The 139,774-nt window shown below is 51.4% G+C and overlaps 3 protein-coding genes and 5 long non-coding RNA genes across 60 annotated transcripts; 3 read left to right on the top strand and 5 right to left on the bottom strand.

Annotated features, from left to right (window-relative positions):
- Positions 1-31,766: 31,766 nt before the first annotated feature.
- On the bottom strand, positions 31,767-37,197 carry LOC147368065 (uncharacterized). Its single transcript, XR_015166450.1, has 3 exons — positions 35,723-37,197; positions 34,865-34,995; positions 31,767-32,148 (listed from the first exon to the last, which is right to left on the bottom strand). It is a non-coding gene; the product is annotated as an uncharacterized LOC147368065 (long non-coding RNA).
- LOC147368064 (uncharacterized) lies at positions 35,097-42,445 on the top strand. The gene is made up of 2 exons (XR_015166451.1): positions 35,097-35,759; positions 39,951-42,445. It is a non-coding gene; the product is annotated as an uncharacterized LOC147368064 (long non-coding RNA).
- A 6,186-nt stretch (positions 42,446-48,631) lies between these two features.
- On the bottom strand, positions 48,632-77,999 carry SUGP2 (SURP and G-patch domain containing 2). 33 transcript variants are annotated; one of them, XR_015166437.1, is made up of 12 exons: positions 77,588-77,721; positions 76,050-76,178; positions 70,759-72,366; positions 68,130-68,301; positions 63,007-63,494; positions 61,874-61,985; positions 57,304-57,827; positions 55,048-55,109; positions 52,093-52,229; positions 51,349-51,469; positions 50,782-51,194; positions 48,632-48,906 (listed from the first exon to the last, which is right to left on the bottom strand). XR_015166437.1 is itself a non-coding variant. In XM_086408224.1 (11 exons), the coding sequence occupies exons 2-10, from the start codon at positions 76,165-76,167 to the stop codon at positions 51,349-51,351; spliced, it is 3,291 nt and encodes a 1,096-aa protein (XP_086264350.1). In that variant the 5' UTR covers positions 76,168-76,178; positions 77,860-77,999; the 3' UTR covers positions 48,632-51,194. The 33 variants fall into 33 exon arrangements, 27 of the variants coding, with proteins under 27 accessions (XP_086264350.1, XP_086264348.1, XP_086264331.1 ...); XR_015166439.1 differs by lacking the exon at positions 77,588-77,721 and adding an exon at positions 77,860-77,999 and having other exon boundaries at positions 50,782-51,469; positions 68,130-68,250; XR_015166438.1 differs by having other exon boundaries at positions 50,782-51,469; positions 68,130-68,250; positions 77,536-77,610.
- On the top strand, positions 77,668-93,958 carry ARMC6 (armadillo repeat containing 6). 20 transcript variants are annotated; one of them, XM_086408240.1, is made up of 11 exons: positions 77,668-78,138; positions 83,503-83,593; positions 83,666-83,835; positions 84,582-84,651; positions 85,128-85,210; positions 87,851-88,424; positions 90,359-90,504; positions 91,479-91,610; positions 91,962-92,099; positions 92,883-92,969; positions 93,190-93,958. In XM_086408240.1, exons 4-11 carry the CDS (start codon positions 84,612-84,614, stop codon positions 93,400-93,402), a joined length of 1,413 nt encoding a protein of 470 aa, XP_086264366.1. In that variant the 5' UTR covers positions 77,668-78,138; positions 83,503-83,593; positions 83,666-83,835; positions 84,582-84,611; the 3' UTR covers positions 93,403-93,958. The 20 variants fall into 20 exon arrangements, 16 of the variants coding, with proteins under 16 accessions (XP_086264366.1, XP_086264365.1, XP_086264375.1 ...); XM_086408239.1 differs by lacking the exon at positions 83,503-83,593; XM_086408249.1 differs by lacking the exon at positions 92,883-92,969.
- On the bottom strand, positions 90,024-93,301 carry LOC147368062 (uncharacterized). Its single transcript, XR_015166449.1, has 2 exons — positions 93,174-93,301; positions 90,024-92,171 (listed from the first exon to the last, which is right to left on the bottom strand). It is a non-coding gene; the product is annotated as an uncharacterized LOC147368062 (long non-coding RNA).
- A 3,083-nt stretch (positions 93,959-97,041) lies between the features above and the next one.
- On the bottom strand, positions 97,042-99,067 carry LOC147368060 (uncharacterized). The gene is made up of 2 exons (XR_015166448.1): positions 98,547-99,067; positions 97,042-97,382 (listed from the first exon to the last, which is right to left on the bottom strand). It is a non-coding gene; the product is annotated as an uncharacterized LOC147368060 (long non-coding RNA).
- A 244-nt stretch (positions 99,068-99,311) lies between these two features.
- SLC25A42 (solute carrier family 25 member 42) lies at positions 99,312-139,420 on the top strand. Of its 2 annotated transcripts, XM_086408253.1 has the most exons (8): positions 99,312-99,337; positions 127,341-127,454; positions 131,971-132,076; positions 133,806-133,831; positions 134,744-134,910; positions 135,248-135,364; positions 135,848-135,999; positions 137,140-139,420. In XM_086408253.1, the coding sequence occupies exons 2-8, from the start codon at positions 127,374-127,376 to the stop codon at positions 137,445-137,447; spliced, it is 957 nt and encodes a 318-aa protein (XP_086264379.1). In that variant the 5' UTR covers positions 99,312-99,337; positions 127,341-127,373; the 3' UTR covers positions 137,448-139,420. The 2 variants fall into 2 exon arrangements, with proteins under 2 accessions (XP_086264379.1, XP_086264380.1); XM_086408254.1 differs by lacking the exons at positions 99,312-99,337; positions 127,341-127,454; positions 134,744-134,910 and having other exon boundaries at positions 131,969-132,076.
- On the bottom strand, positions 102,263-106,487 carry LOC147368059 (uncharacterized). Its single transcript, XR_015166447.1, has 3 exons — positions 106,354-106,487; positions 102,768-102,858; positions 102,263-102,489 (listed from the first exon to the last, which is right to left on the bottom strand). It is a non-coding gene; the product is annotated as an uncharacterized LOC147368059 (long non-coding RNA).
- Positions 139,421-139,774: the final 354 nt, after the last annotated feature.

Here is a 139,774-nt window from a genome sequence, read left to right as displayed (position 1 = left end):
TGCGTTTTTTTAAGCTTTGTTTCTGGCTGTGTTGAGTCTGCTGATGTAGCGCTTGTGTTTTCTCTAACGCAGAGGGCCGGGGCTACTCTCTAGCTTCAGTGCCCAGGCTTCTCATGGCAGTGGTTCCTTTTGTTGCCAAGCACGGGCTCCGGTAGTTGAGTTGCCTGGGCATAGTTAATCTTCTCGGACCAGGGACTGAATCTGTGCCCCCTGCCCTGGCAGGTGGATTCCTGCCACTGGATCACCAGGGAAGCCCCACAATGGATAATTTCATGTTATGTGAATTTTACATCAAAACCAACCAATTAGCCAACAAACCAGAACCCCCAACCTGGAGTCTGTGGCTTCCAGAAAGTCCCCCAAACCCTGCTCAAATTTCCTCCAGGAAGCCTCTCCTCACGACCACATCCAAGCCCCTGCACCTCTTCCAGCACTTTCCATCTGTCTTCTTTATCTTCATAGCTCTCATTACTTCCTGGCATTCATTTATTCATTCACTACCTGTGCTTGGCACACAGTAGGTCCTTAGGGAATATTTGTAAAAATCAATGTTTATGAAAATAGTATCCATGACCCAATTATTGTCACCCCGCCGGGCAAAAAGATCAGACACAGTGTACTACAGAGAAATCTCACCCAGGCAAGAAAAACCACAATCCACCCAAAAAAGGTCATTCAGGCTAGGAGAGGTGATGGGGGAGAGGCAAGGGAGTGGAGGTGCTGGAGTGCACAATTCTAAGCCCTCCCTGATTGTACTTTCCTCTTTTAAAAAAAATTTAATTTATTTGGCTGTGCCGAGTCCAGTTGGGGCATATTGGATTTTTTAGTTGCAGCACCTGGGATATAGTTCTTTGACCAGGGATCAGATCTGGGTCCCCTGCATTGGGAATGCAGAATCTTAGCCCCAGGACCACCAGGGAAGTCTCATGTATTTTCCGCATGTCTGTCTTTATAAAGCGAAAACGAACTGTGTGTGTTTCATCACATAGAGTATGGGAGATGGGAGAAATTTTTCTAGAGTGGCTCCCCTTGGTTAAAGGGGAAGGAAAGAAGGTGTCTTTGGTGACAAGTTGGGGGACCCTGGCCCTAGGGAGGGACTGCTGGGTCTTGAGTGGCTGGACAGCGGGGCTCACCAGGGGGCAGTGGCCAGAGGGAGAAGTGTCCCCCTCTCCCAGGGCTTGAGATGATGCCCACATTGGCCCCCACACACAAAGCCCAAGCCCTGGGGCGCCTTGATTGTTTTTCCTGGTCCCTGGGCAGAGCTTACACTCTCTGCTTAGAGAGCTGCGTGGAGATAGCAGAGGAGTCTTTCCGTCGTGTGTCCCGTACTGCCTGTTGGACAGCCAGACATCCTTCCCTTAGTTCAGCTGCTGCTGCTGCTAAGTCGCATCAGTTGTGTCCGACTCTGTGCGACCCCATAGACGGCAGCCCATGAGGTTCCCCCGTCCCTGGGATTCTCCAGGCAAGAACACTGGAGTGGGTTGCCATTTTCTTCTCCAATGCATGACAGTGAAAAGTGAAAGTGAAGTCGCTCGGTCGTGTCCGACTCTTAGCAATCCCATGGACTGCAGCCCACCAGGCTCCTATGTTCATGGGACTTTCCAGGCAAGAGTACTTAGTTCAGCTAGATGTTCTGAATTAATCCCTCGCCCACACACACACACAAAACAGGGAGGAAGCAGGCTGAGGGGTAGGGCCCCATTGCCAGGCCGCCCTTTCCACCCTGTGTTCCCAGCCTCGTGGGCTTGTGTGAAAGTGGGGACAAAGACTTCCCTGGTGGCACGGTGGATAAGAATCTGCTTGTCAGTGCAGGGGACGCAGGTTCGATCCCTGGTCTGGGAGGATTCCACATGCCGCAGAGCAACTAAGTCCGGGCCCCACGACTACTGAAGCCTGAGTGCCCTGAGCCTGTTCTGCAGCAAGAGAGGCCGCTGCGACGAGAAGCCCAGCGCAGCAACAGAGAGCAGCCCCAGCTCGCTGCAGCTACAGGAAGCCTGGGAGCCACAATGAAGACTTAGGGCAACCAAAGGTTAATAAGTAAAAGTTAAAAGAAAGAGGAAGGAAAAGTGGGGATGAGCACAGGCTTCCAAGTCGTCACATACAAACAGCACTGAGTGCCCAGCGGCCTGTGTGCAGTGGGCGCTGTCGGTTCCGGTAGTGGTTATGGATCCTGCAGGTCTCAGAAGCCTCTGTGATTCAGCTCTGCTCTCTCCTGCCGTTTCTTCCAGTGCAGTGACATGAGTCCGATTACCTGGCCTCAGAACCCCCCCAGCCCTTCCCACCACCAGACCTTTGCCCATGCACTGCCTTTCACTTGGAATGCCCTTTCCCCTCCCTCCTTGCAAAACCGTGCTCAGTCTTTGAACCCACTCAGCGCTTGCTCTTTAAATAGACAGGATGTCCCTGGTTTTGAGGTGACTCAATGCTTGTGACAATATACAGCCTTGACGTACTCCTTTTCCTATTTGGAACCAGTCTGTTGTTCCATGTCCAGTTCTAACTGTTGCTTCCTGACCTGCATATAGGTTTCTCAAGAGGCAGGTCAGGTGGCCTGGTATTCCCATCTCTTTCAGAATTTTCCACAGTTTATTGTGGTCCACACAGTCAAAGGCTTTGGCATAGTCAATAAAGCAGAAATAGATGTTTTTCTGGAACTCTCTTGCTTTTTTGATGATCCAGCAGATATTGGGCTGGAAGAAGCACAAGCTGGAATCAAGATTGCCAGGAGAAATATCAATAACCTCAGATATGCAGATGACACCACCCTTATGGCAGAAAGTGAAGAGGAACTCAAAAGCCTCTTGATGAAAGTGAAAGTGGAGAGTGAAAAAGTTGGCTTAAAGCTCAACATTCAGAAAACTAAGATCATGGCATCTGGTCCCATCACTTCATGGCAAATAGATGGGGAAACAGTAGAAACAGTGTCAAACTTCATTTTGGGGGGCTTCAAAATCACTGCAGATGGTGATTGCAGCCATGAAATTAAAACACACTTACTCCTTGGAAGGAAAGTTATGACCAACCTAGATAGCATATTCAAAAGCAGAGACATTACTTTGCCAACAAATATCCATCTAGTCAAGGCTATGGTTTTTCCAGTAGTCATGTATGGATGTGAGAGTTGGACTGTGAAGAAGGCTGAGCGCCGAAGAATTGATGCTTTTGAACTGTGGTGTTGGAGAAGACTCTTGAGAGTCCCATGAACTGCAAGGAGATCCAACCAGTCCATTCTAAAGATCAGTCCTGGGTGTTCTTTGGAAGGACTGATGCTGAGGCTGAAACTCCAGTACTTTGGCCACCTCATATGAAGAGTTGACTCATTGGAAAAGACTCTGATGCTGGGAGGGACTGGGGGCAAAAGGAAAAGGGGACGACAGAGGATGAGATGGCTGGATGGCATCACTGACTTGATGGACGTGAGTCTCAGTGAACTCCGGGAGTTGGTGATGGACAGGGAGGCCTGGAGTGCTGCGATTCATGGGGTCGCAATGAGCTGGACACAACTGAGCAACTGAACTGAACTGAACTGAACTGAATGCTTGTGAATTTTTTTAAAAGTCTTTATTGAATTTGTTACAATATTGCTTCTGTTTTTTATATTTTGGTTTTTTGGCCCCAAGGCACATGATTCTTAGCTCCCTGACCAGGGATCAAACCCTTAGCATTGAAAGGCTAAGTCTTCCACCAGCTGCTGCTGCTGCTGCTTAGTCGCGTCAGTCGTGTCCGACTCTGTGCGACCCCAGAGACAGCAGCCCACCAGGCTCCCCTGTCCCTGGGATTCTGCAGGCAAGAACACTGGAGTGGGTTGCCATTTCCTTCTCCAATGCATGAAAGTGAAAAGTGAAAGTGAAGTCGCTCAGTCGTGTCCGACTCCTAGAGACCCCATGGACTGCAGCCTACCAGGCTCTTCCGTCCATGGGATTTTCCAGGCAAGAGTACTGGAGTGGGGTGCCATTGCCTTCTCCCACCAGCTAAGTCCCAGCAATTGTGAATTCTTGTGATGGGCTTATATGAGAGTGGTTAAGATAGCTGAGGACCCTAAATTTAGGGTTCCTATCCTAGTGTGCCATGACACCGCGATTCCCTTGCTTGTGAAAAGGGAGCAAGGAATACCCTTGGTACCTGCCTCCGTGGGCCAACCAGAATAGGGGAGGCGGCCAGGCCAGGGGAGTGCAGTGGGCAAAGTGCAGGGCCCTGAAACAGTAGGGAGGGGACTCAGTCAAGGGTGAGTTGGTAGCAGCTCCGCATCACTGTGCAACTCCATAAGGACGCAAATAGGTGGCCTCGGGCCACCAGGACTGGGGGCCCCTGAGCTGCAGCCTGCCTCCGACCTCCAAAAACAAGCTCCCTCTGTGAGCCAGCAGCCCTGGGATGAAGTTGATGGGTGACAAATAGCCTGCAGGAACCCGCAGTCTCCTCTCTGGCTTCCTCCTGGGCCTCCCGGCCTCCAGTAGGCTCTGCACACTAGGCAGGGCCGAGATGGAGCGCCCTTCTAATGCTTGAGGGTGCTGGGGAGCCGTGACCCTCCAGGGTGAGCCCAGGCAGGGTGTGGGGAGGAGCTGAGGCACAGCCACCAGGGTGGAGCTGAGGACTGAGGAGGGAGAGTTGTCAGGACTAGAGGTCTGAGTGAACGTGGGTTTGGGCGTGAGAGGCATCAGGGGTTTTGGTCTCAGGGGCCTGGAGTGGATGAGGACGATGGCCTGACACCAAGGATGCTTTGGAGACATATGTCATCGGGAGAGGGACATCCAGGGAACTTCTGGCCTGGGATTCTGGGATGCAAGTCCTTTCCCAGCCTGCAATCCTGCGAATCATGTGGGGCACAGTCGTTACTCAATAAATACTGGCTGGGAGACAGTGGAGAGAGCTATATACACAGGGAAGTCCAGGCCTGGGGGGAGTGCAGGGGAGGTTTATTCAGCATGCATTGAATCCTATTGGGTTGAGCCTGGGATGCCACTGGGGACAAATAGAGACCCGCGTCTATTATCACGGAGTAACAATTCCGTGCAGGAGATACTTGTGTGTGCGTGCTAAGTCACTTCAGTTGTGTCCGACTCTGCAACCCTATGGACCAGAGCCTGCCAGGCTCTTCTGTCCATGGACTTCTCCAGGCAAGATTACTAGAGTGGGTTGTCATTGCCTCCTCCAGAGTATCTTCCAGACCCAGGAATCGAGCTCATGTCTCTTATGTCTCCTGCATCGGCAGGCGGGTTCTTTACCACTAGGGCCACCGGGGAAGCCCACAGAAGACATAGTCAGAGAAATAAATGTCTAAGTTTGAATGGAGCTATTGGAAAGAAAAGAATTAGCTCCATGAGAGCTTTATCAGTGACTTAAGCTGGGCTGGGGAGCTGGGGCAGGCTTTTGGAGGATGGTTGTCGCTCAGGGATGGAGAACTCAGTGACAGAGGCAGGCACAGGGGAAGGTGTTTCTGACGAAGGGTGCTGCATGTCCAGAGGCCGAGGAGTGGGGATGAGGTAGATGTCAATGTGACCAGAGGGAGGCAGAGCGTGGCCCGAACTCTCCGGGCTGGGGCCATCAGGAGGGGCAAGGAGGGGCAGGGTCTTGATGGGGAGCTGCGGTTTTATCCCTAGCGGGCTGGGGGTGCACAGGAGGATTTTGAGAAGCACCACGCAGCAGAAGTAGGGAGGAGGAGGAGGAAGCAGGGCTTGGGGCCTTCCAGAAGAGACTGGGGCAGCTCGGGTGGGGGCATCAAGGTGGAGAGAAGTAGGCTGACTCGGGATGTCTTTGGGATAAGAAGATGTCCTACAGTTGTTCCTCAGTCTCCATGGGGGCATTGGCTCCAGGATGCCCCTTGGATACCAAAATCTGTGGATGCTCAAGTCCCTTATATAATATGGTGTAGTATTTGTGTATGAGTGATGCATATCCTCCTGTACATTTTCAATCATCTCTAGATTACTTATAATCCCTAATACAATGTAAATGTTAATGGTTGTTGCTGGTACAAAGCAAATTCAAATTTTGCTTACTGGAACTTTCTGGAATATTTTTCTTGAATATTTTTGATCTGTAGTTGGAGGAATCCAAAGAAGCAGAACCCATAGATACAGAGGGCTGACGGTATAAGACATTTGTGGGGATAAGGTGTCTGAAGGAGTCACTTGTTCTGAGGGAGAAGCTGGCCATGGGCCAAGCCAAGGACCGAGGAGGGGGTAGCCTTCTCTTCTGGGAGACAGCTCCACAGAGCCCATGGACTGGGGATTAAGGAGGCTCTTCCATGATGACGGTCTCTGAATGGTGGCCGTGAGCTTGTGCGGGTACCTGTCCTCTGGGAGCAGGATAGAGCCGTGAGGAAGTGCCCAGGGCTTTGCTGAGAGCCAGTCTGTGCTATAGGGACCCCACAGTATGGGCCGGGGGAAGCTCGGCTGTCCAGCCTGTGTGACAAGGGCAGATGCACACCCTCTCTGGGCCTTACTCACTTCAGCTACACCAGTGGGCACTGACACCAGGCTCTAGGGCTGGGTGAGGGCTCACTGGGATGAGATGTGAAGAGAAACCGCTGATGGGGCGTCCTGTGTACCCCTTGCACCTGCTCAGCTCCCAGCACCGTTTCTCTGGCCATGGCTCTCTTTGCCTACCTGAGGAGCCAGCTGGAAGTGCCAGGCCCCTGGTACCAGATCAGCCCAGGCCACTCTGACGTCAGCCTTCGGGTGGCACGGCTCCGAGGTGTGCTCTAGGCCATCTTGTGAGACTCCCAATGGACACAAGACCCAGTTGCCCACAGCACTGCCTGCACGATTCCATCCTCCGGCTACTGCATCCCAGCTCTTCACTCCCTACCAGCTCTTCCTGGGGTCACCTCCCAAGTAATCCAGGGACCCTCAAGTCCTTGTCTTAGAGTCAGTCTGTGGGGCCCCCAAACTGCCGCTGGGGCTTCCCAGGTGGCTCAGTGGTGAAGAATCCGCCTGCCAATGCAGGAGACATGGGTTTCATCCCTGGGTCGGGAAGGTCCCCTGGAGGAGGGCATGGCAACCCACTCCAGTATTCTTGCTGGAGAATCCCATGGACAGAGGAGCCTGGCACACTACAATCCATGGGGTCGCAAAACAGTCAGCCGTGACTTAGGATCTAAACAACACCAACAGGCTACTGATAATGAAAGTGACTGAACTGAACAGACTGGATTTGCTCGTTCTACAGCCATTTAAAGAGAACCACCCCGCCCCCGGCCCCGCAGTCCCCAACACCTGACCAGACCCTCCCCACCTCCGGGGTATTTGAACCTCCCAAGTTCAGTGTGATCATCTCCATGACATAGGTGCAGAAATCAAACCCAAAGACTGTGATGGCCATGGCCAAGGGCCCACAGGGCAGGAGAGACAGCAGCAGTGCAGGGCTTCAGACGTGGGCTTCCAAACCCTTCCCATCCTCCCAGCTCTTCCCAGTGGCTCAGTTTGTCTGGGGCTTGGGGTGTGAGGTGGGGTGAGGTATCTTTCCGGGGGGACAGATTGAGGAGAGTCAGGCAGACTCCAGGCCAGGACTCAACTTCCAGAGTTGGCTGCTTGGCCCCTCCCTGCCACATGCCCGGTGAAACTACAGGTTTAATGCACTCTCCTCCTCCAGAGCATGTCCTACTCACAGGAGGATCTGGGCTCGCTTCCCCCAGACCACATACCGTCTTCAGCTTTCAGGCACCTGCCCCTCCCCACTCCAGCCACCCTCAACAATCTCATCTTCAAAGGCGTATTCCAGGCTTTATGCCTTTGCTTGGGCAGTGTTCTCTAAGGGAACATCTGGGGTCTGCTGGAAACCAGCCATAGATGTTCCTAGATGTTCCTGGAGTAAGGGTGGAACCAGTCGGGAATGACTGAGTGGTTACTGCCTACTTGCTAAGTCGCTTCAGTGGTGACCAACTCTTTGCAATTGTGTGGACTGTAGCCCGCCAGGCTCCTCTGTCCATGGGATTCTCCATGCAAGAATACTGGCGTGGGTTGCCATGCCCTCTTCCAGTGGATCTTCCCAACCCAGGGATCGAACCCATGTCTCTTACATCTCCGGCATTGGCAGACAGGTTCTTTATCACTAGTGAGTAGCTACCAGCAGCGGGAAATCCTTGTTTCTGTTTGTTTGTTTTAGGCTTTTTTTTGGCTACACCACATGGCACGTGGGATCTTAGTTCCCTAACCAGGGATCAAACCCTGTCTCCTTGTAGTGGAAGTGCGGAGTCTTAACCATTGGACCACCAGGGAAGTCCCCAAACCCTCATTTGTAAACCACCTACTCTGTTCTGTCTCAAAGCCCAGGCTGGTAATTCCCCCCTGACCTGACCAGTCTCACAAGCCCACCTTGCAGGTAAACAGATTCAGTGCTGACCCTGGGCTCCCCTCCACTTGCTGGCTTCTCCCTCAGCCACGACCCTCTCCAACCACCACTTGTTTCCACATCTCCTTACCTGGAAGAACTAAGTGAACAACTCCAAACATTTATTGAGTACCAGCTGTATGCTGAGCACCCAGTGTGACTCCTCAAAGTTCTCTCAACAGCCCATGATGAATGGGCAAACTGGGGCACAGAGCAGTCAAGGTCCTTGCCCAGCTGGGAAATGAGGGTCTAGGTTTGGAGGAGGGAGCTCAGTGTACAGAGAGGAAAACTGAGGTGTGCAGAAGTGAAGTAACACACCTAAGGTCACACATCAAGGACGTGCAGGAGCGGGTTTTGAGGTGACACTACTCCTGAGGCCACCGTACAGAGGGGAAAGGGGGGAGGCACAGAGGTCAGTGGGCTGCCAGAGGACACCTAGATGCCAGCATTGAGGATGCACTCCTGGGGGGCAGGGCTCCCCACAGGAGGGGTCAGCTGGGATGCATCTGTGCGCCCCTTGGAGGATGTGCTTAAAGGGGCTCGTGGGGCGAGGCTATTCAAACAGCTGGATGGAGTCATGGAGTGAGGGAGGGGCAGATTGCTCCATTTCGTGGGCAGGGCTGGGCCCTCTGTTCTATAGAAGGGCATTAGTGTGCTGAATGGCTGCGGGCGAGATTCGGCAGAGCAGCTGCACGTGTCTGTGCCTAGACCGTGCTGTCTGCTCTGGCAGCTCCAGCAAGAACCTGCAGGGCCACGTTGTCCAGGCACTGTGGTGGGGAAGGGGCTGCCACTTTAAGCTGCTCTTCAAGGAAGTGGGATCCCCACCCTCTGTCTGAGCCCCACTCCCCTTGGTCTCTCTAAGCCTCAGTTTCCAAGTCTGATGAAATATTTGCAACTTATATCACAGACAAAGGGTTAATATATACCTAATACAGAGTTCCCAGAGATAAAGAAGAAAGTCAACTACCCTATGTTTAAAAATGGACAAGAGATCCCATTAAAAAAATACACTGGCCCTGAAAACATGCTCAACCTTGCTCTCATAAGAGAAATGGAAAGTTTTAATCTCAGTTTCTCTTATCCTTCTCTATCCCTTCATCATTCCTATACCTGGACTGCAAGTGTGATGGCTGGAGCTGAGGCAGTCATCTTGAACCATGAGACATTAGGCATGGAGGCCACCAGGAAACAAGGCTGAATTCCAGAGGACTTTGTAGAGCAGTACCACACCAGCCCTGGACTATTTATCTCTGGACTTTTACAAGATAGAAAATAAATTTCCATTTTGTTTGGGGAAGAAAATATACAGAGATAGAAACACGACCTTACATCCTTGGTGAGGCTGTGAAGAAATAGGTACTTCTGTTCATTGCTGGTGGGGATGTAGCCTAGTATAATGGCATGGTGGAAGTATGCAGTAAATTTATGACTGTTCTGGGACTTTGCTGCTGCACACACGCTTTCTCTGGTTGCAGCATTCACACTTCTCATTGTGGTGGCTCTTGTTGCAGAGCACAGGCTCTAGGCATGTGGGCTTCTGTAGTCGTGGTTCCCAGGCTTAGTTCCCCCATGGCACGTGGGGTCTTCCTGGCCCAGGGACCCAAGCCCTGTCCCCTGCGCTGGTAGGCAGATTCTCAACCACTTGGCCACCAGGAACGTCCCATGTTCATCTATCCTTTGAACCAGCAACTCCACTTCTAGGAATTTTGTCCAAAGAGATGAGTGGGAAGTGCATGATAATAAAAGAGACTAGAAATGACCTAGAGGGGATGATGGGATGAACTATCCATGCACCCACCCAAAGGAATACACCATTGTAAAAAACAATAAGTAAAAGCTCTACATTACTGAAGTCATCTCCAAGGTATGTTATAAAGTGCAAAGGGCAAGGTAGAGAAAAGTGTGTGTATTGACAATAGGCTAACATTTACCTAAGGGGGATTATGAATGTATATTTACTTGCTTATAGCTAAAAAGGAAGACTAAACCTCAACACTTTAAAGGAAAACAGGATGAAAGGGACAAGCTAAAAGCTGATTTATCTGAGCTTATCTTGTTTTGTAAATGTGACTTTGGGATCCTGTAAATTCTTGCATGGTTACAAAACAAAATTAAATGAAAGAGAGAGGAAAAAAAACCCTTGAAATAAAAATGAGACAAATGGGGAATCCCCTGACAGTCTAGTGGTTAAGACGTTGTGCTTTCATTGCCAAAGGCCTGAGTTCAATCCCTGGTCAGGGAACTAAGATCACACAAACTTGTGCAGGATGCCAAAAAAGCAAGATAGAGAAAGAGACAAATGAACTTAATTGTGGTTTTGAGTTGGGGGCTTAAGCACACAAACAGGAATTATTTCAGATGACTTTAGAACACAGTCATTTGAACACAGTATAACTACATAAAGCACATTCTCTAATGGGAAATCATAGTGTTAGTAACAATATTCATGTTGCTATTCTGAATCTATTATATATATATATATTTTAGATAAAGCAAATAAGTCATTTGGTGAATGTTAGAAACTAAGATTCTCAGTGTTAGAAGGCAGATGTACAAATAGAGCAAAGAAGTAAAAGCCTGCAATCCTAAGTAACTGAATTGGAAAAGCAGTAAGAATACAGCATGTACTATCTCTTAAACAGAAACAGTATGCTCTCGCTCTCTACACTGAAAAGGCCTAGAAATAGTGACCAGATCTGCAGCAGTGAGCACCGCTGATGCCAACTGTGGTCTCTAATTACCATTTCCTACGAAAGAAGCCAGGGCTCCTCGAGGAATGGCTGATTCCCAAACTGGGCAGAGGATCCAGGAGCATCTTGTGAGTCCAGAAAGCAAGGATGCTTCTAAACACCCGTGGGGAGCGACTTCCCTGATGTTCCAGTGGTTAAGAACCCCACACTCCCAACACAGGGGGCCCAGACTCCATCGCGGGTCAAGGAACTAGATCCTGCAGGCAGCAATTAAGACAAATGCAGCCAAAAAAAAAAACGAACGTTTGGTGTCTTTAGTGGAAAGAAGGGAGAAAAGAAGGGAAGGAAGGAGGAGAGGAGGGAGGAAGGGAGGGAGTTCCCTGAGTCTCCACTGAAAGGTGCTCAGGATCATCTCACTTTTCCACCAGCTGCACTCAGACACCTGACGCTTGTCAGCGTTCAGAAGCAGAGGGGTGTTTGGGCTGATTGTCCTGCAGGGCACAGAGCCAGCCTGGGCACCCCTTGTCTCAGGAGGACCCCAGCTCTGCCCCTCCCCTCTCTACTTCTGGGTGAGCAAGGTAACCTCTCTGAACCTTGACCCCTGATGCCGTCCTTAGCTTGTACTGGAGAGGCCCAGTGAGGCATCTTTTGAAAAACCCCCACCTTAGTTCCCTTCTTAAGGCTGGGCAAATGGGAAGCCCCTCTGTGCCTCCCTTTCCTCTTCTGGGCGGCCATGAATCTCAAGGTTGAGGTCGGGGTGGGGGCCCTAATGCCCAATTCACCATCTACTCTCCAGTCTAGGGGTTCAATTAGAGCAGTGGGGGCCAGAGAGGTGACATACCCCCTGAAGCAGCGGGGAGGGAGGCAGAGAGAAGTACCTGAAGCTCTGCCAATTAAGAGCCCAGGGAAAGCAAGGAGAGTAACTGTGGCTCTGCTCAGCTGATTAGACACCAGTTTTCCTGGTGTGTGCATGCTCAGTGGCTCAGCGGTGTCTGACTCTTTGCAACCATTTGGACTATAGCCTGCCAGGCTCCTCTGTCCAGGGGATTTTGCAGGCAAGAATACTGGAGTGGGTTGCCATTTCCTCCTCCAGGGGATCTTCCCAACCCAGGGATCGAACCCAAGTCTCCTGCGTCTCCTACATTGGCAGGTGGATTCTTTACCACTGAGCCACCTGGGAAGTTGGGCAACCCTGATTTCCCAGTGGCTCAATGGCAAAGAATCCACCTACAATGCAGAAGACATGGGTTCCATCTCTGGGTCAGGAAAATGCCCTAGAGAAGGAAATGGAAATCCACTCCAGTTTTCTAGCCTGGGAAATCCTGTGACCTGAGGAGCCTGTTGGGGTCCATGGGGTCACAGAAGAGCTGGACATGACTTAGTGCCAAACAACAAGTGGCTCCCACGCTTTCCTGCTGGCCGGTCATCCCAGCAGAGAAAGGAGCTGATGTGCCTAGACTCTGTCCTGGTCCAAACAAGGCAGAGGAGAGCAGAGGAAGTCAAAATTATTTTCTCAGAGAAGACAACTGAGGCTCAGAATGCTGGGGTTGCCCCAGGGCACCAGGCCAGGCGAGTGCAGGGCTGGCCTGCACCTTCGCATCCTGTTCCAGAGAGGCCCTTCCAGAGAGGCCCAGGGGCCATGGCTGAGATCATGTCCAAACTGGAGAGGGTGTAAACCGTCTACCCCAAGGCTGGACCGCAGAAGGGATTCCTGCGACTTCTGGCCCCTTACCCACTTTAGTCCATTCATTCATTCTACAAAGGTGTGTTGAGTTCTAACCATGTCATGGGCCCTGGACTGGGTGTGGGGGGCGGTACAAAAAAACATGAAGGGCCACATATAAATGAGAAGAGGTCACATGGTGATAGGCACTGGGAAGGAAATGGGAGGCAAGTGGAAGAGGGGACATTTGAAGTGAGAGCAGGAAGAGTAGGAGTCGGGAGCACTGAGATCAGGAGGAAAGACATTCCGGGGGAGGGTGCAGCACACGCAAAGGCCCTGAGGTGGTAAGAGATGGGAGTGTTTGAGGAACAGAGAGGGGTGGTGCTGAGCTGGAGCCAGGTGAGCAAGTGGGGGAGGGAGAAAGAGGAGGCCAAGGAGACAGGCAGAGCCTGCGGCTCCTTGGGGGGGCTGCAGGGAGTAGGGTGATGGGAGACACGGGGGAGCTGGGGAGTAACCTGATATGGTTTTTAAGTTCTAGAAAGCTCCCAGTGGCTGCTGTAGGGAGAAAGGACTTGGGGACAAGGGCGTCAGGAGGCGTAGAGTAGAACTATGGGTCTGTTCAGTATTTGCTAGGTGCCAACTGTGGATCCTAGGCCTCCTGGCTTCCTGACCATCCCCAGACCTGCTGGGGGAGAGATGATCTACCGGAGCAGGGGAAGAATTTGGCCGAAGGGAGGAATGTTCCAGGGCCTAAGGGAGGAGAGAAATCTAGGGAGACTCCTGGATATTTGGGTTCCTTAGAGCCTCTCCCTGATCTGTGGAGAAGGAGATGGCAACCCACTCTAGTATTCTTGTCTGGAGAATCCTATGGACAGAGGATCCTGGCAGGCCACCGTCCACAGGGTCGAAAAGAGTCTGACACGACTGAGCAACTGAGCAACTGATCAGGCACACTTCCTGATCTGGGGAGACTCTGGGGACAGTGAGCCTCTTTGAGGGTGGCCTGGGACCCTCATGCTCCCCTCTCCCAGGGGACCAAAGTGCACGAACGTGAACTTCCCTTTGGCAAAGACATGCTGGACCTTCCATACTGGAGCTACAGTCGCAGTCCAGACAACCACCTTCCCCCCAGAAGAAGGCAGGAAAGGGAAAAAAAATGGAAAAGTTGGGGTCAGGGCAGACGGGAGGCAGAGTGAGATGTTTCACCATCCCTGCAGGAAGGAAGTGAGCTACAGCAGGCCTGGGCCTCCCCACCCTGCTTCCGCTGGCAATCGCACTAAACGAGTCATTCCATTTTGCTGACAAAACAGAGCTCGCTGGGCTGGCAAGCTGTTAGGACAGGCCCACAGGGGCCCTGGAGACTGCTCTGGGTTGAGTCAGAGGTTGCTGACTGTCCTATCCCTGGTTACCTGGGAAACCATTACATCTGAGAAGTAAACTCAGCAGATCGATGAGATGCACCAAAAACTGCATGCCCGCAGCCAGCATGGTCAATGGGATAGGCCCAATCCTTCTCCGTGACAATGCCTGACCGCACGCTGCACAACCAACGCTTCAAAAGTTGAATGAGTGAATGAATGGATTGGGCTACAAAGTTTTGCCTCATTTGCCATGTTCACCTGACCTCTCGCCAACCGACTACCACTTCTTCAAACATCTTGACAACATTTTACAGGGAAAATGCTTCCACAACCAGCAGGATGCAGAAAGTGCTTTCCAAGAGTTTATTAAATCCCGAAACATGGATTTTTCAGTTCAGTTCAGTAGCTCAGTCGTGTCTGACTCTGTGAGACCCCATGGACTGCAGCACGCCAGGCTTCCCTGTCCATCAACTCTCAGAGCTCACTCAAACTCATGTCCATTGAGTTGGTGATGCCATCCAACCATCTCATCCTCTGCCATCCCCTTCTCCTCCTGCCTTCAATCTTTCCCAGCAACAGGGTCTTTTCCAATGAGTTCTTCACATCAGGTGGCCAAAGTATTGGAGTTTCAGCTTCAGCGTCAGTCCTTCCAATGAACATTCAGGACTGATTTCCTTTAGGATTGACTGGTTGGATCTTCTCCAACACCACAGTTCAAAAGCATCAATTCTTCAGTGCTCAGCTCTCTTTATAGTCCAACTCACATCCATACATGACTACTGGAAAAACCATAGCTTCGACTAGATGGACCTTTGTTGGCAAAATACTGTCTCTGCTTTTTAATATGCTGTCTAGGTTGGTCATATCTTTTCTTCCAAGGAGCAACCATCTTTTAATTTCATGGCTGCAGTCACCATCTGCAGTGATTTTGGAGCCCAGGAAAATAAAGTCTCTCAGTGTTTCCACTGTTTCCCCATCTATTTGCCATGAAGTGATGGGACCAGAAGCCATGATCTTAGTTTTCTGAATGTTGAGCTTTAAGCCAACTTTTTCACTCTCCTCTTTCACTTTCATCAAGAGTCTCTTTAGTTCTTCTTTGTTTTCTGCCATAAGGGTGGTGTCATCTGCATATCTGAGGTTATTGATATTTCTCTCGGCAATCTTGATTCCAGCTTGTGCTTCATCCAGCCTTGCATTTCACATGATGTTCTCTGCATATAAGTTAAATAAGCAGGGTGACAATATACAGCCTTGATGTACTCCTTTCCCAATTTGGAACCAGTTCATTGTTCCATGTCTGGTTCTAACTGTTGCTTCTTGACCTGCATACAGATTTATCAGGAGGCAGGTAAGGTGGTCTGGTATTCCCATCTCTTGAAGAATTTTCCACAGTTTGTGGTGATCCTCACAGTCAAAGGCTCTGGTGTAGTTAGTAAAGCACAAGTTTTTCTGGTTCTCTCTTGCTTTTTTGATGATCCTACAGATGTTGGCAATTTGATCTCTGGTTCCTCTACCTTTTCTAAATCCACCTTGAACATCTGGAACTTCACAGTTCATGTACTGTTGAAGGCTGGCTTGGAGAACTTTGAGCATTACTTTGCCAGCATGTGAGATGAGTGAAATTAGTGCAGTAGTTTGAACATTCTTTGGCATTGCCTTTCTTTGGGATTGGAATGAAAACTGACCTTTTCCAGTCTTGTGGCCACTGTGGAGTTTTCCAAATTTGCTAACATATTGTGTGCAGCACTTTCATGGCATCATCTTTTAGGATTTGAAATAGCTCAACTGGAATTCCATCACCTCCACTAGCTTTGTTCGTGGTGATGCTTTCTAAGGCCCACTTGACTTCACATTCCAGGATGTCTGGCTCTAGGTCAGTGATCACACCATTGTGCTTATCTGGGTCATGAAGATCTTTTTTGTATAGTTCTTCTGCATATTCTTGCCACCTTTTAGTATCATTGAATCCCGAAGCATGTATTTTTATGCTACAGGAATAAACAAACTTATTTCTTATTGACAAAAATGTGCTGATTGTAATTGTTCCTATTTTGATTAATAAAATGTGTTTGAGCCTAGTTGCTGCTAAGTCGCTTCAGTCGTGTCCGACTCTGTGCGACCCCATAGACGGCAGCCCACCAGGCTCCCCTGTCCCTGGGATTCTCCAGGCAAAAACACTGGAGTGGGTTGCCATTTCCTTCTCCAATGCATGAAAGTGAAAAGTGAAAATGAAGTTGCTCAGTCTTGTCTGACCCTTAGCGACCCCATGGACTGCAGCCCACAAGGCTCCTCCGTCCATGGGAGTTTCCAGGCAAGAGTACTGGAGTGGGGTGCCATTGCCTTCTCCATTGAGCCTAGTTATGATGATTTAAAATTCAGGGTCTGAAACCACGGCTACTTTTGCACCAATCTAATAACTGCATGTGAATCTAGAATAACTTTAGAAATAAAAAAATCTAATCTAAAAAATCTAAAAAGGACCTACTGTATAGCACAGGGAACTATACTCTATACTTTTAATAACCTATAACGGAAAAGAAACTGAAAAAAATACATGTATTTTATATATATATATACATATATATATGTATATATAACTTCCCAGGGCTTCCCCTGTGGCTCAGCTGGTAAAGAATCCACCTGCAATGTGGGAGACCTGGGTTTGATCCCTGGGTTGGGAAGATCCCGTGGAGTAGGAAATGGTAACCCACTCCAGTATTCTTGCCTGGAGAATCCCCATGGACAGAGGAGCCTGGTGGTCTCTAGTCCATGGGGTTGCAAAGAGTCAGACACAACTGAGCGTCTAAGCACAGCATATATATATGTATCTGAATCACTGTGCCATATCCCTGAAACTAACACAGCATTGTAAGTCAACAGTACTTCAGTTTTTTTAAAAAAGAAAAAAATAACTTGAAGATGAAACCCCAAAAAAGTGTTTAATGGAAGGGAGAAAAAAGACTCAGAACGCTGAGAAATTAAGATCAGGGCATAGTGAAAATAATGGAAAACAATAAAACTATTTTTTAAAGTGGGGGACAACCTCTATGAAGATAGTAGAACGCATGCAGCTATTTGGGACATGTTGTACTGGGAAGGCACCAGGGGACTGGCCAAGTTGACTTGGGTGGTGGTTACCTGGGTGTGCCCACATCAAAAATTAACTAAAACCCACACCTAAAATCAATGCACTTTATGCATGCTCCTGGGTGTAAGCCATACTGCAATAATAAAGAAAAAAGAAAATATATAAATCTACGTTTCACAAAAAATTTGCAAAAATTACAAAAAATGTCAATGGGGAACTAAAGTGGTCCCCCATTGAAGGAAAAAAAAAGAGATTTATGCTTCAATGTGCACATATATTCACATCAGAGTGTGTGAACAAGACAATTTTCAGATTAATATGCAGAGTAGAATTGAATTTCTGTAAAAATAACATACACTATAATAAGAATATATTGTAATATATTATAATAATAGTATATATCATAATATATAAGTAAAATAATTATATATATATAATTTCTGCATCTGTATATAGGTATAAACTACCTGAATGGACACTTATATAGCTGCTCTCAAAAGGGCACAGTGGGGCTTCTCTTTTTACTGAACAGGACTCTGTAAATTTGAATCTTTCCTACTGAGAGTATCATATTTTTGTATTTAAAATAAAATAACAAAAGGAAAACAATTTAAGAATTTGCTTTTTTTCCTAATCACTTGACGAATCTATGCAATGGATCAAGTCTGGACCCTGGACAAGTCACATTTCCCTTTCTGGGTCCTGGTTTCCTCCTCTGCAAAATGGAGAGAAATATTCATAACAGCCCCTGAGAGGGCAGACTCAGCCGTATTAGCCCAGGCCCCAACCTCTGGGTGGGACAAGCTCTGCGGTGCTGCTCACACTGCGGTGTTCCCCGTGGGACCAGGCCGAGGCTGGACGTCGGCTCTTCTCTTGCCCTAACTTGTTTTCAGCTGGGCTTTGCTGGGTGGGGCTGCCGGCCTGTCCCTTCCTATTAGCTGTTGCCTCTTTTGTGTGCGTGTATTTTTGTGTATATGGTATGCACATCTTATCTTTGTAAGCAGAGGAAAGAAATATAAAAATCAAGTTGTAAATGATGTTCTGGGCAAAACAAGTGAGTTATCTCGATCTTCACCGTGCCTTAGAAGCACAGTGACCACCCTCCCTGTTGTAGAGATAAGAGACGGACGGTCATCCCCGGGGGTCCGGAGGCTGGGAGTCCGCCTGCCCGTGCAGGGGATGCGGGTTTGATCCCTGGTTCAGGAAGATCCTGCAGGCTGTGGCACCGCTAAGCCTGTCTCCACAACTACTGGAGCCTGGGTCCGACAGCTAGCACACGGCAGCAGAGAGCAGCCCCTGTTCTCTGCAACCAGAGAGAGCCTGTGCCCAGCAACACAGGCCCAGAGCAGCCGGAAATACATTTCTCTAAAAAAAGAAAGAAAACGGAGGCCTAGAGAGGCGAAGCTACTTGTCCAAAGTCACACAGCCAGTGCACAGAGTTGGATTTGAACCTGAACTGTCAGAGTCCAGAGTCTTTGCTCATAAGCCTTTGCTGTTTTTCATCTCCTGCGTATTCAATAGTATGAATAGACCATAGAAATGGAGTTCACGAGGCTCATGTCTAGATGAAGGAATGAAAAGAAACTGTTCTGCCTTGGGTTTGACACGAAGTGTTGTTGTGCACTAAGAAAAATAAATACTTGAAAATAGTAAGAGTCCTTGTTTTGTAAATGAGAGGTAATTTCTGCTTATTTCTTCCTTCTCCTTAGCTCGTCAGTTGATGATTCTCCAGGAGACTCACATTACTTGGATAATAACAAAAATATAAAAAGGCCATTTTTTAAATGCTGGGAGGCAGTGCATGAAATGCGAGGGGAGGTTTTCTCTGAGCTGAGTGATTGTGGGAGAGATCGTGTCTTTTTTTGTTTGTTTTCTTTTCTGCTTCTTTAATTCTCCATCTGGAAACTGCTCCACCTTTTTATAATTAGGAGAAAATGACCGTATAAAACCCTGGGGTGGGGCTGTCACTCCAGGTGTTGCCTCTGGCAGGGACTGGCTCTGAAGGTGCCTCTCAGCCTCCTGCCAGTTTGATTTCAGGGTTGTGGGGAGACGGGTGTAGGTGGGGGTGGCGGGCTCTGCATTTTCTCAGAGGCACCAGCACTGTGAACCCTCAAGCAGAAATCCTTTCTTGGAGAATTCCCTGGTGGTCCAGTGGCTATGACTTTGCACTCCTGCTGCAGGAGGCCAGGTTCCATCTGTGGTCAGGAAGTGAGATCCCGCCTGCCTCAACTAAAGATCCTGCCCGCTGCAACGAAGATCGAAGATCCCACGGGCCACAACTAATACCCAGCCAAATAAATCAATCTTTTTTAAAAAAAGAAATCCTCTCTTGGAGGCTTAATAAATGGAGATCGGACTCTCCTCTGAAGTGTTGGGGGTGGAGATGAAATGAAGAGATTCAAGGAAGGGGATGGTCCCACCTAGCCCAGGCCTGCAGTCAAGGATTCAAATTCAAAGCCCTAAGTCTTCCTGAGCTGCTGTTTTTGGGCTTTCCAGGTGGTTCAGCGGTAAAAGAAACCACCTGCCAATGCAGGAAATGTGACGGGTTCAATCCCTGGGTTGGGAAGATCCCCTGGAGAAGGAAATGGCAACTCACTCCAGTATTCTTGCCTGGAGAATCCCATGGACAGAGGAGCCTGGCAGGCTACAGTCCATGGGGTCACAAAAGAGTCAGACACGACTGAGCGGCCAGACAACAAAAACAGGAATGAGGAGTAAGCATGCAATAGGTGTCCTATTATTGCTCCCAGAGGCACTGAGATGATGCCGATCTTCACTGAGGCATAAGTTTCGTATAAGAGAAGGTTTCGTCTAGTCTTCAGTCTTGTTGGATGCTGACGTGCTAGTCTCAGGAGGGAGCATATCAGGCTGAACTTGAGAAACACTGTCCACTGCTCCTGCAGGAAGTGCTTCCCTCTGAGGTCGCTCCCCAGGTAGGGGCCCCTGAGCATTGTCCCCCCTGCCTCTGTGCGCCCACCCGCTCAGTTTCCCATGCTTGCTCAGCGCCCTCGAACTCATGCTCTTGCAAATTCCCTCTGTCAGGGTCACTGCCATCTCCTCCCCCACTGCTGGACTCCTGTCCATTCTTGAGCATTGCCCTCTCTTCCAGGAAGCCTTCTTTAACGGCCCCCAGCAGGGCCCAGCTCCCTGGTCTGGGGTCCTGCAGCCACAATTCCTCTTTCCAACCCAGCCTGACCCCATGGGAGTGGTGGAATCTGTGTTTGCCTTTGCTCCCCAGCCTGGGGGGCTCTTGAATCCAGCATCACTTAGTGTGGGGCCATGCACAGAGTGGCATCGTAATATATATAAACAAATGATGTCGACATTAACAAAGTACCCTCAGCCTCCTGGAACTCCTTTCTCTTTCAAGAGAAGTTCAGAATATTCATTTGTTCCAGCGCAGTTCAGAATGCTGGTGGCTAGTAATTTGGCAGTCAGAAGTGGCAGGTTTAGGAACTTTCCTGACAGTCCAATGGTTAGAACCTTGTGCTTTCACTGCCGAGGACCTGGGTTCAATCCCTGGCCAGGGAACTAAGATCCCACAGCCACACAGAGAAGCCATAAAAACAAACAAACAAAAAAAAAATGTGGAAGGTTTGAAGGGAAATCAGCATGCAGGAACCCTGTGACCCTGACTGCCAGGGACCGTCTGGAGGGAAGGCCAGATGGCAGTGGGTATCAGGGACTCTCAAATGCCCCTGCCCTGTCACTCCTCGAGAAGTGGTTGTGAAGCTTTGGCACAGTAATGCACAGCTCAGTGACATTTTTATTTCTGGGGAAAATTGGAAGCAGCTCCCAGACCTACCCCAAGAGGGCTCTTTAAGTGTGTAGATGCTGAACCATGGTGTGATGAGGGAGGGCTGGGACCAGAACACCTCTAGCTTGCAGGAGACCAGCCCCATGCCAGCAACTCCACCCCTGGGGCTTGGCCCACAGAAATGGGACACAGATGTTCCCAGCAGCACCACTCCTAGTCACCCCAACGGGAAACCACCCAAATACCCATCCACCAAAGGATGGAGACACCGTGCTTGAGGCCTGCTGTGGAATACTGTTGTGCTGCGCTCAGTCTTGTCCGACTCTTTGCAACCCTGTGGACTTCAGCCTGCCAGGCTCCTCTGTCCATGGAATTTTTCAGGCAAGAGTACTGGAGTGGGTTGCCATTTCCTACTCCAGGGGATCTTCCCGACCCAGGGATCAAACTTGCATCTCTTGTGTCTCCTGCATTGGTAAGCGGATTCTTTACCACTGCACCACCCGGGAAGACCTGGAATACTATACAGTCACAAAAAAGAGTCTACCATCAACTTACTACCACATCTGCTGAATTAGTTCTCCTTCCATTTATGAGATTCTGCCACAGGCAAAACTACTCTGTGTGTGAAAATTGGTCAGTGTGACAACCAACTTTAAAAATGGACCAAAATCACACAGTCACTTCAATCAATGCAGAAAAAGCATTTGACAAAATTCAATGCCCTTTCACAGTAGAAACATTCAACAAACTATGAATAGAAGGGGACTTCCTCAATAGAATAAAGACCATGTTTGAAAACCCCACAAGTCACACCACATTCACTGGTGACAAACTAAAGCCTTTCTTTTAATACCGGGAATAAGACAAGTGTCAGTCAATGTGGGCAGCGATAACAAAGGGCCACAGACTGGTGGCTCACAAACAGCAGAAGCGTGTCTCCCCCAGTCTGAAGGCTGGGAGTCTGAGATCAGTGTGCAGTGTGGTCAGGCTCTGGTGAGGGCCCTCTTCTGGGCTGCACACGGGTGCTTTCTGGTTGTGTCCTCACAGGCTGCAAGGAGGGTAAGAGAGCTCTCTGGGGTCTCTCTATAAAAGCATGAATCCTACTCATGAGGGCTCTTCTGTCATGACCAAATCACTTCCCAAAGGTCTTACCTCCTAACAGCATCACACTGGTCGTTAAGAAGTCAATATATGAATTTGGGGGTAGGTACACTCAGTCTGTAACGACAAGGATGTTTGCTTTCACCAATTGAATTCAGGTTAGTCCTAGAATGCCTAGCCAGAACAATTAGACAAGAAACAGAAATAAAAGACACCAAAATTGGAAAGGAAGAAGTAAAACGATCTCTTTTTGCAAGCGGCAAGATCTTATATGTAGAAAACCCTATAAAGACCCCACATATGCCAAACAACAAAAAACCCTCTTAGAACTAATAAACAAATTCAGCAAAGCAGCAGAATACAAAATTACATGCAAAAATCAGTTGCGTTTGTATACACTAACGATGAAGAATCCAAAAAGAAAATTAAAACAATTCTACTTACAACAGCATCAGAAAGAATAAAATACTTAGGAATATACTTAACAAGGAAAGGGAAGTCTTGTGCACTAAAAACTACAAAATGTTGCCAAAAGAAATTAAAGAAGATATAAGCAGAAAGACATCTGAGTTTATAGAATGAAAACTTAATATTGTTAAGATGACAATGCTATCCAAAGGAATCTACAGATTCAATGCTACTCATATAAAAATCGCAATGACTTTTTTTTTTCAGAAATAGAAAAATCTATTCTAAAATGTATATGGAATCTTGGGACTTCCCTGGTGATCCATTGGCTAAAACTCTGCATTTCCACTGCTGAGGGAATGGTTTCAATTCCTGGTTGGTAAAAAATAGATTGATCCCACATGCCACATGGCATGGCCAAAAAAATTTTAAATTTTATACAGAATCTCAAGGACCTTGCATAGCTAAAACAATTTTGAAAAAGAAAAACAAAGTCAGAGGACTCACACTTCCTGTTTTCAAAACTTCTTACAAAGCTACAATAATCAGAATAGTGTGGCACTGGTACAAAAACAAATAGATCAATGGAACAAAGATCCCAGAAATAAACCCTCAAAGACATGGTAAAATAATTTTTTATAGGAATGTTAAGGTCATTCAATGGGGTAAAGGACAGGTCTTCTTTTTTTCAATGAAACAGCTGGTTCTGGAAAAATTGGATCTCCACAGGCAAAAGAATGACGCTGGAACCTTACCTAACACCATGCACACAAATGAAGTCCAAATGGATCAGAGACCTGAATGGAAGAAGAAAAAAAGGAAAACATCAGGCAAAATCCTTGGCTATGACTCCAAAAAACACAGCTAACAAAAGAAAAAATATATTAAAAATATATAAAATGAAATTCATGGAAATTAAAAACTTTTGTGCACCAAAGGAAACAATCAAGAGAGTAAAAAGGCAATATATAATTATATATATAATATATATATATATATAAATATATATATATAATCCTCTGGAGGAGGGCATGGCAACCCAGTCCAATATTCTTTCCTGGAGAATCCAATGGACAGAGGAGCCTGGCAGGTTACAGTCCATAGGGTCGCACAGAGTTGGACACGACTGAAGTTTGTTGCAGGAAGGAGGACCCCTTCCTGGGCCCGAAACTGGGCTCTTGTCTAACACTCGGAAATGAACTGTTGGAGGAGACACATGTGCTGACAAAGCAAGGGATTTTATTGGGAAAGGGCATCCGGGTGGAGAGCAGTAGGGTAAGGGAACCCAGGAGAACTGCTCTGCCGCGTGGCTCGCAGTCTCGGATTTTATGGTGATGGGATTAGTTCCCGCGTGGTCTTTGGCCAATCATTCTAATTCAGAGTCTTTCCTGGTGGCGCACGCATCGCTCAGCCAAGATGGATGCTAGCGAGAGGGATTCTGGGAAGTGGGCAGATACGCAGTGTCTCCTTTTGACTGTTCCTGAACTCTTCCTGTTGGGGGTGGTTTATTAGTTCCCTATTCCTTATCAGGATCTCCTGTCATAAAACAACTCATGCAAATGATTACTATGGTGCCTGGCCAGGGTGGGCTGTTTCAATCAGGTGCTTCCCCTAACAAAGTGACTTAGCATACACACACACACACACACATATATAATACAACTGAAAGACAAAAAGACAAACAACCCCATTTAAAAACGGGCAAAGACTATACCCCTATTTAAAAAAAAAAAAAAAGAAAATTCACCTTAAAAACAGAAAAACAAAACAAAAAAATAAGTAAAAATGGGCAAGATGATACACAAATGGCCAATAAGTACATGAAAAGATGCTCATTAGTTATCAGGGAAATGCAAATCAAAACCACCGTGAGCTATCACTTCACACTCATTAGGATGTTTATAATAAAAACAAAGGGAAACTACACTCTGTTGAGGATACGGAGAAATTGGAACCATGCGTTGCTGGTGGGCATGTGAAATGGTGCAGCTGTTGTGGAAGACCGGTCTGATAGTTTGCTCAAAGAATTAAACATAGAATCACCACCTGGTCCAGCAATTTCACCCCTGGGTGTACCCAAAGAACTGATGGCAGGGACTTGAAGAGGTATTCGTACACTATGTGTACAGAAGCTTTTTTTTTTTTGCAATAGACAAAAGATGGAGGCAACCCCTGTCCATGGATGGATAAATAAAAAAAACAAATGTGGGGTATCCAGACAGTAGAACATTATCCTTAAAAAGCAATGAAGTTTTGACACATTCTACAATATGGATGGACTTGGACTGCAAGGAGATCAAACTAATCAGTTCTAAAGGAAATCAATCCTAAATATGCATTGAAAGGACTGATGCTGAGGTTGAAGCTCCAAATCTTTGGCCAGCTGATGTGAAGAGCTGACTCATTTTGGAAAAGACCCTGATGCTGGGAAGGATTGAGGGCAAGAGAAGGGGGTGACAGAGGATGAGATGGTTGGATGGCATCACTGACTTGATGGACATGAGTTTGAGCAAACTCTGGGAGACAGTGAAGGATAAGGAAGTCTGTCATGCTGCAGTCCATGGGGTCGAAAAGAGCTGGACGTGACTGAGCCACTGAACAACAACAGTAACAATATGGATTGCCTTTGAGGACGTTATGCTGCATGGTATTCGGTTCAGTTCAGTTCAGTTGCTCAGTCGTGTCCAACTCTTTGCGACCCCATGAATCAGCACGCCAGGCCTCCCTGTCCATCACCAACTCCCGGAGTTCACTCAAACCCACATCCATCGAGTCAGTGATGCCATCCAGCCATCCCATCCTCTGTCGTCCCCTTCTCCTCCTGCCCCCAATCCCTTCCAGCATTAGAGTCTTTTCCAATGAGTCAGCTCTTCGCATGAGGTGGCCAAAGTACTGGAGTTTCAGCTTTAGCATCATTCCTTCCAAAGAACACCCAGGGCTGATCTCCTTTAGAATGGACTGGTTGGATCTCTTTGCAGTCCAAGGGACTCTCAAGCGTCTTCTCCAACCAGTCACAAAAGAACAAATACTGCAGGATTCCAGTTAACACAGGGCACGTAAAATGATCAGATTCATGGAGACAGAAAGGATACTGGGTGCCAGGAGCTGAGGAGCTTGGAGGTAGGAATAAAGAGTTCTTTAATGGGAACAGAGTTTCAGATTTACCTGGTAAAAAGGGTTCTAGAGATGGATGGTGGTGATGGTTGCCCAACAAAGTGTATATACTTAATGCTACTGAACTGTACACTTAAAAATGGCTAAGACGGGGACTTCCCTGGTCCAGTGGTTAAGACTTCACCTTCCAATGCCGGGAGTGTGAGCCCGATCCCTTGTCAGGGAGCTAAGATCACACCTACCTTGGGGCCAAAACATAAAGGAAAAGCAATACTGTAACAAATTCAATAAAGACTGTAAAAGTGGTCCATAAAAAAATCTTTTAAAAAATGGTTAAGATGGTAAATTCTACATTTTATTTTACCATTGTTAATTGTTAGTTTGATACTAGAGTACAGTGTTCTTGCTTGGAAAATTCCATGAACAGAGGAGCCTGGCGGGCTACAGTCCACGGGGTTGCAATGTCGGACACAGCTGAGCACACAAATACACCAGCAGCCAACAGTCGATTTACAGTGTCCTGTCCCTTTCACTGACTCGATGGATGTGTCTCAGTGAACTCCGGGAGTTGGTGATGGACAGGGAGGCCTGGCGTGCTGCGATTCATGGGGTCGCAAAGAGTCAGACACGACTGAGCAACTGATCTGATCTGATCTGTCCCTTTCGGGTGTACAGCAAGGTGATCCAGTTATACATCCGAGTGAGTGATAGTTGCTCAGTCATGTCTGACTCTTTGAGACCCCATGGACTGTAGCCAGGTTCCTTTATCCATGGAATTTTCCAGGCAAGAATATTGGAGTGGGTTGCCATTTACTTCTCCCGCGGATCTTCCCAACCCAGGGATCAAACACTGGTTTCTTGCATTGCATGCAGATTCTTTACCACCTGAGCCACCAGGGAAGCCTACTGTTAAGAGACATTTCTAAGTATAAAAAAGGTCAACTTAAAAAGTATCAGCAGATAAATGCTTGACTTTATTTTATCTATAGACAATATGTTAGAATATGTAATGACTCTGAACACCTTTTCCAAAGGAATACCCAAGACAAAAGTACCAATAAAGTTATAAATGACAATCATCAATCAGATGAAACAATTTAGATGAAGCTTATCTCTCTCGAAGAGATGGGGCTGGGCAAGTGGTCAGAAGGGAAATACAATGTGCTTCTAACTTTGTTTGAAAAATAGTATTCAGTTCCATGTTGCTTAACATAGCTCTGTTTTTGCAAAATAAATCCTACATTTATGCATTCCTTTTCAGATTCTCTTCCCATATAGGTTATTATAGAATATTGAGTAGAGTTCCCAGTGCTGTACAGTAGCCAAATAAAAATTTAAAGGATGCCTTTATGATTCCACTTATATGACATACCTGTAATAGTCAAATTCATAGAGAAAGCAGAGTAGTTACCAGGGACTTGAGGGAGGGGGTGGGACGTTCGGGTTTCATGGGCACAGGGTTTCATTTTGAGAAGATGGAAGAGTTCTGGGGATGATAGTTGCACAGCAACGTGAGTGTACTTAGTGCTGCCGAGCTACACGCTTACAGACGGTTAGGATGACAAATACGCTGTCACATACATCCTACCCGTGGACAGACTGAAACCGAGAAGTGAGGATGTACGAGCAGCGTGAGGACTGAGGTCCCACTGCTCACTGCCTCGGGTGGATGTGCACAGACCTCCTCTCCAAGTCCAGTGCTTAGGTGAGGAACACGAGTCTCAGTGACATCCGGGTCCCACAGCGGGTAGAGGAGAGTCCAGACTGGCACCCTGCCCCTGGGGGGCACCATCAGGTGGATGTCCTGCCCCCTGGTCCCCTGAGCCTCCAACGTCTCATCTCTAAGATGAGCCCCTGGGACTTCCCTGGTGGTCCAGTGGTTCAGAATCTGCCTGCCAGTGCAGGGAACATGGGTTTGATCCCTGCCCCTAGAAGATTCCACACGCCATGCGGCAACGAAGCCCACGTGCCTAGGGCCCAGGCTCCAAGAGAAGCCACCACAGTCAGAAGCCCACACACCGCAACTAGAGAGCAGCCCCTGCAACTACAGAAAGGCTGAGCACAGTAACGAAGACCCAGAGCAGCCAATAAACAAATATAAATTTTTTAAAAAACAAGGTGAGCCCCACAGTAGTGGGGCTGCTGTGAGGTCCACTGCACCACCCCTTAGGCAAGATCCTTCCATGTCCTCAACACAACCTCTTGCAAGAATGTTCAGCTTGGGACTCCCCTGGCGGTCCACTGGTTAAGATCCATGCTTCCACTGCCGGGAGTGCAGGTTTGATCCCTGCTTGGGGGACTACGATTGCACATGCTGTGCGGGGCAACCAAAAAATAATGAAAAACAAAATATTCCTCTGGGGATGGATCGGAAGGAGTGAGGGCAGAGCCTCAGGAATGGCTCAGGCAAGCGATAGGAGAGGGAAGCAGTGGCATCAGTGTCTCCATGGTGACATGGAAACTCTGGGGGGAGGAGGGGAAGCAACATGTGAGTTCAGAGTCGCTGTTTAAAGGGTAAGAGAAGGATAAGAAGGGGGTGTGGCTCTTTATTCACTCACTCAACAAGCAGTTACTGAGAGACAGGTATTGTTGTGGGAACTGTGGATGTGCCGGTGATCAAGGCAGAAAAAATCCCATTCTCATGGCTCCACACTCTAGATAGGGAAGCATAAAAGGAAATAAAATAGTTTTAGATCCTGGGAGGTAAAACAGGGGATGTCACAGAGACATAGGAAAGCTATGAAAAACCTACACAGCATATCAAAGAGCAAAGACATCACTTTGCCGACAAAGATCCATATAGTCAAAGCTGTGATTTTTCCAATAGATGTGAGATGTGAACCATAAAGATGTGAGAGTTGAACCATAAAGAAGGCTGAGCGCCAAAGAATTGATGCTTTTGAACTGTGGTGCTGGAGAAGACTCTTGAGAGTCCCTTGGACTGCAAGGAGATCAAACCAGTCAATCCTAAAGGAAATCAACCCTAAATATTCATTGGAGGGTCTGACACTGAAGCTGAAGCTCCAATACTTTGGCCACCTGATGCAAAGAGCTGACTCATTGGAAAAGATGCTGATGCTGGGCAAGATTGAAGGCAAGAGGAAAGAGGGCAGCAGAGGATGAGATGGTTGGATGGCATCACCGACTCAATGGATATGAGTTTGAGCAAGCTCCAGAAGATGGTGAAGGACAGGGAAGCCTGCCGTGCTGCAGTGCATGGGGTCGCAGTGTTGCAGCCACATGTTCCAGGAAACAAACTCACTCAGAAGGACAATGCAGATAGTGGAGTGCAGTTTATTACACCGGCGGGTCCAAGGCAGAGTTTCCTCTTAGCCAAGGACTCTGACCGACTTCTGTGAAAACTTTATATACTTACGTGTACTGCTCAAGCCCACATCCCCAAATTCCTTAAACCTAGCCTGAAAAATGTCAAAGGGAAATACAATCAGGTTACAGGCATGATTCATAATCAGAAGGGTCAGCTGGTTATACACTGTGGCCTACACCAATGGGTGGAGGCCATCAAGATTACAAAGATGACTGACCACATAGGGGATCATTACATTCTTTTTGGTGACGGGAAATCTTGGTATGGAACCTGGTGTTTATCAGTCCGGGAGGCCAGTTCGGCCATAGGTATGTTATCGCCATGGCTACCAGGCACATGGTCCAAAGCTCACTGAAAGTGCAAGATGGATTTTCCTTCTTTTTCAAGATGGAGTCAGCTCAGCCTGTCCCTTTCCTCCCTCAGCAGAGACTTAACGACTGAACAGCAATGTCGAGACTGACAATAGTGAAGCTTCTTGGGGGAGATGAAAGTTAGGTGGAGCCTGAGGGACGAGGAGAAACTGGCCGTGGGGAAAATGATAGGAAATGCATTTCAGCCAGAGGAAACTGCCAGTGCGATGGCCCTGGGGTAGGAAAAATCTTTGCATGTTTGGGGAACGGCAAGATGGAGCCTGTTTTCCCTGCCAGACTATCAGCCAGGGGAGAGGGGGTTAGCTTCCCACTGGGAGCAGGGAGGGGAGGCGGCCGTCTCTAGGCAACCGCTCCCCAGTGGTCCCACAGGGGGCGGGGCACAGGCACCACAGACTTTCAGGGTCAGGTCACTGACCTTGTGCAGCCCAAGGGGGTCGTTCTGACATAATTGCCAGAAGAGAGTGGAGGCCTGAACCAAAGAGCTCAGCGTGTTGAGTTTAGCAACTTACACTCATCCCAGGCTGATGTACCTGGAACATTTTAAAACCAGGCCCACCCCGATCCTCGGCAGCCCTGGGCCCAGGCCTTGCCATGTCCTACATAGACTGGGATCCTAACTCTCACTGCCCCGACCTGCCCAGACCTGAGGGTGCCGAGAAACCCATAACAGTCGGTGACATTTTTTTTTCCTTAATTTTTTGTTAGGTAATTTTTAAAATTAAAAGATGTATTATTTATTCTGGCTTCTCTGGGTCTTCGATGCTGTGCGCAGGCTTCTCTAGCTGCAACAAGTGGGTCTAGCAGCGTTCAGGCTCAGCAGCTGAGATGCTCAGGCTTAGTTGTACTGTAGGATCTTAGTTCCCCAAACAGGGATTGAACTCAGGCCTCCTGCATTGGAAGCATGAAATTTTATACACTGGACCACCAGGGAAGATCCCCCAGCAACAAGCTTTTTTAATGGTTAGTGTATCCAAGCATGAGTTTCCCTGGTAGCTAAGATGGTAAAGAATTTGCCTGCAATGCAGGAGACCTGGGTTCGAACCCTGGGTCAGAAAGATCCCCTGGAGAAGGGAATGGCTGTATCCAATCATGCCACATGCTTCAACACCTACTATGGCTCCCCGTGGCCCTGGGCTGAAGTCTCGATCTTTCGTGGCCTGGGAGTTCTCCCCCTGCTGACATTTCCACCACCTTCCCACAGACACCCCACGTGCCCACGTGCTTCCTTCCCATCCTGCATTCTCTGTCCAGATGCAGTGAGTCAACATGCCTCCACATGCTCTCCCTTGTGACCAGGGAGCACCCCTGCAGTCTTCTCACAGGAGCTGGCATTCTCACGGATGGTTCATGGTGGAGGGGGGACATGGAAACATGGATGGTGAAAATGTACGTGTCAGCTTCGTCAGCAACGGTTCCCAGGGGTTTGGTCACACACTAGTCTAGACGGTGCTGTGAAAATATTTCCCAGATGTGGTTAACACCTCCCATCAGTCAACCTTAAGGCAAGGAAGTTATCCCTGAGACTCTGGGTGGGCCTTATCTAATCAACTGAAGGCCTTCGGAGCCAAAACGGAGTCTCCTGGGAAAAAAGAACTCTCTTCAAGACTGCAACTTATGGAGCTTCCCTGGTGGTCCAGCGAACTTCCCTAAGGCTCGGTGCTTCCAATACAGAGAGCCGGGGTCCGATCCCTGGTCAGGGAACTAAGAGTTCGAGTGCCATAACTAAAGATCCCACACCCTGCAACGAAGACTGAAGATCCTGCGTGCTGCAGCTAAGACCTAGAGCAGCTGTTTGTTCATTTTGGTTTTGGCTGCACTGGGTCTTCGTTGCTTTGCGCAGGCTTTCTCTAGTTACAGCGAGCGGGGGACTACTCTTGGTTGTGGCCTGTGGGCTGCTCATTGGGGTGGCTTCTCTTGCAGCACAGCATGGGCTCTAGGTGCCCAGGCTTCAGTAACTGCAGCACTGGGGCTCAGGAGTTGTGGTGCACGGGCTTAGCTGCTCCATGGCATATCGAATCGTCCAGACCAGGGATTAAACCCATGTTCCCTGCACTGGCGGATGGATTCTTATCTGCTCCACCACTAGCGAAGCCCCTACATGTATCACATTGACTCTGTTTCTTTAGAAGGCCCTCACTGATGCAGGCACCCAGAGGCCTCACAGTGGGCGGAGGCAGGACTTGCTTTTTATTTTTTTAAATTTATATTTATTTTAATTTTTGGCTGTTCTGGGTCTTCGTTGCTGCTCAGACTTTTCTCTAGTTGCGGCGAGCAGGACTACTGTCTAGTTGCAGTGTGCGGGCTTCCCACTGCAGTGGCTTCTCTTGTTACAGAGCACCAGGCTCTGGGTGTAAGGGCTCAGTAGTTGCGGTTCCCGGGCTCCAGAGCACAAGCTCAATAGCTGTGACCCACGGCTTTGCTGCTCAGCAGCATGTGGGATCTTCCCAGACCAGGGATTGAACCCACGTCTCCTGCACTGGCAGGCAGATTCTTTACCACTGAGCCACCAGAGAAGCCCTTGCTTTCTATTTTTTTGTCCGTGCGGCATCTTACTTTCCCGACCAGGGACTGAACCTGTGCCCCCTGCACTGGAAGTATGGAGTCTTAACCACGGACCATCAGTGAGGTCCAGGGCTTGCGTTTTAGAGATGCGATTTCCTTGACAAAATGAGAGCATCGAGAGGCAAGAACTGAGTGGCTTCACTTTCACTTTTCACTGTCATGCACTGGAGAAGGAAATGGCAACCCACTCCAGTGTTCTTGCCTGGAGAATCCCAGGGACGGGGAAGCCTGGTGGGTTGCCGTCTCTGGGGTCGCACAGAGTCGGACACGACTGAAGCGACTTAGCAGCAGCAGCAGCAGAGGCAAGAACATCCTACCTCGGCCTTTCCCGACTGGACCCAGACCAGGTTCTCAGCCTCAGATGCCATCCAAGACACCTGCATGCCAAGGACGTGGATTTGAGGCCTCAGGGTTCATGGTCCTGGGCACAGGCCACCCCCAACATGCTGACCCAGCCCACCACCCTCAACCAAAATAAACCCAGGGAAGGATGCCCTGAGATCAGCCCCGCTCCAAAACCCCAAGGCCTGATCCAGATCAGAGATCTAGGTGTCTCCAGTCCCATGGACAGGGCTATCTTTGGTTCCCCACCCCCTTGAGGGGTGGACCAGTTGGCCGCAAAAAAAAAAAAAAAAAAAAAATTCATTTTAGAGAGATCCAGGAGAGAGGAAGTGATTGTACTAGCTGACAATGAAAGGACCTCTACAAGGCAATCAGAGGAATCCAGGAACCTCTGGGGTCCTCCTCACAGGTGAGTCAGTGGGAGATTCCAGCTGGCATTCCTGATTTCAAAGCCTGAGGGGTTGGATCGTTTATCTATCCAACCAAGGTGACTGATTTTTTTTTTTTTTGAAGGATAACTGCCTTACAATGTTGTGATGGTCTCTGCTGTACATCAGCATGAATCAGCCATAATTATATATATATCCCCTCATTGTTGACCTTACTCCCCCCATCCCACCCCTCTAGATCCTCCAGAGCACCAGGCTGGCCTCCCTGTGTTATATAGCAGCTTTCCTCTGAAAAATAGATGCTTTCAAATTGTGGTGCTGGAGAAGACTCTTGAGAGTCCCTTGGACTGCAAGGAGATCCAACCAGTCAATCCTAAAGGAAATTAACCCTGAATATTCATTGGAAGGACTGATACTGAAGCCGAAGCTCCTATACTTTGGCCACCTGATGCGAAGAGACAACTCACTGGAAAAGACCCTGATGCTTGGAAAGATTGAGGGCAGAAAGAAAAGGGGGCGACAGAGGATGAGATGGTTGAATGGCATCACTGACTCAATGGACATGGGTTTGAGCAAGCTCCAGGAGATAGTGAAGGACAGGGAAGCCTGGCATGCTGCAGTTCATGGGGTCTCAAAGAGTCGGATATGACTTAGTGATTGAACAACTACAACCAGTTGTCTATTTCACCCATTAAAGTGCATATAAGTCAATGTTACTTTCTCAATTTCTCCTAGCCTCTCCTTTCCCCACTGTGTCTACAAATCCATTCTTTACAGCTGTGTCTCCATGTCTTCTCTGTAAATAGGTTCATCAGTGCTATTTTTCTAAATTCCATATATTCATATATGATATTTGTTTTTCTCTTTCTGACTTACTTCACTCTGCATAACAGGCTCTAGTTTCATCCACCTCACTACAACTGACTCAGATTGGTTCCTTTTTTATGGCTAAGTAATATTCCATTGTACATAAGTGCCACAGCTTCTCTATCCATTCATCTATCAATGGACATCTATGCTGCTTCCACGTCCTAGCTAATGTAAATAGTGCTGCAATCAATATTGGACACATGTGCCTTTTTTGAATTCTGGTTTTCTCAGGGTGTATGCCCAGTAGTGGGATTGCGGGGTCGTATAGCTCTATTCCTAGTTTGTTAAGGATTCTCCTACTGTCCTCCACAGTGGTGACTGTTTTAAAAATCAATTAATTAATCAATTTGGCTGTGCTAGGTCTTGGTTGTGGCACTTGGGATCTTTGGTCTTCATTGCAGCATGCAGACTCTTAGTTACAGCACATGGGATCTAATTCCCTAAACAGGGATAGAACCTGGGCCTCCTGTGTTGGGAGCACAGAGTCACAGCCATTGGGCCACCAGGGAAATCCCCCCAGGTGACTATTTGACCGAAGTCTAACAGGGTTCAATATAACCAGGAAACATTTACTGTCGGTCCTTAGGACATACCCAAGAGAAGTGAAAACCTACATGCACACAGACGCCTGGGCATACATGTTCACAGTAGCAGTATTCACAGTAGCCAGAGGTGGAAACAACTCAAGTGTCCATAGACAAGAAGGGATGAACAAGGTGTGGTCCAACCACACAACGGAATATTACTCAGCCATCAACAAGAACGAAGTACTGACACATGCTGCAGTGTGGATGAACCTTGAAGACGTGCTTAGCGAGAGAAGCCAGACACAGAAGACCACATGTAGTGGGATCCCATTTGTGTGAAATGTCCAGAACAGGCAAATCCATAGAGACAGAAAGTAGACTGGTAGTTGCCAGGGGCTGCAGGGAGAAGGAGTGTCAGTGACTGAAATGGACGCAGGGTTTATTTGCGGGGTAGTGAAAGGGTTCTGAAATTGACCGTGGTGGTGGCTGCACATATCTGTGAATATCCTAAAAACCATTGAATTACATATTTGAAATGGATGAATTGAGTGATACCTGAATTATATCTCAATAAAGCTGTTTTCTAAAAATGTTCCCCTGAAGTCCCACATTTGTTGAGCACCCACTATATGCCAGGCACTGAGCTAGGTGCTAGAATGGAGCCCAGAGCAGGAGACAGAGTCATAAGCAGATGGCCATAGTCCTGGAGGATTCCTCTCTAACAGTACAGAGAGGGGAGATATATATATATATATATTTGGCCACGTGTGTGCAGATCTTGCCTGCCCAGAGATCAAACCCACGCCCCACACACTGAAAGCACAGAGTCTTCACCACTGGACCACCAGGGAAGTCCTAAACATAATCTTAAAAATGAAAACAAACCCATCCTTACTTGTCTGCATGAACTGAAAGAGTGCATATTTGGACACTTCACAACCCACCCCAAACCATGCCTGGCTTACCCACGTCAATTTCTGAGTGACACTGCTTATGTCCACAGCAATGACAGTGCTGTAGACTGACAGGTCAGTCTCTCTGTTCATCAAGAGTGGAGAAATCCAAAAACTTGGCTGCCTGTACTCCTAGCTGCTGTCTGTGAAGACAAACAAAAGAACAAGCACTGGGGCTGATGGAGACCCTCCCCGCTGATGGAGACCCCGCCCTGTCTCAGCTAGGCTGGATTCCCCCCGGCCTCCCTTCTCTCAGTGTGGCCAGCGGGTGGCTCTGGCGGGTGGCCGCGAGAGCAAAGAGGACCGACATTCTCGTCCAAAAATAAATCATGGCCCTGGATGAGTAAACAAGAAACGAGGGCGGAGGAGGGGACTGGGAAGGGCTGAGGGGAAAGAGAGAACTGTGATTTTCTTGGGAAGATGAAGGCAGCCTTCAGAGGCTGGCCTCCCAGGGCTGGGCTGACAGCCATGAGCTGATCCTCTGCTGAGCCCCCAGCTGCTCCTAGCCTCCTGACGCCTTCCCTGCTGGGTCTTGACCCCTGAGGCTGACACCTCTCTCAGGGTGGACTCCTTTAGCACTCAGAAAAGTCCTTCCCTTGCAACTCTTTTTGTAAACCCAGGGTGACCTTTGACTGTTCACTGACTGCAGTAGCCTCCCTGCCCTCAGCCCATTTTACAGAAAAGGAAATTGAGGCTCAGCAAAGGAGAGAGAGGACTTTCCTGGTGGCACGGTGGATAAGAATCCATTTGCCAATGCAGGAGACATGGGTTCGATATCTGCTCTGGGAAGATCCCACACGCTGAGGAGCCCCTAAGCCCGTGCACCACAACCTCAGAGCCCACGTACTGCAACTACTGAAGCCCTCGCACCTTGAGCCTGTGCTCCGCAACCAGAGACGCCGCCACAGTAAGTCCAAGCACAGCTGCAGAGTAGCTCCTGTTCTCTACAACGGGAGAAAGCCCGCACAAAGCAGCAAAGACCCAGTGCAGCCAAAATAAACAAATAAATAGAAAATAGAAAAGAAACAATAAAGGGTTTTTTAAAAAAAGAAAAGGGAAGAGAGCAGAGATTGGGATTCAGTAGTGAGGGGCTCCAGGTATCCTCCCCAGGTCTGATTTTTGGCAGTTTTGAAGTGGGAGGTATCTGAAGGGGTGGGTGTGTGTGATCAAAAGCAGCTGAGAGCTCTGGGTGAAGGCTCCTGTTTTGATCCTGGCTGTGCCTACCTACAGCATTTGTTTCTGCTCCTTCTGGGAACAGCATCTTGGTGTGAATAGGGCTGATCCTCTCCCCTCTCAGTGAAGTCTCCCAGGCCCTCCCAATCAGTGTATCGGGGCCCTTTAACCACTGTAACTGGTTTGGAGAGAGAGGCATATGCCCCAGGCTGGGTCAATAAAATGCAGTCATGGTGATTCTACTGTGCACGCATACTCAGTCGCTTCCGTCATGTCCGACTCTTTGCAACCCCCACCCTGGACTATAGTTCTCCAGGTTCCTCTGTCCATGGGATTCTCCAGGAAAGACTATTGGAGTGGGTTGCCAGGCCCTCCTCCAGGGAATCTTCCCAACCCAGGGATCAAATCTGTATCTCTTGTGTCTCCTGCACTGGCAGGAAGGTTCTTTACCACTAGCGCCATCTGGGAAGCCCTGCTTCTACTATAGCTATCAGAAAACAGAGCTCTTTGAAACGTCGCTTAAGTGTGTGACTGTCAGCTCAGAGCTGCTGGCCACGATCTTGCCTGCCTGGAAATGAAGCTGACAAAGGACAGCAGAGTTGAGAGATGACACAGAGGCTGCCTAGTGAAGTAGCTTACGCACCTTGGTTCCGTTGAGCCTGAAGCTATCATGTTCAATCCCATTAACCAATTAGTTCCCTTTAGCCTTCATGCAGCTGACAGAGTTGGCATGGATCTAGCCCTTAATTAAGGGTTGTTCATTTCTCTGGGCCTTGGTTTCTTCCTCTGTAAAACAAGTTGTGCCTGTCTAAGTTGAAAGGGGCATGAGGGATGAGTACCCTGCAGGTGCCCTGAGCTGTGCCATGCCTGGAGTTTTTGTTTGTTTGTTTGTTTTTGGCTGCACCAGCTGGCTTTCGGGATCTTAGTTCCCTAATCAGGGATTGAACCTGTGCCCCCTGCAGTGGAAGTGTGGGGTGTTAACCACTGGACCGCCGCCAGGAAGTCCCATGTGCCTGCTGTTATAAAATCTCTAGTGTTATCTAGCACGCCTCCAGCTCACCCTGGGCTCCTCCTGATACAGACACAGAAAGCTTTTCCAAGTGATGCCGGCGAGCCCAAACATTCCTCCCCACTGCGACCGTCCTCCAAGAACACCGAAGGCCGGAAGGATGGGGGGAGTGGGCATCTCAGGCTGGGCTCTCGAGTCCGAGGTTCCAGGGTGGGCAGTGGGAGAGATGAGCCGCTCCCAGAGAGGACAGGCTTGGCTCTGAAGCCCCCAGAAGTGACTTCCCTTGGGCTCAGGGCTGGGGTGGAGCCCACCACTTTGTCTGCTGTCCCGTTTCAGGTGACAGCTGAAGATGGAGGCTGTTCTGACAGCCCCAGAGACACGGTAGTGTTGACGCACTAACGGAACTGCCTGAAAAATCCTTCCTCGTGGTTGTTTTGCTAAACAGCTAGCTGTTCAGCACATGGGGTCTTTCGCTCTGTGTCTCTTGGCCCACTAAGGGGCAGGAATGGGGTGGCACGTTGGCCTGGAGGACTGACACCCTCTGCCCTGGCCTCTCGCATCTGTGACTGGCTCTTGGAGCAGAGCCTGAAACAAGCACTTGTGGGCAAGTGATGTTTTTAATATTTAGTTATGTGTTATTTGACTGCACCTAGACTTGGTTGCAGCGTGCAGGCTCTTAGTTGCAGCATGTGGGATCTAGTTCCCTGACCAGGGATCGAACCCGGGCCCCCTGCATGGGGAGCATGGAGTCTTAGCCACTGGACCACCAGGGAAGTCCCTTGAGTGACTTTTTTTCCCGAGAGTGATTTTTAAAGAAAATCACAGAAGGACAGTGAAGGGAAGATGTGAGCAGGTGGAAGGATGGGAGAAAAGTCCAGGCATGCATCCCACAGAGTCCTTGGAGGGTGGTGTTGGTTCTGTCCTGATGGGAGATCTGGAAATGTTTTATGTCATTGGTTAGGGCTGCCCTGGGGGATGTCAACTCAAGGTACTTGTGGCCCTCTGGTTGGCATGCAGGCAAAGGGTGCTCCAGGAGCCCAGAGGAGCCCCTGGCAACCACAAGCAATCACACAGTGTCCTCGAGGTTAAACATGGAGAGGGGTGGAGGGGTGTGGATGGACTAGCATAGTATCTATTTCTATTCCTGCCCTTCCAAGTTGCCCTTTTAAAAGCATACTTTGGTGAAGTCAGATATAAAAGGCCACGTGTTGTGTGATCCCATTTAAATGAAAAGTCCAGAACAGGCCAATCCACAGAGACAGAAAGCAGAGTGATGGTGGCCAGCGACTGCTAATGTGGGTGGAGTTTCCTTTTGGGATGGTGAAAGTGTTCCGGAACTATTGGATTGGCCAAAGGGTTCGCGTGGGTTTTTCAGTAACAACTTATGAACCTGAGTGAACTTTTTGGCTAACCCAATACATAGAGGTGGTGGTCGTACAACATTGTGAATATGCTAAATGCTATGGAATTAAACACTTTAAAGTGGTAGCTTTTATGTTGTGTAACTTTTACAACAATTTAAAAAAGCATAAATAGGGCTATGCCCCTGCTGTGCTCTGAAGCCTCCCATGATTCCCCATTGTCTTAGGACAAAATCTATACTTATCCCCCACCCTAGACACCTCTCACCCTCAGCCTTCCCCTTCTCTTTATCTCCCTCCCCTTTCACATTTATACTTCAGGACCTTTTTACATGCCGTTCTCTCTGCCTTGCTTGCTCTTATTCATCCTTCCCAGACGGGCTCCAGTACAGCCCTTTCTCTGTACCTTGGGAAAGTGAAAGTCAAAGCTGCTCAGTCGTGTCTGACTCTTTGCAAGCCCATGGACTATACAATCCATGGAATTCTCCAGGCCAGAATACTGGAGTGGGTAGCCTTTCCCTTCTCCAGGGGATCTTCTCAATCCAGGGATTGAACCCAGGTCTCCCGAATTGCAGGCGGATTCTTTACCAGGTGAGCCACAAGGAAAGCCCAAGAATATCGGAGTGGGTAGCCTATCCCTTCTCCAGCAGATCTTCTGACCCAGGAATCGATTCTTTATCAGCTGAGCTAGCTGGGAAGCTTCCTTCAAATCACTGACTGCAGGCTGTAATTTCATTGTGGTTTTAGATCTTGGATGGAAAGTTCCACCAGGAAGGAGCAGTTTCTCAGATGTGTAGTGAGTGAATGAGTAAGCAAAGGAATGTGTGAATGAATGAATGCGTGAATGAATGAATATGTGAGTGAATGAATGAATGAATTAGTGATGAATGAATCAATGAATATGTGAATGAATGAATGAGTGAATGAATGAATGAGTGCGTGAACCAACAGAGATGGACAGGGGCTAGCTACCAAGATGGTGTCAGGAAGATGCTGGAGGGACTTTTGTGGTAGCTTACAAACAGCAGTCCTGGAGGAAGTGCTGTTTAATCACCTATTTGACACGGGAAGAAACTGTCTAGATTCTCATCTGGTTCTTTTTTCTCCTAAGAGTGCAGCTGCCTCTGAAACAAAGACCGACAATTGACGCCGGCACACGCTTCGTCATTTTTACTTCCTTTGAATGTTCTTCAGTGGGTTTTCTTTTCAAACTGCATAGGCGTGCACTCTGCTGTGCCCAGGCAGGTGGCTGGGGAAGGGATGGGAAGAGCTTCTGCCCCACCCCCACCACTTTCCCCGTGACTCAGGCAGTTTGGAGCAGACCCTTCTCTCTTTGCATGTAGGGGATCTGCTTACATTTTATATATTATGTTTTCTACAAAAATCACATCATGCTTTGCAATTTTATCCGTTAGGTTCCTACAAAAAAAAAATCACATCACGCTTTGGATTTTGTGCCCCCAGGGTCTAACTTCTTCGTGAAAAGCTACATCAGATCTCACCTCAAAGACCCCTTAACTTCTCCCTGCCTTCCCTCTGTTTGCTCTGTTCTCAGGATTCCGCCTCACACCTGTGGACATCAAGAGCCGTACCCAAGGCTCACCTCAGTGTGTTTGCCAGGTGAGGGGGAAGATCATGGCTTTTAAAGACACTGGCCCAGATCAGCTGGCAGAAAGGCTGGAGTATGGAGCAACCCCATGGAAAACAGCTTGGCAGCTCCTCAGAAGATTAAATGTAGAGTTTCTATAGGATCCCATAATTCCACACTTAGGCGGAGCCCCTGAAGAATTGAAAACAGGAGTTCAAAACTTATAAGTGAGTACTCTGAGCAGCACTATTCACAATCACCAAAAGGAGGACACAATCCCAATGTCCACTGACAAACGAGTGGATGAACTAAATAGGATCCAGCCACACAGCGAAGTGTTACTCGGCTGTAAAAAGGAACGAAGCACTGAAACACGCTACAATATGACCAAACCCTGAAAACACCATGCTGAGTGAAAGAAACCGGAAACAAAAGGCCACATAATATGTGATCGGTTTCTATGAAATGTCCAGAACATGCAGATCCAGAGACAGAAGGCAGAGTAGAGAGTACAGATTATTAGGGGTTGGGTCGGGGGACTGAGGAGTGACTGATAGTGGGCATGGGGTTTCCTTTTGGGGTGAATGTTCTAGAACTAGATAGGGATGGTCCTCGCACAACGTCATGAATATATTAAATGTCACTGAATTGTTCCCCTAAAGATGGTAAATCTCAAGACTTCCTTTGTGGTCCAGGGGTTAAGAGACTCCATGGTCCCAAGGCAGAGAGGGGGTGTGGGTTCGATCCTTGGTCAGGAAACTAAGATCCCACATGCCATGCGGCACGGCCAAAACTTTAAATTTTCAAAATAAATGGATAAAATGGTGAATTTTATGTTATGTGAATTTTACATCAATAAGAAACAAAAAATTGGGGTGATCCTCATGGAAGCCAGCAAGGAGGGAAGTGCAGTTCCTGCCAATGCAGGCAGCCACCGGGCATTAGCAATTCTCACACCTGTCGGGGCTTGTGGTCAGCGAGTCCACCTCTTCTCAGGGATTTATTGGCTGTGTGCATTGCTTTCCTCCAAATCTCTTGCTCATCACACTTCTTGGCTGACACTCCAGGACAGCGTTAATATCCTTATCTACAAATGAGGAAACTGAGGTTCCCAGGGGATGAGGTGAATTTTCCAAGATCACCCATTATGGCTATTCCTTCACATCAGGAACTTGGGACTTTATTTTTAGGAGGAGAAGGCCAACAAGGACCCTCAGTGACAGGCTTCCAGCCTCACAGAACAATGGGAACAGTACAGCGAATATTTGTGAGCTTTGAAGCATGCTGGTGCTGAATTCTCAGAAGCCTGGGATTAGATGTTACTGCTGCTGCTGCTAAGTCACTTCAGTCGTGTCCAACTCTGTGTGACCCCATAGATGGCAGCCCATCAGGCTCCCCCATCCCTGGGATTCTCCAGGCAAGAACACTGGAGTGGGTTGCCATTTCCTTCTCCAGTGCATGAAAGTGAAAAGTCAAAGTGAAGTCGCTCAGTCGTGTCGACTCTTAGCGACCCCATGGACTGCAGCCTAACAGGCTCCTCCGTCCATTCTCCTGTTTTATAGATGAGGACAATAAGGCTCAGAGAGGTGAGTCACTCACCCTAGGTCACACAGCACAGGGAGGACATATTAGGACTGAGGATTCAAACCCTCAAGTTCTGCTTTGCTCTGAGCTGCCTCTGGGCAAAAGCAAGTTATCAAGAAGTAGACACTGAGATCTTGAAGCTGAAGCCTCAGATCTCACACTTGGACCAGGAACTCCAGAAACTGGGAGATGGTGCTCCCACAAGCCCAAACAGAGGAGTCTCTGGAGAAAAATCAAGCTCAGCTCAGCTCGTGAGGTCCCCCTCCTGGGGTTCTGAAGAAAGCAGCTGAAGAAGGAGGTAGATGAGGCCCCTGGACCAGGAAACTGATGTTTGTCAAATGGAGCAAAACTGAAGTTTTGCCTTTAGCCAGACAATAAACAATGCCTATTTTCCTTCCTGCATTGATCTGGAGGGAATAAACTAATGGGGGAATTTGTTGTAGCAAAAACAGAAATGAGTGAACAGCCAAACAGGCCTGCAAGAGTTAAACAATCTTGGTTGTTCTTAACTGTTACTACCAACAAACACTTGTAGCTGGACTTGTCCTTTACAAAGCTAATTACTCTCTGACTCCATATAGATTATAATCTGCACATGGCATTCTTTTCCCCCTACTCTCCCTTGTAGTGTTCTGCATTTCAGAAAGGTCAGGGGCTGATAACTTCAGGGACACCGGACCCAGCTGGGCTGCCTAACGCTAGCTGTGTTCATTTTGAAACTCTGCAAAAGAAAAAAAAAAAAAAAGCAAGCCCTTCAAGAGGATATAAAACCTCTCCCTCTTCCCAAGAAAGGGGCACAGTCCTTGAGGCACTAGCCTGCTGTGTTTCATTTTTGCCTGGCAAAAACAATAAAGCTACTCTTTTCTATTTCCTCCAAACTCTGTCTCCGTATTTCTGTTTAGCATTGGTGGACAAGAGCCAAGATTTTGGCAACAGTGAGACCAACTGGAAATCCTGGTGTTTAGTGTGAGTCTGGAGTCAGACTCCAGACCTCAGCTTCTCCACTGGGAAATGGGCCAGCTCCTGCTGGATGTGAAGATTACAGTCCAGGGAGACCACTGGAAGGAGATTGGTTACAGCACATAGTCGGGGGTATAGGCTCCGAAGTCGACACCTGTGATCTCCTTTGACTCTGAAAGCAAAGCCAAGGCTTAGTTCATCATCCACGTTTTCCTAGACCATAAATTTCTGTCACTCTAAAATCATATAAGCAAACATTTCAAACCACAAAGAGATAAACAGAGGAAACTCCACCCACAGCTCAGCCCACTTCCCAGGGAACCCCTGTTGACAGGTGGATGTGGAGTTTTCCAGAATTTGTCTGTGATGATGCATTATGTATTCTGAGCTTGTATCTCTATTTCCCTAAACTCAGCGCTTTCATTGCCCAGGGGCCCAGGTTCGATCCCTGGTTGGGGAACAAAGATCCTGCAAGCTGTGTGGTGTGGCCAAAAATTAAAAGTAAATAATTAAAATGGCACTGTAAAATACTGGAGAAAAGTGGCTTTTCAATTAGTGGTATGTTTCAGACTCCCTGAACTTATACTTCATCATCCGATGTTATGGATGAAGGAGATGGAGTCCTAGAGGTCATGGAGCTTGCTCAAGGTCACCCACTGTCATGGCCCCAGTTTAGGACTTGACTTGGGTCTGCATGTCCCACCCCAAAGTGGGTCCCCTTTAGACACTGTGCTCATTGTCTTTTCATGAAACACTCATTCAGTGCTGGGGGTTTAAGACAAGAAGGTCTGGGTGAAGGAGCTCTCAACCTGGGTGAGACAGAGTGGGAATGGAACGCCCCAAGCCAAGGGTTTGAGGGACGGACTTGGGGAAGCCAGAGGGGAAGTTGGGCCTCTGTTGGGCAGAGCAGGGAGGGCTGCCTGGAGGAGGAGACATGGGCTGTGGGCCTTGAAGGTTGAATAGAGATCCTGCAGGCAGAGTGGGGCCTCAGGGCAGGGTGGAGAGTCACCCCCAACTGATGGCCAGCGGGGTAGTTTAGGAGTCTCCCTCACACTTGACATCCAGAAGCAGAAGACAATACTTGACCCCAGGGCTCAGCTGTAAGTCTCAAGGACTGGCTCAAAATGTTGCTGCCTGCTACAGCAGTGCCAGCCCTCCCCAGATGGGGAAACTGAGGCTTGAGCAGGCACGGAGACTGTGATGTGCTCCCTGTGCAGCCTGGGCCTGGGCTCTTCCCCTTCCTGGGCCTCAGTTTCCCCATCTGTACAAAAGGTACAGGACAGCTGGCAGAATCTTCCAGCTGAGCAGGAGTTTGGCTCCAGCCCCAGCGAAAGAAAGTCACCCCGGTCATCCCCTCCAATAGAACCTGTGCCCCAAACACGTGGGAGTTTGACAATTTACTCCTCTCCTAGGGGCTGGACCCTAGGCCTCAGCCTAGGAAGGGGAGCAGCTTTGGGGGTGTGGCTCTGCCCATGGAGAGGGGTGAGGAGGGCACTCTGAAGGGGGTTGGGATCATCACAGTCAGTGCCTGCTTCACAGGTGGGGAAAGTGAGGCCCAACAGGATGGGGTAAGGAAGGGTCAGTAACCATACCAGTCCCTCTCCAGAAGTGGGCCTGGATTCCCCTGCAAATTAGCTATCCCATTTCACTGGAGGAGTGGAGGTATAGAGTCCCACCGCCTGCTGTGGCAGGCTCCCTTTCCCGTCTCCCTCACTCCCAGCTGGTGCATCCTCAGCCCTCACGATGACACTTGAGAAGGTGTAGAGCGGGGGAGTCAAGGCCTGGAGAGGCAGGGTCCCCTATCCCGGTTGATGGCCACTCTGGGAACCCTCGGCTACAGCTGTGCTTACTCCACACAGGTCAAAATAGGGTGGAGGGGGTGATGGGGTTAAAGGAATCCGGGGGAAGCCAAGAGGGGTACCACCTGGGCCTGGGTCCTGAGTACAGAGCAAGGACATGGTCCAGAGGGGTCAGGGTCACAGGCTCTGGTTTGCAGTGGAGCACTTTCAGGATCTACAGCCCTTCTACGCTCTGGCAAGGCAGACACAGCTGGGGAAACAAGGGCACCCCCAGGGTTGCCCCCAAAGTCGGGTGACATGGGAACACTGTGGAGGGAGGCAGTGAGGTGGAGAGACCTCAGGGAGGGCTCCAGAAATGCTACTTCTAGAGCTTTATCCACAAAGGTAATCTGTGATGTCAGGCCAAAGTTTATGCACAACCCATGTGGCTATGGGTGGGGAACTTGGGAGATAAATGATAGTCCAAGGCTATCCGTGTGCATGTGTGTGTGCTTAGTCATATCTGACTCTTTACAACCCTATGGACTAGCCCGCCAGGCTCCTCTGTCCATGGGATTCTTAAGGTGGGCAATGGGGTAGTTTAGGAGTCTCCCTCACACTTGACATCCAGAAGCAGAAGACAATACTTGACCCCAGGGCTCAGCTGTAAGTCTCAAGGACTGGCTCAAAATGTTGCTGCCTGCTCTTCCTGACCCAGAGATAGAACCCGCGTCTCTTATGTTTCCTGCATTGGCAGGTGGTTCTTAACCACTAGCACCCACCTGAGAAGACCAGTCGAAGACATATATACACTTAAATGTTTTGAAAGTTAAGTGAAAAAACGCAGAAGGCAGAATAGAATGTGAAGTATAATTTGCATTTTTAAGAAGGGTTCTGTCTAAAACATGCCCATATATAAAATCATCTACACAAAGGGATCTGAGGCCTGGGTGCCTTGGGTTGTGGAAAATTATTTTCCCATGGAACACAATTCTGTACATTTTGACCTTAGCTAGGCATTACTTATTCACAAACAGTACTTGAAAATTATACTCATGTGGAAAGACTGTTTAGACCACGAGGAAGCAAGTCTCTAGGTAGCAGGCAGTTCAGTTCAGTTGCTCAGTTGTGTCCGACTCTTTGTGACCCCATGGACTGCGGCATACCAGGTATCCCTGTCCATCACCAACTCCCAGAGCTTGCTCAGACTCACGTCCACTGAGTCAGTGAAGCCATCCAACCATCTCATCCTCTGGCGTCCCCTTATCCTCCCGCCTTCAATCTTTCCCAGCATCAGGGTCTTTTCTGAGTCAGTTCTTCGCATCAGGTAGCCAAAGTATTGGAGTTTCAGCTTCAGCATCAGTCCTTCCAATGAACACCCAGGACTGATCTCCTTTAGAATGGACTGGTTGGATCTCTTTGCAGTCCAAGGGACTCTCAAGAGTCTTCTCCAATGCAGTAGTTCCAAAGCATCAATTCTTCAGCACTCAGCTTTCTTTATAGTCCAACTCTTACATCCATACATGACTATAGGAAAAACCATAGCTTTGACTAGATGGACCTTTGTTGGCAAAGTTATTTAATAAGCTGCATCTCACACGCTAGTAAAGTAATGCTCAAAATTCTCCAAGCCAGGCTTCAGCAATATGTGAACCGTGAACTTCCTGATGTTCAAGCTGGTTTTAGAAAAGGCAGAGGAACCAGAGATCAAATTGCCAACATCCGCTGGATCATGGACAAAGCAAGAGAGTTCCAGAAAAACATCTATTTCTGCTTTATTGACTACGCCAAAGCCTTTGACTCTGTGGATCACAATAAATTGTGGAAAATTCTGAAAGAGATGGGAATACCAGACCACCTGATCTGCCTCTTGAGAAATCTGTATGCAGGTCAGGAAGCAACAGTTAGAACTGGACATGGAACAACAGACTGGTTCCAAATAGGAAAAGGAGTTCGTCAAGGCTGTATATTGTCACCCTGTTTATTTAACTTATATACAGAGTACATCATGAGAAACGCTGGACTGGAAGAAACACAAGCTGGAATCAAGATTGCCAGGAGAAATATCAATAACCTCAGATATGCAGATGACACCACCCTTATGGCAGAAAGTGAAGAGGAACTCAAAAGCCTCTTGATGAAAGTGAAAGTGGAGAGTGAAAAAGTTGGCTTAAAGCTCAACATTCAGAAAACGAAGATCATGGCATCTGGTCCCATCACTTCATGGGAAATAGATGGGGAAACAGTGGAAACAGTGTCAGACTTTATTTTGGGGGGCTCCAAAATCACTGCAGATGGTGACTGCAGCCATGAAATTAAAAGATGCTTACTCCTTGGAAGGAAAGTTATGACCAACCTAGATAGCATATTCAAAAGCAGAGACATTACTTTGCCAACAAAGGTTTGTCTAGTCAAGGCTATGGTTTTTCCTGTGGTCATGTATGGATGTGAAAGTTGGACTGTCAAGAAGGCTGAGTGCCGAAGAATTGATGCTTTTGAACTGTGATGTTGGAGAAGACTCTTGAGAGTCCCTTGGACTGCAAGGAGATCCAACCAGTCCATTCTGAAGGAGATCAGCCCTGGGATTTCTTTGGAAGGAATGATGCTAAAGCTGAAACTCCAGTACTTTGGCCACCTCACACAAAGAGTTGACTCATTGGAAGACTCTGATGCTGGGAGGGATTGAGAGCAGGAGAAGAGGATGACAGAGGCTGAGATGGCTGGATGGCATCACTGATTCGATGGATGTGAGTCTCAGTGAACTCCGGGAGTTGGTGATGGACAGGGAGGCCTGGCGTGCTGCGATTCATGGGGTCGCAAAGTCAGACACGACTGAGCGACTGATCTGATCTGATCTAGGTTGGTCATAGCTTTTCTTCCAAGGAGCAAGGTAGCATGCATGGTGAGTCTTGAATTTTTGTCACTTTTACATGGGAGTGAGAAAGAGGGAAAACCTCTGTGCTTTGTTCTGCATCTATCTGGGTTTTGCATTTTAAAGTCTTTGACAAAGAAAATACTCATGTCACCTGGACGTGTATGCTTTCATGTATTACATGTACGTTACATAGGTCCACAGACTAGAGCTTCTCCAGCAGCACCCCGCCTTTCTCAAGGTCCTGGTCCAAAGGCTTCCCAGGAGAGGGGAGGATGAGGGGGGAGGAAGGGGTGGGGAGAGCCCATCCACACTGGTAATGGTATGTTCAGGTTCCAATCAGCCCTAAATGACAAGGTAGCAGAGGAAATTTTACCTTCCAAACTGAAAGAAATCCTTCCCAAATCGCAGAGGGGAAATAGGCCTGAGGTGAAGACCGTCCTGAGTTCTCCTGGGCGGAGAACCTCGCTCTGCGTGCCTCTGTGCAGGTAACGTTCCCCAGCCCCGCGCAGTGAAAGGAGCTGGGAAGGGGGTCTCCCAAGAGGGAGGAGGAGAGTGGGTGGGGCCCTTGTAGGATCTCAGTCTTCTCGTGGGCAGACACCGCCTCCAGGGCTCTGGCAAGGACGACAGCACACGTGGGGCTTCCTGGCTGACAAGCCCCCCATCACGATTATGTGGGCCCGTCACTCCTGGGTGTCCTCTGGGACAGTGAGAGCAGCGGTTCACTGTCCTAAGCGGTTCAGCTTAGGAAGCTGCTCCCACCCCAGCTTCCTAAGGGGCCTTGGCTCCTCCACCCCTAACTTGCTAACAAAGCCCCCCAAACCTTCCTGGGCTGTCTGCTACCCTGGGCACAAGCAGGCTGCTGCCCATCAGGCTGTGCTCAGGTGGAGGTCCCGACAGGTCCTGCAGGCGCCAGGCTTGCCTGCCTGTGTCCTCACCAGAAGGGCCAAGGGGCTGCTGGTGGGGCAGGCAGACAGACAGGGCCGCATATGGGAACAGCAACAGCTCTGAAGATATTCCACAGGCCGGCTCCGAAGTCAGGGCGAAGCCTGAGTGGGCCTTGCTCTAACTCTGGCAGCTCGAATCCCAACCCTGGGAAGGCTGTGAGGTGGGCAGGTGAACTGTGGGTAGTAGAGCTCCCATATCCCGGCACACTCTCAAAGGCAGATTTCTGTACCCAGCAACCCACCCCTCGTTCTCCACAAAAAATACGGTGGACCCAGCCACTGTGCTTGGCCCTGATCACTGCCTGCTCTCTGGCACCCTTCAGGCTTTCCTCGTGACTTACCAGGCCCTCCAGCTGCAGCGGGGCAGTCAAGAGAGGCCCCGGCTGGCGGAGCACATGCCTGAGAGGCAACAATTTTACAATCTTTCTCCACGTAGGCCCCACCACATCCACCACATGGTCCCCAGCCAGTATGACTGAAAAATGCATCAATGGAGACCATGGAAAATTGGGTTTTCTCTACATTTATTTCAACTGCTAAATGATTAACAACATCCACAACTTCTTAGATTAAAAAAAAAAAGAAAAGAAAAAACAACCCCAAACCCCCAAAACTTCCATTTTGTAACATCACAAATGTCTTCTAGGTTTTACCAAGGACCAAAAAGCTAAAATTCTCTATATGATTTCCAGTGATGGAAACGAGGCAGAGACAGTAAGCACCCAAAGTGGCGAGTTAGCACTTTCCGGATGCCTGTCGTCCTCACGGAAGAGCCCCTGGAACTAGAATGACAGAAAAGACACTGTGACTTTGACAAGGCTACGCAGCTGCACGTCACGCTTGCTTGCATGCATGCTTCCTGCAGAGTGGCCTCTGCCGGAGAGAGCGAGGGCAGGCTCGGAGGGCCAGTGTGCTGGACCCCGGCCGACGGACGGCACAGGACGCACCGCCATGCTCCTCCCTGGCCCCCACAACGCCTTGACTGCCTCAATGCCATCTCCACAGAAATGTCACCTGAGTGTTTACGGGACTTTCCAGGCTCAAGAAGTAGGTGTTCCCTTTGACGTTTGCCAAAGGCTCATTGTCAGCCAAAGCAGGACACCCCCAGGAGTGGCAAGAGGCTGTGGATTGAATAGGGCTCGAATCCTAGGAATTCCTATTTTATTTATAAATAAAAGCAGAAAGCTAAGAATGAGCATACTAGGACAAAGTGAATATGCTGGTCAAAGCTATGCTTGAAGAGCGAGAACCCATGCTGGGGGTGCACACCTCACTCTGGGCGCGCGCTGGGCGTGCATGCTCTGCGACAGGCCATGGGGAGCCAGGCCCAGGTCTCAGAGTTCCATCACTCTGCCTGACCCACAGCCAACATGGAAGGCTGCTGGAAGGATTAAAAAAGAAACGAAGTGATTCCCCCAGGTTGTGGTTCCCCCAAACCACACCACCAGGCTATTTCAACTCTGCTGAAGAACCTCCAACATGTCCACCCATAAATACCTGCCAAAACAACAGAAGTGAGCGGAAGCAAGCAGAGCTCAGGGACTACCCGTGACATGAAGAAAGGCACCATCAGCGGGGAACGCAATGCTGTGCCAGTGAGTGCGGGCAGACAGAGATCCAGAGGAGGCTGGGCTATACAGCCCAGGAGAGCTGAGGATCTGAGAAAATGAGCATTTCATAACTGCCAATAAAAGTGGCTGATGGGGTAATTTACTGCTCTGTCCCCCACACTCACAGTATCAGCAGGATCTCATTTTTCAGCTTTTGACACATATTTAAAACTTCGACACTGCTGCCTTCTGATGAAGGGTTGAGAGATCCCCACAGCCTGAGCATTCCACACGTAGCTGCAAGAGGCAGCGTGTGAGAAGCTGGAAGGGGCGGCATCTTACGTCTCAAAATAGCAAACAGCTGCAGATCCCACCCCAAGAGGATCCTTTCTGTTCTGCACAAAGGCCCTAATAAAACAATTCTTTACACTGCCACACACGCAAAAAACGAAATCTTGAAGAGTTTACACCTCCTACCCTTCCTGCAAAGGAAACACTCCGTATGTGGTTTAAAAAAAAAAAACTAGTTTGCTTTGTGGATTTTAAAGAGAATGTAAATTTGGGGAAAGTTTCGTTAGTGTAATGGTTACTCCCCAATGAATTTAGCTGCTGAATACATTGGAGAAATTTCATTAGGTCTCTAGGGATGCATTTACGAGTTGAGCCTCCATAAACAACATGTTCATCGAATCCACTTCTGTAAAGAGCTTCAGCACTCAGACCGACAGGCTGTGGTACTAGAGCGCAGGCTTCATTATTCCTGATTCATATTCCCTACTTGAATTTGAGAAGACACAATCCGTGACTGTCTCGGGATCAAGTCTGCTCTTCGAGAGCAGTGTGTCCTGGGACAGGAAACCCGACAGCAGCTGGTTCCTGAGCGCTCGCAGGGCGCTGGTGCTTGCAAGGGCAACCCCACCTTCTGAGTGGAGCCAGCAGAGACCTGCAGAAGACCTGCTGCCAGAAGCATTTGGAAGAAGGGCGAAAGGCAAAAGCAGGCTGGAAGTGGGGTCTTTTTGTTTTTTAAGAAAAAGAAAAGCCAGGGGGTGGCACCTCCACACCAGAAACTGCAGAGATGTTTGCTTTCCGTGTACACACCAAACCTACTTGGGCACTGGCTCCAGGGCTGATCCGGGACAGAGGTGGTGTTTTAAGAGTAATTGCTGCTTCAAGCCTTATCTTTCTCACCAATGGTTTTCATCTATTCAGGGAGAGAACGATTTTGTTCAAAACTGAGTTGGAAATTATGGGTGGGGAAGACAACTAAAAGGAGGGAAGAAAGATAAGGATATTTATAGGCCAAAGGCCCTTGGGAAGGAAAAGGGCTGGAAGACCCTCAAATCGAGACGAGGGACGAGTGGCGTCCTCTGCGGTGCCAGCTTCGAGGTCACCCTTACACGTGCAGGACACAAGGCCACTCCCGAGGCAGCTTGTTTCCACAGGACGGCCCGGCGCTCAGGCCCACCACAGGCTGCAGGCAGCGTGCAGGGTGAGCGTGGGGCTCGCTCCTTCAGCCACACCTGGAAGGTGAGAGGCGGGACGCACCCACAGCCAAACATCCCGAGTGTTTCCCTCAGAGTTTTATGATCTTGGGGGAGTGACACTTTGGTGTTTGTGTTCTACGTCCTGGCACGTCAGCTCAGGCAGACAGCCCCCACTGGCTCACACACATACCTATTTGCTGGCCCGTCTGTGTCTGTACATCTGCATCATCCTCTGACGGAACACGTCAAACGTGTCTTCTTTGTGCTCCTGCCCGTCGGCACCCAGCCCCTCCCCTTCCGACGCGCTTCCCCTGAGGAGCAAAACGGACAGTTAGCCACGCCTGAGCCCGCGGCCTGACCACCAGGGCACGGACACAGCCCGAGCCGCCAGAGGGGCACGCGGTATGAGGGACACACATGGGTGACAGCAAGGGAAAGAGGAAACAGAGACACAGCTCATGGTGGGGACAAGGGACACTCACCTGTGCAGGCCTGTGGACCTTCTGAGAAGCGTGCTCAGAAGCCAGCCCCTTATTACAGCCGAAAGCCTCCCCAGCAGGTGCTAAGCTCACTTTTAAAGGAAATGCTTGCTGCATGTTAGTGGGGCTTCGTAAACTGTGGGCCATGCTCTCTCCTGGCTAATCGGAGTGTGGGTTCCCAGAAAAGGGAAGTGGCTGTTAGCGTAACCACCCAGAATTACCACTCGGCTTTTTTGATAATAATGAACATGGCCAAATGCCAGGGACCAAGTCTATGCAAATGCAGCCAGAAACTGTGTGAACACCTGCACAGGGACACGACCTGCCAGAAGCCACGTTCAACGCCAGGGAAATCAAGGGGTGCCGGTCAAAGGACTTAGGGCCAGAATCCCCCAGAGAGCCTGTCTCCCCGGGCACAGCTGCCCGCCCCCCGGCCCCCGACGCCTGCCGCGTACACGCTGACCGGCTCCCTGATGCCCTTCCCACAGGAGCCCAGGCCGTGGCCCTCCTTCCAGCCCATCTTCTGTAGCATCTGGAACCCCAGGTTCTTGTCGGTCAGCTTCTGCTGGGCAAAATCAAAATCCTTGGGTTTCTGAGGAGAGAGAAGAGTGCGGCACGTGAGGGGCAGCAACGCGCCTGATCAGGAGCCTGCCCTGGGCTGCACCTGGACACGGTCCAGCACCAACACCCCTAATGCCCCTTCGATGCCCCTAGATGCGCAAGATCAAGTCACAGTCCTGGCAACACTCCCTGGGTTGGCTGATATTTGTAAAGGTTGGAGGTCACAGTTTGAGGTGTCCCCAGAGAACTGAACCAGTCTCTCAGGCTTCGCAGCGACCGCTCTTGTTGCAGTGTTGAGACTGTGAACTAAACTTTGTGAGGGGATGGTAGGGGTTCTGCCCAAAAGTTTTGACTAGGAAGATCCCAGAGTGGAGACCTGAATAAAGAAAGTGGCCAAGTGATGATCAGGGGCATATCCCAGGCTGGGTGGAACAGGCCTTGAGGCAGGAAGGCCCCTGGAGTGCCAGAGTCAGAGAGGAAGCAGGGCTAAGGCAGAAGGGGACCAGACAGGAATGCAGAAAGGCTGTACAGAAAAACTGTCTCAAAAGGTCCTCTCTATTCAACGTCCACTCCTCTCTCATCGTTTCATTCATTTCTGTGAGCTTTCAAAACGCTGGACAGTGACTCCATTCTGGAAGCTTCCTGGGCAGCCCTCAGGCATTACTTACCAAACCTACGTGTGTGTCTGGTCCTTCCCAGGTCTGGGGCTCTGAGTGCTCCCCAAGGACAGGGATGAGGTTCTACCTGGACTCTGAGGTCCATGTCTAGCACAGAGCAGACCTCGCTGAGTGGGTGCAGCTGGGAAGGATGGGGACTGGGAATGACCTTGTGGGTGGAGAAGTAAGAAGCCCTGGCAGAGATCTGGGCTCCAGAGCAGGCTGTGGAAAGACGAATGAAAAGGCCCAGAGGCCTGTGGAGGAGACACCTGCCCGGTGTGAGCAACAGGGATTTCCATTCACTCATGAATATTCATGTGCTGCAAAGCCTGGGCAGCTAAGGGCTCCCAGTTCCTGTCGCCTGAGCCTGTTTCTTTAATCCATTTATGGCCTGGGAGACTGAGAGGGGGCTCATGCGCTCCCAGGGAGAAGGTTCCTTTGTCTGGATCAAGGCAGCGAGGAACAGCAGGGAGGGTTCCAGTGTGGGTGGGAAAAGGGTGGGGAAGGGGCAGGAAAGCTTGGCCACAGGTCCCCCAGGGGCAGGCTTGCACCCCGCTTCAGGAAAGCTGCGAAAGTGGAAGCAACAAGAGGAACAGGGGTCCACTCAGCTGGACACGTCTTGGTGAGTTTTCAACTGTGTCTAAGAATCAGCCTGCCCGGTCTCCTGGGGGCTAGAGCAGAGCCATGCACCCGAGGCCAGGCTGCAGAGTGCACGAAGAGCTACAAGGAGACCTCCGCCCTGTCAGCAGTCACACCACAGAGAGACCCACGGTGGCAGGGTACCAGCTGGCTGCACACTGGTTAACACCATTTCATTTAATCCTTGCGGATCTCCTACCTGCAAGGTAGATGCAACTGTCCCGCTTTACAGATGTACAAACAGAACCTCATGCCAAGATTAGATGGCCAGGCTGAGCCTGAAACGGCTGCCTTCTCACCAGGCTGTGCCTCACCAGACGGGTACCTGGGTGCTGGCTCAGCTTAAAACCCAACACACCTGTTAAAAACACACGCTTCAGGCACAGGAAGGTTCCTGCTCCCAGCTGTAACTGAGGTCACACTGACGCTTCGTCTGTCTGCTGAGACTGGCGCGATGCACTCACAACAGTCTGAGCCACCACACGGGCTCTCCTCACCCCTGGACGCCTGCAGAGACACCTCCTGGACTGCTAGGACCTGTGATGTCCCCACGTGTCCCAGGTGACGTGGGCCAGCCTCACCTGCCTGAGGTTCGCTCTCGTCTCCTTCCAATGACCCACCCCCCAGAGGGGCGCCCCATTTCAGTCAACAGCAGCCCTGTTCCCTTAACTGTCCAGGCCGACAACCCCAGAGTCACCCTGGACTCTTCTTGGCTTTCTCTGGTCCACATCCAGTCCATCAGTAAGTCCCACCAACTCCACTTCACCCTGCCTGGGCCTCAGCTCTGCCTGGCCCGCTAGCCCACAGGCTGCTTTCCACACAGTAGTTATAACAGCCATGTCTTCTACCCAAATCCCCACTGTGGTGTGGCCCCCTGACGCCTCTCCCAAAGAAGGGGCACAGTGCTGACACCCACCTACAGACCCCACGTGACCTGGCTGCCGCCACCTCCACTGCCTCAGCGCCCCACCCCCACCGCTCCGTGCTAGGCACAAAGGGCTCGCTGCTGACCTGCGTCTGCCCTGGGGCTTCTATCAGGCCTCCCACCTTGCTCCTTCCTCACCCACCATGCTCAGTTCTGCACATTTCTGCTGCTGACAGCCCTGTTCATGGCTGCCTCTGGGTGGGCAGATGGAAGAGAGAGCCCAGGGGGTTGGTGCCGGTTCATTAATGAACATTCGCACACGCATGCGCGTACACACACACGCTCACACATGCACACGCGTGCGCACACATGCTCAGCTTACCAGCAAAGCAGCGCATTCTTTTAACCACAATTATAGTCTACTAAATCTGAAGCTCTCAATGGCTGAGACGTCATCTTGTTCATCTCGCCGATCCACTGCACACATCAGGCCTTACCCATCCCTTAAACAGACTAATTACTCCATCCTGTGCTCTGGGCAATGCCGAACAGTTTTAAGAGAGATAAGGCTCTATGTTGTTCTTTGCATGTTGACACTTGGCCTGCAGAGTGAGTACAGCCTGCAGCCTGTACCCTTGAGAACTAGGGCAAGCTCTATGTCACACTTGAGGACTCTCAGCCGTGCTCACCTTCTTCTTGGACACGGGGCGACCCCGAGGCCTGTCATAGGCAATTCGAACTGGTTCGTGAACTGGAAGACAAAAGAAATGTATATATACAAATACACAGGTCCTTTCCCCAGATTACTGACACTTAGAAGACAAGCATGCCGCAGCTTTGGCTAACAGCCCTTCTGCCGACAGAGGAGACTAGGAGCTGTACTGCGGGGCCAGCCAATTGGCCCGCAGAGCACAGAACGAACACAGAAGCTCAGCTGAGTGCTGCCTTGCTGTGGGAGCGTCTCCGTAAGTGTGACTGCCACGTTTGTGATGACGGACCCAACACATGCACTGCTTTCCATGACTGGAGGAAGGCATTTTGCTTCAACAAATAACTGATTTGTGACACTGCGCCCTCTTCATGTCTCTGCAAGTGTTCCACAGATAAAGAACTAAAGTCCACACAGAACTTTCCAGTAAAAACAATCACACTTCTCATACAGAGCACTGCTGCTGTTGCTGCTGCTGCTGCTCAGTCACTTCAGTCGTGTCCGACTCTGTGCGACCCCATGGACTGCAGCCCACCAGGCTCCTCCGCCCATGGGACCTTCTAGGCACCACTGCTGCTGCTGCTGCTAAGTCGCTTCAGTCGTGTCCGACTCTGTGCGACCCCATAGACGGCAGCCCACCAGGCTCCCCCGTCCCTGGGATTCTCCAAGCAAGAACACTGGAGTGGGTTGCCATTTCCTTCTCAATCCATGAAAGTGAAAAGTGAAAGTGAAGTCGCTCAGTTGTGTCCGACTCTTCCCGACTCCATGGACTGCAGCCCACCAGGCTCCTTCGTCCATGGGATTTTCCAGGCAAGAGTACTGGAGTGGGGTGCCATCTCCTTCTCCATACAGAGCACTAGATCATATTATTATTATTATTATTATATTTGACAAAAGAGAGACTAGCAGGTCTGGTACTATCTCATCAACCACCCTATCAAATAACTGAGAGCTTCTAAAATGGAAAAAATCTCACTTTTCCCCCATGAAGGCCATCATAACAAGTATTCTGATGTGCTACCGCCCTCTGGTAAGTTCTGAAGGACAGAAGAGCCTAGTAGAGACTTAGCAATCGATTGCAACACTGTTTCTAAACAGAAACCATGAGAACTGTTAGCAGGAGAAACTAGACTGATACAGTTGGGTGTGAATATGATGTTCTCAGTCACTTAGAACACATAGATTCTACACACAGTGGAGCACTGTTCACCAAAACCACCTCCTCCCACACAAGCATCAAAGGATCAGCCCCACAAATCAAACACGGCCCAGGCCTGGCTGTGTGGAGACCTGGGTGGGCAGCAGGGAGCCCACCAAAAGCGGCACATGATGTGATTTACCTACGGACAGTCCAAAAAAGGCAAACCATGAGGCCAGAAAATGGTCAGTGGTTGCTGGAGCCAGGTAGGAGACTGTGGAGGGGCAGAGAGACACTTCTGGAAGAAGCTCCAGCTCAGCAGTGCTGGGGGCACACGCCTGTACACCTTTGCCAAAACTCCATCAACTATCCACTTGAAAAGGGTGCGTGTTTATTGCTGGTAAACTGTACCTTAAGAACCTTGACCCTCCCTATAGACGAGCAGGAGATGGCCTTCCATGGCCAAGGCCGGCAGAGCGTGGACTCCACAGGTCTCACTAACTGCTGCCCCAGACTGCTCCATGGCCCCTGCCTCAACATCATCAAGCAGGTATCACTACCCTGGGGCCTGCAGCAGGGTGGGGGGGCAGTGCTCAGAAAGCCGGGCACCCCTCTAGATCACAGGCAGCAGCCAAGATGACCCAGGCCTGTTCCTTCCACAGCCAGGATTCCCCTGTTGGAAGCTGAGCAATAACGGAAAATAACAAGCAACGTGTGCGGTGCTAGAAGCCAAAGGCAGCATCTCCTTAGAGTGCCATCTCTGGACCAGCTGGAAACGTCAGTTTCTCATAAACATTTTGGACTGTGTGCAAAACCAACAGTACTATTCTGGGTTAAATAAAATACAACAGCAAAGAGCCCCGGGGTGTGCTGGTCCTAGGGGGATTCTCAAAGGTCAGCTGGAGTGATCAGAGGCAGAAGGGGTGACAGGGGCCAGCAGTCATCTTGCAGCTAAACTTGGGCTGGGGGGATCAGGTAAATTCCTCAAAAGAGGCCACGTCTCCACAATTTCCCATGGCCCCCAGCTGAGCATCATTCCTCCTCAGGTATTAAACAGAAAATGCACTGAGGCCACTGGACGAATACCCAGGCACTCACCCTTGGGCTCCTGGATGAGACACAGCCTCTTGGGAGCTGGGATCATGCCGACCTTCAGTGACTTGCTGCTGATCCTCTTCCGGGGGAAGCAGGCCCCTGAGGAGGCCTGGGACAGGGCAGGCCCGCCAGCCGGGCTGTCCTCGGCCACCTCGCTCAGGAGGCCATCAGCTGGGGGGCTGCCCTCCGAGCCCTCAGACTTGGACCCTTCTGCCGGCCTGGAGACCCCTCCAGGAGGGGAGGCTTCCTCACCCCCTTCCTCGTCCTCCTCTTCGTCCTCTTCCTCCTCCTCCTCCTCCTCCTCCTCAGGCATCACCTCTGGGCTCTCCAGCTCAGCCTCGTGCTGAGAGGGCTCGTCCTCAAACTCTCCTTCCCCTTCCATGGGCTCCAGGGGGCTCTCCTGAGAATCGGCACTCTCACTGGCATGGAGGGTCAGTGGAGATGACGTAAAGCAGATTGATGGGCACAGTTCAAATACCTTCTTTCGATAGAATTTGAAAGCTGAACTATTTTGGTCGTGTAGAAACCTAGGATAAAGATGAGATACACTGGTTAACCAGAGGGTTCTCTACACTCTCCTATTTGCTGAAACTGTCCAAATGGACCCGAAAGAACTGCGGGTGGCATAAAGCAGCAGATACACGACCTCTTTCTACCAGCTGTGGTAGAAAGTCGGCCTTTCTTTCTTGACGGTCAGCCTTACAATGAGATAGGAAGTTTCAGGAGTATTAGTAATTTAACAAAGGAGCCAGAAGAGGCCTAACTGCTTTCCTGGGGAGGGAGCTGGAGGAACAAGGTACGCAGGGATGGTCAGGGAACACGCTGGAACGAGCTCTAACAGCACCCCCAGGAGATCCGGCCTGGGCCCTACCTCATCTCTAATTACGTCACCGGCCACTCTAGGCCTGCGTGTGCTGTGACTCTCTGTTCCTCCCGCCCTCCAGCCATGAGACGGAGAAAGGTGTGCCAAGCACAGCACCTCCTGCCTCACGTCCTGCAACAAAGCTGTGTGAGTACGGGGGCAACAAGGCCTCTCTGCACCTCAGAGTTCAACGGCCTTAGTCATAGCCTGGAGGTGTGGCTGGTGCTGAGAAACCAAAAACACACATAACATACTTGGGCCAAAGGAAAGACAGCCCTTGTTCTTGGAAAGGACAACTCAGCCTCATAAAGGAGTCAATTCTTCCCTAACTAAATATTAATGTATAAAAGTAAAAGCATCATTTTTTTTTTCTGGATATGAACGTGATTCTTAAGTTCATGAAGTGAAGGGTTAATCTCTCAGTCGTGTCCAACTCTTTGTGACTCCACAGACTATAGCTTGCCAGGCTCCTCTGTCCATGCGCTGCTGCTGCTAAGTTGCTTCAGTCGTGTCCGACTCTGTGCGACCCCATAGACGGCAGCCCACCAGGCTCCACCATCCCTGGGATTCTCCAGGCAAGAACTCTGGAGTGGGTTGCCATTTCCTTCTCCAATGCATGAAAGTGAAAAATGAAAGTGAAGTCGCTCAGTCGTGTCTGACTCTTCGTGACCCCATGGACTGCAGCCCACCAGGCTTCTCCGTCCATGGGATTTTCCAGGCAAGAGTACTGGAGTGGGGTGCTATCGCCTTCTCCGCCTCTGTCCACAGGATTCTCCAAACGAGAATCCTGGAGTGGGCCGCCATTTCCCTCTCCAGAGGATCTTCCTGACTCAGGGATCAAACTCAGGTCTCCAGCACTGCACGCAGATTCTTTACTGGCTGAGCCACCAGGTATGCATGCAGAAACCTAAGTATGCAAGAATATCTAGGAGCACCCCCGGAACAAGGTCAGTAAGAGGCCCAGCTTCATCGCATATTACAAGGTGTGTAAAGCCTCTACAGCTAAAACAGTATGATACTGGTCTATGGACAGACAGATCAAGAGAAAGACCAGAAACACAGTATCTGATGAAGGTGGAAAAAGAACAACCTTTTCAACAAATGGTGTCGGGACAACTAGGCAGCTTTTTAGAAAAATATTTAAATTGGTTCTATGCTACAGGAAATATTTTTAATTGTATTTTTTTCACCCATAATCAAAACTTTATTGAAAAACTGACATCAAAATAGGAGAGCGAGTTGTATACCTTACAAAATGAAGCGTAATTAGTTAATCTAGGCAGATGAACTGGCATTACTGAACTGATAAGGCTTCCTGTGAGAGAACACAAGCTCAGGAGGCTGTGTGGATCACCAGTGCTGCTTTTCCAAATGAACACCCTTCTAGGAATCTGGTCTTTCCTCCTGTGGGCTGACACAACACCACGGAACCACTTATGCAAAGCGCCAGTAATCCTGTAGCTACCTGGACTTTTTACATCCATGAAGTAAGAATTTGGACTTTGAACAAGCTGTTTCTTTTATTGTTTCTTCTTTTCCAAGGAAGGATGCGATAAAATTCCTGCCAAAGGCAGGCTGATCCCTTTGCAAGTCCAGCCCGTGCAGCTCTCTTAATTGTACTCCTTTCTTTCCAAGACGTATTTATTTATTTTTGTTGTGCTGGGTCTTTGTTGCTGTGTGCAGGCTTCTCTAGCTGCGTCAAGCAGGGGCTACTCTTCCGAGATGGGTGGGCTTCTCATCGGTGGCCTCTCTTGCTTCGGAGCACAGGCTCTGGGGTGCTTGGGTTCCAGTGGCTTCGGTGCAGGGGATGCGGAATCTTCCGGGGCCAGGCACTGCACCTGTGTCCCCTGTGCTGGCAGGCACACTCCCAAGCCCCTGGGCCGCCAGGGAAGCCCTCTTAATTGTATTCTTAAGCTGACCCATAACTCAAGCACAATGGGAGCCAGGTGAGATGTGGCTGCATGGGGAGGGCAACACAACAGACTGGAGAGCGAGGACACAGGTGGGACAGGCGGAGGGACCTCTGGACATGTTGTGAAGGGAAATGGCATGGGACAAAAGCCCCTGTTACATACAGAAACCTACGTGTGCTGGAAGAACTGAGAGAGAAATACACACACACATGCTACAGATAAATGAAAATGGCTTCTTATTATTGATGGATGGGGGGAATGAGACTTCTCTGAGTCTACCTCTTGTAATTTTTACTTTAGAGCCATACAAATTCTGTACTTACTTTAAAAATTAAATTAAAAAGGATAAGAAAAAAAACCTCCAAACAGATTCTCAGCAGAAACAAATGAACTTGACTGTGTCAAAATGAGGACATAACCACAAACACAAAATGAATTAACTGAAGCAACCACTGAACACATTACAGGTGTGACTCTTCTAAGGGAAGAAACACAGTCATCTCGCCTCCTACTAGATAGGTGGGTGTTGGATGCAGTCATTTTCAACTATCCTACGAGCACTGGGGGCGAGAATGCATCACCCCACTGAGGCTGCTGGAGTTTTCCGGCTCTCTCTGCAGGGCACAAAGCAGACAGCATCTTCTGAGGAACACTGCTCAGAAAAGGCTGCCACAGAGACTGAGGAATGACACCAAGCCCTGCCAGTGCCAAGTAAGCAGGACAATGCAGAGTTCTCTTTCTGCATTGGGAGAAAAAAGAAAACTGCTGCAATGCTCCCACCTGCCCTTCACTGAGTTGTCCCCTTTGCCTGGCCCTGCCAGTGTGAGGTCCTGCATGCAGTGGCAGCCCAGCTCTAAGACCTGTCAGGCCCAGCAGCCCCAAGGCCTGTAAAAGGCAGTACTAGGCTGAGTACCTGCAAGGCCACCAATGCTCCATGTGGCTGGTCTGAGTCTCACAGGAAGCAAGAGGTACCCAGTGCAGGAGACCTACTCAACGTCCAAATCTGCTATAAGAGCTTAGACGCACTGACTCCCAGAAATGTTCCAGGAAACGTAAAATTTTTAACCGTATCCTTAAGTAAGGGCACAACTCTCCAGCACGTTGGGAACAGGGCAAGGGTCCAGAAGCCCTAGCTGGCTATAGGATGCAATCCAGACAGCATGGGAATCCCACCCACTCCAAGCGAGCTCAGCCACGTTAAGGCTCAGTACTGAGAACACACGGCCCTCAGGCGGCCTCCCCTTCAGGAGAATTGGCGCCCCGCAGAAGAGCGGGCTCTCTGGCCTCTGGGCTATGGAATGTTGAACATTTACCCCACTTAAGAATGCACAAGGGTGCCAAGCCGCTACTACGTGGGAGTGCTTGCTGCTCACACCGGGACCAAACTCCATCACCATGCTACACGAGCAGCACACTCTCACCTCGCCCAGAGCTGCCAGCACCAGCAGGGATGGTGCCCTCCTCCTCAGGCTCACGGGCGAGCACACACTCTCCTCTCTGCCTCTGCAAAGGTTCTGGGGAACCTTCACGTCCTTCTGCCAGGGCGTTCTCTCCCCCTTCCCCTGACCAACACCCCCCACTGAGCCTTTGGATCCAGCTTAAACTTCCCTCTGGGGGTGGCTTTTCCTGACGCCCCAGACGAGGGCAGGTCTCCAACAACCCCAGACAGATGCTTCTCCTGAAAAGCCCTGAGCTCAGTGGAAAAGAAGTCATAATCTATCCTGGAGGTGACCCTCTATGGGCTCTCAGGACCACTCATGAGGTGACCATAAATCAAAGGGGTGTGATGGGTACGTACCAAAGGTCAGGGTTGTCAATGCTGTTTTCTATGCTGAACTGTTCAATCTCTGGTCCCACCTGAGCAACAAATTTGGCCAGTTTCTCTGCAGTCTCCATTGTCTTCGTATCAACTACAAAATAAAGCAACTGTCATGTACTGGTTCTGAGCTGCCAATTTCCACGTGAACATCATGGGGTTGTGGAGACTGATTACAACGACGGCCCGTCACTGTGGTCTTACCCTTTGCCACATGCCTCTGCCGCTCTGTCAGGCAGAGGTGGGCTCTCCTTTCTCCCCTTGAACTGGGGCTGGCCCTGGGACTCGTTCTGACTGAGAATGTGACAGAAACGTGGAGCCTGGGCCTGAGGCACCTCAAGCACCTCCTCTGCGTCTCCTGGATACCCAATCCAACCATCAGGCTTACTGCTGGGGGGCGACAGGCATGTAGCCCACAAGCTCCATCTCCTCAGCCAACAGACAGTCCCTGACTACTGGCCACTGCCTGCAGCTAGCAGGCCCAGCCTAGCCGACTTGGAACAATACTCGATGCTTTCTGTTACATAGCAATAACTAGAAAAATGTTTTTCCCTCTACATTCCCATCTAGTGCTGAGGGGAAGCACTGGCCATAGGGCAGCCCTGTTGTGGAAGGTGAAGGCAATGCTTGGCAGAAACAGAAGAAACTGCAAGTCACTCTAAAGAAGGAAACGAGAGAGCTTAGCAGGGAAGAGGAAACAGAACGAGAACGAGGGCAGCCCTATGAGAAGCACAAGGGGCAAGAATATAGAGAATTGGATCAAGGAGCTCAACGCCCCAAGCACGGGCACGTGGCACACCCTGCTGGCCAGAAGGTGAACTGTGTGGGGAAGCACAGACTCGGCAGGCGGCACGCATGCACGCATGCTGGATCCACGCTTGCTGGATCCACGCTCAGGAGAGGAGGGGGCAGCAGGACTCCAGGGCCAGCCCCCTGGGGAGGCAAGAGAAGCGTGCCTCCGCGTGTGTCATCCGGGCCGGGTCCCTTTGCTGCCGTTTGCTGCCCGGCCCCGCCCCGCCCCGCCCACGAAAGCTGCCTGCCTCTGCAGAGACCCCTGGAGATGGATCAGAGCTAGGGCTGGGACCCAGAGGACAGAGACAGGGGTGAGCACTCACCATCAATAGATGGGCAGGGAGAAGAGGTCTGAGGGGCTTCGGAGACATCCAAGCCTCCTGGCTTGGGGGATGGGCCTGAGGCTTCAGGGCTGGGGTCCCGAGGTGAGGGTCCGGCCAGCTCTGGGGGGCAGTCCTTGGCAGCATCACTTCTGTCTGGCTGGGGCGACTTGCCCTGCAGGGAGCCCGGAGCCTGCCGGCCATGGTGTTTCAGCCTGGTGCCTGAGGAGAGTAGGGTCTGGGTCCCGGTGGTGGCTCTCCTCACTTTCCAGCCCCGGAGCCCTTGAGCTCGAAGATGCCCCCGCCGCCGCCCTGGTAGGAGCCTCCTCTTGAGGCTCCGGACCGCCCGGGCGTACAGCATAGCCCGGACCGCACACTCTGCTGCCGTTGGCTTCTGATCTGCTCCTGGCAAGGTCTGGCTCATCCGCTGCATTTCTGCCAGCTTCAGCTTGTAATATTTATACTCCAGACTACTGTCATCAGACAAAAACCTATGTAACAAAACAGGAACAGCAGAACATTTGTGAACATACCAGCACAACCAAATTGCTGCTGTAAATACACTTCTGCAAACCCTTTCTACTTGGTGGCCTCCCTGCTGATGGAGAGGCTCTGCCCAGCTCTACCAAGGACGCAGCGCTGGGCCCCGGCCATGTGTCCTGCTCAGAGTGACCACAGGGTGATTAGGAGCTTTGATGGAGCACTGGTTGATTCCTGCTCGATTTCAGCACCGTGAAGGAGCTCACAGCTCCTGGCGGCCTCACATGGAAGCCCTCTGCTGCCAGGGAATGGCAGGGATTGCTCCCAGACACTGCTTTCAGGAGGTGAAACCCTTCAAACGGTGGACACTCAGCGACCTTTTAATTACATCATTAAGGACAGCATGCCATTGATGTGAAATCATGTGCCAGAGTCAGAAGGAGAAGAGTACAGAAAAGAGGAGTCTGAGTTACACGTACTGACATTACATGTACTAGCACAGAAAGAGATCCGTGATGCAGCCCATGGAGAGCAAGCTACAGAAATCCAACACTGAAACATCCCCTATGAAACTGCCTTTGTGTACATAACACCCACGCATATTTGTTTTTCACACAGGTTGAAAGAATCAAAAGTAAACATAAGAATTTGCTCTAAGAAGTGGGTGAGAAAGGGGAATGGAGGGGTCTTTCACATTATTTACTTTGCAGCCCATTTCATTAGCACTTTCTTTCATCTCTATTAACCCTTCCTTCCTAGTCTGGGCTTTTTTCACCGTTTTTTCTTTGCCTCATGAATTGAATGGTTTCACCATTTTTTCTTTGCCTCATGAATTGAATGGTTATCTTCACTCTTCATTTCTGATAAACACATGCAAGGTTGTACCTTCCCCCAACCTGCTACTTCCTTCTGAAGAGTTTCTAATTTCAACTCTAATTCTCTTTCATACGGAAAGTTATTAGAAGCCAGTTTTATTTAGGCTGTTGCTTTATGCATGGCACAATGTGGCCAACATGATTTTCCTTTCCTGGGATGGTCTGTGACTTTCCCCATGACCTCATTCATACCATGGTTTTTGTGAACGTTCAACTTCAGTTTGTGTTAAAGAGTAAGTAGCGTCTGGTGAGTATGGCAGTATTTCACGAGGCTTTTGGACTGTCTGCTATTGAGACCACGTATTAGCTAAGGTTCCCCATTGCCAGACTGGCCATGAGGTGGCAGTGCACAGCAGGATGCTGGCAGCTCTGTGTGATGTGGCGTGTCCCTGGCGGGCGGCTCTGTATGGAGCTCCTGCCGACGCTCACTACACAGTCAAGGTCTGGCTGGATCTGGGGGAACAGGCTGTGCTGGCTCCCCTGCTGCCCGAGACACTCTGCCAGGCGGCAGCAGCATCCTGTAAGACTGCACCCTAACCAGCCTAGGTTCCCACAGGAGGGAAGGCGGACCAACAGGGATGCGCCAGCTCTCAAGTCAAATGTAGCCCCCATTCACGGCAGACAGTGGGGTAAATGCCAGGTGACCAGATCCCCACCACAGGAGCCCCTTTTCTGAGGTTGATTCTAATGCCAAGTGCAGGTTCAACACATCAGTCACAAGCCCACTTCCCCCAGCTCTAGCGGAGCATAACATCAAAAGCACAGTGTACTCCTGAGCTAGCCTGCCAGGTTCAAATCCCAGTGCAGTCACTCACTAGCTGTGAGATTTACTGAGTCTTTCTGTGCCTCAGTTTCTCCATCTATAAGATGGGATGCGTGATAACGATAAGTTATTTCACCATGTTGCCGTGAGGCTTGAATTATATACTTTTCGTTATGAAGAAAATGCTTTGGGAAATTCCCTGGTGGGCCAGTGGTTTGGACTTGGTGCTTTCACTGCCAGGACCTGGGTTCGATCCCTGGTTGGGGAATTAATATCTCACAAGACGCACAGCTCAGACATTTAAAAAAAAAAAAAAAGAGCAGCATCGGTGTGTCATCTCTAGGGATATAACAGTTAACTGTTAAAAGTAGCTTAAAGAACTAAAAGTGACTGTCTCTAAGGAGCAAACTCAGGGACGTCTCTGGCAGACCAGTGGTTAAGACTCCAATCATCTACTGTAGGAGGGGCATGGGTTTGATTCCTGGTTGGGGAATGATCCCACAGGCTGCACTGGCATGGCCAAAAAAAAAAAAAAAAAAGAGTGGAACTGGCATGAGAATGGACCATGGCAGAAACATTTTGCCTTTTGTTATAACGTTGATTTTTTTGGTAAATCACATACAAATACCACTTTGACTTAAGAATTTAAACCTAAGTTTGCTTTTTTTTTTTTTAACACTGTTTCTTTGCACACTCTTTCTTCTTACAGGCTCTGGGTAACTCTGAAGGAGTTCACAGGTGATCAAATCTCTGAGTCAGCTCCCTAATCTGCTCCTCATTCAGGTTGGCTGCTCCTCAGCCAACCACTGAGATTATTTCAACAATCACATTCTTCGATTCCAAGATCCTCAACTGGCTATTTTCCATAATAAGCAGTTCCTATTTCATAGATATAATATACTATTGTCCATCTAAGACTATTAATCACATATGTATTTTTAGACAATCTTCTTTTTCTTACAGTAACTCTTGTCTTAGGTGTCAGATCTGTTGAGTTTGGTGATTCTCTTTCATGATGCCAATTTTCCTCAAATACATGCTTACTTTTGATTTGCAGGCCCGCCCACCACCACCACACATACCCCCAAGCCTGGCTCTGATTCTGTCCACCACCCCCGGCTGTCAGTGACCGGGAGCCTGTGGGGAGTGTGCAGCAGTCACGAGGCAGGGACACATGCTCCCAGTCCTCTCAGCGTCTCCCTTCCCTCCAGCCCAGTGACCTCGACAATCCCCTGGAAACTGCCCGGGTCTCTCAGGTCTACATGACATCCTACCCAGAGGAACTGGTCCCTGCTTTCATCCGTCAGTCTGAGGCTACCCAGCCTCCTTCCTTCAGCATAAGCACTGGCTGAGACCACAGCGCCTGAGTGTGACTCTCAGCTCTGTCTGTTACTAGCTGTGTATCCTCCAGGCAAGAGGCCTCTTTAAGCCTCAAGTTTTCTGTCTGTCTGTAAAGATGACAACATATCTACTTCAAGAGGTTGTTTATGAGGGTTTGGCCAGCTAGTACTTCAATCAGTAAAGTGCTTAGAACGGTACCAAGTGCACAAAAAGCAAAAGATTTGCTAAATGAAAAGCATTCAATAAGTGATACTGGGGCAATTAGGCTATTGGGTTTTTTTTTAACTTTTAAGTTATATGCCTTATTCAACATATGAACATGACCTCGGTGAATTCAAGAATCCTGTCAAAATAAAAACATAACAATTTCTAACTCTCCTCCCGGCAATCATACTGGTTACCACCAAAGCTCTGGCACCGTTACACAGAAATTTTTACCTTTCAAGCATCTTTAATAATTACATCAGCAAGAACAGAAAATTCAGGGATTTCCCTGCTGGTCCAAATCCACCTACGAATGCAGCAGACACGGGTTTGATCCCTGGTTGGGAAAGAGTCCACATGCCACGCGGCATTAGGCCTATGGGCCACACCTCCTGAGCCCACATACTGCAACTGCTGAAGCCCATGCACCGAGAGCCCATGCTCTGCAACGGAAGTCACACCAATGGAAAACCCGCGCCCTGCAACCAAGGGCCATCCCCGCTCACCACGACTAGAGAAGGCCTGCACACAGCAGCAGACACCCAGTGTAGCCAAAAATAAATAAATTTTAAAAAATGAATCTACCGTGCTATACAGGGGACACAGGTTCAATAGTTGGTTGGAGAACGAAGATCCCACATACCGCAGAGAACTAAGCCCACACACAACTACTGAGCCTATATGCCACAACTGGAGTCCACGCGCCTCAAAGACCCCACAGGACGCAACTAAGACTTGACTCAGTCAAGTAAATACATAATTTTTTAAAATTTAAAAAATAAGGGAAGGGCATGTTATTTAAAAAACAAAAAATCTAAAAATCCAACAGAGAGGAATGGCTAAATAAACTGATCATCTATTTTTCAGACCAGTAAACACAGCCATCTGAAATGTCTTCAAAAAGCAGGAAACATGAGCACTTTCCTGTGTAAAAGGAGTTGGGTATATCACAGCATAATTACAACTGCGTGAGAAACCAGAGAGCCTCCAATGAGCAGAAAGACTGCTAACAAATACTCCCAGATGCCAGTGAGTGCCAGTAAGAGCACAGGTGGCTTCACCCAACTTTCTATTCTTCTTCTCCTTTTCTAATAAGCAAATGCTGTATTAATATTTATGGCAGAAACTTTAATTTTAAAAAATTGCTCTATTCAAGCAAAAAGGCAATAAGACAAAAGGAAGACAGTTGAACAGAGAGTAGCAATAAGTCACAAACAACTGCCGTGACGTATGCCTCATCTTACACTCATTCTTTGCACGTGTCTCTCACCTCATCCTCAAATCAGCACAGACAAGGAGTCTGAACCCATATGAACCTGACCCACCCTCATACTCTTCCTACTGACACACACCAAAGCTCAAAATAAACACTTCACTTTCTTCTCTGGACACCATCAGAGCAACAGAAACACTGCCCTGTACTTTACAGGAGGGATTCAGAAGAGCACCATTTAGAGACCTACCAGTAAGCAGGGTCCTCCTTGAGAAGAGCTCTCTCTTTGGGAGACAGGCTGCCTCCAATGACACGTGCGACCAGCTGGTCAATGATGTCCACCACCTTGTGATCTGCTCGCTGGGGGACCTCTGGAACACACAGAAGGTCTTCTCTGAGAAACACACTGGACCACATGGGGCCTGGGAAGATCAGGATAGAGCCTAAGATGGAGCCTAAGCAGGCACCAGCAACTGAAATCTTCCTTCACAAGAGACCAGCATTGAAGAGGGAAAGGGCCTGTTATTCTACAAACCAATATACAAAATATCCTCTCAAAGGCTATAGTAGCATAATCAATAGGAGAGAAACAGTCGCAAACTTAGTGACTGTACAGAGCAATATTCTATAGAAGGAAATAGTATGTAGCAACTCTTTATCACTTTTTGCATACAGCTTAACTTGTTCACAATATTAAGGAGAAAAGAGAAAGATATAAAATGTAGCTAGGTATAAAATAATGTAAAAAGTATATCTAAACTGTAATTTGCAATATGAAGAAAGAAGAAGAGGTACAAATAAATAGACACACAGAAAAAAAGATTAGACAGGAATATACCAGAAAGTTAACAAAGGTTATCTATGGGTGGTAGATTTAGCAGGGATTTCACTTTTCTGTGTGTTTTATCTATAAAAAATAAACACATGTGATGTATAATCAGAAAACATATATAAGCTCACAAAGAAAAATTGTCCAATTAAAAAAGTTAATATTAAAAAACGTCAATACTTCCAAGATAGGTGTTCACAGAAAGCATCTGTTGAATGGTTGAAAAAAAACATTTTTTTAAGTGTGAAGTTCCTTTGATATTTGCTAGTTTTAATAGCGCAGATGGTCTATCTGTTCATTCATTCAATAAAAATCAGCCCTGATCTGGAGAGGTTTTCCAGTTTGTTGTGGCATGGTATCGACATTCTCAACATTAGTCTGAGTTCTTAACACAGAACACGTCAATCCTTCAACTGTCATTTCATTTCCCCTCTGAAATTACTTTCTTTTTTTGTTGTTGGCTCTCACTTTATAGAACTGCTAGTTTTACATGATTTTACAAAAACAGTAAGAGCTTCAAAGTCAGAGGCTTTCAAAGACAATGAAATTCGTGCATCACTGCAACCAACTCTAGAGAAGATGACCACAGGTAAGGGCCAGAAAGTGGATCTTACCTTTGGCCCAGCAATCTTTCTGTGGATATCTCCTTTCAAGGAGGATTCACATTTTTTTTTAATGAAAATAATAGTAAGCAGCAAGAAATTCAACCAAAGATATCATCCCAGCATTTCTAACAGTAATGGAAGTAGTGGCAGCCTGTGCCCCACAAGATGTGGAACTGGCGCCATCTACCTGATGACCAGACAAGGAGCCAACGCTTGGCAGATGCCAATTTCACAGGGACCCAGCTCTGCTCAGGCTCAGAAGCCTTTAATAAAAGGCACTATGACTCCAACATCAAGGGAGATGCAGCAAATGCTGCAGAAACACAGCAAAGAGCCCTTGATAATCCTGTAGAGGAGCAGACTGCAGTGTTCTCAGTACAGCAAGATGGCAGCTCCAGGCACGCGTGCACAGCAGCACAACCAGGGGGTGGTCGCGGGCAACTTTAGGTTGTGGGGGACTTTTTCGTTCCTCTCAGTATCACTGTTACACAGACTTTCCACCCCACTATCTCGGGGGATGTGAGGAAGAGTTCCCACTTCAGCCCTGAGCTCACTTCTGCAAGGCTCCCTCTCCGGCAGTAGGTGTGGCTGCCCATCCCTAGAGGGACCTGTCCAGTGCCCGTGGCAGTCAGGGCTCCACAAGGGTGAAGACTTGAGGAGATTCAGGGACAAATGCAACTTACCAACTTGACTGGAGCAATGGAAGCCAAGAACTGTATCAGAGGAAAAAGGGACTTCCTCAACGGCCACTATGTGTGCTCATGACTTCTGGGCTTTCTGGGCTGTGAAAACATCCATCCTGGGAGTGCAGGGGGAGGGAAAGGGACACTACACAGCCAGTCACTTCTATTTCTATTACCTTCTTCTTTGTCTTTCCCCTCCCCAGTAAGCCAACTCGTTAACTGCAGGTTACCAGGTATACTGAAGTGATCTCTCAACCTCTAGCTAGTCTAGAAAAGTGAGCAGGTGAAAAGGTGCCTCCACCACCTAGCCCTCAGAACAGTTCAGAAATAACCTTCTTGACTCCCCAAGCTGGGCTGGGGCCTCTCCTATATCCCCTTAATCCCAGCACAGGAGGGGCTGGGTTTGTGATTTCTTCCCCTCGGAAGCCTGGGGGATCCTTGGAGACTGTGGCCTGTATTTACTTTCAAGTAATAACTCGGGGCTGGGGGGTGGAGGGGCGGGGCAGAGAAGGGATACTTTTGGAACAAGGCTTCTTAACCTTGGCTGTAAGATGATACAAACAACCCAGATAATAAAGCAATACTTAAAGAATGAGTGGCAGGCACGTATGAATGAGTGGCAGTCACTGTGAGTTTTCTCCTAAAATTCTGATTTGTTTCCAACTGGCTAAAGAACTTCTATGTAAAAATATCAGAAAGTGAGAGACATTATAAAAAAGCAAACAAATCACAACAAACAGAAACTGCCGCTGCTGTCCTTACCATCACTCAGACCACTCGGCGCCTGGGCCTGAATTTCAGGTTTTGTAGAAGGAACAGCTTTCTCCTCATCTCGGGTCGGCTCGGATTCAGCTTTCTTCACCTGGAGTGGACACCCACTGCTGACCAGCCAGGCCTTCAGGTGATCGATGTACTCTCTCCCAAACAGAGTAGAGTCCTCGAAGTTTGGAAATGCGGCAGGAGATGGAGCTATATCTTGGAGGCCAACAGCTTCCAGGATTTTCTCTTGCCGGAAGGAAGAGGCCAAGGAGAATGTCTGTCCCAGAAGAGCTAAAGACTTCCGGCAGAGAGAATTGGTGGTCTCTAGGGCAATAGCCAAGTCCAGGGGGTTAGTGAGGGTCTTCATCTTCACACTCAGCTCGTAGGCATTGCAGGCCATGAGCAGGGGCGTGACACTCTTCAGCAGCCGGTCTTGTAGTCTCATTATGTATTTATCAAAGGGCTTTATGATTTCAAAAAAGCAATTTTTGGTCTTCACAGCACCTTTGTCTAAAAGCATGTTTAAAAACTCGTTATCAACTCTGGGTGTTTTCAAAGCGGAGTGCTTTAAAAATTTGATAGTAAAAAAGCAAAAATCTCTGTGCTCTGGTTTTAAGGAGCATTTGAATGAGGCAAGCATTTTAGCACAGGTTTCTGTTTCAAGTTCAAAGAGAGTCTGGAAAAGTTGGGAAAATTTAACATCATCTTTTATGGTGTGGAATCCTGCCCACTTTATTATTTCTATCCCAAATCTCGAGAAGACATCTGACTTATCTATGATGTCGAAGCTCATCTTTCTCCTGGGAAGCCGGACATCCTTCAGATCAAGCCCCAGAGGGACTTTCCGGGTAGGGAACTGGACCTCTTCTGTCCCTGGGTTGGTCGCCAGGGTCACATCAGGACTTGAGGTGGTTTTCTGGATTTGGTTAGTGCCCTGAGTTTTGGGAGTGATACGACTCATAGTGGGTACCTTTTTCGTGCTCACGTTTCTCAGCATGACAAGTTTCCCAACCCCCACCTTAGAAGTGAGCAGGCCTTGAGTCTCCCCCTTTCCCAAGACAGCACCCTCCTGGTCGGCAAGGTTTAGGCCTCGGCCTCTGCCCTGGGCTTGGCTGCTGCCCCTGAGCACAGAGTCTGCCTCCCCTGGACGGTCCCCGTCATAATCATGACTCTCTTTCTCCAAGCACTCTTTCTCAATCAGCCTGGAGGACCCAAAGTTCCCCAGTAATGCAGAAGGGCCAAAACCATACTCCTGTGACCAAGAGGATTCTTGAGAAACTGAGTGGGCAAAGTCTTGTTCCCAAGAGCCATGGAGTGCAAATTTCCAGTCCTGAGAACGGAAATGTCCCAGTTTCCGGTGGCCAAAGACCTGGTCTCGGGAGTTAGGGTGGGAAAATTCCAGATCCCGACCACATTCTTTGCGAAAGTAGCTGTCTTCACTTACAGAAGGGTTGTTTGACCTGAAGGAAGGTCCTGGAAATATATCACCTCTCAGGCCTTCTCTCCCAGTGTCTCGAGGATGAGTTACAGATGTACCCAGAGTGTACCTGCTGTCACTGTGAATGTCATCAAACATATCTGCTCTGGCTCTTGGGACTGTCCTTAGAAGATCTGAAATAAACAATCCAAAAAGAAACACAAAGGTACGTGTCAGACCAGAGGCTGCAAGTGGGTGATCTGCAGACCACCAGCAGGGTGCTTTCCCAGTCAGAGTGCATTTTAGAAACTCACATGGAAAATATGTGTGGTTTCACTTAAAAACCTAGGTTTCTACTTATGCAAACAGAAGAGCTCTGAGTACTGGGCCTATCTGGCCTGACGACAGTCCATGGAGGCTAGGCAGCAGTGCTGCTCACTCATCCAGATCCTTTGCCCTACCTCTGTTTTACAAGGCTTCCCTGGTGGCTCAGCTGGCAAAGAATCTGCCTGCAATGCAGGAGATCTGGGTTTGATCCCTGGGTTGGGAAGATCCCCTGGAGAAGGAACGGCTACCCACTTCAGTATTCTGGCCTGGAGAGTTCCATGGGGTGGCAGAGTTGGACACAACTAGCAACTTTCACTTTCACTTCACTTTCTGTTTTACAAGCCTTCTTTTAGACTCAGGGATGGGCATTTGGCTCCCAAATAACCTGGTCTTCTTTACTGTGACCAGAACGCTTGTGTATTTCTACTTCTATCACACAGCAGACAGGTTTTCTAGAGGCTGCCTGCCTCCCCTGCTTCCCCTGAGGAACTTCGGCCCACAGTGCCACTGAGGCGGGAGCTACATCTGACACTGCACCCACCACTGCTGGCCGGACCTTAGCTGAGCACCTGATCCAAAGGCGGCTGACAGGCTCCCCCAGAAAGGGTCGTTAAGCCAACCAATACCTGAAGAGAGACTGAGCAAACAAGAGGGAAGGCAGAAGTTAAACAGGCCATGGCAGCAGAAACCACAGTGGAAACTGAACAGTGCGTGCTTTTGTCCTCCACCGTGCAGAAATGAGAAAAATAGGAAACTATGTTTGCATGTGTTCACTCACGCATAAAGAAACTGAAAGGGGAATTCCCTGGCGGTCCAGTGGTTAGGACTCCACGCTTTCACTGCCAAGAACCTGGGTTAAGTCCCTGGTCAGGAAACTGAAATTCCATATGCAGCATGGCAGCCAAAAAGAAAGAAACTGTAAGAAGTCAAAAACAGAAGAGAACTACAGGCACACAGGGACAGAGGGCCTCAGGGGGACATCTGTACAGAGTACCTTTCTTACTTTCTGAACCAGAATCTATTACCTAGTCAAAAAGTCAATCGTAAAAGAGAGAGAAAGATGCCAGTAAGTAGTGACGGGTCAACAGGCCACAGGAAACAAGAGCTTTGAATAAATCCAAGTTTATCTGTCCAACAAGTACTTACTAAGCACCTACTGTATATGGGCACTGATCTAGGCCCTGAAGTTATAGCAGGGAAGACACAGCAAAGTCCCTACTTTCCTGGACTTTTCAGTTGAGGAAGCCAAATAATAAACAAAAAATTCTTCAGGTGTAAGAAAATGCCAAACCGGCGGGAATGTGAAGAGGGAAAGCCATTTTTAAACAGGCTGGTCAGGTGAGCAGCTCTAACAACAATGTATCTGAGTAGCAGAGGCCTGGCGTGAGGGGTCAGAATGTGCAGTTATGGGGAAAGCCTACCAGGTAGAGGGAGTGTGAGGACTAAGCCCTGAGATGAGTACAGGACAAATGTGGTGAGAATGGAGAGGGAAGGAGGGACAAAGCGGTGCAGCACCTAGATTCTCCTGCACACTGAAGGCCCGGGGCATCCTGACTTAATTAACCAGGATGAGATGTGACCTGGGCATTAGGGCTTTTAAACAGCCCCCAAAGGATTCTAATGTGCAGCAAAATTGGTGAACTACTATGACAGGAGATGCAAACAGAAGTGGGTGCAAACCAGATCAAGCCAGGCCCTTGACAGGACTCCAGAGTTTACTATGAATGAGACAGAAAGCCATGGGGGGGTTGGAGCAAAAGGATGACCTCACTGGCTGCTGTGTGGGGAACAGACTGCAAGGGACAAGAGTGGAAGTTCCAGCAAGGAGTCCACCAAGATGATCCAGATACTGATGGTTTCCGATGGCCTGGTTACGGTGGGAGCATTAGAGGAAGAGCGGTGGCTGGATTCTGCCCAATAGGACCTAGTTTACAAGGCCTCAGAAAAATGCAGCAGACAGAGAAAGGCTGACCAATGCAGCTCTATGACACAGAGATGGTTCCAGAACCATCTAGTGTCCTACTGGGTTCACAGTCTCCCCCCTCCCCCAACCTTTCTTGAGGTAACTTAAGATATGTGTTAGTGTTTGAGTCTCTAGACAAGATAAACCAATTGAAATCTCCAAATATATATATATATATATACAGACATAGATATACATACATGTGTTTTTACGTACACACATACACGTATGTACATATGTACACACACATACATGTTTTTATATGTAAAAACACATGAAGTATTCAGGATTCATATATGGCTAAAAGAATTAAAGGCTGCACAAACCACCACAGATACAGTTACTTCCGAGGAATAAGGAAGCAGCAAAGAGGCTTTTTACATCCTATTCTTTTCTTTGGCCCCGCAGTGTGGCATGTGGGATCTCAGTTCCCCAACCAGGGATCAAACCCTGCCTTAGGAGAGTGGAGTCTTAACCACTGGATGGCCAGGGAAGTCCCGACATTCTGTTCTTAACTACTTAATCCTTCCAATCTTTTGTAACAGGAAAGGTTTTGTCTGCTGCTTATACCATTTTTGAAAACTCAGACTTTGGAGACAGCTTCCAAGCCTCAGTTTCTCTGGGTCCAAGCACATAATAAGTTATCCCCACCCCAAGCACTCAGACTCATCCAGCCAACACTGAGGAAGCCTTCTCTACAGCAAGCCTGGCTCAAGGGCTGGTGCAGCAGCACACAGTACAGGCCAAAGGAGGCCTGGAGGAGGCCAGCCCACAGCGGGGACCCAGTACACAGTGTAAATCAATCCAGGCCTACCAGGGCCTCCTGCGGGAAGACACCTGTGCACCAGGTCTTACTGAGGGAGTTCATCACACAGAGCTGAGACGAGGGATTCACAACACAGACAGGCACACAGTATCGGTGAAACAACAGGCCTAAAGCAGAGGATGAGAGCTAAGAGCCTCATGCACTGTGGGGTGGGGCCTCCAGGTTGTCCTGCCATTTACACTAGGACCATTTTTTATCCTGCTGACAGGATGCTTCAAAACTTTACAAAAGGAACGTTTTCAGGTAGGGCCTACATTCAGCAGCTCCACAAGGCTCCAAGGCCCTCCTGTCTTGCATACCAGTTACTTGGCTGCTCCTGCACTTATCTGAGGATGTAAAACCAAAATAGGGAGCCCCAGGAGCCTAAGCTTGGCCTTGGTCCCGCAAATTTAGCATTAACAGATCTGTGGGGAGAGAAGATTTGAGGGAATGAAGCCAGGAACTGAAAGACATTTCACGAGGAGATTACTGCAATAATCCAGGTAAGACCTGATAAGAGCTCAAACCTGGGTAGTGATAGTGGGCATGGAGTCAGGCAATTTATTTAAGAACCCTTCTTTAGGTGGGGCAGGGTGCCTGGGGAGAAGCTCTGGATAATGACAATACCTCCTTCTACATAATGATTTAACAGGTGGACCAAGAGAAAATTTTATCTCCACTTAAGAAGGTAAAATCTGAGGAGTTGCAGGTTGGGCCCCAATTCTAAATACATGCTCCACCCACCCACCTCACTCCCCCCAAAACCACGTACTTTAATTTACCTTGGGCTTTAAACTGAAGAGTTTCACCTACAGCCTCACCACTGGGGTCCATATATCGGTTAGCTTTTTCCTGCAATACAGCATCAAAAGTCTCCTGTGCGATTCTCCTTGCTGCCATGTTTCTCTGACCTGTAATGAAAAGAGGGGGAAAAAGACACTAAGAATGACAACTAATGCCCACAAAGCCTGATCTATTCCACTTAATCCTCAGAGTAACCAAGCAGTGATCCATAATCTGGCATGGCACTTCAGAAGAAGGCCGGTTTATTTTAAGGGGACCTCTGCCCACATAACCTCACAGGTGTGTGTTGGCTAAGAAAGAGTAAGACAATACTGTTGATCTTGGACAATCTATTTTGCTTCTCTGAGGCCATTTTCTCAGAATCCCTTAAAAGAAGCGCTGTAAAAGCAGCTCTGTCTCCCGGGGCTGCTGAAAGACTGTATGAAGCAACACACACGACAGGAGCTTAAACCTTTACAATGTTTAGGAAAGACATGATTTTTCCCATTTCCATTTTCCTATTTCACAGACATGGCGAAGACGCTCTGAGAGCTAACTTCCCGTCTGACAGAGGCATCTCAGCAAGTGAAGGGAGAAATCCCTGACTAGTGACAATGACCCACTGACAGAGCTTACTCTGTGCCGGCTCCTGTTGAAAGCGAGGGACTCCCACAACACTTCTTGCAACAACCCAATAAACAAGTGGGGCCTCTTATGAATGAAATTACACAGAAGTGCAGAAGGGAGGTTCAGGCTAAGTGACCCATTCAAGGTCAACCAGCCTGGGCTGGAACCTGGGAAACAGGGCATTGGTTGCGGGGACAAAGCCCTGAAGACTGATTAGAAAAAGACTAGAAGCTATATTGAGAAATCCAGTGGTGGCTTACCCAGCAAGATATTCCTTCCATCTAGAAGCCTCCAACCTCAAAACCCAAGCCTGCCCCTGCCTGACAGTCATTTCTTATGACCATTACCCCCTTTCCCTATCCTTCAGGCCTTTTCCCTGGCCCCCTTGTTCTCTGCTATAGAAGGGCAGGGTGTCCCGGACAGGTGGTCCAGGATCAATTCAAGTGATCTAACCTCTCCGTGCCTCCGCTTCCCCATCTAAACCGGCAGCTCTTGGTAGGGGTTGCTGTGGGGACCGAACCAGTTAAAAAAATGTCTAAAGAGGCGGAGTCGGCGCCCCGCCGCCGTTATCACCCCACCAGAGGGGCCGCTCCCGGCTCAGGCTGAATGAATGAACGAACAAATGAACCCATTCAGGCACGGCCCGCCTCCTCCCGGCCTTTGAGGTCAAAGAAAAGGGGGCGCCGGGCCTCGAAGGCCGCAGATCGCCCCCCAGGCCGACCCGGCCGCGAAGCGTCCGCCGCGCAGTCCGAGGGCCGAGCCCGCTGAGCCATCGTGGAGACCCGGGGTTCCCGGGATCGAGCCCAAACCCCCAACCTCCGGGCCCACCCGCCGACAACGCCTGGGCCCGGGCCTCACCCCGAGCCCACCGCGCGCGGAGCCGCCCCCGCCACCGCCTCAGGCTCCTCACCCGCCGCCGCCACCGCGCGAGGCGGGGACATGCAAATAAGCCAACGGTCTCCGCAGCGCCGCGCCGCGCAGGCGCAGGCCGCGGCCGAGCCTCAAGGCACAGGCGCAGGCGGCCGCCGCCAAAGCCTCTCGCGCAGGCGCACTGCCCAACCTTCAAGGCAGACACTCTCGAGGCAAAAAATTTCTCTCCCTGGACCGGCGGCGACGGGAAGCGACAGGAAAAAGGCGACAGAGACGCCGTCGCCGCAAACCTGTTGGCTCCCTCAGCTTTACCTGTACTCGCGGTCACTCTTGGTCACCCCGGGAGCGGTTCACAGGGCTGACAGAGGCCGAGGCGCGCCCTCGCCAGCGCGCCTGCGCACGTACGGCGGCCGAAAGGGACCAGGGGGCGGTGCAGCCGGAGACCGCCGCGAACCGCACCCTTTCCCCACGTGCCCCCGAAGACCGGGTGAGAAGCAGCGGCCGCCTAGCCCCCTCGCGCGAGGAGCCGGGAGTGGACGCCGCGGGATCGGATTAGTGACGGGGGCGCGCCCCGCGAGGACTTGGCTTTGGGTAAATGATAGACTTACGGAAGCCGCCCGTGGACAAAATTGCCCGCTCTTCTGTCTGTCGTTTTCTTTTCATGTATTCATTTTTCACTGCCTATGTATGTACTGAGTGCCTGCTGCATGCCCGGCCGCATCCTAGGTAGTCGGGGTATTTAATAAAACGAGCCCCAGCTCTCATGCAGATTAAATTTCATTGGGGAGGAGGCTAGGGCAGTAAAAGCAAATAAATAGAAGAAACATTTCACTCCATGTTCAGATATGTTAAAATAATAAGAGAGAGTAGGAGAGCGGGGGCTGCTTTATGAAGGATGTCCCTCGGGTAGCTGGGAAGAATGAGAAAGAAGCAGGAAAGCACAGGTGAGAAGGTCTAGGTAAGGCAAGTGTTGGTAAGGAGACTGGATTTGTTCAGAGAAGGCTGGGAAGCCACTTAAGGGTTTTAAGTAAGTGAGATGGTCTCTGCTTTCCATTCACCCTCTGGCTGCCTCGTGGAGAACAGAGGCACTGGGTACGACTGGGAGGAAGCAGGTGATGCCACCTGAACCAAGGTGGGTGTGGCAGGCGGAGGAGGATTAATCATTCAGGGCCCCTAGTTTGTCAGGGCACTGTTTTCTTGATAAGCAGAACGGTGGCTTAGGGAAGCGGGCTCTTAGTTGGGAGCCTTGGTTACTCCCTTCTCCCTAGCATGCCTTTAAAAAAAAATTATGTATTTTAATTGGAGGATACTTACTTTACAATATGTGATGGTTTTTGCCATACATCATTAACATGAATCAGCCACAGGTATACATATGTCCTCCCATCCTGAACCCCCCCTCCTTCCCCACCCCATCCCTCTGGGTTGTCCCAGAGCGCTGGCTTTGGGTGCCCTGTTCATGCATTAAACTTGCACTGTTCATCTATTTCACATATGGTAATAAACGTGTTTCAATGCTGTTTTCTCAAATCATCCCACCCTCGCCTTCTCCCACTGAAGTCCAAAAGTCTGTTCTTTACATCTGTGTCTCCTTTGCTGCCCTGCATGTAGGATCGTCATTACCATCTTTCTAAATTCCATATGTATGCGTTAATATTGGAGAAGGCAATGGCACCCCACTCCAGTACTCTTGCCTGGAAAATCCCATGGACGGAGGAGCCTGGTGGGCTGCTGTCCGTGGGATCGCTAAGAGTCGGACACGACTGAGCGACTTCACTTTCACTTTTCACTTTCATGCATTGGAGAAGGAAATGGCAACCCACTCCAGTGTTCTTGCCTGGAGAATTCCAGGGATGGGGGAGCCTGCCATTTATGGAGTCGCATGGAGTTGGACACAACTGAATCGACTTAGCAGCAGCATACAGTATCTATCTTTCTTTTTCTCACTTCACTCTGTATAATAGGCTCCAGATTCATCCATTTCATTAGGACTGGCTCAAATGCTTTCCTTTTTATAGCTGAGTAATATTCTATCATGTCTATGTACCACAACTTCCTTATCCATTCAACTGCTGATGGACATCTAGGTTGCTTCCAGGTCCTGGTTGTTGTAAATAGTGCTGCAGTGAATATTGGGGCCCAGCCTGCCTTGGACGCAGCGTGAAGGAGGGCAATGCTGTTTCTCTCCTTTGCTGGCCTGTGCTGTTCCCCAGGTGACTCCCAGATGACCATTCCCAGGCACCATCTTTCTCATGAGCTCCAGCTCTGTACTTTCATCGCTGCCCCCAGCCCCACACACAGGTTGTGCTGGACCTAGGGTACCTTGAAGGACTCGTAAGTGGTGGTTCCAGAGCCAGACACTGACCTCCTTTGCCCAGGGATCTCAGGGCTGGGCAGAGAGAGGTTCCTGAGTTGGGAAGAGCTGAGGGTACACAGGCTCTGTCTGAGTAGCCAGGGAAGGCTCCCGTGAGGAGGCAGCCTGGACAAGCAGGTGGAAGCTCTGCAGAGAAGCTAGGTGGAGGGAAAGTGTTAAGGAGACAGAACAGGGTCTTGGCCGGGTTTCTTGCTGCCTCTCTGAGCTTCAGATTCGTCATCCTTAAAGTAGACACAATGACATTCCCCTTTATGGTTTCTTCTGTGACCCAGTGGCCTCTTGTCATTGGCTCACTTGGGTCTGAAGCCTGGCCAGGGGGGTGGAAGCAACATGTGGTGGCAGAGCCAGAAGCAGAGTCTCCCCAGTAGCACCCAGCCCCAGAGCTGGCCAGGACCCTTTACCTTCACCAGAGCAGGCTCCCCACTGAGAAATTTTTGTATCTTAAAAAAAAAAAAAAATTATTTGGCTGCATCAGGTCTTAGCTCCAGCACCAAGATCTTCACTCTGTCATGCGGGATCTTTCATTGCAGCACACAGACCGTCAAGTTGGAGAAACTCTATCTTGAAACAGAAAATCCTTATTCTTTTCTTCCAGCTTTGATTTGGAAGTCCTTAGCAACCGCTGAACAGGCTCCCTGTTCTGGGAAATAAAGACGGGGAGATCTGCAAGGGAGAGAGGCAAGGTGTTTAAGTCCCTAAAATCCCCTACCCCCTAAGGAACTGAGGCTGAAGTGCCTCTTAAGCAAAAGAGGAAAAGAACAACTAAGTGATGTTTATTGAGCTCTGTGCCAGGTCCTGTTCTCGGTGCTTTTTTGAAATTGGTGGGTTGGATTTTCGCTGCATTCTGTGAGGCAGATTCTTTGTCCCTGTGTCACACATGAGAGTTGACCAACAGCCCCACTGCTCCCGCTTGCCCTGGAGCCTGTCCTCCCCCACCTGACCCTGAGCTTCTGCCCAAACACAGGTGGAACAGTCACATCCTGCGCTGCCTGCACAGAGACAAGTGAGAGCTTGGGTGGCTTGTGCTCCCGGCCCACGTTTGCACACGCCCGTGCCATTGGCCCACTGCCATCTTTGCCCTCATCTCCCTGTTACAGTGTCTGTGCTTTCTGTGACACATGATTCTGGAACACACCCAGGACCAGAGAAAAACAAAAGTGTTCTAAAAGACCATATTACAGTAATCAAGAAAGTCAGTTGTGTCCTGTCTGTTAGAAAATAGCATCATTGTCAGTGTTAGATTTCAGTTTTGCTGTGAATGTATAAGAGAGTGTCCTTTAAAAAAATTTTTTTCAAATACTTGTTTATTTATTTGGGTGCCTGGGGTCTTCATTGCAGCAACACGGGATCTTCGTTGCGGCTTGTGGCCTCAGTAGTTTTTTTTTTTTTTTTTTTGATGCTCCCTTATCCCATCTTTAGCTAGCAGGTGCCCCAGAGGGTTGGCTCCTGAGTCCTTTGACATGACGCCAGTGGTCTTTAGATGCTTCTTTGTTCTCTGGTCTCACTTGATGCTCCTGGCTCCTCTGGCCTGTTTCCTGCCTAAAACTGGAATCAACTCTTACTCCAAGAGCCCTGGTTTCTTCACTGGGAAATGGTAGAGACCACAGTTGGTGTTCAGGGTGCTCACTGCTGCATGGTAGTATTACTTTCTCCAGGCATTTTCAGTTCATATTAATAGAAAATTGGTTCTTTATTTGCTTAAGAGAAAATGAATTCATGTCGTATTTCCAATTCAAATGTAGGAGTTCTGAGTTTTTACTTCTCCGATTTTGTTAAAATCTTATTTTCTTTTATGCTGATTATTCATGATATAAACATCATTACTTAATTACTATATCTGTAATCATTTCCAAATAATATTACTAATGAGGTTTCCAATAACATGATTATTGAAAACTGTTGAAGATTTTCTTTTGCAGTTCTATCTTTTGAGTTGGGAAGATCTGCTGGAGAAGGGATAGGCTACCCATTCCAGTATTCTTGGGCTTCCCTTGTGGCTCAGCTGGTAAAGAATCTGCCTGCAGTGTGGGAGACCTAGGTTTGATCCCTGGGTTGGGAAGATCCCTGGCTGGGAGAAGGGAAAGGCTACCTACTCCAGTATTCTGGCCTAGAGAATTCCACAGGTCCGTGGGGTTGCAAAGAGTCGGACGTGACTGAACAACTTTCACTTTCATCTTTAGGGTAGATCCCAGTTAGAATATGCAGTTATATCTGTGTTTTAAAATTGCCTGAAATGATCTCACCCACATAGACATACTGTTAGGTTCATGGGTTTCATTTTGCTGTTAATTTTTAGGGATTGCTTTTATTTTTATTTTGGCATATTCCTTTTCTTAATCACATAAATCATTTACCTGAGTTCCAAATTCAACCCTCTAAAGCAAGGTACGTTAAGAGAGAATAATCCAGCTTCTGTTCCTGCTCTCACCACCCTTTTCTCTACCTCCTCTTACAGGTAACTATTTCTATTAGCTTCTAATTTACTTATTTATTATTAGTAGTAATAAAAAATAAATAATAAAAAGTAATTTAAAAGTCTAAAAAGTAATAAGCAATAGGTATGATTTTGGAGAAGGCAATGGCCACCCACTCCAGTACTCTTGCCTGGAAAATCCCATGGACGGAGGAGCCTGGTGGGCTGCAGTCCATGGGGTCGCTAAGAGTCGGACATGACTGAGCGACTTCACTTTCATTTTTCACTTTCATGCATTGGAGAAGGAAATGGCAACCCACTCCAGTGTTCTTGCCTGGAGAATCCCAGGGATGGCAGAGCCTTGGTGGGCTGCCGTCTATGTGGTCGCACAGAGTCGGACACGACTGAAGTGACTCAGCAGCAGCAATAGGTATGATTTAATATTAATTTTAATTATTTAACATCATTATTAATTTCATTTATATTTTATTAGTGCCATGGTATGCTATGATAATGTTATTTCATTATATAATTATATTAAAGTACATAACTGTATAATAGAGTAGTGTAAGTTTATATTATAACGTTATTATGATATAATCACATAACGTACACTGTTATTATCACTGTTTAACTATTTATGCATTTGGCTGCTCCGGGTCTCAGCTGTGGAGGAACCTTTGATCTTCACTGTGGCAAGTGGGCTTTTTAGTGCTGGCATGCAAAGTCTTAGTTGCAGCACGTGGGACCTAGTTTCCTGATCAGGGATCAAAACCCGGCCCCCTGCCCTGAGAGTGCAGGGAAATTCCACAACATGTATTATTAAGATATTGTTTTAGCTTTACTACTGCTGCTTTTCACTATTGGAGCTTCCCTGGTGGCTCAGCAGTAAAACAATCAACCTGCTAATGCAGGAGATGGGGATTCGATCCCTGGGCCCAGGAGATTCCCCTGGAGAAGGAAATGGCAACCCACTCCAGTGTTCTAGCCAGGAGAATTCCATGCACAGAGGAGCCTGGCAGGCTGCAGTCCATAGGGTTGAAAAGGGTCGGACACAACTTAGCAACTAAACAATAGCAGCAATTTTTTACCATAGGGCATATGTTATATTAACATGCCCCAATGAGATAAAATGCACTAAATTACCTGCCTTCTTCTGTACTTTCAGGCGTCCTATGGCTGTTGGGATATCACCCTTTCCTGTGACTCAGGCTGTTAGGATTCTTCCAGGACAGTTACAGGCTCTGGCCCCTTGGAAGGTGCTGTCTAGGTGGTGGCCAGGTTCTCGGTTGCCCTCTGACCCTCAACAAGTCTAGCGTCTACCTTTTCAGCTTGAGAGCAGCCGCTGGGTGTCCTTGGCCCCACGTGGAGGAGATAAAGATGGCCTCCAAGCGCATCACCCAGGAGACCTTTGACGCAGCTGTTCGAGAGAACATCCAGGAGTTTGAGATGGGGCCGGAGGAGGCGGTGAGAGAGGCCGTGGAGCAGTTCGAATCACAAGGTAGGGCAGTGCGACTGGGTCTCAGCGCCGGTCTGGCTCTTCGCCTGAGTCGCCTTCAGTCCACGGCTCTTTTTGCTGTTGTTGTTGCCACACCACTTGGCACGTGGGATCCAAGTTCCCTGGCCAGGGATCAAACCCACGCTCCCTGCGTCTGAAGCATGGAGCCTTAACCACTGGACCACCAGGGAAGTCCCATCCATGGCGCCTAATGTGTGAAAGAGTGGTGTCCTGCCGTGAGCACATCCTGCCTGGCATGACTGCCCCGGGCACTGTCCTCTCTCTACACTGTGCCCCAGGCAGGCTAGCCACCCCCTCCCACCTCGCTGATGCCTACCCTCTACTCGCCTTGACCGCACCCTGACATCTACAGGGCAGGGTCTTTCCAGGTGGGTCTCATTTCAATGGTCGCTTCCTTGAAGAGACTTTTCTTGACCCCACTCCGAAGAAACAGGGCCACCTGCCACCCTGCCCCCGCTGCACCCCAGTGTGAGTTCACGGAGGCAGAAGGGCTATTGGTCACCAGCCTCTGAAAACAGGTAGCATGCCCTAGCCAGACCATGGAGGAGAATGGTTAGGAGGGAGCTGTTTGCAGTCATGTGGGCAGGGTTGGGAGACTGTGCTGCCCACAGCAGGACCTCCCCCCTCCCACGACAGGCCATGCAAGGGACGGGGGTCACCTGAGAGGCAGAGGCAGGAACCTGGGAATGAACACCCTATCCTCCCACTCCTCCTGCCTCTGCTCTCAGATCCGGCTTCCCATTGGCCAACCCAGTCAGATGCCAGAGGGCAAGGAAGTCGAGGGATCCAACCTTCCAGGTCAGGAGCTGGCACCCCGGGCACAGAGTAGGGACTAAACACTGGACAGGGACGGGAGGGGCACCTAGAACACCTGTGTGTTCTGCACAGTGGGGGCCTCTTCTGGGTCTGCCAGCAAGGGTGGGATGCAGCCAGGGTGAAGACCCGTTGGAGCCCCTAGGGAGGAGACCACAGGTTGCACTCCCCTCTGAGCCCACCAGGCAGAGTGCATCCCTCACCGCAGCACTGGCGTGCATCCTCACTGCTCCTCTGCCCCCATTGGCTGGACAGGGCCAAGGTGCAGAGACCCCACACCCCACGTAGGCATGGCTGCTGGGCCCTGCCCAGGCAGGGAGGGGTGGGGTGGAGAGCTGGGCAGATCCCAGAAGGCCTCCAGAGTAGGGTGGTCCCAGCTGAAGGGACACCAGGTGTGACTGCTGCAGGCCCGAGGGGTTGATGACCATCTCTTGTTTCCTGACTTCCCCGCCCTCCCACAGGGGTTGATCTGAGCAACATTGTAAAGATGACCCCAAAAGTCTCTGCGGATGGACCCCAGGATCCGATACATGACATCCTGCAGGTAGGAGAGGGCAGCCCACGTGGGCCTCACGTGTGTGATCCTGTGTCACCTCATTACTCTGTCAGGATCACCTTTTTCCGTGTTTCCAGATGGCAGGCACAGACTCAGAAGGTCCAAGCCAGCCCAGCAAGCATAGGCAAGCCTGAGTGTGCAGCTAGGGTTTCCTGAGTCAATGTCTGAGGGCCCCGTGGGGGCCCCCATGCTCTGCCCACCCACGTGTGACATTGTGGGATTAGAGCTGACAGAGTGGACAGGGAATGGACAGCCCTCTAGGCCTAAGGGGTGGGCAGTGTTCGTGTTTGTCCTGGTGTTGGGAGCCTTGGGGTGGAGGGCCCCCTGGAGGAACCTCTCTTGGGCCTCCCAAGCTCTGAATTTCCTCAGTAAAAATGGGCAAGAATCCCAGGAAAAGAGAGTGCAATCATAGGCTGTCACTTATTGCCCATCCACTGTTTACTGGCACATTACAGCCCCTCCTTGCCACACTTAAACTGGCCTGTGTGAGGTAAGTACGTCATCCCTGGCTTTCTGATGGGTGAACAGAGACCCAGAGCCTGCCCTCACTTTACCGTGACCCAAACAAGGAAAATACAGCTCATAGAGGTTCAGTCTTTTCCTTAAGGTCATCCATCAAACTGGTAAGCTGTTGGTAAAACAGCAGAAAGTTCTAGTGTTTATTGAGAACCATCTGTGAATTCATTTCTATACCAGGCACTTGCTTTGTGCCATCTCAGTTATTAGCCCAAAGATACCTGCAACAGTGGGGTTATCATCCCCATTTAACAGATGGGAAAACTGAGATCCAAAGAGGAAAAAGTGACTCACCTAGCTGCAAAAGAAAGTAGTAATAAAAAGGGAAGCTGGAGGAGGCAGCCCTGGATGCGAACCTAAGGGAAATTATACAGTATTCGTCCTTTTGTGACTGGTTTATTTCACCTAGCTTGATGTCCTCAAGGTACATCTGTTTTGTACTACTTGTCAGAATTTCTTTTCTTTTTGTGGCTGAATGATATTCCATTTATGGAAACACCACATTTGTTTATTCACTCACTGATGGGCATTTGGGTTGCTTCTGCCTTTTGGCTATTGTAAATAATGCTGCTGTGAACATAGGTGTACCAGCATATTTTTGAGCTTCTGTTTTCAGTTTTTTGGGATATGTGTCTAGAATTGCTGGAGCTCTTGGTTTACTTTTTTGAGGAACCACTGAACTTGGTTTCCATAGCAGCTGTCCCATTTTATATTCCCACCAACAGCACGTAGGGTTCCAGTTTTTGCCACATCCTTGCTAACACTTGCTTTTTCTGTTTCTTTGTTGTAACAGTAGCCACCTTCATGGGTGTGATGGTGTCTCATTGTGGTTTTTATTTGCATTTCCCTAGTGATTAGTGGGAGAAGGAAATGGCAACCCGCTCCAGTATTCTTGCCTAGAAAAGCCCGTGGACAGAGGAGCCTGGTGGGCTGCTGTCCATAGGGTCGCAGAGTCGGACACGACTGAAGTGACTTAGCATGCATGCATGCATTGGAGAAGGAAATGGCAACCCGCTCCAGTAGTCTTGCCTGGAGAATCCCAGGGACAGAGGAGCCTGGTGGGCTGCCATCTATGGGGTTGCACAGAGTCGGACATGACTGAAGTGACTTAGCAGCAGCAGCAGCAGTGATTAGTGATGTTGAGCATCTTTTCATGTGCTTAGTGGCCATTTGTATGTGTATCTTTGAAGCAATGTTTATTCAAGTCACACATTGTGGTTTTAACGAATTTCTTAATATTCAGTTTCATCATAACATGTGCTTAGTTAAGTCCACAAGTTTGAGCTCAGCAAGGGTTGGCTGACAGGCATCGTTGACTATCATGGCAGTTGAGGCCAAATCTCAGCCGTTTGGGCTGATGGTATCTGTAGACCCACTCCCCTTAGGGCTGGATGCAGATAATGCCATGAGATCCAGGTACGCGGGTTCATCGTGGGCTCAAGCTGAGGCAGGCCCACAGTCATGGCACTGAGTGGTCACTAGACTTGTCTGTCCCATTCAGATTGTCGTCTCTCATTATAATTTTTTCCCCCAAGGGCTTAGAGTTGCGTGTGGGTAAACCACGTGTGTACAGTCTGCTTTCACTGGGCAGTTGCTCAGTAAATACTTGTGGAGTGAAGGAGAGAGACAAGCAGGAGGCAACTGATCCGGGCAGAACCGGTGGAGGTGGCTTTCACTTTCCTCAGGGAGCTGGCCGTTGGTGGGTGTGTCAGCTAGTTATGGCTGCCTAACAAACAGCCCCAAACAACGGCCATTGTCTTGTTTCTGGTGATTTTGCTGGGTTCGCTAACCTCAGCTGGATGGTGCTGCTGGGTGGTCTCACTGGGGGACTTTATGCACTGGCGCCCAGGGCCAGAACGTTTCATGCCTGTACTTCTGTGTGTGTGGCTCCTTGTCAGGGACACTGAGGTAGCAAGGCCTCTGTCTGTCTGTCTCTGTGGCCTCTCAAGCCCCCTGAAAGCACAGGTGTGGAAGCGGCCCCAGCTGGAACTGGCCCCACAGCACTTCCACCGAGGCCCAGATCGCAGGCAGAGGGATCCCGCCGGGGCCCAGCACGGTCACTGTGACCTTCCTCGGGCTGAGCTGGCCCTGATGTTTTCCCCTGTCCCCTAGGCCCTGGATGACCTGCAGGAGTCCTTGGCCCGCTCTCGCCCCCAGGAGGTGTCCGTACACCTCACCCGCTTCTGCGAGCAGTGCAAGGAGCAGAAGGCCTGCCGCTTCCTGGCAGCCGAGAAGGGGGCCTACTCCATCCTCCTGGAGACCTGGAAGTTGGCCGCCGCGGGTGACCAGGGCCTCCTCCTCCAGGCCCTCAATGCCCTGTCTGCCCTGACTGATGGCCAGCCAGACCTCCTGGACACCCAGGGCCTGCAGCTGCTCGTGGCCACGCTGGCCCACAATGCTGACTCGGCCCACGTGACCTGCTCCGGGATCCGCTGCGTGCGCCTCGCCTGCCTGAAGCACGAGCAGAACCGGCAGAGCCTGGTGAAGGCCGGCGTGCTGCCCCTGCTGACGGGCGCCATTGCCCGGCACAGCCGCTGTGCCGACGTGGTCCGCGAGGCCTGCTGGGCCCTGCGCGTCATGACCTTTGACGACGACATCCGTGTGCCTTTCGGCCATGCCCACGACCACGCCAAGATGATCGTGCAGGAGAATGGAGGCTTAAAGGTGCTCATTGAGGCTGCCAAAGGTAGGAGCAGATGTGGCGCGGGTGAAGAGTCAGGGTTTGGGACAGCCTGAAGCATGGTTGGCTCCAGGCACCAGTCGTGTCTGTCAGTTTGGTCCCACCTACATGACAGCCCTAGCAGGACGCTGTCCTTACCCCTGGTTTTTCCAGGAGAGTTCAAGCCAGCGATCATTGGCCTGGACCACATCCTGTGCTCATCTCTAGAACCATTTAGGGAAGCGCTTGACTCTGTCCACCAGCACAGACTGAGCGTGGGATGGGAGGGCTCCTCAAAGGGAAGAAGAAGGGTGTTTTCCAAAGGTGGGGATGTGTTGCTGGCACTCACCGGGGCTGCTCCCAGGGGGAGGTTTGCACTTTGGTTCATACTTGGTCACCGGTTCTCATGCATGTCCATGTGCCTGACTCCGAGGTGACCCTCATGAGCCAGCCACAGGAAGTCATAGCACGGACACTTGGGTGCCAGAACTCCTGCCCCCTGGGCACTGCACCCCCTGGAAAAGGCTGGACTGGGGTCTTGCACACAGAAGGTGCTAGGAGAGTGAGTTTCCCTTTGCAGCCTGCCCTGTGGCTCTGACTCTGTTGCCAGGCCAGCGTGTGCGACTCTGGCTCTGTCTGTGGGGAAGTGGGGCCTGCCCCAGTCTCCCCTCTGTACCTCCAGAGAGGGGGAAAAACAGGGCCTGACTGGCTGCAAAGTTGAGCTGCTTTTCTGACGGGTGGGTTACATCTTCCTTGTTTATTTACAGGGGTTCATATCAGTGAGTGGAGAAGGCAATGGCACCCCACTCCAGTACTCTTGCCTGGAAAATCCCATGAACGGAGGAGCCTGGTAGGCTGCAGTCCATGGGGTCGCTAAGAGTCGGACATGACTGAGTGACTTCATTTGCACTTTTCACTTTCAAGCATTGGAGAAGGAAATGGCAACCCACTCCAGTGTTCTTGCCTGGAGAACCCCACGGACAAAGGAGCCTGGTGGGCTTCAGGGGGCGTGTGTGTGTGTGTGTGTGTGTGTTGGCGTGCATGTATACATTTATACACAGGAAGATTCATGGCAAGAAATTGGCTCATGGGGTTGCGGTGCTTTCAGACTTAAGTAGCAGGCTGAGGCTTGGGCAGGAGCCAACACTATAGTCCACTAGCAAGCTTCTTCCTCTTCAGGGAGACCTCAGTTTCCCTCTTAAGGCCCTCGGCTGATTGGACGAAGCCCACCCAGACCATCGATGGTCATCTGCTATACTTAAAAGTCAGCTGGTCGTGGGTGTCACCACATCTCCGGAGTATCTCCACGGCACACCCAGGTTACAGTTCATGGAGGCACTGGGGGCTGTGGCCTGGCCAGGGGGCCATGTGCACTGACCATCGCTGAGCTCTGTGTTATTATGGCTCTTTGTGCGCACCCACCGCCCACCCCCCCGCCAGCAACCCCCTAACCCTCCTCCCCACCACCATCCTCAGTCAGGCCTATCCTCCCTGGTGCCTCTGAACTTTGTCTGCAGCATCTGTGTTTCATTTTCGCCTGGGTCAACTCTATCCATATGTCCTTCTGCAGTTTCTAGGTGTCCTGTTGCACTTAGAAAGGTCATTCCCAACCCAAGATCATAAAAATAGTCTCGGATGGTTTATTATAGCACTATTATGGTTTTTCTTTTTTTAGTCGAGATCATCAGTCGTTCTGGAATTTATCTGGGGCATAGCGGAGAGGAAGGCACATTCCCGTGTCTTCCCCAACAGCCAGTAGGGGGCACCACAGGCCTGGGCAGCCCCAGTGGTCCTTCCTCTCCCCTGCCTTATCGTCCACCCCAACAGGCAACCACCCACCAGGCACAGGGGTCAGGCTGCCCTGGCGGAGCCGGATTCGGGATTCCTAGCAAGAGTGCTGGCTCAGAGCCAGGGCTGGTTCTCTGCTCCTCACCCTGGGGTTCCCCTTCCCCCCTCTGCAGTGTTCCCCGACAATCCCAGCATCCTGAGCGAGCTCTGCAGCACCCTGTCCCGCCTGGCTGTCCGCAACGAGTTCTGCCAGGAGGTCGTCGACCTCGGGGGCCTCAGCGTCTTGGTGGCCCTGCTGGCTGACTGCAATGAGCACCAGGTGGGCGTCCACAGCTGTCTCAGGGTGTGAAGTCCCTTTGCCTGAGTTTCCCTTATTTATTCTTGGCTGCTCTGTGTCTTCATTGCTGTGCTCAGGCTTCCTCTGGTTGCAGCGGTGAGCAGGGGTTACTCTAGCTGCAGTGCATGGGCTTCTCATTATGGTGGCTTCTCTTGTTGCAGAGCACAGGCTCTAGGGCACACGGCTGAGTAGCTGTGGAACACGGGTTTAGTTGCTCCTCAGCCTGTGAAACCTTTCCAGGCCAGGGATTGAACCCGTGCCCCCTGCATTGGCAGGTGAATTCTTAACCACCGGACCACCAGGGAAATCCCTCGCCTGAATTTCAGTCTGTCGTTTTTCTCGATATCTGGGAAAGGATCTGGGTCTCGCAGTGAACTCGGCCCCTCTTGGCCCTGGTCAGCCAGACAGGCTTGCATCAGAACATGCTGGCCTTATCTGCAGAGCCCAGAATCAAAGTTCGGTTTTTGCTTGTCAGAACCTGTGAGAAGGAACTAAAGCTTAGGGGGAAAACAGACCCACCCACCCTCTCTCACCGTCCTTAAGCACCTTTGTATTTTCAATCAGCAGTGAGAGAAGCAGAGTGGGTGTGGTGGGGGCAGCTGAAGGGCGTGGTGCTTGAGCGAGGCCACCTGTGCTCTGGGTGCTGACCTGAGCCACACACCCCTCTGTGTCTGGGGGTGGTGATCAAAGTCATCCAAATGCCTGTCCTGGACTCAGGTGGCCAGAACCACACGGCCCACCTCCCCAAGCCTCCCCTGCCTTCTCTACACAGCGAGTGATAGATAAGCTTGCTGTTTCATGCTGCCTGCACACCCCGGAGTTGTCCCCTGTGTGTTCAGACAGCAGACATTGAAACAGCCCCACGCCCCGCTCAAGACCCCCTCCCACCATCCCGCAACCAAGCACCTGATGCCCGGGTGCTGCTGGGGGTAACCTGTGCATTGCTGTCTTTCCAGGAGCTGGTGAAGCAGGTGCTGAGTGCTCTGAGGGCCATTGCAGGCAACGATGATGTGAAAGATGCCATCGTCCGCGCCGGCGGGACCGAGTCCATTGTGGCTGCCATGACCCGGCACCTGGCCAGTCCCCAGGTACCCACCCCAGGGCCGGGGGCACACAGGCAGGGCCACGTGGCTGGAATGCCAGATCAGTACCTGTAGCCACGTGATGGCCTTTCCCATCTCGGGAAGCCAACCCAGGCCTAGGGTGAGGCCAGCAAGCCAGAGGCTGAAGGCAGGGTGAGTGAGGGCCAGGGTGGCGCGAGACTCACTCCTAAGAGCTTGGTTGGTGCCTCCCGGTATCGTTTCTGTTACTGCTGGTCGGTACACACGTAGGCGCACGTGGTCTGTCCCAGTGAGGTCACAGAGCACTCACTGAAAGAGCTGGTCGGGGCGGGGGGGTTCGTCTGCCTCCTCTTAGCCATCCCCGTGACCCCCTTGCAGGTGTGCGAGCAGAGCTGTGCAGCCCTGTGCGTCCTGGCCCTGCGCAAGCCAGCGAACAGCCGCGTCATCATGGAGGGCGGCGGGGCCCAGGCCGCACTGCAGGCCATGAAGGCACACCCTCAGGAGGCTGGCGTCCAAGTAGGCATGGGCAACAGGCGGAGAGGACGGGAGCCTGGTGGGCAGGTGGGGCGAGAGGCCAGCCAGCAGGTCCTGGGGTGGGCAGAGCAGAGGGTGCAGGCCCTCTTTGACCTGGCCCATTACCACCGTGACCCAAGCCTCCAGGGTCTCCTTCCTTCTCAGCTCCAGTGTCCTGCATCTCCATCCCAGCCTCCAAAAACGTGCCTAACTCTGCCCGCTATTGTCCTCTCTCCTGTTCCGTTGGTCTTCCTGCATTTGATCTTGCCTTTTCCTAACAGTCTCTTTAGAGGGATATTGGTGGGGGGAGTTGGGTGGACCCACAGAAGGGGCCCTGCTGGGATTCATGGAAGCTTCCTGGCCCCACCTTAGGCTGCTGCTTTGGAGGTCAGTCAAGCTGAAGCATAGACAGGGCCATGCACACCCTTGTCAGAAACCCACCCTCCTCCCGCTCCCACTTTTCATACCATCCTGACTCAGGGACCTCCTGGTTGGTCTGGAGACGCACCAGGCTGAGTCCCACGGGAGGCCTTGGCTCCCTCCTCTAGGACGCTGTGCCCATGGCTGGCCTATCACCTTGCCCACTCCTGACCACCCTGGCCAGGCAGGCCCTCATTTCACCTGCTTCTCCCCGGCTTTCCCGTGTTGGGGTGCTTCTTGTAACTGCTGCCCAGCAGAGGCAGAGGGCCCAGATGCTAACTGAATGAGTCAACAGTGTGCTGACTGATGGACGCTGGGCACAGCCCCGCTCTTCCCTCTGTCTCCCCGCCCTCCTCCCCTGGCCAGGCTCTTGCCAGCACCCAAGGACATTGCTCAGAGGCTTTGAGTCCCACACCTGAGGAATCAGCCCTGCCTGCCCAACACTTGGCCACTGTGAGCTTCAGTCTCCTCACCTGGGAGCTGGGGGGTCAGCCCAGCCAGGGTGCCAAGAGGCTTAAGTGGAGGCATGGGCCTTGCCTGATGAGTCAGAGCCCAGGCACCTGCTGCCTGCTGCCAGTGGTTGTGTTGTGTTATGATGACCCCAAGGTCAGGGTGGACCCCACCCCCGGGCCCCACCCCCGACTCTCAGCCACTGACCTGCTCTCCCTTCCAGAAACAGGCCTGCATGCTGATCCGGAACCTGGTGGCCCGCAGCCAAGCCTTCTCACAGCCCATCCTGGACCTGGGGGCTGAGGCCCTCATCTCGCGAGCCCGAGCCGCCCACCGTGACTGTGAGGATGTGGCCAAGGCTGCCCTGCGGGACCTGGGCTGCCATGTTGAGCTCCGGGAGCTGTGGACTGGCCAGAAGGGCGACCTGGCACCGTGACCGCAGGCCCAGTGCGCTCTGTGACTCTGGGCGAGTCGTGTGACTCAGGAACGGCCTGGGGGCAGGCCAGCTATCCGAGTCCTGCCACTCTGCCCCCAGCTTCCTCCCCCGTCCAGAAGAGGACTTTTCTGACTGGTGCCACGTAGAGGCCAGGGAGTGGGAAGGGAGTCTTAGTGAGGCACCCGCACAGCAGAAAGTGGCCCTTGAGGCCTGGCCCCTCTGTGCGCTCGTCCACGCGGTTGCCAGCTGAGAGCATGGCTTCATCTGCCCTGTGTCACCCCACTGCCCTTTGCTAGGAGAAGTGCCCCCTCAGCGTTGCTTCTGGCTGGAAGTCCGTCTGAAATCTGGAAACCACACTGGACAATCTCAAAGCAGGGCAGAGACCCCGCTTCTGTTCCTGCGAGTCCATTCTCATCACCGCTGCTGCTTCTCTTACCTGTAAGTTGGATCCCAGGTGCCTTGCCGTGCTGAACAGAGGACAGGGACCAAGGCTTGATGGTCTCCAGGTGTCCCGGGCCAGCCAGTGGAGCCTGGTAATAAAAGACAGTTGGTTGAACAATGGAGGGGTTTCTTCCATAGCACCACGGGGAGTGGGGGCTGCAGCCAGCGGCCTCAAAGGACAGGGGAGAGGGGTGCGCATTTGGGGAGGTCATGGGTTCACTGAGGAAAGCAAAGGCTTTTGAGAACAGCCTGGGATGTGTGATTTGCTGTCACTCAGAGGGGCGGGCTGCTGGGGTCATCATCAGACTTGGGATCTGTGGGCGCCAACGTCGCTGTGCTTGGATGTGCACTGCCCTGGGGGCTCTGGAGCACTCAGTGTCTGGCCCTCACTCTGATCTGTGGCTTTGAGCTAGTGACACAACCTCTCTGAGCCTTGACTTCCTCCTCCATAAAATGGGGAGAGGGGAGGGGCTAGAGCCCCCTCCAAAGAGTGATGGTGCAGAGCTAGGCACATGGGAGACACCCAGTCATCTCACTTCAGCGCCTGAGTCACCCCAGGAGAATCACCCTGCGTTCTCCACCACCGGACTGTGTCAAGGTCCTCGGTAGCTGGCTGGCTGGGGCAGCCGGCCTTCCGTCTCTGAGCACCCATTTCCCCACCCATAAGGTGGGCGTCACTGTTGCTGCCCCCATTGCCCACCCTCTGCCAGTGTCTTGGAGGTGTCACCCAGCAGCGGTGCCTGGCAGACCCCAGCTCTCCTCTTTATTCATCCTCGGGCTCATGGTGTGGTCACCTGGCAGTTCTGGGCATCCCCTGTGTTCCAGTCAGGTCAGGGCCGCCTCAGGCCCCCTGGTGGCCTCCTGGTGTCATGCCCAACAACTCAAGCCCACAGGGCAGGAGCCCCTTTTCACCCGTCTGAGTTTCCACCACCCTGCTTGTCATTCGCCTCCTCTAGGCTGAGAAAGGTCTGAATTCAGTCCTCAAAGTCAGCGCAAGCCCTTTCCCAGGAGGCTCCTGGTCCCAGTGGAAATTGGCCCGCGGGAAGAGTTGCCGGAGGAGCGTCATCCGGGTTCCACCTCCCCTCCGGATGGGGAGGGCCCTGCCAGCTCCATGGGCTGATGAGAACCTCTGCCCCAGCCCCCTAGGCCTGTCTTCGCTCACTGGGGACTCAGCCCGTGGGTGGGATGATCCGTACCCACTCCAGGCTCCAGCCATGAGACCTTGGATCAGTCTTGTGTCCTTGGAGGCCCCATGATCCTCCTGTTCCTCCATCTGTCTCGTGGGCAGTGGGTACTGCTAGTCCATTTCGGGGAAGCCTGAGGTGCCAGCCTTGTAACTGCTGCCTCAGCTCTGCTCTGAGTCTTCCTGTAGCTCCCCATCGCCCTCCACATGAAACCAAACTGTCCTCCAGGCCCTACCCCCCTCCCATCTGCATCTTCCCCATGTTCCCCTGTAATCACATTTCCAGTCACTCCAGCCTCCCCACCTCAGGGCCTGTGCACATGTCATGCTTTGCATGGAGCATCCTTCCCTAGCCCTCCCCATGGCTGGCTCCTTCCTGGCACCTGGTTCCAGCTCACACGTTGCCTTCTCAGAGAAGTGCCCTATTGCCCCCTTGCCCTGGTGCCCCGTGATCACGGGCTGTGTCCCTGACCTCTGCCCCCATCTGAGGTCACCTCACTTGTGTGCTTTTCTCCTTTGACTCCCCCGCTCCGGCCCACTGCCCATGAGCAGGCTCCTGTCTCCCCGCTCTGCACCAACTTCCCATCAGTGTTTTCAGATGTTCACCCGAGTAAATGAGGAGATACCCAGGGTGCTTGTAGGGGAGGCCTCTGCCCTGGCCGCCCTAGTCACCTCCCCTGGAATCCCATCCAGCTTTCCCACAGCTGCAGCCCTCTTCTAGAAGAGTGGCTCCTGCCTATCAGTCCTCCCCACCTTGCCTGAGCGTGCCTTCAGTGGGTGTGGGTCAGGGCCTGTTTGGACATCCCCAGGCGGGGTGGAACCCCACCTCCAACTGAAGAGCCCGCATTTCACTGAGGTCCACCAGGCCTACGTTCCAGTCTCTCCTCTGCTCCCTCAGGTGGCCCTCCGCCTCCTCATCTGGAAATGGGCTTAAGTGTGTCCCCGCACAGGGCCACAGCCCCCAGCATTGCCTGGCTGGGGGTGTCCGGCACACAGCGCTCTTCTGTCCTCCTTGACGATAGAAATGTGGGCCAAGGGGGAAACTGCTTCAAGGGAGGGGCCAGCACATTCAGTTCTTCCTCTACTGCCGTGTGCTTTTAGGGGAGGGGGCCTGGCCTCTCTGAGCCTCTGGGACACTGACTGAGGCTGCCTTGAAACCGGTCAGTCCTGACTGTCATCTCTGTGGCGTCCCAAGGTGTCAATGATGTGTCCCCCCTGCCAGGGAAGGGCTCGGGGTCCTGGGAAAGGGGCAACGTTGCTCTCACTATGAACACCTTTGAGAGGCAGGGCCTGGGAACCCCATTTTCCAGATGAGAAGCAGACTCGCCGGCTTTCGAGGGGCCAAGATGGGATGGGAACCCAGCTCAGCCCGCCTCCATGCCCCTCCTCTGCTGCCAGTGTTGCTAACCTGACCTTGGGCAGATGGCTCTCTAGCCTTGGTTGATTAAGCCCTTGTCACCGTGCCCGGGCCTGGCTCATGGCCGTCATGTCAGATGATTCCTGGGATTCCCGAGACAGAAGGAACTGGAGATGCAGAGAGTCAGTGTCCTGCCCAGGGGAAGCCAAGTGGACAGGGGAGAGCTGGGTCCCCTGGGCACCCTGGCCAGGTACAGCCAAGGTGCCTGTGGTGGGGGGTGTCTATTGCTGATGCTGAGAGGCACTGTCTGCCATTGTTGAGAGGTGGGCCAGTGCCAGCTTGCTGATGAGCAAACAGAAGCCACAGCCCACTGAGCACCTCCAGGGCCACTGCCTGACCCTTGCCCCAGTTGGCAGTGTCCCTGGGGGTGCTGTGGGACTTTCCAGGAGCTTGCTGCCTCCCTCACAGGACCTAGCAGGTGGGCGCTGCAGCTGGGGACTTCTCCAGTACAAATACCTCCCTCTTTGCATGGCACACCATCCCCATAGTCGGTCTATGTCTACATTCCATCAGGTGCTATTTACAGAGAGGGAAACAGAGACCCTGAAAAGAACAGTTTATCCAGGCAACATTCAGCAAACACTTGCTGTGGCCAACATGTGATTTGCTTCCATTCATTTTATTAATATTTCCATCAACCCTAGGAGCTAATTGAAGAAACTGAGGCAAGGGAATTTGAGGCACTTGTGGAAGGTCCTGTAGCTAGCAAGTCAAGTAAAGCAGGGGTTCAAACCCAGCCCCGGGCCCTCCCAGCAAGAAACACTTGTTGCACAAAGCTCAGTTTTCCTATCTGCAAAATGGGCATCATCACCCGCATCTGGAAGTCAGGTCATGAGATGGTGTTTGAGAAGTGTCTGGCTCAGGAAAGACCCAACACCCAGCAGGTGTTCAGCACGCAGCTTCCTCCTCTTCTCCAGAGGGCCAAATCGAGACCAGGACCTGGAAGTTGCAGGAGAAGCAAACTACAATTGGGAGATGCCTGAGAAGAGGCTCAGGTGGGAATATGCTGGGAATATCAGGAGTCATATGGTGGGCCTAGGCTAGTGGCTCCCACTTGTGAGCCCCACACTGCTTCTTTACAGAGGCCCTTTGAGAAGTTATGGATTACGTACTTGGCAGGGGATTTGCACAGCCCTGAAATGTGAACCACTTTCACAGCCTAGCTCAACCTTGTTCTCTCCCAGACTTCCCTGGCTCTGAACTTGATCTCCACCAACCCCAGCCCACACCTAGAGGAAATAAGAGCCAGTATCTGGAACATTTGTAAACCTCTCTGCCCTGGCACTTGGTGAGTCAGAGAATGGGGTGGGCTCGGGAGAGGTGCCAATGACACAGCCTAGTATTGGACAGCAGCTGCTTCCCTATCTGCAAAGAATCCCATGACCCCACACCTCACAGAAAAGCTGGGGCTCGCAGGCCAGATGTAACCTGCAGAGGGGGTAAAGGCTTTCACTTGAAGGTCAAGCGGAGGGCTGGAATATAAGTTCTCCCAGAGGAGCAGTCCCAGAGAGGAAAGGTCAACGTGTAGGAATCATTGTCCCATGAGGAATCTGAGGGCCTTACTCAAGGTTGTGTCGTCCGTCAGCCAGTGGCTGGTCACTCAGGCCCCCAGTGGCTGAGCTCTCACACTGCCTTGAGAGCATTCTAAGTCGTTTCAGTCGTGTCAGACTCTGCAACCTTATGGACTATAGCCCGCCAGGCTCCTCTGCCTATGGGATTATCCCGGTAAGAATACTGGAGTGGATTCCCATGCCCTCCTCTAGGGGATCTTCCTGACCCAGGGATAGAACCCACATCTCTTATATCTCCTGCATTGGGAGGCAGGGTCTTTACCACCCCTTTTCCAAAAAGTAGGCTACTTTGAGCCTGCTGAAGTGCTGTGTGACCAGGGGCAAGGAGCTTGACCTCTCTGTGCTCTGGTTTCTGTACAATGGAGCCAATGGTCGCTTTGACCTCACGGGCTTGTGGTTAGGATTCGGTTTATTCACCAAAGGCTTAGCAGGGAGGTGGCCCGGATGTCATTTGATCCCTGGAAGAGAAAGCTTAAACTCGGAGAAATCAAACATTTTCAGAAAATCATAAAGCGCGTGAGTAGTATTCCACCTATTTCCACGTCTTCGCAGTACCCTGCGCTGCAGCTGAGTGACCTCCATTGAGTCTCTGTCTTCTCTGTATCATCTGCAGCGGAATAGTGGGTAGTAAGGAATTGAATTATTCACGAGTCCTCCGGCCGTGATGGCCAAGTTCACATCCTAAGTGGGAGGTCTTGCTTCTGCACTGGGTGGCCAGAGGGTCTGACTTCGCCACAGCCTCAGGAGACCCTGCGTGGGACGCTCGAGGCCACCTCCGGTCAACGCGTTCAGGGCCAAATTCTGCACTTTGCTCCAAGTCTTGTCCGGGAGCGCGGCTGACGACCCCTACGACTGGCCGCCGGCCTTGACAGTCTTTGCTTCTTAGCCAATCTCCGTCACCCTCCGGGCTACGCCCTCAGTTCCTCTAGCGCCAGTCGCGCAAGTTTTTTCGGAGCCCCGCCCTTGACCCCCAGCCATTGGCCATCAGGGCTGCCCGTCTTCCTCCGCGGCTCCAATCTTCGCCCGCCTCCGGGCCCCCGCCTCCCAGCACCTAGCGCCCAGCTGGACCACCCGGGGGCCCCATAGTCTCTCCCAATAGTCCCGCCTCCACCCCTCAGTGATTGGCTTCAGGGGCTGCTCGTCTGCTTCATTTCCACCAATATCCGCTGCCTCCAGGGATGGTTGGCCAGCACGCAGCCAATCGGAGTACGGCTTGGACCCCTCCCGCGGCGCGCGCGGAGGGTGCACGGGGCGGGGCTGTGGCGGGCTGGAGGTGGCGGCGGCGGCGGCGGCGGCAGCGGCGGTGGCGACACGTCCCAGCCGGTGAGGGGGCGAGGGGGGCGCGGGGCAGCGCAGGCGTCGAGGGGGCCCGCGCCTGTCGGGCCGACCTAGGGCGAGGCGCAGTCCTGTCATGGCCCCGGGGCGGGGGCGGACGAGGCGGGGCGTGACAGCAGCATCGCGGGGACGGGGAGAGGTTAAAGCCGACCCCCCGACCTCCACACCGCGCACCTGATGCCCCCTTGGGATCCCCACAGCCATATCTGAGGCCCTCACCGACAGCCCACACATAACTGACAGCACAGCCCTTCTCGTTGACATCTCCCGTCAGACACCTGAGTCTGTCCACCTCGCTGACATCCCTCACCCCCTGAGGCCGTGCCACCAGGTGCCTCGCACAGTTGACTCTGCACCCCTACGCGCACCTGTCTCTCTGACCCCCCCCCTTATATTCCTTCCCCTTCACACACCTGACACCGCGCCCCCAACCCTCGAACACCTCCTCCTCGCACATCGTCTGAGACCTTCCCTGACGATGCCCCCTACACCACAGGGCGTTCCTCTCCTCCTTTCGGCGCCACCACACCTGGGCCTGCACCCCCCACAGCGACGCCTGAGCCTGTGACCCCAAACTCACCATTCCCCACTCATGTCTCAACTTGTTCCGTTGCCTCACTGGCTTTTATCACACCCAAGTCTGTGCCCCTCTCACTGCCCCCATCTTAAGTCATCTGGGTCAGCGCCCTCAGGTACGTCCACCTGCACAGGTACACACCTGTCTCGTGCCCTTGGCAGTCCCTTGTGACTTGAAGCCCCCCAGTCCGTACCCACCTGTACTTTCTTCCACATGCACCTGTGTTTGTGCCCACTCTATAATCCAGGTTTTCCAACATTCACCCAAGCCTTGCTGTCTCAGGATCACGGCACCTTCCACCACCACCCTCTGAGAAAAAGCCCACCCAGATGTTATCTTTTCATTTATGATGGTCTGTTAAGTGATGTCCGGGCTTAGCATAATCCTATCAGCCAGACAAACTGGAATTATCTCCATTTCACCAGCAACGAACCTAAAGCGATTTGAACCGGAGTGGCATTGCCCACCTCTTCCTGAGCACTGAGCATTGCTGCTGACCCTTCTCTGTGGACCTCCCCAACTTGTGCCCATCTGTTGTGTTTATTTCTAAGGGACTGGTAGGGAGGGGACCCCCACCCTCCCTGCAGCTGTTCCTCAGGAGTCATGACTTTGGCTGGGTCCGGAAAGGCTGAGCTGGAAGGGGCGGCCCCTGGTTGCTTTCTGAGCACGTGTCTCAGAGTCCAGGAGCTGCAGGGGGCGGGGGCACTGTTGCAGCTGGGCTTTAACACCTAGGGTGCCTCTGGCCCAGCTCGCAGTGTCGCCTGGTGGCAGGGATTGCCAGACTTTGGGACTCTGGCTCCAGCTCTTATAGACTGAGTCTCCTTGCTGACCCGGGAGAGCTCCTTGGGCCCTTGATGCTGATAAACCGAGGGAGTAACGAAACACTCTTCAGAATGAGAAGGCTAATGTTTCAGCTGCTTAGAGATAAACTGCAAAACTAGCCTGGCTTGGTGCTGGGGATAAAGATTTTTCTGGAACTTTTTAAGTTCCCTTGAGTGTGATTTACAAGTGTGCAGTGTGGAAGGAGGCTGGTGGCTTTATTGTTAAAAAAGCAATAACGTGCCGTTTCCTGTAAGGCTTGCACAGTACTTCTTAACACCTACCCACCCCTCGCCCCCGTCTCTCCCTGGAAAGATGGTGCTGGAATGTTCTGAAGGGTCTTGTTCTAAAGCCAGTGGGGTTTTCTGTCCAAATTCAAACAGAGTCATTTAAAATGTGTGCGTGTGTGTGTATGTGTATCTGTAGATGTTGTATGTATTTGGTTATACACATGCACACATTTTATATGTATGTACATGCATGTATTATATATATATATACATATACAAAGATATGAATAAACTGACAAGGTAATTGATCTACATGGTAAAAATAAATAAAATCAAGCAGTACGAAAGGAAACAAGAGTAAAAACCAGGCAGATCTCCCCATACCTGTACCCTATCCCCTTCTGGAGGGCCTCATTGTTAATAGTTTCTCCTATATAACAATGTTCCCTTCTAGAGGTGGTCTAAGGGCCCCTTTTAAACCACTGGTAAATTTGTATCAAATTGTATCAAAAGGGTGGGTGACTTTATAACCAGTTCCTTACTGATGGCTGTTTAAGTTGTCTCTCATATGTTGCTTTTTTATAAAATATTTATTTTTTATTTATTTTTGCACGGGTCTTGGTTGCAGCTGTGTGCTGTGTTAGGTGCGGTATGTGGGATCTATTTCCCTGACCAGAGATCGAACCCAGTCCCCCTGCATTGGGAGAACTGGAATCTTAGTCACTGGACCACCAAGGAAGTCCCTCATATTTTGCTTTTGCAAACCAAACTGCAGTGAATAGATTGAGTCTTGCATGAGCAAATTCATAGTAAAAGTGTGTGGGGCTCCAGTCAAGCACAGACACTTCAAACCGTCTCTGTCTTCATGGAGTTTAACATCCAGCTGCAGCAACCTCCTAAGAGTGGCCAGGCCACAGGACACGTACATCTAAATGGTTAATGCTCCTCCGTGGAGGCTGTGCGGTCATCAGTATTCTCAGCTGTGGAGTTGGAATGCCCATTTCCTCCCCTGGCGGCCAGGGCGGTTATTGTCAAGCTCTGGTCTCTCCAATCTTTCTATCCGTCCCTTTCTGAGGTGTTCCTGCCCGTAGTGGATGGTGATTAAACATTAGATTTGTTTCTCTTCGAGAGTCTAAAGTTCAGTCCAAAAAAATATTTGAGTCCCTCCTCTGCAGGGCTCTGAAGGTAACTATAGTGGTTGGCAGTGGGAGAGGTGGTCCTTTCTAGAGAAAGATGCAGGCACTGCCTGGAGTCCCAGGATGGCAGGTCGGAAATATTGACTGTTGCTTTCTTTTTTTTTTTTTTTTTTTTTACACTTGGATCCAGCAAAAGAATGAAGGTGTCAGATGAGGCTGATACAAGTCACAGATGTTAAATCTATTTGGGAAGTTGTCTTGAGACTTTCTTGCGTTGTCAGTGATTTCCCACTATTGGCACCAGGTGGAGGGCGTCATCAGCCCAAGGGCAGGCCTTTTCACATTTGTCATCCCGTATTTTAGTCTTCTTTTTTGGCACTTAGACATTAGAGGAATATTGAGTTGATTGGAGCCGTTAGCTTATTTGGGTTTTGCAAGCCAGCTCTTTTAAAAAATGCATTGTATTTTTTATTTTAAATGTGAACTACTTCTTAGTAATAATAGTACATAATGTGCACATGAAAAGAAAGAAGGTAGAAAGAATAAGGAAACCAACACCCAGTTTAAAAAGTAGAATGTTGCCCCAGCGGCCCCTCCCTGGTCCCTGTGCTATTTTTAAAATATGCTTGTCAACGTTTGTTTTCTTCACTGAATACCTTTTGCTGCAGCTGAGAGCTTAGGTTACAGGGTCTCAACAGCGATCAGGAGAAGCCAGGCTTTCTGTTGAAGCTTGGCCATCAGGGCAACCTATGGGATACAAAGAGAGGTGCGATGACCTCAGGGCCGTGGGCAGGTCACTAGCCAAGGCACAGTATGCACTCGGGAGGCTCGGAGGCCTGCTGTACTCGTTTCCGGAACTGCCAAAACAGATAACCCCAAACTGGACAGCGTGAGACGACGGGGTTTCTTCTGTCACTGTTGTGGAGCTCAGAACTCCAGAATCAAGGGATTGGCAGGTGCTGTGGACTGAATGTTTGTGTCTCCCCTAAAATTCGTATGTTGAGACTTAATCGCCCGTGTGATGGTATTAGGAGGTGGGCCTTAGGGAGATGATTCTGTTATGAGAGTGGAGCCCCCACGAGTGGGATTAATGGCCTTCTAAAAGAGCCCCAAGAGAACTCTCCTGCCCCGTCTGCTCTGTGAGGATGCAGAGAGGTGGACTTCTGCGAACCAGAAAGAGAATCTGAACAGACACCAAATCTGCTGGCACTTCTCAGCCTCACATTTCTGTTTACAAGCCACCCAGCCTACGATGTTTTATCACAGCAGCCAGAACTGACTAAGACAGCAGGCTTGTATCCTACCTGGACCCTGAGGGAGACCCTTTCCTTGCCTCTGACGGCTGCCAGCAGTCCTTGAGTTCCTCAACTTGCAGCTCTAGCACCCTAATCTCCATCTCTGTCTTCTGAAGATTTATTTTTTAATTAAAAAAATTAATATTTATTTATTTGTCTGTGCCGGGTCCTACCTGCGGCACGCAGGATCTCCGGTCTTCGTGATGGCACACAGAATCTTTAGTTGGGGCATGAGGGAATCTTTTAGTTTCGGCATGTGGGATCTAGTTCCCCAGCCGGAGATTGAACCCGGGCCCCGCACACTGGGAGTGCAGTCTTAGCCCCTGGACCACCGGAAAGTCCCTTCCCCTGTCTTCACGTGACCTTCTTCCCTGTATGTGTATCCTCCTTTAAGGACAGCCATCATTGGATTTAGGGTCCACCAAATCCAAGATGACTCATCTTGATATCCTTAGCTAATTACACCTGAAAGACCCTATTCTAAATGAGGTTACTTCCTGAGGTCCTGGGTAGACGCGAACTTCAGGAGACCTCATTTAACCTCTACAGCTACAGAGCCAGCATTCCTGCCAGGACATTATTGAAGGAGGTGCTCGTCCAGCAGCCTCTGCTGCTTCAGACAAGATGGGCCGGCAGGGTCAGAACACACTTCTCAGGCCCTCCAGGTGACCCATGTGCACAGTCCCGCAGCTCCCTCACTCACCTGCTTCCCTACTGGAAGATGGGAGCACCTGCTCGGTGCTAGCAAGGACCCAGACATGTGAACAGATGTCTTCATTTTGCTCTTTGCCACTCCTTGGCATGTGCTTACCTACGGAGTTTGGTCTGGATCATGTCAGTTTTACAGAAGGGTGACCAAGGCGTCAGGGGACCTTGGTCCAAAGATACATAGCGAAAACGTGGGAAAGCTAAGGCAGACCTAGGTTGTCCTGAATCCAGGTCCTGTCCTCCTTCAAACCAGTCACCCATAGCACTGTGCTTCCTGCCACTGTTAGAATCTGATATTTATACAATGTCCTGGAATGCCACCACCAGCACAGCTTCCAGGACTGGAACAGACCTGAAGCCTTACAGCACAGCTTTTCTATCATCTGTAAATATCTGTGTGCCAGGGTCAGGGACAGGTGTGGGGGAGGCAGAAATACTAGCTCAGAAGGGTGTGGGCCATGGGAGTGGCTCAGACATACCCCCAAGGAACTGGGGCACTGTATCTGATGGGTCCTGAGCAGAGGCTGGGGGTGCTAATTCAGGAGCTCCCAGGGACCTAAAAGCCAGCAAGGAGTTAGCGAGGTGACAGAGCATTATGAGCAGAGGAAACAAGCAAGCCTGAATATGGCAGGACCCAAGAGAAGGCCGGGCCAGGGAACACGCGAGGGTCCTGAGAGGGGATTGGGTTGAAGGACCTGGTCCGTGATGAGAGACACAGGAGAGGTCTTGCATTGAGGCCAGGCCACTGTGGACAGGCTGATCAGCAGACCCTCTGACCACCTGTACCTCCCCGACTATGAGATGAGGACCAGAATGGAAGACCTGCCTTGGAAGTTTCGAGACTTCCAAGATGGAAATGTGCCAGGACAGAGCTCCGAACGGATGTCAGAGCCATTGCTCTGTCTCCAAGTGGTGTACCTTTGCCATGGTACGAGTTAAGAAAGTCAATATGTACATTTCATTAGGTGTTAATTAGCCACGCTGACCCATGACCTGCCTGGTCTACAATGTCAACACAGCTAATCTCACCCTCGCCCTGTCTAAAGAGCTGATTCCTAGGTCACACTCAGTGACTCTGATTTATGTCTCGGGGCAAGAGCCCTGCACGAATGTCACCAGAGATTCTGGGACAGGCGCTCCTGGGGGTTTAGTTGAAATGCTGCCCTCCCCTCCCCTACTTTGGGCAGGTCTCTGCAACCATGAGAAGGGAGGGGATGGGGTGGAGTACATGGCTTATAGCCTTGCTGGTCACACCTTAGCCAGTGACTAGTCTAGCCTCCCATTAGTGATGAGGTGCCTAAGAGCCAGACTTTGAAGAACAGACAGTTTGGGGCCTATGAGCCCCATTTTTTGGCCCTGCCACATGGCATGTGGGATCTTAGCTCCCCAACCAGGGATTGATTGCCCCCTGCAGTGGAAGACTGGGAGCTTAGAGTCTGAACCACTGGACCACCAGGGGAGTCCCCCAGGGCGCCTCTTTGATCAGTCAGAGCCAAATGCTGACCAGCCCTGAATGTCCGAGTCGGAGGTTGCCCTGCTGACTCTGAGCAGCGTGCTGGTAGCATGGTCCCATGGCCGAGGGCTTAGTGAGAGCAGGAGCTTCCTAAACTGCCATCATTTAATGGACAGTGGGGCGCCACTCTCCAGATTTTAACACTTTGAGGAGATGAACCTGCGGGAGACAGAGTCGAGGGTCGGATGCCACAGACTGATGCTCAGCCCTCTGGGAAGCCCCAGCATGGAAGTGTGTAGGTACATGGTGAGGCATGGGAGCTGGGGAGGCCTGCTTGGTAGAACCGGGTGACCTTAGCCCCTGTCTGACTCCTCATTAGGGAGCATGCTACCCCAGAGACCTGCTTGGGCAACCCCAGCCTCAGAAGATAGTGACAGAGGAGGAAAATGAGGCCAAGGAGGTTTAATAACATGTCCAAGGTCACACACTAGACTCCATCCTCCCACAATACCAGTTCAGCATGGCAAGGAGCCTGGGCATGCTCCCACCCGGGGAACAAGGCAGACAGTGATAGAAAAGGGGTGTTCATGCTGCTGGCGCGTGATACACTGTCTTCACAGTGGCTTCAGGTCCACACCTCTGGGTTTCTGCTAGGCACTGCCACTAAGTGTGACCCAGGCCCTTGCCTTCCAGGGTCCCCGGGCTAGTGGGGAAGGGGTGTGGAAAACAACCGCTCCCAGCACAGCAGAGAACCATGGAGTGCTCAGTCCAGGCAGAGCAACTAACCTTGGGAAGGTGAGACCAGGATATTTAGGATGGGCTTTGAAGGATGCAGAGGAGTTTGCCAGGCATAGGAGTAGGATGGAGAACACGGCCAAAGCGAAATCAATTCACTCATCCAGTAAATAATTGAGTAGGTGCAATTGAGTAGCCCTGTGCTGGGCTCCGTGTGTCAGGAACACACGGCTTTGGGGTTAAGATTTTACACAAGTGCAGCCTCTTAGCAGAGGAGCATGAAGACCATTAAATGTCTCAGTTTGTTTTAGGTTACTTCACACACCATTGACCACAGGCGTTGGCAGCACTGTCTGCCAGGACCAAGGACAGTGATTGCCCATAGAATGTTCTGGGTCTTTCAGGACATGGGTGTCTGACCTGTAGAGACAGCAGCACAGGGTTGCAGTGACCGGAGTTGGTCTGCAGTACATGCACCGGAGGGCACGTGCAGCAGGGAGAAGGAGCAGGCAGCAGCCAGCTGGGCAGAGTTAACAGGGAAAGGCCTTACGTAAGATGCCTCCCCTCACTTAGGCCCATTAACTGGAAGAGGAAACAGCCTTTATCAACAGGCAGATAGGATGTTAATAGGCTTCCCTTTGCCAAGAGATTACGGGGTCTGTGCCACAGCTGCTGGGAACTCCATCTCCCGAGAAACTGCCCCCCCCCCGTTTGTGTAAACACTTACCTCGTCCTACGGGGGGTCACCCAACTGTGGGTGACCCTGCCACACGCTGGCATGCCTGGTGGCCCTGCTCAGGGAGCTGCCTGTGAGTGTGTGTGTGTGTCTGTCCGTGAGTGTGTGTAAGGACGGCCTCGGATGTGGAGCGGCTGCAGCGGCGTGGTGCCCGTAGGACAGGCCGTCTGAGGCCCTGGGGCCCAGGCTCGTGTTTCTTTGTTTGCGCGTTTAGCGGCCTCCTCCTGGCTCTGATGGCCATAGTTGCGGTGCACAAGCTCGTCACTGCTGCAGCTGGGCTCTCTCTAGTTGCAGCATCAGGGGCTCCTTTCTGGTTATGGTGCGCGGGCTTCTCATCGCCATGGCTTCTCTTGTGGGCTCAGTACTTGCGGCTCAAGGGTTTGGCTGTCCCAAGGCACGTGGAATCTTCCCAGACTGGGAATCGAACTTGTGTCCCCTGCTTTGGCGGGCGTATTCTTAACCACTGGACCACCAGCGAAGTCTGAGGTTCATGTTTCTTAGATAGTGCTGTTCAGTAAGTTATGTTGCTGCATGGTGTCCCCTGCCCCCATCCCCACTTCACTTTAACTTTTGTTTACTGAGTGGTATAGAAATAGCAGGTGAAAAGATAACCACTTGGGTTTTTGCTTTTTAAAAGGTATTTATTTGACCGTGCTGGGTCTTAGCTGTGGCATGTGGGATCTAGTTCTCTAACCAGGGATTGAATTCAGGCCCCCTGCCTTGGGAATACAGAGTCTTAGCCACTGGACCTACTGGGGAAGTCCCAATAAACACTTGTTATTTGGGAAAAAAACCCCATCCCAAACTGGGTGAACTGAAAACGGGCTTTGTGGGCTCCAGGGAGAAGAAGTCCAGGTGCTTCCTGTACCTTCCAGATTCTTTTGGCCTGCTGGGTGCCAGGACACCCCAAGTCTGCTGGTGTCTGCCTCCGCCTCCTGACCTTGGCTCTGTGTTGACTGCCCTTGGCCTAACTTCCCCTCCTTGGAGAAAAAGGACTTATCTAGCACAGGAGGCTCCCTCAAAAGTCTCAGCTTTGATTCCAGCACTCCAAACCCAGGAAAGTGAGCTCTCATGACCTGAGCAGGGTCACCCAAGTCACCCTGGAGTCAAGGGGAGGGTCAGCGTCCCCTTCTCCAAGGAGATAGAGGGTGGAGTAGGTGGCTACCAGGGTGCAGTCTCCAGGAGAGGTCTGGTCATCCACAGCATGTGTGGCCCACCTTGCAGGAGCTTAAGCATCTCCTCCAGACTGTCAGTTATTTTCAAAGTCATCCGAGGTATTTCCTCTGCAGGCGGGGAGGGGAATGAGCAGCAGCAAGCAGTGCATGTCACCCCCCGTGCCCCAGATGCCACCAGAGAACCCTGGGAGTTAGGAACATGACTCTCAAGCTCAGACTCACTTGGCCTGGGAGGGGCCAAGAAGGTTTCTGTTTTGTTTTATGGTTTTAAAGTCTTTTATTGCACTGTAATTTACACACAGTAGAGTGAATAACCCATAAATGTACAGCTCAGGAATTATTACGTCCATTCACACGTGAAACCTGATCAAGATACAGAGCCTTTCAAGACCCCCAGCTGACCTCTCCACACCCCTTTCTTGTCTGACCCACCAAAGGTAACCCCATCTGATCCTAACATCACAGGTGCATCTTGTCTGTGCTTGAATTTCTTGTTTAATTGTGTTAAGATATATACAACAAAATAAATAAGGCTTCCCAGGTGGCTCAGGGGTAATCCTCCCACCAATGCAGGAGATGCTGGTTCAATCCCTGGGTCAGGAAGATCCGCTGGAGGAGGAAATAGCAACCCACTCTAGTATTCTTACCTGGAAAATTCCATGAACAGAGGAGCCTTGCAGGCTACAGTCCATGGGGTCACAAGGAGTCAGACACAACTGAGCATTCATACACACTCAACATAAAATATACCATCTTAACGTTTTTTAGTGTACAGTTCAGTAGCATTAAGTACATTCACACTGTTGTGCAACCGAAACCACCATCCGTCTCTAGAACTTTCCCGTCTTCCCAGACTGAAACTCTATCCCCTTTAGACACTAACCGCCCTCTCCCCCAGCCCTTGTGTCTGCGCTGAGTCTCTTTGGTTGTGTCCGACTCTTTGTGACCCTGTGAGCTGTAACCCGCCAGGCTCCTCTGTCCACAGGATTCTCCAGGCAAGAACACTGGAATGGGTTGCCATGCCCCACCCTCTCCATGGTGGCGCTTCCCCAGAGCATGTACATGGCAACCACCCAGTTAATCTGACTCAAAATAACCTAGTAGGGGAGGGGAGGATCACAAAAAACTGTGGAAAATTCTGAAAAAGATGGGAATACCAGACCACCTTAGCTGTCTCCTGAGAAACCTGTATGCAGCTCAAGAAGCAACAGTCAGAACCAGACATGGGACAATGCCTATTTCCAAATTGGGAAAGGAGTACGTCAAGGCTGTATATTGTCACCCTGCTTATTTAAGTTATATGTAGAGTACATTGTGCAAAATGCAGGGCTGGATGAAGCACAAGCTAGACTCAAGATTGCCAGGAGAAATATCAATAACCTCAGATATGCTGATGACACCACTCTTATAGCAGAAAGCAAAGAGGAACCAAAGAGCCCCTTGATGAAAGTGAAAGAGGAGAGTGAAAAAGCTGGCTTGAAACTCAACATGAAAAAAACTAAAATCATGGCATCAGGTTCGAACACTTCATGGCAAATAGATAGGGAAACAATGGAAACAGTGACAGACTTTATTTTGAGGGGACTCCAAAATCATTGTAGATGGTGACTGCAGCCATGAAATTAACAGACACTTGCTCCTTGGAAGAAAGGCTATGACCAACCTAGACAGCATATTAAAAAGCAGAGACATTACTTTGCTGACAAAGGTCCATTAGTCAAAGCTATGGTTTTTCCAGTAGTCATGTATGCATGTGAGAGTTGGACCATAAAGAAAGCTGAGCGCTGAAGAATTGATGCTTTTGAGCTGCGGTGTTGGAGAAGACTCTTGAGAGTCCGTCGGACTGCAAGGAGATCAAACCAGTCAATCCTAAAGGAAATGAATTTTAAACATTCATTGGAAGGACAGATGCTGAAGCTGAAGCTCCAATATTTTGGCCACTGGATGCAAAGAGCTGACTCATTGGAAAAGACCCTGATGCTGGGAAGGATTGAAGGCAGGAGGAGAAGGGGACAACAGAGGATGAGATGATTGGATGGCATCACCAACTCGATGGACATCAGTTTGAGCAAGCTCCGGAAGTTGGTGATGGACAGGGAAGCCTGGCGTGCTGCAGTCTATGGGGTCACAAAGAGTCAGACGCGACTGAACTGAAGGGAGAAGAGGGTTGGTGAGGAAAGGGAGGCCTGAAGTGTGACCAGGCTCCTACCACCCCGGAAGGGCACTGGAAGCGCTTCCCTGATGGATCAGAGAAGGGCCTCCCAGGGCAGATGGAGTGGAGGGCTATTTAGTGTGCTGTTTTAAATTTTGTTTCTTTGTTTTTGCTGCACCGTGTCTTCGTCGCTGTGTGTGGGCTTTCTCTGATTGCGTGGGTGGGGGCTACTCTTGGGAGCAGTGTGCAGGCTTCTCACCCGGGTGTCTTGCTGCAGAGCACAGGCTCTAGGCGCACAGGCTTATCTGCTCCGCAGCATGTGGGCTCTTCCTGGGCCAGGAACTGGACCTGCGTCCCTTGCATTGGCAGGCAGATTCTTATCCACTGTGCCACCAGGGAAGGACCGGCTGGGTTTGTGTGTGTGTGTGTGTGTGTGTGTAAAGGACACATGACTTAAAATTTACCATTTTACCTTTTGTTCCTTTGGTTTTGGGGCCGTTCTTCACAGCATGCAGGCTCGTAGCTCCCTGACCAGGGATTGAAGCCGTGCCTCCTGCAGTGGGATCTCAGAGTCCTATCCACTGGAGCGATAGGGAGTTCTCCCACTCCACCCAGTTCAGTGGCGCGTAGTGCAGTCCCAGCGCTGTGCTACTGCCGCTTCAAAAGAACCTCGTCACCTCCTGAAGAGGGAGCCTGTCCCCTTGCCCCCAGCCTCGACAACCTCCAGCCTGCTTTCTGTGCCTGGGGACCTGCGTGCTGTGGACACTTGATGTATCTGTGTGGAGTCTCGTAACACCTGGCCCTTTGTGTCTGCCCTCTTGCTCTTGGCACAGGGTTTTCAAGGTTCGTTCGTGTTGTAGCTCATGTCAGTGCTTCATTCTTTTTTTTCCCCAGAGGAATTCATTCCTTTTTATGGCTGAGTAATAATAATTTAGCGATTGCAACCAGTGCTGCTCTGAACACGGGGTGCGAGGATTTGCTTGAATTTCTGTTTTCAGCTCTTCAGAGTGGGAGTAGAGTCTTGGGGTCACATGGTAACTCTGTGTTCAAGTAGCTGGGGAGCCTCCAGACTGATTTCCATAGCCACAGCCCTATTGCACATTCTGGAACAGGAGGATTCCAGGTCCTTGCGGCAAGTTCGGGCAGACCTCAGCAGGATGAAGTCGGGGGAACGTGGTTCTCTTGTGTTCCGGCTCACTCACCCCAGGCTTGGCCAAGCCCAGCTCACAGGTCAGAGAGCCCAGGCCCCCAGGCATTAAGGCACTGCCCAAGGGCGTGCACCGGGCGAGGGCCGGAACCAGCTTTGGACCCAGGACTCTCCCTTCCCAGTTATACTTCCCTGACAGGTGGCAGAGGGGAGGCCGAGCACTGACCCTGGAAGGAACCACAGGAGTGACCATTCCAGCCAGCCTGGGTCAGGGTGAGTGGCGAGGCAGAGGGTGGTGGGGAGCGGGAGAGAGGAGGCAGCACCCCCAGACAGGACTGATGCTAGATGATTTCCAGTGCAAATCCACTGTGTTTTTAAAAACATTTATTTGTTTGTCTGCACTGGGTCTCAGCTACGGCCTGTGGGCTCAATAGTTCCAGCGCGCAGGCTTAGTTGTCACGGCATGTGGAATCTTAGTTCCCAGACCAGGCATCAGACCTGTGTTCCCTGCATTGAAAAGTTGATTCTTAGCCACCAAACCAGCAGGGAAGTCCCCCACTGGGTCTATTTTTTAATTAAACTTAGATTCATTATATGTTTTGCCCTCATATCCTCCCCAGTGCTGTAATGGGACCACAAGATAGGACCAGAAGTCTTGGCAGTCTCTTCTCAATTGGGGAGCTCAGGGTCGGGGGTGGGCAAGAATCTGCCAAGGGTAGAGCCCTTGAAACAAGGGCCACCTGCCCTGCTGGCCTCCCTGCCCCCACATTGGCCCCTCCCAGGCCGCCTCGTCCCAGAAAACAAGCCCACCACTCCGGGGTCTCAGAGAGGACATGGGCAGGTTCCTGGGTCCCCCCAACCTCCCTCCGTCGGACCCTGTCCTGTCTGAGTGACCCCACGGGCAGCCTCTCTAGGCCTCCTTAGCCTGTCCCCGGCTTCCCCGCTGCCCATACAGATCCACAGGCTCTCCTCTCTCTGGCTGGCTCATTCCTGCCCGGAGGCCTTTTGCACACCCTGACTCACTGTTGGAATGCAGCTCCTGCCAACCCCTCTACCCTCAACCCTGTCTATTCTAGCGTCAGCTCCAGCATCCCCTCAGGAGGCCAGCTTGGCCACCCAGGCTTGAATCTGGGTCCCCATCTCCCCGTTCAATTCCTTCCTGGGGTGTGATGGTTCAGCTCTCTGAACTGTCTTGCTTGCTTCTGCGTGAGGGCACATGCCAGTTTGCTGCCATGCCCCCAGGGCCCAGCAGGGCCTGGCACGAGGAGGCTCTGGGCACCTACCAGCCTCCCCGGGGCAGCCACTGGGCTGCAGGCAGCCCTGGCCGTTGTGGTTTTCTCTTCGTCTTATGCTGACCTGGAGTCGCTCTCCTGTGGCTCTGTGCACCGTCCCCCAGGGCCACTGCCCAGCATCTTGCAACAGTCTGTCAGTTTCTCATGGCCGCAGTAGCACACTGCCACACACACGGAGACTGAAAGCCACACAAGCTCAGGATCCTTTGGTTCCGGGGGTCAGATGTCTAAAATGGGTCTGCAGGGCTGGAGATTCCAGAAGAAAGTCTGTTTTCCTTGCCTTTTTCGGCTCCCGAAGGCCATCTGTGTGCTCCTGACAATGGTCCCTTCTACCGCCTTCAAAGCCAGGGTAGCGTCTTCAGATCTTTCTGAGATCTGCCTCCATCATCACCTCTCCTTCTCTGACCTTCCTGCCTCCCTCCCTCTCTCTCTTTTTCTCCATTTACTTGGTGGTGCTGGGTCTCAGATGTGGCACGCAGGATCTTCTTTGCTGTGTGTGAGCTCCTAGTTGCAGCATGTGGGATCAGGCTCCCTGACCAGGGATTGAACCCGGGCCTCCTGCGTTGGGAGCATGAAGTCTTAACCACTGGACTAGCAGGGAAATACCTTTCTCTCTCAAGGACTTGTGATGCCATTAGGGCCATCCTGATATCCAAGACAGTTTTTCTATCCCAAGTTCCTTAATTTGATCACACCTGCAAACTTCCTTTTGCCATGTAAAGTGACATCCACAGGTCCCAGGGAGTTAGGACAGATGTCTTTAGGGGCCACCACTCAGCTTACCACAGCCCTTTAAATATTGGACCAGAGTGGTCCTTATGGCTCCCTTTTCCAGGACCATTACCCCAAATGTCAGGATAAGAGGGTTCCAGGCCATTTGGTCCCTGCTCACAAGCTCCCACCCTGGCCCTGCCTGGTGGCACCACTCCCCCTGTCTGAGGTCCTCTGACCCAGAGTGAAGGAGTGAATTCCCCTCAGTTCCCACTCCCCAGGTGCTGGGGGCAGCGGGTGGCTGGCAGCCTTCAGAGGGTTGTCTGCAGAGCAGCAGCGCCTGGCCCTGGGAGCAGGCACCCTGCCCTGCCTCTCCCCACATCTATGTGCACAGTCGGGTTTGAGGCCTATAGGCACACACCGATGTTTGTTCCTTGCACACTTCCAGTTTTGACTGCTGCAGCTGCTGGAACCTTTTGGACCACTGTTTCATCGTCCTCGGGGTCTCCCTCCCCAGACCTGCCCCTCCACCTCCAGTGGATGGGAAACAGCTCAGTCCGCACAGCAAGTGGCAGAAGAGTGAAGCAGTAAGTAAGTAACAGAGCGCTGCTTTAGCCCACAGGATAAACCGATCTGAGCAAATGGCCGAATAAGCAAATAAACGCGGGCCTGCCAGTGGCACTGGTGGTGCAGAACCAGCTGCCAGCGTAGGAGACAAGAGGGACTCGGGTTCGATCCCGGGTCGGGAAGGCCCCCGAGAAGGCAGTGGCACCCCACTCCAGTACTCTTGCCTGGAGAGTCCCATGGAGGGAGGAGCCATGGGGTCGCAAAGAGTTGGACACAACTGAAACAGTTTAGCATGAAGGTAGATAAGGGGGGTGGGGAGACCGCTGTCTGGAAGAATTCTGAGTTGTGTATGTATATATCCTCCCCTCTCAACCTCTTGCTTAAATTCCCTCTTCTACCCCACCTCTTGCCCATAGTGGGCTGGTTCCAAAGAGAAGAGTCTAGAAAGGGGAAAAGGATCACTAGACGGGGGTTAAAGTCCCCACTTTAACCAAGAAGCCCAGGTTCATCGCCCCTAGAGTAAATCTGTGCCCTCAGGGGCCCCGTGTGTAATGTTTGGGAGAGGGCCCCCCACCTCTGTGTACCTCCTGGAACCCCACAACCCAGGCTAATGGTGAGAAAACACTTGGGACAAGCCCAGACAGGGTGGTGAGGGGAGTTATCCTGCAGCACGAGGAAGGCCTCAAGCTCATGGATGAGACACAGAGGCAGAAAAGGGAGATTCAGGGAATAACTCAGAAAACCGAAGAAAGCCCGGAGTTCAGCGGACAGTTATGTTAGGACAAGAGCAGTAAAGGTCTCGCCGCCCGGGTCAGCCCAGGCTCCCTTTGCATGGTCACCCTTCTCAGATCTGTGGACCATGACACTGCAGGGTCTCAAGAGGCCCCTGCTTCTTTATTTTATCAGGCACTGCCCACTGCCCATAAGCCACCTCCATGCAGGGAGTGGTCCACACAAGGCCCTCCATTCAGAGGAAGGGGCAACTGGGGCTTGAACCAGCTCTAGCCCTTCACTGTGGAACGACCTGTCGGCATTTTCCAACATGGCATCTGCCCAGCCCGCCTGCGTGGGGTGGTTCTGCTCCTCTCATCCGGTCTCCCTTTGCGCCTCATTACCTCAGGTTGGGCCCAAGATATTAGATTTTTTAAATCCCGCAAGGTCCAGGGTATCATCTTTCCCCAGACAGTATTTCCGCTGGCTCTTTCCAGGCTTGAGGGAGCCAGAGACTGGGGCCACCTTCTTCCAAGTTCAAGACTGAACGTTCTCAGGCTGCCAGACACCAGGCCTCCGTCCCTCCAGCACCTTCCTTCTACCCCGCGGCCTTTGGTGAGTGCCCACAGGGACTGGTTACCCAGGGTCTCCATCGCTGACCGCTCTCCCCGCTGACTGCTCAGCCGGCCCCTTGGCTGCCTCTTCCAGGCTCACCTCTCAGGAACTTGCTGATTTTGGCCTCCGGTGACCCAGCCTCCTCAGATCTAAGGGGTCTCTGCCCTTTGGCTTCAAGTTCTGCATGGCTTTGAGAGTTGTCTCAGGAGCTGAGTGCAGCCAAACTCTTACCCCTGCCTCCCCTGCGCTACTGTTCCTTCAGGTTAAACAGAGTCTTTCTTAAGGGGCACATGCTTCTCTGGAAGAAGCATTCAGGATGAAATGATACTGAGGTCACTGAGGAGCCGGGCTCTGTGGACACGGATTCAGTTGTGGCTCTGGAGTCCCATGTCAAGGCTGGAGTTGCTTCTGCTCTTGGTCTGGCCAAGCTGCTCCACATCTCATCAGCAAAGCAGGGACATAAAGCAGTGACTGTGATGGCCCCAGTTATCAGCTGTGATGGTTATCACCGTGGCACTCTCCAGCAAGGACGCATGCTGCCTCAGCCTCCCCATCTGTAAAGTGTCATCCGTGGGCGTTGGTTAAGGCTGGACAGAGAACACAGGGGCAGACGGATTTAATGAACAACAGCTGCCATTGTTCCGTCGTGTCGAGTATCAGCCTTCACCCCATTCTCACCCCCACGTGCAGGGCCAGAGGCAGAGGGTGAAGGCCTTGGCCTGAGGAGAGACCAGGGTCAGGGTGCACCTGCCAGGAAGGACGCGGGTCTCCCTTCAAGCCAGGCAACACTAACCGCTCCTGTGGGGCCATGACTGCTAGCACCCTTCCCCAGCACAGAACTCGCCGACGCCGCTCAAAGGCACCCGGTGGGCAGGGAGGAACCAGACCACTGTGCCAGCCCCTCTAGCCACAGGCATCTGACGTGTTTCTCTGAAAACTTTGGCAGTCCCAGAAGCTCCTGGTTTTCTCATAACTTCTTTTTTTTTTTTTTTTAAGTTGTGTACTTTGAAATAACTTTAGACTCACAGAAAATGACAAAACTAGCTGAGAGTTCCTGATACCTTTCACCCAGCGGCTCCGACGGTTAGCGTCTCACACACGGTGCGGTTGTCTGAGCCGGAAACTAAACGTCGGCACGACACTAGGGTCTCGTCTCCAGACCGGAACCTCACGTTATCAGCTTTCCCCCTTGGGTTCTTTTTCTGGTCCAGGCTCGGATGTTGCATTTAGTCCTCGTGTCTCCTGAGTCACCTTCAATCTGTGAAGTGATGGTTCCGCAGCCTTCCCTTATTGTCCGTGACCTTCGCTCTGAGAACCGCTCAGCTGTTTGCAGAGTGTGCCTCAGTGTGGCTTGTCAGATGTTTCCTCGGGATCAGATCAGGGGTTGTGCATCTTTGGCAGAAACCCCACAAGTGATGCTGTGTCCTTCCCGTTGTGTTACATCCAGCGTGGGAGCTGTCGCTGTGTCCTGTCCTCTGTGGCTGACCTTGATCTCTTGGTCAAGATGGGGTCTGCCAGCTTGCTCTGCCCAGAGAAATTAAGTGTCTTGTGGAGAGATGCTGAAGACCACACAGATATCCCCCTTCTCATTGTATTTTCACTCTCTGCCTTTAGTGTCGGTCCACCTGTAGTTCTTTTTTGTAAAATTTCTCTACGGTAATGAATTATCTGTTTGTTTTTGGCTGTGCTGGGTCTTCACTGCTGAGTGTGGGCTTCTCTGGTTGCAGCAAGCGGGAGGCTACTCTCTCGTGCTGGGCAGGCTTCTCATTGCAGTGGCTTCTCTAGTTGCAGAGCACAGGCTCTGGGGCATTCGGGCTTCAGCAGTTGTGGCACATGGGCCCAGTTGCCCCACAGCATGTGGAACCTTCCAGCAGCAGGGATTGAACTGTGTCCCCTGCATCGGCAAGCAGATTCTTAAACCCCAGACCGCCAAGGAAGTCCCATTCGCAGTTTTTGGCAGCAATAGTGAACACCGACATTTGTCTGTTGGTGATTTTCTGTGTCCATCATTCCTTATACGTTCATTAGTTGAAATTCTGCCATAAGGAAGAGCTGTCTCTTCTCCTCTCTTCATGCAATTACCTGTAGAAATAAACGAAGGCCACTTCAGTGAAAACAGCAGAGGCTTGCTAGAGACAGGGGTCAGCTGCCACCACTGCATTTGGCAGAGACTGAAAGACAGCAGCGGGGAGAGAGCTTTATGGCGGAGAAGAGAAGGTTCAGGTGTGCCTGTTAGAGGCTCTAGGCAAGAGAAGTGGGGTGAGGGGATGCCTGCCCACAGCAGTTGCCTTCCATGAATGGCCAGGGAGGCATACTATTTTTTTTTTTTTGGATTGTCCTAAGTTGGAAGCAGAAACAAAAATTAGGAAAGCTGCAGTCACCAAACTCCAGCTGTTTTGGGCCAGGTGCTGGAGTCATTATGGTTTGCTTCCCTGGCTGCTTATTGCAGAGGTCGTGGGTCAGAGTCCTACCATCATGCATGATCTGGCTGTTGTTCCTGTGTATGTTCTGTCTCTCTTACCCAAAGATTTTTGGGTTTTGTTTTGTTTTTTGTTGTTGTTTTACTGAGAACTTTTTTTTTTTTGAAGTATAGCTGATTTTCATGTTAGTTTCAGATGTACAGCATAGTGATTCAGTTATGTATTTTTTTCTGATTATATTCCATCATAGGATATCACAAGCTATTGAATATAATTCCCAAAGTGGTACAGTAAATCCCTGTTGCTTACTTGTTTTATGTATGATAGTTCATGTCTGTTAATGGGGGTGAGTTCTTGCATTTTTTAATTGAGGTATAATTGACATATTATAGTCACCCGCTGTTGTCCTGGGCTTCCCAGGTGGCAGTAGTGATAAAGAACCCACCTGCCAACGCTGGAGACACGACAGCTGCAGGTTCGATCCCTGGCTCAGGGAGATCCCTGGAGGAGGAAATGGCACCCCACTCCAGCATTCTTGCCTGGAGAATCCTGTGGACAGAGGAGCCTGGTGGGCTACAGTCCATGGGGTCACAAAGACTCGGACATGACTGGAGCGACTTAGCACCTACGTTGTTATCCTTAGGGGATTGGTTCCAGAATCTCCCTCAGATATACAAATCTGGGGGTGCTCAAGTCCCTCATTATAAAATGGTGTAGTATTCACATGTAACATCCTCCAGTCTACTTTAAATCATCTCTGTGCTGTGCTTAGTCCCTCAGTCGTGTTGACTCTGCGACCCCATGGAGTGTGGCCCACCAGGCTCCTCTGTCCATGGGATTCTCCAGGCAAGAATCCTGGAATGAGTTGCCATGCCCTCCTGCAGGGGATCTTCCCAACCCAGGGATCGAACCCAGGTCTCCCGTATTGCAGGCAGATTCTTTACCAGCTGAGCTACTAGTGGAGCCCCTAAATCATTTCTAGGTTACTTACAATACCTAATACAGTGTGTTATATAAATAGTTGCCTTGGATGTAGCCGGCCAGACTCCTCTGTCCGTGGAATTCTGCAGGCAGGAATACTGGAGTGGGTTGCCGTTTCCTTCTACAGGGGGTCTTCCCGAGCCCGGGATGGAGCTCTCACCTCCTGCACTGCAGATGGAGGCTTTACCACTGAGCCACCTGGGGAGCCCTGTGCACAGCAAATTCAAGTTTTGCTTTTTTGGAACTTTCTGTTTTGTTTTGTTTTTTCTTTCTTTCTTTCTTTCTTTTTAAAAAACTGTTTTCAGTCATCAATTGGTTGAATCCATAGATGCAGATCCTGTGGATACAGAAGGCTGACTGTGTATTAGTTTCAGGTTTACAATATAATGACTCAATATTTGTGTACATTGCAAAATAGGCAGCACAGTAAGCTAAACATATGTCATCATGCATAGTTACAAATTGTTTTATTCTTGTGCTGAAGATATTTTTAAGGAGGATCTCAGATCCCCTCCCACCCCTTCTCCCTTCAGAAAAACTCTCACCTAAGTCCCATTGCCTGTACAGTATTCTTCATGGGGGCCTAGTCTGCCTGCATGACCCAAAACCAAGCCAGCGCCTCACTTTAGAGTTTTCTCGACTTCCCCTCTGAATTGAGGAATGTGCAGTCAAACTTAAAAGCATATTCTCTCCTGGAAGGAGAGCCACAGGGCAGTGAGCTCAGCGGAGTGCCTGCCAGAGTGTCTTTCATGGTAAATACTAACAGAAATAACCTCTGGCCAGAGAGCTCCCGCCGGTCGTGGGGTGTTCATGAACTTCAAGAGGAGGCTGGAGCATTGAGGGTGAGCACCGGTCTCCCCGTGAATGGGCGTCCAGAACCTGAGACTGAGCTGAGCACAGAGCCCCGCGGAGAGACAGTGTCAGCAGCACAAGGAGTGGGAATGTGTGTCCCTCTGGTCCTTGGTATCCGCGGTCGTGCAGCAGACACAGTATCTCAGGAGGCCAGACATTCCAACAAAGGAACCGAGAGAGAGGCGTGGCCGCAGGGAGTGTGTGCCGCTGAGGGCCCTGGGGGACACTGGGGGCCAGAGCTCTGAGCTCTCTTCCATCTTTTTGGAAAGATCGTTTTTTAGGAGCCAGCATTTCCAGCTGGCCTAATGTTCCACACCCTCTCCTGTCGCAGATATTATACATCTTTGAATTTGTGAGCAACTTGCATTTTGAGAAAGTTGTGCTTTGATGCGAAACCAAAGGTCTCTCTCTGCTCCCCACCCAAAAGATGCTTATGTGGTTCATCCGGGCTGGAAGTATATTTGCTTGTCAGGGAACAAATCTGTCACTCTGAGCAAGTGGCTGCCCCAATCTGACCCTCACCCTTGACCCCAGGACCGTGTCTTGGTTTCTCCCCTGGGGCTCCTGGACCACAGAGAGCATCTCTCTGCTGTGATGAGAGACGCGGAGTGACCCGTGGGCCTGGTGCCTCTGAGATCCCTGGGGACCTCCTCTCCCAGTTATGAAAGCTGCGCCTCCTGTTCCAGGATTCACGGCACAGTTTTCTTTTCTAACTTAATTCACCTAAAGTTTATTTTGTATCACTACCCTAGAAAGAAATTAGGGTTTAAGTCTGAGCTTAAAATGTGTATGTATGGTTTAGTTGCTAAGTCATGTCTGACTTTTGTGACCCCATGGACTATAGCCTACCGGGTTCCTCTGTCCATAGGATTTTCCAGGCAGGAATACTAGATTGGGTTGCCGTATACACATGTATTAATGCATAATATAAAATGCGTAAGATAGGAAGAAATGACCATCTCCCAACCCACAGCTTGTAACAGTGTTCCTTCAGTCTGCTGCTTGAGACCCTTTATTCATGAAGTCAGTGCAGTTGGTTGTGGTTAGCTTTATCAAAATTAAGTAGAGGGGAGGGAGGGGGAGATGGCAGAGCAAATTGCATTTAAAACGTTTTTTTATATTCTATTTGTATTATTATTATTGTTATTTTTTGGCCGTGCTGGGTCTTCTTCGTTGCTGCCCAGACTTTTCCCGAGTTGCGGTGAATGGGGGCCCCTCTCTAGTTGCGGTTGCAGGCTTCTCACTGCAGTGGCTTCTCTTGTCGTGAAGCATGGGCTCTAGGGCATACGGGCTCCATAGTTGAGGCTCCCAAGCTCTAGGGCACAGGCTCAGTATTGTGACACACGGATTTAGTTGTTCCATGGATCTTCCCAAACCAGGAATCAAACCCAGGTCTCCTGCATTGGCAGGCGGACTCTTTACCACTGAGCCACCAGGGAAGCCCAGGGCTACCTATGGGACATCCCTGGCGGCTCAGCGGTTAGGAAACCACTCTTCCACGGCAGGGGGACTCGGGTTTGATCCCTGATTGGGGAGTTAAGATCCTATATGCTGTGTGACACAGCCAAAAATATTCTTAAATAAATAGAAATAAAAAAATAAAAGGGCTACCTGTTCCTTCCTGAAACTCTTGTTGCAGTTAGGGCATGGAAGTAGAAGCGTCTATAAGTGAATATATGATACAAAACATACTTCTGAATGTAGGTTACAGTCACAAAGATTTCTTAAATAACTGGTCAGCTAACAAATGTATGAAAAAAGATTTTTTTTTAATTTATTTCATTTATTTCAGTTGTGCTGGGTCTTTGTTGCTTTGCCCGGGCTTTCCCTAGTTACGGTGAGTGCGTTGACCTTCGTTATAGTGCCCGGGCTTCTCACTGCGGTGGCTTCTCTGGTTGCAGAGCACCGGCTCTAGGCGTGTGCCTCAGCAGCTGCGGAGAAGTCCCAGCCTCAGTGAACCCACCCTGGTGGCCGAGGCGGCCTGATGACTGTCCTGAGTATGGGAGCAGTGTGGGAAGTGGGGGCCCTAAGTCAGTAAAGGGGCCTCTTGGGGCAAGTTGAGGGGTCAATTCAGAATCATGTGGCAGTTTGGGGGAAAGAAGCCAGGAGGAAGCGGGGGTGGGGTCCCTGAGTGCAGAGGAGGGGTCTGACCAGAGAAGGGCACTATGGGTGTGGGGCAGCCCCTTGTCGGCTGTGTGAGTGGGGGCCAGCGAAATGCCAACTGCTGGCAAGTCTGCACCCATGGTCAGGCTCTCCCTGTCCCCTGTCCCCTCCGTGTCCGAGAGTCCTCCTCACTGTTGACAGCACTTTGTAAACACACGATCTGCTTCCCATCTTTGCATCTGGACAGCCTCCCACCTAGGCTCAGGCAGGGTCGCTCATTAGTGACAGGCCGCTTGGTGTCCTCCCGTGAGGGCTGAGGTCACACCTTCTCCCTGTCCCCGCCTCCCTTCTCTCCCCGTGGCTTCCCATCCAGACCGCCATACCTTCAGGCCACACCAGCGCCTGGTCATGGCCTTACTGGCCCGTGAGGCTCCACGCTCACCTGTCAGGGGAACAGCACGCATTCTGAGACATTCGCCAGGTTACCTGCTAAGAGGAGCTGCCCACGGCCTGCCTCTTTGCCCGCTCATCCACCAGTTAAGTTACTGTCCCAACACACGCCGGCAGCCCCCGTGAGGGTTTTAAACCTGCCTTTCTCCATGCCAGTGCAGGCTGGTACCTGTCACTTACTTATTTGGCTGCACTGGGTCTTAGCTGAGGTGTGCAGGACCTCTCTTCAGTTGCGCATGCAGCTCTTAGCTGAGGCCTGTGGGGCCCAGTGCCCGGGCCAGGTGGAACTCGGGGCCCCTGCCTGGGAGCACGGAGTCTTAGCCGCGGGACCACCAGGGAGTCCCTCTGTCGTCATCTTTAGTTGTTGATTTTCCTCCCCAGTTCAGCTCAGTCGCTCAGTCATGTCCGACTCTCTGCGACCCCATGGATTTCCTTCCCAGTGATCTGGTTGTTTCTTTGCCCTTGTCTTGAGCTTGTTTTGGTTTTTTTGAAAGGGCAGAAGCTAGGAAATTAGCATTTGGCCTGAGAGGCAAAATTTTGAAAGCACCCCTCCACAGCCCTGTGGAAGGAATCTCTTTCTCTCTGCCCTGCAATCCTGGGGAGTTTCCTGGAGGCATCAGGCCCTGGCGGAGCAGCTTGCAAACTCTGGCTGCCCCTCTGCTCAGAGTTAGGGAGCCTGGGGCACCCCAGGTTCTCCTCCAAAAGGCGTCTTAGTTTCCTCTGACCCCAGTGACAAACCAGCACAAACTGATTTATGACAACAGAAGTGTATCCTTCCGCAGCTCTGCAGACCACAAGCCCCACGTTAATTCTCCTCAGGCTCCAGGAGACTCTTCTGGTCTCTTCCAGCTTTTACACCGCAGGTGTTTCTAGGCCTGGGCCTGGGTGTGTCACCCTAACACCTCTGTCACGGGGCCTCCCTGCCTGTGTCTGTTTCTCTGTCTCTTATCAGAGATAAGAGATTTGATTTGTCCTTGATTTGAGGACCCAGCCTCATCCAGGGCAAGGATCTCCAGATCCTTACCCTAATGACCTCTGCAAGGGCCTTTTGTTCACAGATTCTGGGGGCACAGGCAGGTCTGGGCGGGCGGCAGGGCACCATTCAGCCCCTGCAGGTGCCTTCCCGTGTCTTGGCCTTGGCTGTCACCAGCAGTGACATGGGACATGCTCTTGTAGGTCTTCACTGATTTGTGCAGTGACTCTGCTTCTGTCCGTGTCCACCACACCGAGGACCTGTCTTGGGTCTGCAGAGTTCCCAGGCCAGGCCCCTGGCCCGGGCCACAGTGAAGAATGGTTCAGAGGCAACACGGGCATACCCGGGGCTGAGCCTGCACCGCCTGCCGGGGACTCTCTCCTCCTGGGGAGCGTGGAGCAAGAGTCAGAGGGAGGCAAGAAGACAAGTCGTCAGGCTCTAGACTGGATGAGGCTGGACCATACGAAGGGCTGGATCCTTTGTCAAGAGGGCAGTTTATCAGAATGTGTCCACATGCACCACGCCTGACCCAGCCCTGAGAGAGGCTGCATTGGGACCTCCCTGACAGTCCAGCGGTTGCAACTCCGCACTTCCACTGACGGGGGCACAGGTTCGATCCCAGATCGGGGAACTAAGATCCTACCTGTCGAGCAGTACAGGAAAAATAAAGATAGGAACTTCCCTTGTGGTCCGGTGGTTAAGAGTCTGTCTTGCAATGCAGGGGACGTGGGTTTGATTCCTGGTCGGGAGCTAAGACCCTGACCCACATCTCACGGCTCATGCTTATGCTTCCCTTCTTCCAGGGCCGAGGTGTAACTATAAGCCCGTGCAGCGCAAAGATCCTGGGTGCCGCAGCTAAGCCCGAAGCAGCCAAATAAATAAATACAGAAAGAAAGGTTGCATTGTTCGAACGCAGGCGCCCAGCCGTGGAGACAGGCCCCTGGAGCGCTGGCAGTGGTGCTGAGCATCAGCAGACACGTGGGGCGTGACACAGTGGCAGGCACCCCAGACGGAGCGCCCAGCAACGGCCTGAGAAAAAGCCCTCCAGCCTAGTTTCTCTTTGTTTGTTTGGGAGCAGTTTTAGATTTAGAAAAGTTGCAAAAGTAATTCAGAGTCCCCCCGCCGCACACTCCCAGTTTCCTGTAGTAATAACATCTTCTGTTAGTGTTACGTTTGTCACAACTAATGAACAAGTACCGATGCGTCATTATTTTTAAAGTGATTAATTTTTAAAAATTTTCCCAGTTTGGCTGCTGGCGGGCTCTCTCTGGTTGTGGGGCATGGGCTTCTCGTTGTCCTGGCTTCACTTACTGCAGAGCAAAGGCCCCAGGGCACAGGAGCTTCAGGGGTTGTGGCCCTTGGGCTCTAGAGCTCAGACTCAGTAGTTGGGATGCGTGGGCTAGGTGCCCCCAGGCCTGTGCAGTCTCACTGGGCCAGGGATCAAACCCGCGTCCTTTGCGTCGGCAGGTGGATGATTCACTAAAGTCCATTGTTTATTCATGTTTCCTTAGTGTTTCCCTAATGTCCTTTTTCTATCCCAGGATCCTCACGTTACATTTAGTCATCACCATCACTTCTCTTTAGGCTTCTCTGGGCTGAGATAGTTTCTCAGACTCTCTTGGTTTTGATGACCTTAACAGGTTGGAGGAAAACTGGTCTGGTGTTCTGTAGGATGGCCCTTGGTTGGGATTTGTCCGATGTTTTTCTCATGGTTAGACTGGGCTTCGGAGAGGAGGAGCCTTTTTCATCACACAGGTGACCAGGCCGTGTGCGGTGAACGTGACTTACCACTGTGGTGCTGATCTCGATCGCCTGGCTGAGGGGGTTTTCTGGCAGCTGTCTTCACTAAAGTGACTCCCCTCTACTTTCTGTGCTGTGCCCTTTGAAAGGAAGTCACCACCCATGGCCCACACCTCAGGGCTCCTGCTTATGCTTCCCTTCTCCCAGGGCTGAGCACCTGTGTCAGTTACTTGGGACTGACGTTCTTCAACCTGGGACATTTGTCTCTTCCTCCTCATTTATTTATTCAATTATTTATTTATGTTCGTGTGGACTTGTGGATATTTATTTTGCACTTCGGGTGATAATCCAACACTGCTGGGACTTCCCTGCTGGTCCAGTGGTTAAGATTCCGCGCTGGGGCTACAGGGGGTGTGGGTTCCATCGCTGGTTGGGGAACGAAGACCCAGCATGCCGTGGTGCTGCCAAAGTAACAGCAATAGTCCAACACCGCTGCACTGACTGTGGTGCTCGGGCTGTTCCCGCTTTGGCCGCTGGGGGCGCCTTGATTTGCCTTTGTGTCCCGTCATCACAGCACCACGGGCTGTGGCTCCTGCCCGGCACTCCAGGGTGGCCCAGGCTCATCCTTAAATTTCTGACCCTGTCTTAGAAGCAGCCCTTCCTCCTCGAGTCAGGGACCGTTTTCAGTAGGAAATGGCAGCAGAGGCCACTTGGAACAGAATCCTGCTTGTGCTTCCTAAGATGTCCCATACCAGCGGGTGCTTGGGAGGGCCCAGACGGCAGGAGGGGCTTCCACGGCTGGCTCGGGGGTATCTGCCTCATTTGCATCATTTACAGGAAAGCATGGGACCTCCCAGGTAGCTCAATGCTAAAGAATCCGCCTGCCAACATAGGAGCCACAGGAGACACGGGTTTGATCCCTGGGTCAGGAACATCCCCTGGAGGAGGAAATGACAACCCACTCCAGTATTCCTGCCGGGATGGACAGAAGAGCCTGGCAGGCTGCAATCCATGGGGTGACACGTGACTGAGCACAGGAAAGCATAATATTTTTTTAAATACTTATTTTTATTTTTGGCTCAGGTTTCAGCTGCCCTGTGGCATGTAGGATCTTAGTTCCCCCACCAAGAATTGTACCCACATCCCCTGCATTGGAAGGCGGGTTCTTAACCACTGGACCACCAGGGAAGCCCCAAGGAAGCCTTTGGGTTCACTGGGTGATTTTAAAGCGTGGGAACTGAGGCCTCCAAGCACACCAGTGCCCAGTGGCATCTCGGTGACACCAGTCCTTCATATTGTATGTTTTTCCTCCTGGTCCTCTCCCTGTGGTCGCTAAGCTTTGAGTGCGCTTCCTCTGGGAGGTTAAAGGTAGGTTTGTTACCAAAACAGTGGGTTCACCTCTTTGTGGATGTCAAGCCAATAGACACAACCAAGCCAAAGATGGGGAGAAGGAAGGATTTATTACCTGCAGCAAGTTAAAGGAAATACAAGGGACCTTTTCCAAAGCAACGTCTCCCTGAACAGCAAAACTGGGGAAGTTTTAAGCTCAGGGTCCATGAGTATTCAGGAAGGGGCTTGAACAGAGGACAATTCAGCACAGAATTGGGGCAAAGGTCCAGAGTCCAAGCTTTAGTTGATTGAAGTCAGGAGGATCAACATCATTCCACCCTCCACCTGCTTGGGGGCCTTAGTTCCCACAGAACGCAAAGATATATTTATTATTATGTATATCCTTTGAGGAGGAACTGCTGCTGCTGCTGCTGCTGCAAAGTCGCATCAGTCGTGTCCTACTCTGTGCGACCCCAGAGACGGCAGCCCACCAGGCTCCCCCGTCCCTGGGATTCTCCAGGCAAGAACACTGGAGTGGGTTGCCATTTCCTTCTCCAGCGCCTGAAAGTGAAAAGTGAAAGTGAAGTCGCTCAGAACTACTAGTGAAGTTCAAAGATTAATTTTCTAAAAGTATTTCTGAGAACGGAATCTCAGGTCCAAGCTGGCATCACCCCAAAGTGGGCTGGGCTCCAGGGCAGGTGGAGACCTCCGGCCTCCACGTTCTAGAGCCCACCCCACCCCTCCCACCTCCTGCTGTGTGACCTGGCTGGCAGCTTCACCTCTCTGAGCCAACCTAAGTGGTCGGTGCCAGCTTGGAAAACAACGGAGGACTCAGAGGCCTGTTGGTGACAATGAGATCACAGAGCTGATGGGAAGTGCTCTTGTAAATGATTAAGCAGTCAGGGCAGGGGACTCTGGCATCCAGATGCAGGTTCTGTTGTCTTTATCCTGCAGGGAGACCAAAGTCAGGTTAGGCGAAGCGTGCCTCTGCGGCAGTGCTGGCATCGGGTCATTGAGGATGAATTCCAGGCCCTGGGCTGGTGGAGGAGGCCGCCTTCTCACTGTGCCCCGTTTTGCTCCCCAGGACTGAGTCCCCGCCGTCCTGAGCAGGCCTGGAATGGGTACTGGTGTGAAGGAGGGCGTGGTGCGTTTGCGTGACGATGCCGAGCCTGTCCTGCCCGCGCACGTCTCCTCAAAGGCAAGTACCCCTGCCCCTCCGTGGGCGCGCTCACCCGCTCCCTCTTCCATGCTCGCACCTCATATAAATCACCCCCTCCCACACTAAGGGCGGGGGCGGTGGGGGGTGACGCAGGCCGCCTCCTATTCCGTTTTTATAGCCCTGTCTGTGCTGTGGATCCCGCCGCCCCATCGCTTGGCAAGAAGTCAAAATCTCACCCACATTTGGCAGGGATGTCAAAGGTGTCCCTGGGTCCCTCTTCTGACTCAGATTTGCCAACACAGAGTAATTAGCCAAAGGTGGGGTGGGCTGAGGGGAGCTCCTCACGCCAGGGAGGAGTTTACCCTCAGCTCTGAAGTTCATCCCCAGTGACGCCCTTCAGTTGAAGACAAAAGGTTTATTCCCTCGTAAAGAAATTGGATCAGGCCCATGCTTGTTCACCACAGAAGCCAGAAGTTCCCCCACTGGAACCTCGAGCATGGACTAATCCATCCTCACTGCCAGCCCAGCTCAGGCGCCCGCAGGCAGTTCTCAAAGTCCACGGGCTCAAAGGCTGAAGCAATGTCAACCTCTGGCCCTCCTGACCTTTCCCCAAGTTCCAGGTTGCTCCATGGAGCACCAGGCGGACAGGAGGCCTGGTTCTTGGGACCCCGGTCACCACGCTGGTCGACAGAGGGGTGAGCCCCAGAGCAGGCACCCCATCCCTCACCGTTCAGTGAACTTTAGCATATGAGGGAGACGTGGCCCTCCCTCCACTGGCCCAGATGGATCCCGCCAAGCGGACATGCCCAGCAAAGGCCCCCGTGCCCAGCCTGCACTCAGACACACGCGGCAGCAGTTTTCCTCCTGCTGGCTGGCGCGACCCACATCAGTCTTGCCTGCTTGGCTAACCCAGCGCAGGGAGCTCACTCTACAGTGTCCCATTTCTTTGGTGAAAGAGCTGGGCATCTTCCTGTGGTTTTGCTGCTCGTGTGGATCCTGTCTGTGGACCACCCGTTTTCTCTCCATCAGGCTGCCTCCCTCATTCTTCATTTGCAAGGATCTCTCCTATGATGAGAAGTTAGAACTGGATATGGAACAACAGACTGGTTCAAAATTGGGAAAGGAGCATGACAGGGCTGTGTGTTGTCACCGTCTTGATTTAATTTATATGCAGAGTACATCATGCAAACTGCGGGGCTGGATGAATCACAAGCTGGAATCAAGATTGATGGGAGAAATAGCAATAACCTCAGATATGCAGATGACATCACCCTTATGGCAGAAAGAGAAAAGGAACTAAAGAGCCTCTTGATAAAGGTGAAAGAGGAGAGTGAAAAATATGATTTGAAACTCAACATTCAAAAAACTAGGATCATGGCATTTGGTCTCATCACTTCACGGCAAATAGAAGGGGAAAAAGCAGAAGCAGTGACAGATTTTATTTTATTGAGCCCCAAGGACAGTGACGCTTGCTCCTTGGAAGGAAAGCTATGACCAACCTAGACAGCATATTAAAAATCAGAGACATCACTTTGCCAAGACAGGTCCATCTAGTCAAAGCTATGATTTTTCCACTAATCATGTTCAGATGTGAGAATTGGACCATAAAGAAAGCTGACCGCTGAAGAATTGATGCTTTCAAACTGTGGTGTTAGAGAAGACTCTTGAGAGTCCCTTGGACTGCAGGGAGTTCAAACCAGTCCATCCTAAAGGAAATCAACCCCGAATGTTCATTGGAAAGACTGATGCTGAAGCTGAATCTGTAGTACTTTGGCTGCCTGATGCAAAGAACTGACTCATTGGAAAAGACTCTGATGCTGGGAAAAACTGAGGGCAAGAGGAGAAGGGGGCGGCGGAGGATAAGATGATGAGATTGCATCACTGACTCAACAGACATGCCTTTGCACAAAGTCTGGGAGACAGTGAAGGACAGTGAAGACTGGTGTGCTATGGTGCATGGGGTCCCAAGGAGTTGGACATGACTTAGAGACTGAACAACCACAACTCATATGATAGTCGTGGAGACTTTGACCATTTGGTGACGCCTTTGCCAACCATGATGGCTTCCCTGGTGGCTCAGATGGTAAAGAATCTGCCTGCAGTGGAGGAGACCCAGGTTCAATCCCTGGGTTGGGAAGATCCCCTGGAGGAGGAAGTGGCAACCCACTCCAGTATTCTTGCCTGGAGAATCCCACAACAAGAGGAGCCTAGCAGGGTACAATCCATGGGGTGGCAAAGAATAGGACACAACTGAGCAACTAACACATCTTTAAAGGATAAGCCAGCTGCGTCATTTCGGAGTCCCTGGGAGTGTGGGTGGAAGGCAGCAGCCGCCTCCTGCACTGAGTGTGTGCTCCTCATTGAGTATCTTCGGAGCCACACGCCGAGGGTTGGTTTCAGGACGTGTGTCCTTGCACATGCAGCACTGGCCTGGCGATGCTGAGCACCGCAGGCTTCCCAGGAAGTGCCTGCTGGGGGAGGTGGAGGGACACCTGGGCTCTGCCTCCAGTGCTCACAGGCCCGTGGGCAGGCCGCAGGGCATCCCTGTGCTCACAGAGGCTCGAGCTCGGCGGTCGCCACACAGATTCACAGAGAGCAGACAGAAGCAGAGGGGCAGATGGGCCTCAAAGCCAGTGCCAGAAACACCCCTGAGCCTTCTGGCATCTGCCGTCCACGTCCCTGGAAGCCAGATGTCCAGAACCTTGCCATGTGACCCAGAAAAGGCAGGGGTCCCCAGTGACGGGTCTCTGTGAAGCAAAAAGGTGGAACCCTCTGGTAAAGCTCAGCCTCAGAAACTGAGTCAAGAACACACTGTTGTGGGGACTCGTTCTTTCAGGGAGAGGTGGGCTGGGCTGGTGGAGGGGGCACCATGGGCGTTAAGGGGAGGGCCAGGTCGAGGGGCACAGGGCCCTGGCGACAGTCACCTGGGACGCGATCTGGGGTCTGGGCCAGGAGTCAGCACGTGACTGCGTCCGAGGTGAGGGACCGGGGTGCAGAGAGGCCCTCCAGTCACTGCGGGCAGACTCAGCCCCACCCTGAGACACCCACAGAGCTGAGCAAACCTGGGCATCGCCCTGGACCCCACCAAGCCCACTCAGGAACCCAGACTGCCAGCTGAACCCCTCACATGCCCCCTCATTACTCCCCTCTTGCAGACTCCTCTGGTCCCGGCCTCTGCCGTCTCAACCCTGGGTTTCACAGGAGCTGCCTCTCCTCTGGTTCCAGTTAAAATAACCTGTTCACCTTGCACGCGTCTCCATTTCTCTGTAGGCCACGGTCAACCTCCTTGTCAGGCTCTGTGGGGTCCAGCCTCGCCCACCTTTCGTCGCTTCTGTCTTCCCTTGGCCCTCCCCTTCCCTGTGTCCGCCCTGCCCTCCTTGTGGTCCCCGGCTCCTTCTCACTGGGGCCTCTGAGTGTTCAGTTCCTCCCCCTTGATTAGTGTCACACACACGCACTCACGAGCGTGCACCCACGCCCTGCCTTTAGGTGCGCCTCATCATACACCCTTGGCCCTTAGCCCGCATTCTCCTGGAACTCTGAGTCCCCTCCCCACAGCCCCTCCCAGACTGCTGACTCTGCACACATTTGTCTGAAGAGCTCGTTTGTGTCTGGCTCCCTCTGCTGACTGGCAACCCTGTGAGGGGAGCGGTGGGGGCTCTTACATGCCCCTGCCCCACACTGACTCCAGGCTCCTGAGGGCACCTGGGTCGAGTGGACGTCACAGATTCCCAGACTCGTTGAGCCCCCTGCTCCTCACCTCCTTTCTCGCTGCAGTGAGGACAGGTGGGGTGTGTCCTGCACAGAGCCCCCGGCAAGTGCTATGCCTGAGTCACTGGGGGGGTCGGGGGGAGGTGGGAATGGAGCCTCCGGCCCCATGAGCAGACGGCTTCCTGGGCTGCGATTCGGGGCCCTGTGGGCCTCAAGGGAAGGAGGGCTGTTTGAGCCAGGGCTCTGGGAGCCACAGGAAGACTCGGGAAAGCACCAACCCTGAGACTGGCCACAGGAGCACGAAGTGCAAGTCAGCGGTGCCTGTCCCCATCACCTTCGGCTTAGCTGGATAAACAGCCACAGACACCGGCCCCGGAAGTCCTGATAGAAAGTGGTGGAAAGCGGACATGCTGAGCAGAGTCACACCCACCACCCACTCCCCAGACCACAAGGAGCCTTTACCCTGAAACACGGAAGCTCAAGAGTCCCTCGCACATGGGCAGTGGGTGGGACCAAGGCTTAAAAGTAGGACAGGTCAAGGGCAGCTCTTATGTTTGGCGTCAATCCCATTGGAGGCCGTCTCTGAGAACTTAGAACCACGCGCGACACCCCAGGCTCTCACGCGATGGTCCCCCGGCCCAGGAGGTTCTCACTGTGTGCCCCCAGGCTCTGTGGCCGGTGCCGCAGTCTGCCCAGGGCCCAGCAGGGCGGTGTCACCCTGGCCACCACACGTCCGGCCGCCCCGGGCCAGGCGGAGAAGAAAAGCCTTTGTCCTGGACACTGTTTCAAGCAGAGCAGACGCCTCCTCTCCCTCCCGATGACAGCGTGTTCGTGTGTTTTCTTGCAGAGTGACCACAGGCAAGTTCTCAGCTCCCTTCTGTCTGGGGCACTGGCTGGCGCTCTTGCCAAAACAGCTGTAGCTCCCCTAGACCGAACCAAAATCATCTTCCAAGGTAAGCGCTGCCTGTGCACCTGTCACCTGTGAAGGAGAGGCTGTCGGGCGCTCACCTGCCTCCTCCAGGCCCCACACTGCACTGCCAAGTGCTTTCTAAAATGTCTCTTTAAAAAAAAAAAATTATTTATTTGGCTACGCTGGGTCTCAGTTGCGGCACATGGGATCTTCAGTCTTCATTGCAGCAGGTGGGATCTAGATCTCCGACCAGGGATCGAACCTGGCCCCCCTGCCTTGGGAGTGCAGACTCTGAGACACTGGACCAACAGGGAAGCCCTTGAAACGCCTCTTTAGAATCCACTTAGAAAGTCTGTCCGTGTTTAGGACTGGCATCACAAAGTACCAGAAACTAGGCAGCTTAGAACTGCAGGAATTTAGTCTCATTTTCTGGAGGCTGAAAGTCCACATTCAAGGGGTCCGTAGGGTTAGCTCCTCCCGGGGCCCTGAGGGAGGACCCTTCCTTGCCTCTTCGAGCTTCTGATGACTCCAGGCATCCTTGGCTTGTGACTGCACCCCCCATCCCAGTCTGTATGTCTGGATCCTCTTCTAAGGACCCACGCCATTGGATCACCTACTCTAGCATGACCTCCACTTGATTACACCTGCAGAGAGCCCGTTTCCAGTTAAGGCCTCATTCGTGGGCACTGAGAGTGAGAGCGTATTTCTTTGGGAAGACACAGTTCAGGAATCCAGCTTCCCCCTCCTTAGGCTTTAGCAGGCGCAGGGGCCCTGGAAGACGAGGCCTTTGCGTCCCGTGCATGGTGCGACCCCTGCCCCTCAGCTCTTCGGGAGGAAGCAGCTGCAGACTGGAGCCAGGCCCCTCCCCCTTGCTCAGGCTGGCCCCTCACCTCTCCCGGCCTCAGGTTCCTTGTCCATATAACAGGACCGTTGATACCAACGTCCTGCCTAAGGAGGGGGCAGTGAGCTGATGTGGGAGAGGGCAGGTGTGCAGTTGAGGACACGTCTCCATCAGCTGAGCTGGTCCTGGAACAAATTCCCTCTGGAGCGCCACACGGGGAGCTGAGTTTCATTCCGAAGGCAGGAGCTGTGCATACATCCACACAGAGAGGAGGGCAGGGCTGTGCTAAGAAGGCAGCAGACCTGGGGAAGTGCGGCGCTGCAGGTGCTGCCAGGCCGAGACCCCCTCGTGACTTGGGTTTCCGGGTCCACCTGGCCACGTGGTGCAGCTCACCGTGGAGTAGGGGGTGGTGGTGGGCCAGGCCGCCCCAGAGGGCAGGAGAGTGGGAACTAGGGCTGCCCGAGCCAGGCCTTGGAGGAGAGGGCAGACACCCCCTGCCGAGGGAGCTGGAGCCGCTTAGCCTGACCCCCGCATGGCTGGTGGCTGGGATGCCTCCCCTCCAGGGGACTTGGGGGAGAGGAAATTCAGCCGGGTGGACATCCCCCAGGAGAGCTGCATCCTTCCACAGGCCCTCACTGTCCTGCAGGGCCAGGTGGCAGCTGGGCTGTTCTCCCTGAAGAAGGGGAGAAGTTGGTGTGCAGAGTGGCTTGGGCGTGGGGGGGGTGGGGAGGCTCCTGGGGAGGGGGTGACTTTGCTGGGGATGCCCCCACCTTGGCCCTTATAGGGATTGAAGGGGGGCATTTCCAGGGGAGGCCCTCACTCCCCATGCTCAAACTAGACCCCTGTGGTGGGGGTCATGCAGACTGGAGTGGGAGGGTGGTCCCATCCTTCATATCCAACAATTTCTGTTGTGTTTGTTTTTTTTTTCCAGTGTCCTCAAAAAGATTTTCTGCCAAGGTGAGCGCTTGGTCCTGGAACCCCGTCTCTGGGGCCTTCACCTCTGCCCTACTGGGCTGGCAGAGGCAGGGAGGTGGGTGGTAGGGGCTGGGCAAACGCTTTTCAAGGGGCTTTTCCCATTGGTTCCCCAACCCCCACCCCAGGCTGGCTGCAGGACTGCTGGGTGACCAAGGCCTCCCCTGCCGGGCGCTGGGGCCAAGGCCATCTGTCTGCACCCCAAGTCTGCCTGGACACAGCCCACCCTGGGAAGTGACGGGAGACCCACCTGTCCTGGGGGTGGTGGTGAGGGGACTTGATGGTCTAAACTCACAGGTTTCATATTTGATTTATTTTTAAACACAGAGCAAGTGTTGCTGTTTGTTGTCGTTTAGTCACTAAGTCGTGTCCGACTCTTTGCGACCCCATGGACTGTAGCCCGCCAGGCTCCTCTGTCCATGGGGTTTCCCAGGCAAGAATACTGGAGTGGGTTGCCATGCCCTCCTCTAGGGGATCTTCCCTGCCCAGGGATCAAACCCACATCTCCTGCATTGGCAGATGGGTTGCTTACCACTGAGCCACTGGGAAGCCCACAGAGCAGGTGTTTCCTTCTTAATAAAGGAAAATAAAGAGGATTTTAAAAAGCTAGGCTACCAAACACCTACAAAACCCCCTTAGTGGGGGTTACCCCCTCTGCTTCGCAGCTGTGCTTTCCCCCGCTCACTTCATGATTCCCAGGGTTGGAGAAGGGGTGGGGGTCCCAGTGTGGAGCCCAGGGAACATGGGGGGTGGTCTTTGATGTCACCCCCCCTCCCAGGCGCAGGGCTGGGCAAAGTCAGGCGAGCTGAGAGGGCAGCTGCACTCTGCCTGCAAAGGCCACGCTCAGTCAGAGGCCTAGGGCACTGAGGTTGCCCCTCTCCGCTGCCTGCCCCCCAGGAGGCCTTCCGGCTCCTCTACTTCACCTACCTCCACGAAGGCTTCTTGAGCCTGTGGCGCGGTAACTCGGCCACCATGGTGCGTGTGGTGCCCTACGCCGCCATCCAGTTCAGCGCACACGAGGAGTACAAACGCCTCCTGGGCAGCTACTACGGCTTCCGTGGAGAGTGAGACCCCCCTTCCCCCAAAAAACCCGGCCCTCTCAGCTCTGTCACCTCACCCTGTTCTCCTGTCTTCCACCTGTTCACCATGTCAGAACTTCTTGTTTCCCCGGTCTCCCTGAACCTACATCCCAGGACGGCCACAGTCCCCGCTGTGCCCCAGAGCAGGTGGAAAGACGCCTGCCCTTATTCATTCAGACAAGCAGGGGCAAAGGCAGGCACCCGCCAAGAGACACCCCCGCCCCGCCCATCAGCTTGGCCGCCCGTTCCATCTTTTCCCGCACCCCAGACCTGTGGGCACCTGGAGCCCTGGGGGCTCACCTTCGCCCCCACCCACTTTCAGGGCCCTGCCCCCTTGGCCCCGCCTCCTCGCCGGCGCACTGGCTGGAACCACGGCTGCCTCGCTGACCTACCCGCTGGACCTGGTCAGAGCGCGGATGGCTGTGACCCCAAAGGAAATGTGAGTCTCACCCTGGTGACGTTTTCACCGGCACCAGGGGCTCTGTGTGTAGTGGGGTTCCCAGGAGGGCTCCCCCCACCTGGCCCCTGGGGATAGGGTCTGGGCTTCTGTCTGCAGTGGCTGATGAAGCTGTGCTGAGGCTGTGTTGCCCCGACCTCCCTGGGTTCCGCAGCTTTCCAGAAGGACAGTAACTGGGTCTCTCAGCTTGGGTGGCAGTGTGCTTCCATCAAACCCAGGGTCTCCATGTTGAGTCGAAAACACATGTGCTTAAAATGCATCTGAATAGAAAGCCAGGGGCTGAGCACAGCAAAGAGCCCAGTGGTGAAGGTGGCTTTGGGCATGCACGGCCCCCTCAAATGCCAGAACTTCTGCACGGGGGTTCTGTCGACATCCAGGCTTGCCCCCGCTGACGGGGAGGAGAGAGCATTAGTGAGCTGAGGTCTGCAGCCCCCCACCCCACCCCCACACTGCTCTGTCCTACAGGTACAGCAACATCTTCCACGTCTTCATCCGCATCTCGAGAGAAGAGGGGCTGAAGACTCTCTACCACGGATTTGTTCCGACCGTGCTGGGGGTCATTCCCTACGCCGGCCTGAGCTTCTTCACCTATGAGACCCTCAAGAGCCTGCACCGAGGTGAGGAGCGTCGGGAGGGCAGCACCTCCGCGGGGCACACACCTGTCTGTGGATGGGTGGGGAGGTGGAGGTGGATGGGGCGAGTGGAGGGAGGGGCAGGCTGGAGGCCCAGGGTCTGGATCAGGAGAAGACATAGAGCAAATAAGCCCACTGATACCTGCTACTTGGTTTGATCTGGTGGTAACAATCTGCCTTATTTGCTCCAAGTTTTTTTTTTTTTTTTTTTTTTTAAGTTAAACAGGGTAAAGCCCAGATCCCCGGTACCCAATCCCCAGCTCGTCTCCCCTCAGCCCTGCCTCTTTATTAGGGTTCGGCTCCGGCTTTCACCTTCATTGCAAACCCTTCTGCCTGGGCTCGTGTGCAGCCTTTGTGCTGTTCCTGGTTATAGGAGGTACCTGAGTGGCTGCCCCCCGCACATGCGTAGTGCAGCTCCGATCCGTCCTGTTTGCCGGCGGTGAGGCTGTTGGGTTTTCAGCTGACATCCAGGAGCTGTTCTCCTTGTGTGGGTGTGAGACCTCATTCTTTGCTTTACCTTTTCCACCCTCTGCTCTCCCAGTGGCCAGGCTTGCATTGGGGCCAGGCTCCCTTCCCACCTGCTCCTGGTGCTGACAAGTGCCATATGTTCTGCCAGTCTGCTGAGTGAATAGGGCGGCTCCCTGTTTTTAATCCCTAGTTTCAAACTGAAAAGAGCGTGTTTTTAAAGAATCTCTATTGATCCCTTGCTGTTCCCTCCTCCCTTCAGCCAGTGGGTCCTCACACCACCCATAGAGAGGGCACCTGTTGGGCAGGCTGGGCAGTTAGAGGGTTCGGGGCAGAGTGATATTCTTTCTTTACAAGATGGGACACAAGAATGACTGGGTCTGAGCTTGTTCTGGGTCACAGAACTTGGTTATATGATTCTTTGTGCTCTTCAGTTGTAAAAATCTTTTGGATCTCACATTTGATTAAAAACGGGGGATCAGTGGGTGAGGAAGAAGGGACGCCGAGGCCCAGGAGAGCTGGTCGGCCCTGAAGCACAGCTGTGACGCTGTGTGCACGTGTGAGCGCGGTGCAGGGGGTGCGGGTGGATGCCAGCACCTCTGGCTGCCAGGGCGCCCCTTCCCAACGCCCTGACGGTCCCTCCCACCCTTCCCCCTGCAGAGTACAGCGGCCGCCCGCAGCCCTACCCCTTTGAGCGCATGATTTTCGGGGCCTGCGCCGGCCTCATCGGGCAGTCTGCCTCTTACCCGCTGGACGTGGTGCGGCGGCGCATGCAGACGGCTGGCGTCACAGGCCACCAGCGCACCTCCATCGTGCGCACGATGCGCACCATCGTGCGGGAGGAGGGCGTGGTGCGCGGCCTCTACAAAGGCCTGAGCATGAACTGGCTCAAGGGTCCCATCGCCGTGGGCATCAGCTTCACCACCTTCGACCTCATGCAGATCCTGCTGCGACACCTGCAGAGCTAGGGGCGGGTGGGTCGGCCGCGCTTGAGCTTCAGTTGGCGGTGGGCCGCTGACTCCTTCCATGTCTGAGTCCAGGGAGCAAAGATGTGCTGGGTTCCACCCAGAAGGCGCACGGATGCGCCTTGTGGAACAAGCTGGGGGCCTGGGGGGCCTGAGCTCAGTGCGGCCCAGGTCTGAGGGGAAAGCCCGGGGCCCTTGTACGTCGTTGGGACTGGGGGCGGGGTTCTCACGCCCTCCTCTTCCGGCCTCAGCTGGGCTGGGGTTGCGGCTGGAGGTGTTCGCCGGGAACGCCCTGAGATGGGGCGTGGCCAGCGCTGCCTCCTAGGGTGTTGTTTGCCCTTGGACAGGCTCCTGGTTCTAGGGACCTGGTCCCCACTAGGCTCAGAGCCAGACCTCGCCTGCCCCTTGCTGTTATGAGTGTGTGTTCTTGGGCGGGGGTAGGAGGGGGTGGGGGGAGCCCCAGAGAGGGTGAGGCCAAGGCCTGGCCTCCATGAGACCAGCCTTCTGCTCAGCTGTAGCTCCAGGTGCAGGCTCCCACCCTGCCCCGCCTTTCCTGCCTTCACCACTATTTCCCAGGTGACTTGTCCCTCCCCAGAGCCTGAGGCTTCTCCCAAGAGTGTTACCCTGATCGCAGACTCCTGATCCCAGGTCCCAGAGTTGGGTCTTCCCCTCTGTTACCCCACTCCCACCCAGTTTGTACGGTTCCCAGGAGGGTCATGCCTCCAGGCAGCAGGGTTTGAGAGATCGCCATGTGTTTGGGTCTGAGTCCCAACCTGGAGACATCTGCCTGGATTGCCAGGAAGCTCTCGGCCCTGCTGCACTGGCTGCAGTAATGGAGGCTGGGCCTCAGGCCCTGACCCTCTGCCCCTAGGCGTGGGGACTCCTGGCCGGGGCGGGGGGGGGGGGACCCATGGCATCTGGCACATTGTGGGCGCCCCCCCCAGCAGTGACTTGGCTGGGACCTGGGGCAGTTTAAGGCCCGTGGGGTTGTCTGATTTCCTGTGAATGGAGAACACAGAGGCAGCTGGCAGCCTTGATTCTCCCAGAGTGGAGTCCGAGACCATCTGGGCTGTGGGGCAGGACGCTCGAGAGAGTCAGGCCCCCAGGGCGCTGGTCCCACAGAGCCCCCAGGGCCCACCAGGAACCACAGGGGCTCAGAAACACGTTTTCTAATGATGTTTGGAATTTGATTTTAGCTTTTGTTTTTCAATCCGGCTGGCCCTGGGTCTAGACACCGTAAACCCTAACCAGTCCAGTCTGGTTCCAGGACCTGGACAAGGAGAGGGCCGGTTTTCCCAGTGGGCTTACTAGCCGTGAGGTGTGAGAGTCTGAGAGGGTGTGTCTCCGCCACACGTGCATTTCCAGTTGTGACTTCCACTTCCTCCTTTTATTCTGTCCTGTTTCCATTTTTCTTGCCTTAGTCCCCTGGGTCGGAAGACCCCTCCTTCTGTCCTTCCTGCATGTCTCCACCAGCCAACCCCAGTCTTGTTCCCAGACTCTTGTTCCCAGGGGGCCCAAGCTGTCTTGTTGGGTAAATGTCACACCCACCTTCTCTCCCAGCCTTGCCCAGCGCTCAGGAGAGGCAGGGGCACCCCTCACAGGGAGATGGGATGGGAACGTAAGGTGCCCAGGCTGGGGGTCCACCCCTGGTGGGTGAGACCAAATGGATGTTTAGGCAGGGCCCTCCCTGAGCTGCAGGCTGGGCAGGAGCAGGGAGGGCCCCCAGGGTTCCCGGACCCAGTGCGGCTCTCCGGCGTGGTTCCCAGCCAAGCGCACCTCGGCAGCGCTGACGCCCCTCACCCCTGAGCCCTGCACACAGCTGGACCTTTGCCCTCGGCAGTCATACCCCTCTCACTGTTGCCTGGCCTGATTTGGAGTTACATTTTGATGCCATGAAGACACTTTGTTTATATATAATGTTTATATATTTTAAAGATTTGTGCCAAGAGAGTATATTTAATAAAAATCAAAATGATTTTTTTTCTCCTGCCCATATCTCTTTTTCGGCTCTGATCCTCATTCCCTAGGAACCAAAAACATAGTTGAAGTTATTTTGACAGATTGTTGAATAACCTTTTTTTTAAAAAATGTAACAGCTGTATGGATTGTTAATCCCGACCTTGATTTGGTCAGGATTTGCTAGAAAATGCAAACTGCATGAGGAGTTTACCATGAGTAGGTCTGGCTTCCTGTTCCCTTTGCAGGGACATCTCCTGTGGCCAGTGCCCCTAGGAGAGATCCTGTGTGCACACACTTGTCCCTTTGGGTCCGTCAGTCGGGATGGGCTGTGACCATCAGCAAGCACTGCCCCAGAGCTCCACGGTTTCCTG

This window comes from Bos grunniens, chromosome 7, assembly GCF_055505025.1.
Source record: "Bos grunniens cultivar Pamir isolate PY7600 chromosome 7, Bosgru_T2T1.0, whole genome shotgun sequence".
Taxonomy (NCBI): Eukaryota; Metazoa; Chordata; class Mammalia; order Artiodactyla; family Bovidae; genus Bos; species Bos grunniens.
This window is presented reverse-complemented; position numbering and strand designations above follow the sequence as displayed.

Bases quoted from the DNA above. Each gene is read 5' to 3' on its own strand.
- SUGP2 (XM_086408205.1), bottom strand. From the start codon at position 77,618: ATGTCCCCGCCTCGCGCGGTGGCGGCGGCGG. The intron at 72,367-76,049 runs GTAAATTAAAGT...TGTTTATTTCAG, and splicing joins TCTTCAGTTTAAAGCCCAAG to ATCTTCTAAGGACAGTCCCA. The intron at 52,230-55,047 runs GTGAGCACGGCT...CTCTCTCCTCAG, and splicing joins GCCCCGTGTCCAAGAAGAAG to AAACCCAAGGATTTTGATTT.
- ARMC6 (XM_086408251.1), top strand. From the start codon at position 78,436: ATGAAGGATGTCCCTCGGGTAGCTGGGAAGAATGAGAAAGAAGCAGGA. The intron at 83,836-85,127 runs GTAGGGCAGTGC...GCCCTCCCACAG, and splicing joins GGAGCAGTTCGAATCACAAG to GGGTTGATCTGAGCAACATT. The intron at 85,211-87,850 runs GTAGGAGAGGGC...CCTGTCCCCTAG, and splicing joins CGATACATGACATCCTGCAG to GCCCTGGATGACCTGCAGGA.
- SLC25A42 (XM_086408253.1), top strand. From the start codon at position 127,374: ATGGGTACTGGTGTGAAGGAGGGCGTGGTGCGTTTGCGTGACGATGCC. The intron at 133,832-134,743 runs GTGAGCGCTTGG...CCTGCCCCCCAG, and splicing joins CAAAAAGATTTTCTGCCAAG to GAGGCCTTCCGGCTCCTCTA. The intron at 134,911-135,247 runs GTGAGACCCCCC...ACCCACTTTCAG, and splicing joins TACTACGGCTTCCGTGGAGA to GGCCCTGCCCCCTTGGCCCC.